This window comes from Heloderma suspectum, chromosome 7 (assembly GCF_057233095.1).
Source record: "Heloderma suspectum isolate Gila_16-S chromosome 7, 16-S_ref, whole genome shotgun sequence".
In the NCBI taxonomy this organism is placed as follows: domain Eukaryota; kingdom Metazoa; phylum Chordata; class Lepidosauria; order Squamata; family Helodermatidae; genus Heloderma; species Heloderma suspectum.
In genome coordinates, this window is record NC_139464.1 from 41,197,430 (window position 1) to 41,333,015 (window position 135,586).

The window sequence follows — 135,586 nt, forward strand, 5'->3', positions numbered from 1 at the left end:
CAATTACATAATTAAATACTACAAACACCCCCACCTCTATTCCCCCAGCACACAATTAAAACAAAAGCACTTTCCAAGTTCACAACTTTAAAACCTCACTTGGTCCCCTCTTTCCAAGGATTGTCAAGGTACCTTATGTACGTTTGCGAAACTTGATGCCAGGTGGAGAACTCCTAAGCAGTGACAAAGTAATAACTACAATCCAACACAGAATTAAGCATGCTTAAATCCACTGTATAAGCACACTGTTGGATGGTGGCCAGTTTGATGTCTCAGACTCACACAGGAAGAATCAAACATGACCTAGGAACTCGGTAGTTAAGCAACCACAATTCTGATGATTTAATATGGGGGTGTTGAATCTTTCAGCTCCAGGCCAGACTCAATTTTGTTCCCAGGGACCGCATTCCAGTGGTTGGCAGGGATGAAGGCAAAAGGTTGAGGCCAAAATATCAGCATATTCCCATATTGTAGCTTAAAGCTCTTACTGCCAGGATGGGGCCACCTGGGGCAGTGGAGGCTGGTGGCTCTGATGTCAGTGGGGTAGTGAATCCACTTTGAGTTTCACTCAGAACCAGGCAGAACTCTAAGGGAGCAATCTAAGATCCTGGACCTATTTATTTATTTTATTTTATTGCATTTATACCCCACCTTTTTTCCTCTTGCAAGGAACCCAAGGTGGCTTACATTATCCTTCTCCTCTCCATTTTATCCTCACAACAACAACCCTGTGAGGTGGGTTGGGCTGAGAGTCTGTGACTGGCCCAAAGTCACCCAGTGAGCTTCCATGGCCGAGTGGGGGCTAGAACCCAGATCTCCCAGCCCCTAGTCCAACACTCTTGCCACTACACCACACTGGCTCTATTTGGGGGACAGGGTTCAGCACATTGGATAGCTCCACCAGGCTCCACTGCCCAGAGGGCCAGATTGTGACCCCAGGTGGGCTAGATTTGGCTCATGAGCCTAAGAGTAATATCCAATGTTAGCCTTGCTTAAAGTAGACCTATTGAAGTGAATAGGACCTAGCTTAGTCATGACTAACCCAAGCCCCATTCATTTCAATAGGTCTACTCTAAGTAAGGCTAACATTGGATACTACCCTGAAGTTCTGCATATCTGATTTAATAGGGAGAATTCGGACTCAACCTGATTGTGGAAGATGCTGCAGCGTAGCTCTTCTGAGGGCTCACGCGTTACACCAATCTAATGAGTAGACCACTTGCATGAGGAACATGATGCAAATAATTCAATGTATGAATTACAGGGGAGTGCACTCAGTGCATGAATGGAGACCATAAGTGGAAGTTAGGGATGTCCGTGGAATCTGCCACGGACTCCAATGAGGCCGAATTCCAGTGAATTCGGTCCCCTGAAGTCTGCGGTGGAACGAATGCACTTACCTGAGCCTCTCTGGACTGAATATCCGCCCCCGGCTGGTTCCGTTCCACCATCTGTGCAGAACCTGGAAGCAAGTGATCAGATGGAAATGGTATCTGCTACACCATTTGTATCTCCATTTTTCCTCGCGATAGGCTACGCATCTCTATTTACATAGATACTTACGTAGCCTATCGCGTGAAAAAACAGGGACGCAAACGGCGTAGTGGACGCCATTTGTGTCCCTGGTTTTTCATGCGATAGGCTACGTAAGTATCTACATAAATAGAGACATGTAGCCTAACGCAAGAAGAAACAGGGATACAAATGGCGTAGCTGACGCCATTTGCGTCCAGAGAGCACTGTGGGAGCCAGGACGGAGCTGGCCAGCTCAAATTCTGGGGGGGAGGAACGGATCGCCTCCCCCCCAGTGGACCCCCCCGTGGACGCGAGGTAAGGGGATCCGTACATCCCTAGTGGAAGCCCTATGCAAGCTGAAAAGGGAAGAGTGCGGTACAACAAAAATTAATAAGAGCAAATAACAAGTAGGGCTCAAAACAAAATGTTGCCGTGTGGGGTGCTTCTGTTCAGGGGTCCAGTCTGTCAGCCATGATACCATCTTCTAGGATACTCCACTCCCTCCCCACATTTTTGGTTCCCCCCCCAAGTCAGCATTTCATGGTCACTAAGCACACTCTGTCTTCTTTGGGCTGTTTTGGGCATTCCCTCCCCTTGGGTTTTTTCCTGCAGATTTTTTTGTACTTCTGCAAACCTTGGGGTGCTCCCAAGCCTTCCGATCCCTCCCTCTTGCATGTGGGTGGTGAATTGTGCCTTAGACATGTATACTGTCGTGTCTGAAGGGGTTATGCACACGTATTGCATTGCATGTACACGTCATGGGAAACTGGAGCCAATCACAGCTCTCTGGCTCAGATATGTAATGAAAACTGAGTACAGTTGCTTAAAATGTGGCAGTATACACACCCGAAATTCAATCCTATGCACAGTTACTTTGCAGCATGCCCCACTGAGTTTAAAAGGAATGATGTCTATGTAAGTGAGCATAGGCTATCCATCTTAAATTATAATATGTGAAGCAGACCTCAGTGCTCAGGTAGTCAAGGGAAGTATACAATGGCCTATTTCTGAGCCCAGTTCAAACTGCTGGTTAGAATCTTTGAAGCTCTAAGGGCACAATCCTGTTGATTTCGCCCTTGGCAATCAGAAGCCCTTGAACCTGGAGGTGTCTGATCATCCAATGAAGGGTGGGAAGAGTGCAAGAGGTGATCTTTGCCTCCCTGTCTTCCCCCCCGCCCCCTGCGGATTTCACTAGATGGGCTTTGTAGCCTGTCTAGCAAGGGGGCTTCGGCAGGGGCGGGAAGGATGGTAAGGGAGGGTCAGGATATCTTCTATCCTGGCCTCTCTGGTCTCCTTCTCTCCCCTCCCTACCCACCAGAACGCCCCCTTTCCTCCTCCTCTGAGGTCACTTTTCTGACCTCTCAGGGCAGCGGAATGATCCTTTCCACATGGGCTACAAAAGGACAGGGAAGGAGGCTGAGATATCCTTCTGAGGTCGGAGCACTGTCCCCAGCCTTGGAAGCCCTCAGCCTTCAAATCTGAACAACCCAATCATCCCTGAGATGCTCACCCAGGGTTCATAGGATTGCTCTCTAAATGGCTTAGGACCCACAATACTGAAGTACCATCTCATTCCACATGAGCCTGCTTGTCCACTCTCATTATCCAAATAGGGTTGCCAATAGCTTGGTTGGCTGAGTGCACAAGAGAGAACCTTCTTTGTAAGAGCACCCAGACTTTGGAATCCACTGCCTGGGAGATCTGCTTGGCCCTCTCCCTGATGGTATTCCGACACCATGTAAAATGGATTTTGTTTCAATGTGCCTATGGCAGGATGGGGAACATGTGGCCTTCCAGATGCTGTTGGACTGCTACTCCCATCATCAGTCACCATTAGCAATGCTGGATAGGGCTGATGGGAACTGTAGTCCAGCAACATCTGGAGGGTCACATATTCCCGGGTGCTGCCTTATGGGCTTGGCTTTGGCTTCGTTCTGGATGCCATCACTCAAACCCGTTTTCTCTGCTGGTTTCGTTTTAAGTTTAATAAATTACATTTAAATTATGTTGACTGTAGGCCTGTTGGCTGTGGCTCTGTGCAATGGAAACCCAGGATATAAATGCTATGAATGCTAATATCAGTAATAATGGAAATTTTCCTGCTCTGACATTAGCTCTGGGTAGTAACAAAAGAAACAGAAAGAAAAGGCTGCTTGATCCGAGATTGTGCTTTATTCAATTACTAGATTACGAAAATGAAAAACAAAAGTAACACCATTGGATTAGAAAACTAGAAAATTATAAAAGACTAGGAGCTTCACCTATTTCCCCATCCCCCGATCTTTGTTAGAAATTATTAAGAACCAAACTTCACAGCATGAATGAGGGAAAACCACAGCAGAAGGCCCTTCCCTTGCTTATGCCTTACTGCGGTTCCACTCGGAAATTTTATGTTGTGGTGGGGCACAATGAAACCATTCTGACCAAGATCCATCATAGATGGCCACATCTGGTTTGCCACACAGGTATGCTCCTAGGGCAATGTGGCAGGCTGTGATCCCCTTGCGGCATGTGGCAATCAGTGGCTTTGAGAGATCCACCTTCTTCTCCTGGAACATGCCCCGGATCTCTTCTGTGCTCTTCTCAAATCCTTCCTCAGTCAAGAAATTGAAAAAAGGCATGTTCACGCTGCCTGGGATGTGGCCTGGTTCAATCCCTAGAACAGGGGAAAGAGCAAAGGAAACATAAGGAAAGTTTCCAGAGAGACTGCATGTAGCTATGGTGATAAAATAACCAAGCCTTAATTTGAAGCAGCCAATTTCTTCTTTTGCCTAAAAAACCACAAAAAACCACAAATTTCAAGGAAAGGCTAGAGAGAGTGGAGAGGGTGTAAAAACGTGATTCCATCCCCCCCCCCAATGATTGAGCTACAATTATGTAAAAAGAACTCAGTTTTTAAAAATATACCATTTCCAATACATCACCATTCCAACCTGGGACAAACCTACAAAACTTGAAAACTTGCATTACACAATAACTCTAAGTGATTGTAATGAGCCAGGGGCTTGATAAAGGATATTCGGAGTTCACAGGTCGAGTCTGCCATATGCATCACCTCCTAGACACACCCTCTGAGCTGGAAGCCCTTCCCCCATATCCCAGAGAAGGCAGGTTGTGATTATTTGGTAGTGAGTAAAATGCACTCTGCATGTGCTCAGCAGCAATATCCAAATTATTATTATTTCATCTGTCCAAGAACTGACTCTGTAACGTTTATAGTTTCAGCCTTGCTGACCTCTGAGTGAGATGACTGTCACGGATTTAGATGAACAAGTTGAAGTGACAAAGGAGCCACCCTGTCTGTATGTATGTGCATGTTTTCTATATTTTTGTATTATGACCATTAATTTTTATGTTGTTGTTGTTGTTGTTATTATTGCATTTTTATACCGCCCCATAGCCAAAGCTCTCTGGGCGGGTTACAAAGGTTAGAACGTTAAAAGTACAATATGCAAAATTTAAAATATAAAAAACATGCAAACCGACAGTATACACAAAGACAACATATATCTAAAAACAACTTTGAGCAATCAGCCAAACGATAAAACAAATCCAGGTTCAATTAAAACTCATCACATGCTGCCAAATGCCTGAGAAAAGAGAAAAGACTTGACCTGGTGCCAAAAAGATAACAATGTTGGTGCCAGGCAGGCCTCATCAGGCAGAACGTTCCACAACTGGGGGGCCACCACCAAGGCCCTCTCCCTTGTTGCTGTCTTCTGAGCCTCCCTTGGAGTAGGCATCCAGAGGAAGACCTTAGATGTTGAGCGTAGTGTATGGGTGTGTTTGAGCTGGGAGAGGTGCTCCATCAGGTATTGTGCTCCCAAGCCATGTAAGGGTTTATAGGTTAAAACACACCTTGAATTGGGCTCGGAAACATACAGGCAGCCAGTGCAAGTGGGCCAGAGAGTCGGTCTTATATGTTCAGACCTTCTGGTCCCCGTTATCAATCTGGCCGCCACATTTTGCATGAGCTTCAGTTTCTGAACCGTCTTCAAAGGCAGCCCCACGTAGGGTGCATTGCAGTAATCTAACTTGAAGGTTACCAAGGCATAGAGAACTGAAGCCAGGTTATCCCTGTCCAGATAGGGGTGTAGCTGGGCCACCAACCAAAACTGGTAGAAGGCACTCCGTGCCACTGAGGCCACCTGAGCCTCAGGTGACAAGGATGTTTCTAGGAGAACCTCTAAGCTACGAACCTGCTCCTTCAGGGGCAGTGCAACCCCATCCAGAACAGGTTGAACACCCTCCATCCAGTCAGAGAAACCACCCACCAACAGCATCTCAGTCTTGTCTGGATTGAGTTTCATTTCATTAGCCCTCATCCAGTTCATTGTCACAGCCAGGCACCGATTTAGCACATCCACAGGCTCACCTGATGAAGGTGAAAAAGAGAAGTAGAGCTGCGTGTTATCAGCATACACTCAGACCACACTAAGTGGTTTCATGTAGATGTTGAACAGCATGGAGGACAAAACAGACCCCTGTGGAACCCCATACTGGAGAGTCCACGGGGCCGAGCAATATTCTCCAAGCACCACTTTCTGGAGCCAACCATCCAAGTAGGAGCAAAACCACTGCAATGCAGTGCCTCCCACTCCCAGCTCAGACAGTCGTCGCAGAAGGATGCCATGGTTGATGGTATCGAAAGCCACTGAGACATCAAGGAGAATCAATAAGGTCACACTCCCCCTGTCTTTCTCCCGACATAGGTCATCAAACAGGGCAACCAAGGCTGTTTCTGTGCCAAAACTAGGCCTGAACTCTGACTGAAATGGATCCAGATAATCAGTTTCATCCAAGGGTGTCTGGAACTGGCTCACAACCATCTGCTCAATGATCTTTTCCAGGAATGGAACATTTGCCACCAGCCTGCAATTATTAAGATTTTCCTGGTCCAGGGAGGATTTCTTCAGTAGTGGTCTCACTACCACCTCTTTGAGACGGCCTGGGACCACTCCCTCTCACAGAGATGCGTTTAATCACATCCCTGGCCCAGCTGGCTGTTCCCTCCCTGCTAATTTTTATTAACCAAGAGAGGCAAGGATCCAATATGAAAGTGGTTGCATGAACCTGTCTAAGCACCTTGTCCACGTCCTCGAGCTGTACCAACTGAAACTTTTCCAAGAAAACTAGTCAAGGCTGTACTCTGGATACCTCACCAGATTCACTTGCTTTGATATTGGAATCTACATCCCGGAGGATGCAAGTGATTTTATTTTGGAAGTCCCTAGCAAATGCATTACAGCGGGCCTCAGACAGATCAACAGTGTCCTTGAGCCAGCACGTAATAGTCCCCAGACAACTCTGAGAAGCTCTGCTGGGCAGCAGATAGATGATTCAATAGAGGCAGCAAGATATTGCTTTTTTGCCACCCTCACTGCCCCTGAATATACTTTACTGTATGCACATGCCAGCGTTTGATTGCATCCACTAGGAGTTCTTCTCCATCTGCACTCAAGCTGCCTCCTATTTTGTTTCATTGCTCTCAGCTCTGGGATAAACGACGGAGCATTACAAGCTCTACTAAGGAGAGAGAGCTCAGAAGCAATCGTTATATTGTGATTTTTGACACAGGTGATTCTAAAATGTGGATCTGGCTAATCACATTTTAGTGCATAGCACTTTTCAAGTGCTTCCCAGGAGGTGATAAACTGTAATCTCACTATTTGGCTACAATTATATCTCTCACATTTGTCTTTACCTGTGGAGCAACAGAACATGCTTATTAGCACATGTATAGATGGGAATGGCACTGGTGTTGTGTGTGTGAGTTTAGCAAATTCCCTTGATTGACATGTACTGAAAGTGGGGAATGCCTCAGTGGCACATCAAATGTTGCTGGGGGCCACATTTAGGGAATCATGTAACTTGCGTCCCATGAAATCTAACGTAGCCATTAATGGTGGCCTCCATTGACAGAGCTTCTTGGTCTTCAGCTGTCTCCTTGGGATTGCCAAAACAGAGAAACAAGCATGTCACACATGGCATGTCACACATGTCAAACAAGCATGTCAAACAAGCACGTTGAACAAGCATGTGCCATGTCACATGGCATGTCACACATGTCAAACAAGCATGTCACACAAGCATGTCACACATGGCATGACCTTCGTTTGACTTGGTGTGTCACAAGTTCTGCTTGATGACCTCTCAGGACAGTCAAAGAAGCCATCACCGGTGGTGCAGTTAGATAATTTTAGGCTCTGGACTTAATGGTCTTATTGGGATGGGGGCTCTTTAAATGGTAATGTGCATTCCTTCACTTACTTCAAAATGTGGTAAGCCACCCCTGCTGCATTTGGGGGCCTTCCTGCTCAGCCTACTGAGTGGGGCCTTGAACTTCTGTCCCCAAAGTTCTACCCCTCATGGCACTATTGATGATCACTCCATCAACACATTCACCCTGTGGTGTAGGGATGTATGAAAGTCACTTAACTTTTTGCGGATTCTGTTCGCGGTGGGGGGGGCACTCCGTCCCTCCCCCCGGAATCCTCGATGGGGGGGCGATCCGGTCCTCCTCCCCGGAATCCTGCCTGGCCAGCTCCACTCTGCGGCAGCTCTGCGCTGGTGCGGACGCAAATGGTGGCTGCCGTAGCGGCCGCCATTTGCGTCCAGCCAGGCTGCCGTGATAGGCTACATAAGTATTTATGTAGCCTATCACGGCAAGCCAATAAAAAAACCAAAAACAAACGGCGTACGCAAATGGCGGTGGCTACAATGGCCTCCATTTGTGTTCCCTATTTTTCGCTGTTTTAGTCTACATAAATATTTACGTAGGCTATTATGGCGAAAAAAAAGGGGAACGCAAATAGCCCCCACTACGCTATTTGCATTCCCCTTTTTCCAGCCATTTTAGCCTACGTAAATATTTACGTAAGCTATTATGGCGGGAAAAAAAGGGAACACAAATAGCACCCACTACGCTATTTGCGTTCCCCTTTTTTTTCGCTGTAATAGCCTACGTAAATATTTATGTAGACTAAAACGGCGAAAAACAGGGAATGCGAATGGTGGCAGCTGTAGCTGCCGCCATTTGCGTACGCCGGTTTTTGTTTTTTTTGATTGGCTTGCCATGATAGGCTACATAAATACTTATGTAGCCTATCATGGCAAAGACCAGGATTGAAATGGCGGCTGGGGCAGCCGGTCGAAGGACCAGCCGCCGCCACCGCCGCTGGACCCGCCGCCGGATCCGCCGCCATCCGGAACATCCGCCCCAGGTAAGCCTCGTCCCGGGGGGAATCTGCGGGGGGAATCCGCGGGGGGGGGGCAGGCCGTTCCACCACGGATTTTGGGGGGCCGAATGCCAGTGCATTCGGCCTCACTGAAATCCGTGGCGGAATTCTCCGCCATCCCTACTGTGGTGTCTTTGTCACCCCAGCTGTTCATCTGAGCCCACCCCTTCCAAGAAACAGTTTAAAACTCATCTGCCAAGACTTCATATTGGACTCTGCTGTACTATGCCATGGTATTGTAGCACCCTTTCATTAAGACAACACCATAATATGACCTGCAAGAACCTGTGGCATACGTGGATCCCATCTTCAACATGCACAGACAGTTAAGTCGGGGGTCCCCAATCATTTTGTAACCCATGGGCACATTTGGGAATTTGAGAAACTGCTGTGGGCACCACAACAAAATGGCTCCCATGGAGGATGTGGCTAGTCACATAATGGCAGCCGTTGGGGCCTGGAGTCAAAAGAGGGGTCAAAAGATCGTTTTGACCGTTGGGGTCAAAAGAGATGGCGGCGGCAGGAGGGGGGGGAGAAATAGCTAGCCTGGAGCCTGGGAGGGAGGGGGAAATAGCAGAGCAAAGGGGTAGAGGGATGAGAAAGTGCGAGGCTAGAAGCTAGGAGGAGGGATAAATAGCGAGGGAAAGAGGTGGGGGAAAGAAATAGTGAGTCTGGAAGCTGGGAGTTGAGAGAAACAGCACAATAAAGGGGTGAGCAGGAGAGAAAGAGCAAGGCTAAGGGCTAGGAGGGGAAAGAAGAAAGCTAAGGACGGGGAAGGGAAAGAAATAGCAAGGGAAAGGACTGGGTGGAGAAAAAACAGAATGGCTATGTAGAATTGCTAGAAAGTTGTATTTTCTTATGCAGGTGTTTCATATGTATTCATTGCTATGGATATATACACATCCATGTACGTATATTAAAAAAAAGTGGGTTAAATAAAAACTTTGTGGGTGCTAGCAGTGGCCATGGGGGGATCTTCATGACAATGGAATGAGACGCGTGTTGGAGTATTATCTGGATTTTCATGGAATCGGCTTCAGTCTGTCAGGGACACATGAAGCTAGGGATGTACGAAACTCTTACCTGGCTCTGTGCGGGGCGGGGAGGCACTGTGTCCCTCCCACCGGAATCCTCCCTGGCCAGCTCCGCTCTGCGGCGACTCCGTGGAGCTGCCGGCTGGGGCCGCCTGCAGCCGGACATCTGGACACTGGGCTGCACAAGGCTGCAAATGGTGGCCGCCGTAGCTGCCGCCATTTGCATCCATATCTTTAGCCATGATAGGCTACGTATATATTTACGTAGCCTATCATGGCAAAAGACAGGGGCGCAAATAGCGTAGCGGCCACCATTTGCGCCCCTGTCTTTTGCCATGATAGGCTATGTAAATATATACGTAGCCTATCATGGCTAAAGACATGGACGCAAATGGCGGCGGCTTTGTGTTCCTTCCTATTGCCATGATAGGCTACGTATATATTTACGTAGCCTATCACAGCCTCCGCAGGGATGCAAATGGCATCCCTGCATTAGCCGTGATAGGCTACGTAAATACTTACGTAGCCTATCACGGCCTTTCAGAAGAGGCGAATGGCAGCCGCAGACGTGGCCACCATTCGAGGGGCACCGGAACGGCCAACAAAGATAGGCTCTGTTCCGGGCCCATTTCGTGGGGTGGGTGGCTTCATTCCGCCATGGATTCCGGGGGGTGGGGAGAATGTGCTGGCATTGGGCCTCCCTGGAATCCGTGGCGGAATTCTCCAACAACCCTACATGAAGCAAGAAAAGCCGAGTGTACTATACCTTAAAAAATCTGCTTTTCACCGGTCACACACCACTTGAAAGCAACATACTTCCAGGCTGGGTGCGGAGAGTAGAACTGAACGTCATCAAACTGGCAGGTGCTGCTCAACCAATGAGAGAGGCTTGTTTCCTGCCCCTGCCCAGGCTTCCCCGGGCTACCACATTATTATCCCTGACAGCATCTGAAGGCTCCCCATGAGAACACCCCCCCAGCACAATTTTGCCCCATTCCAGCCAAAAGTCAGGATGTTAGAGCTCCCACCCCTTTTCTCCTTTTCCAGGGAGTAAATACAAGGATCTAGCCAATTCACCCATTGACAGTCTGCAGCCTCTGTTGCCTGCTTCTCTCCTCACCCCCCCAATTGAGAATCTGTAGCATCTTTTTCCCATTGAGAAAATCGGAGCCATGCTGTTTCAAGTACTAGCTATCTAGCGAGAGGAGGTGGCCAGGAGCAGGAGCCTGCAGCCCTGGTATTTCACTGTATCAATACAGCAATATAGTGAAAATAAAGAATGTGGAGAGGGTGAAGAGGAGGCAGCCAACAGAGGCAGCAGTTCTAGCAGATGGAGGCAACTCCAGCCAACCCTTGCCCTCCATGCAGAGAAGCAGCAAAGTAACCCAAGCATCAAAAAGCAAAGTTACACAAGCATCAGAGAAGGCTCTTAAGGGGAACAGGGTGGGAAATGGAGGCTAGTTGCTCTCACTGGCAAAAGGAAGTACAGTGTGATTCTGAAGGCACAGAAGAGCGCTCTAGCGCTTTGATGAGTTGGAAAGGCAGGCTAGGTACTTGAGTTACCTAGGTTAGCGAGGTCATGGCCAGATGAAAGACACACCCCTAGGAATGCCCAATCATACTGAATTTAAGATGGAGGGATGGGTCTCCAGCAGCTTAACCCCAGGGGGGCCGAATTAAAGGGTAAAAACAGTAAAAGTACCCTGAAAAAATGTGGCTTCCCCATTTGCAGCCACCCCAGGTAAACTCTGGGGTGGCTGCAGACTGGCCACAATGTCATGTGCCGCAAAGGACCTCCAAACAGTCCCAATCCACAGCAAATCACCCATGAAGACAGGCCCCATGTTGGGGACCTCTTCACAGGCACCATTGGAGGGCCCCAAGGGTTCCATGTTGGGGACCCTTGCGATTGACTTGAATGCTAAACCTGCAGCAATTCCTATGGAAAGCAGTTCATCTGGAAACATGTCACAGTTGGTCTCCCACCATTCCAGATGGACATTTTCTGTCTCATTAGATTCTTGATTGGTCTCCTCTGTGCTCCTCAGGAATTGGCTCTCACGCTTTGTTTTTCCTCCAGGATAATCGCTTCAGCATTACCAGCTATAAATATTGAACTGAGAATAACCATTACTTTGCCCTCCCCTTCTGACTAAAGGTTTTACACCATTTCCGCCCCCGCTTAAGCTTGAAAGGGAACCAGAAAAATGATATATTACAGTAGTAAACAGCACCTCAAAGCTCATTTTCCCTAGTAATATTATATACAAATTAGGAGTCACTGAAAGCCAAATTACATTTAAAAGAATGTTTCACACAGTTATCTTTCATAACCTATCATTATCTCAATAGCTGCAACTCTTTGGCAGAATGATGATAGGGTAGGACACTGAAAGGAACTAGTTAACCTGGTGGGTGAGGGGGGGAAGTCCTAGCTCTTCTGAGACAGTAATCCACCCTTCCCCAACCCAGATGTGTTAGAGCACAACTCCCATCATCATGATGGCTAGGGATGATGGGCGTGTACTCTGACATATCTGCAGGGAACTGGGTTGCAGAAGGCTGTGATCATCTTCTCCCTACTTTTTCTCAGATATCTTGGAGGACTGCAGGATTGAAGAAGGTGCTATTCTGGTTGCCTAGAAAGTAAAGGCCAATAGAACGTTTGGCTTGTAAAGAATTTGTGGAGGAACCCCCGCCCCCTGCAATTCCATATCACTTTTATACCTTTATTAGGCCAACTTAAAAGGCCACAAAATACTGAGTAAGCTTCCAGGTTCTCTAAAACTCTTCATCAGGCAAGATGATGAAAAAGCACAGACGGGAGGTGGGGAGGAATAAAGTGGCTGATGTCCAAGCCATGGAGTCCACATTTGCTTACACTCTTAAGCTGGAAAGCAGGAGCAGACTGGAAACATTCAAATTAGGCTCTAGCAGGTACAGAGATAGTTTCATGTGCTTACTAGTGCTGTGCCAAAAACTTCTCCCACATTTTTTTGGACCATTCTCATTCAATTAGGTAGAAGAGAAATTGCTTTTGAAAAGAAATTCAAAGGAGAAGAAATTTTGGAGAAATTCTCATGGGTTGGATTCAGGGTTCTTGTGCTTACCTTACTTAGGAGGTGGCCATGGAGTGTGCACAAGTGTCCTGTCTTTCATTGTATAATCATCCCTGTGGCAGCCTGTAGCCTCCTCAGCTTCCCACACTTCAATTAAAGCCCAGGGGAAGACATAATAAAATCATTCCTCCCATAAGGCTTTTTTGGATCAGGAAGCACAGGCAGCCAGGGAGGCTGCAGAGCAATGGGGAGATGTGTAATAGAAAGAAAAAACACACATGCAGCACCCTTCACTACATTGCAGTGATTAGGGAAGCTCAAAAACACCACACACAAAAATGATAACATGCCCTGAGAAGGATGATGCAGAAAAGTGGAAGCCGCAACACTTACAGAGGCAGCAGAAAAAAATAAAAACCTTTAGGAAAAAAAAAGAAAGAAGCTATGCTAGAACCCCTGCCAATTGCGAGTCCTATTTATGAGAAACTGTTGGAGAATTTCTCCTCCCCTTGGAGAAATTCAGTGAAATCGTCCTCCCAATTTCTCTGCCCACAAATAGGCTGGAGAATTTTGAGACGCCCTTTGCGCACAGCTCTAGCACTTACCCTCCTTCTTTTTGTATAAGGATATAGTGCAGGGCTGGGGAACCTCAGGCCCAGGTTGTCAGGAATGAATCTGAGTGTGTGGAGATGTCTAGCAGCTTGGATTCGGAATCAGAACAGCCAGAACAGAGGGAGGCACCCTCCCTAGTGAGCTCAGATGCTTTTTTCTCAGGGCCTTGACACACAGATGGCTCAGCCTGAACGGCTCCCCCCCCCCCACCTTTCCTCTACCATGAAAACTCAAGATTCGGAGGGAGTGGAGGAGAGCAAGGGGCATTTGAGGGATGCTAGGGTCTGTTACAGAGCGAAGCGGGAAAAGTTAGAGACAGGGAACGCTCCGCCAGACACTCATGGAAGCCATAGTTGGAGGGAGCCTTCTAGGGAGGGGCATTCCTGTGAAACAAGTCTAGCCGAGAAGTTCATGCCCAGACTGCTGGCAACTTCTCTAACTTCCACTTCGTTTCCTCTATTGATAGTCATAGATGTGTGGATTAGCTGGTTCACTGCAGTCTGAAAGTTTCCTAGAATCTAAATTTGTAAAGAAGCTAGTTGCTAATCAATAAAGTAGTGAGCCTGTGGCCTTGTTTCCTGGAGTGTGTTGATTGTGAAGGGGGAAGACGAAGGAACATGACACAGGGGCCAAGTGCAGCCCTCCCTGGGGTCCCAATCCAGCCCCTCCAGGGTTCCCCAGGTCGCCCCGCCTCTTTCCCCTGACCAACGATTGGTGGTTTTCTGTGTTTTCTGCACTTTCCCCCTGCATTATCCTCAATGGTTGAAATGCCTCTCCTAAGGCTTAGTTAGTTACTGGCTTTAAACTAAAATGTGCCGATCTTGTCGGTATATTGGCCCCACCCCTTTGCCTTCGGCCCTGCCCACCTTTGGAATGCAGTCTCCAGGAGCATGTCCAAAATGGAATTCAGCCTTACCTTCAGCACAGACTCCCCACCCATGGCCCTCCAAATGCTGCTGGATGACAACTCCCATCATCCCTGACCACTGGCCATGCTGGATGGGGGCTGATGGGAGTCAGAACCCAACATCTTACCTCCAATATCAGAGGCAGCATGCCTCTCAAGACCAGTTGCTGGGGAACACGAGTGGGAGAGGGCTCCTGTGCCCATGTCCTGCTTGTCAGCTACCTGTGGGCATCTGCGTGGCCTTTGGTCTGGCCCAGCGCAACTCTTCTGATGTTCTTATACAGAGGGCCACAGGTTCCTCACACCCCTGGTCTATGACTTCTCAGCCAGATTATCAGTCATCTGCCTAAGCTGTGGGGATGAAAGGTGGAGGGGAGAGAGGGATGGAATTCTGGCCAGTGCCTGCACAATGCTGCAACCTGGGACAGGAGCAGAACTAGCATCAGTTTCCCCCGCTAGACCACAAGAAAGAGCTACCCTACCCCAGAAGCTGGGGAGAGGGTCCAGAAGGGAAGATTTGTATTAATCATTTCCTTTCTTTTTATTAGCAGCTGTTTATACTGGGTATGTTTGCTGATAATAATGTTATTTTTATTTATTTCATTTCTATACCACCCAATAGCCAAAGCTCTCTAGGCGGTTCACAAAAAATTAATAACATTCCATCTGTGTTATATCTGAGTTTTAAATTATCTTTCTGGCCACCATAGATGGACCTGAGAGTGACCACTGAGATTTGTTGTTGAACAAACAGCCCTTGCTAACAGTCACTGAGATAAATGCATCAACTTTGGGAGTTTTTAAACTCTCTCCCAAGAAAGCCATCCTTTTTCTAATTCCTCTCAAACCACTTGAAAGGCTCTTGAAATTCAGAAGGCGCTGGTGTGGTCCATTACAGGTCAAGCCAGTGAAGGCTGGAGGGGAGGTTGTGGCAGAACAATGCTGACACCCAGGAGAGAGTATGTGGAAATTTTCTCATGCTAATTTGGGGATCAGCAGCACCAACTTGAACTGAGGTGGTGGAGTGATATATAGCAAGGGATCAGAATGGGCTGAATTGGGCTGCCAGAGTGGCATGTTACAGGCAGCAAGGGCTCAAAATGGTTTTTTTTCCCAGTGGGCACGAGATGTCTAACAAGTCATCCAATTTAACTGGCAGAAGAAATAAACAGTGTCCACAAAGCAGAGAATTCACACCAATGCAGGCCGGTGGCTCCAATTTCGGTGGAGCTGTGAATCCATTCTGGATTTCAGCCTAAAGGAGCAATTCAAAGTGCTGAACTCATTATGGGGATAGGTTTCAGCACCTTGGATAGCTCCTTTGGAGTTCCACCTAAAACCTGGAATGGATTCATAGCCCCACTGAAATCGGAGCCACCAGCTACCACTGGTGTGAATTCTCTGCTTTGTGGACATGTGCATACTGGAGAGTTAGCCTGCAGCAAGCTCAGAGTATGCAGAAAGAACCTGGCACTGATTCCTTTACCAAATGTTTTCTATGTGAGCCTGACCATCAAATACATTGTTGCTGGCAAAACCCATTTTCCCACCAGCTCTTGTGAGGACTGCAGCTAAGCTCAGAGGGAACAGGGACACCTGAGGAGGCAAGAGAGGGGGCCATGACATCATCATCCCTGCTGATAAAAAAATCCCAGCGCTTCGACCCTGTGAGCCCTGGGCCCACAACACCACTGGCTATGGCCCTTCTGCAAGCTGAATGTTTTTAAAAAGATCCTATCCATTAGGGCTACTTTAAAAGTTACACTGCTGCTGTGCCCTCCATCAGGAGGAGCACAGCAAACCCTCCCTCTTCCATGAATAAGACAAAACAAACCAATCCACTCAGGTAAGTGCTTCTAAAGGTTTATTGGGCCCTTAGTTACTGCATTAGGGAGCCCTATAAGTATACAGGTAAGTCTCTCTAAGTCACAGAATTATGCCATGCCCCTGGCTGCTGGGGGGAGGCACATTAAGTAATAGGTTCCTCACAGTCCTACGCTGCACGGGCTTAGGTGGAGTTCCTTTCAGCAGGATTTTGCTCACGCTTCTCTAGGAGTTCTTGGACAGTACAGGGTGCCTGAGCTCTCCCTCATCCTGTGGACCCATGCTGCCAGGGAGGGGACTTGCTAGGAAGATCTTGAGTATGGAAAAGACGGATGTGGTGGCTGATGTCTTGGACCTCAGATGTAGCTCAGCCCAGGCCATGTCTTCAGCAGGATCCACCACCCTAAAAGTTCCCAGGTCCTTTGCCTAGGAAGATGGCTGCCTCATTATAGGGATATACAAGAATTTAATTCTAGCTCATTCAACATCAGAACTTGCCCCATTCGCACCCACAAATGCAGCCACATTTTGGGGGCAAAGCTCGGCACTCGCAATCGCATTTTTCAGGCACAGCTTCCCGAGCTTGCAACTGTGTCTGCAAAATGTGTTTGTTAGGAAAATGCGGACTTTGGAGAAAAAAGACATTTTCACATTTAAGTCCACCCTCCTCCATGATCAGGGAAGACGAGAACATCACATCAAGCCCCTGTTGGCTCTCACATCTGGCCAGAAAGCACTTGTATGTAAGTATGGAGAAAGACTGTTGTGTAAATATTTCACTATTGGCATATCTACGCTAGGGATGTCAGAGAATTTCGCCACGAATCTCGGGGAGGCCGAATGCCAGCGCATTTGGCCCCCCGAAATCGGTGGTGAAACGGTCTGCCCCCCCTGGCCCCCCTGGGACAGGACTTACCTTGGGCGAATCTTCCTGGCGGCCGCGGCTCCGGCGGCGGTTTGGCGGCCGCTGCCGGTCTTCCAACTGGCTGCCGCCGTGGCCATTTCCAGTAAAAACAAACAAAAAAAAAACCCTGATAGGCTACGTAAAGATTTACGTAGCCTATCATGGCTAGATTTTTAAAAAATACCATGACAGGCTACATAAATGTTTACGTAGCCTATCACGGCTGAGTAAAAAAAAACTCAAAAAACCGCGCATACGCAAATGGCGGTGCCCATGGGCGCCGCCATTTGCATTCCTTATTTTGGCACGTCTAGTCTATGTAAAGATTTACGTAGACTACGGCGAAAATAAGGGGAACGCAAATAGCGTAGACGCTACGCTATTTGCGTTCCCCTTATTTTCGCCGTAGTCTACGTAAATGTTTACGTAGACTAGACATGCCAAAATAAGGAACGCAAATGGTGGCGCCCATGGGCGCTGCCATTTGTGTATGCGCTTTTTTTTTTTTTTTTTTACTCAGCCATGATAGGCTATGTAAACATTTACGTAGCCTCTCATGGCTGACTGCAGGGATGCAAACGGCGGTGGCTATGGCCGCCGCCATTTGCGCACCCGGCTGGCCAGTATTCGGGGGGGGGAGGGACGGAGAGCCTCCCCCCCCAGCCAGAATTTCGGGGGGAGGGTCGGAGCGCCTCCTCCCCGGCCAGAATTTCAGGGGGAGGGACGGAGTGCCTCCCCCCCGGCCAGAATTTCGGGGGGAGGGACGGAGCGCCTCCCCCCCACCTCGAATCACATTTCATTAAAAGGTAAGTGACTTTCGTACATCCCTAGTAGGGATGGGGGAGAATTTCTCCCCCAAACTTCGGGGGGCCGAGTGCCAACGCATTCGGTCCTCCGAAGGTTGTTCGGGGAGAACTTCTCTGCCCCCCCGCCCCCGCCCCCCCCGGGATGGGACTTACCTTTCACGAATGTCCCTCCCGGCGGCGGGTCCCGGCGGCGGTTCAGCAGGTCTTCGTCAGGGGCGGCAGCCGGTCTTTCGACCGGCTGCCGCCGCCGCCATTACTAGCAAAGTAAAAAAAAAAAAAACGCCCCTGTGATAGGCTACGTAACGATTAACGTAGCCTATCATGGCTAGATTTGCAAAGTCAGCCGTGATAGGCTACGTTAATCGTCACGTAGCCTATCACGGGTGACTTAAAAAAAAAAAAGCCCGTACGGCTAATGGCGGCCCCCATAGGGAGCCGCCATTTGCGTTCCTTATTTGGTCCCTGTAGTCTACGTAAAGATTTACGTAGACTACGGCGAAAATAAGGACAACGCATAGTGTTGCCCTTACTTTTGCCGTAATCTACGTAAATCTTTACGTAGACTACAGGGACCAAATAAGGAACGCGAATGGCGGCTCCCTATGGGGGCCGCCATTTGCGTACATGTTTTTTTTTCTTTTCAAAGTAACCCGTGATAGGTTACATGACGATTAACGTAGCCTATCACGGCTGACTTTGCAGATCTAGCCGTGATAGGCTACGTTAATCGTTATGTAGGCTATCACAGGGGCGTTTTTTTCTTTTTTTCTTTTGAAGTTCGCAGCCGGGGAGACAGGGCGCTTCTCCCCGGCCTGAATTTCGGCCGGGCGAGGCGGGAAGCCTCCCCCCCGGCCTGAATTTCGGCCGGGTGAGGAGGGAAGCCTCCCCCCCCCAGCCTGAATTTCGGGGGGAGCAGCGAAGCGCCTCCCCCCCACCGCCAAGCAAGCTGCGAGACCAGGTAAGTGACTTTCGTGCACCCCTAGCACTCTGTAGTTTCAATTTTTGTGAACCATCTAGACAGCCTCGGCTATTGGGAGGTATAGAAATGAAATAAATAAATAAAATAGATCTCAGTGCTGTTACCGCCACTGCCACCAATACATCCACTGGGGGAAGGGATGCTGATGTCAAGGGGTGCTACTAATGCTGGAGGTGTGGCCCACCAAATGGGACTTTACCAGGAGGCCCCCTTGAACCTGCAGCTGGCCCTGTAACAAACAAGCTGATTGCAAAAAGACACAGGAGTTACTGTTGCATTTTTTGTAAAGACTTTTATTTAGAGCAAAGGGCTTTCCTTGTTGCAAAGAGCAGAACAGCTGAAGGCACAGTCCCAACACTTGTGCTTGACATGTTGGTCAAAACACACACACACAAAACCTGGCTGGCTGGGTGTGGTAATACTGAGAAATTGTTAACTAGGTGTTTGTTTATCCATCAGGATTTTAACTCAGCAGAGTACAATGCCTGTTTGACACATGCAGTATGCACACTCCCCCCCCCCTTCTTTGGCGCTTGCCCTTTGTCCAGGCTGATCCACAACTGCAGCTCAGCAATTTCCTATACACTATCAGGGAGGGGAAACAGCATACAAGAAAGTGAGATAGTGCTTTGGACTTCTTGTGTAACTGCTTAGGAAGGCTGTTCTTTTAAATGAAAAGGCAAGGACATGTCAAACAGGCTTATCAAGTTAATGCGGAACATCTTTTAACACTGTTGAGCTTCTTGGACAGTATTAATGGCAAACGCGAATGCCAACAAGGGCAACTGTTAGCAGTAGATTCTGTTACATATTGGTATGGTCATGTCCCCTCCGCCCCGCTCACTAAAATTGGATCCTCTAGTCCTCTGGTGTATATATAACTGCTTATGCCATAAGAAGAGGTGGCAGTGAGGAAGGTAACTCTCCAAAAGGCATTTTTTTCTAGGTCACTTCACTCTTCTAAATTGGTTGGGAGGGAGACAGAAATCCTAAGTCTAAATGTGTCCAGCCTTTGGAGGAAAACTGGATCTGCCTGGGGACTTCTTGCTAGACACCCTAAGAGTCCAATCCTATGCATGTTTACTAGGAAAGTGTTCCACTTTGTTTAGTGGGGTTTACTCCCAGGTAAGCATGCAAATGAAGCATTCTTAGTGGCGCCTAAAGGAGCGAATCAGCATTAGTGGAAGATGGCTATGAAGAAAGTGCCCCATCAGACGAAATGCCAGCAAACATTCCCTTGGAGCCGAAGTGGTCCTGGGTGGTGTTCCTACCTGTCTTCCCGGGCTCGGGTTCTGTTCCTCGGAATCTCCCTTCCGATCTGGCATCTACCATCTGGAACCGCTTGGATTCCACATTCTCCAGAATCTCCCCATAGGTCTTCAGGAGCGACCTGTTAAGGGTGGCTTTAAAGAGAGCTGGCTCCGTCCGGGTGATCTCTGAAGTCACAGGGTGACCCTCCTTCACCCAGTTCTTGAACCCCCCATTCAGCACTGAGACAGTTCGGTGCCCAAAGACCCGGAACATCCACCAGGCCCGCGGCGCGTAGAAGCTGCCCAGCTGGTCTCCGTCATACACAATGACATGCGTGTCGCTGCCGATGCCCAGGTTGCCAACATAGTCGGCAAAGTGCTTCTCGCTGGGCAGCATGAGTTCGTAAGGTGACGACTTGTCTTTGCACTCCTCGATATCAAAAAAAGAGGCACCAGGGATATGCCGTTCTCGGAACTCTTTCTGTGCATCTCTCGTTCCAGGTTCATACCAGGAGACATCCAGCACCCGCAGCTGAGGCCCAATCTTATTGGCCCGCACAGCTTCTGCTAGCCATTTGGTGGAGACCAGAGCTCTGTATAATGCTTGCTGCACCATATTAGCTGAGACAATTTGGATGAAAGAACAAACACCTCAGCTAGCAGAAGGGAATGTGGAGAAAAGGGAAGGCCTCCAAAGCCCTAAGCTCTGGTGTCAGATTCCCCGCCAATCAACTTACAAGGGCGGAGAAACAAAGTTGAGCTTTGTTCATTTCTATTCAGGCCTGAACTTTGGACTGACACACAGGTCCTCCCACAACAAGCAGCCAATCCCAGGAAATCTTTTCCATGAATCACTTGGCTGGCTTTGTTTTCTTCTAACTCCTAATTCAGATTCTCAAACATCTCTCTTGGTTCCTTCTAGAGCTTTTGTGGCTTCTCCCCCCTCCCCTCCTTACAGAAGGACCGTGAGTTGTGAGAACATCTAGAAGTCTGCTGTCTGGGACCCTGTCACAACAAGGTGAACATGTATCAGGTTCCACAGTAAGTGATGGTACAAGGAGGAGGTGACTGGCTGACTCAGTAGTGGGGCAAAGGGTAACCTGAAAGGGGAAATTTGAAACCTGCAAATAAGAGTCCCAAGAAGGCTGAGAATGTGGGGTCAAAAGGGTAAAGTGTTCCCTACAAATGCAAGAGAAAAACCAGCAGATGCTGTTGAGTCCTAAACTCAATTGTAGGGCATGTTGCAGTTCTGAAATAAGAACATGAATGCTGCAGTCCTAAACACACTTACGGGCGGCAGGGGGGGGGGGGGGCCCTATTGAACACAGTGGGACTTTACCTCCAAGGAAACGTAACAGGATTGTGCTGTAACCCACGACGTCTTATGGAGTCCTGAGGATGTGGGAATACAGTGCCTGGCGTTCTAACACAAAATAACATTAAAGGACACAGTCAAGGTCACAAAGACAGCCTGTGGCAGAACAAAGAATTTCATCTATGCACCCCAGGCTTTTTACAAGTAAAATTAGTGGATTCGCCTTTGTCTTGCTCCGTCCTCTCAAAGGCAGCTTTGTTGTGTCGCATGACCCCCCCCCCCCCGGGTTTCCCTGTCTCCCTGTTCTTACCATTGCGAGCGTGAAGATGACACGGGCTTGCTTACCTTTCTTATTGGATCCCGTGATTTGTGTAACACACGCGTTTAGTTTATAAAAAGCGGCTCTGATGAGACGGCCGGGTGGTGCGATCAAGCGATCTTTGTGGCGCAACTAGCCAGAAATCCTCAAGCCCTGCAAGTGCGGAAAGACCCTTAATGGCATCTTTCTTCTCCCCTCCGCAATCTGCGCTTTAAGACACCTGCTTTGCTGGGACCTCCCCACCGGGGAGCAAAGCGCCCTTTCCCCCTTAACCAGAATACGGCCCCACCCCCGCCTCTTTCGTTGAGGTGCAGCAGCCCGCGAGCGCTGCAAGTGTGTGACTGTGTGTACAGGGCGGGGGGAGCCGGATCCTATATCCTTCCCCAGAGGAAGGCTCGAGGGATTCCTCTCTCGCCGAACCTCAGTCCTCAGGAGTTTCGCTACAGGAGGCCGACGTTGCTTCTGCGACTGGATCCGAAGGGGCCCCGATCTCCACGTTCAGGAGGGCGATTTTACGCTAGTCCCCCTCTTTCCTGCCACGGGTTGGTTCGCCCCAGCAGCCCTTGTCTTCCACTGGATGGCGAAGCGGGAAGCGGCCCCGGTCTCCACCCAGGAGTCGGCGCAGGGGAGGGGAAGAGCAGCTGCATGGACGACGAAGAAGGCGGCCTGGGCACGGCGGCGTGAACCCCTCGGAGCGCGCGCGCGCTATACTCGGCTTCCGTCCGTGCAGTCAGGGCAATCGGAAGGGCGCAGAGAGGTACGGGAGGGAAGGTGGGAATCCTACGTGGGGGCTTGGCCGGTGGGGGCTTAATGGGGAAGGCGTAGAGAGACGCCCGCCCATGTGCTCGGAGACCGGGTGATCTCGCAAGAATTCCGCCTAGCGGGCCTGCGGGCAGAAACCGGGGTGGAGTGGGCGGTGGACGGGACACGTGAGTCCTCGCCTTGCGGGCACTCGGGCGGGGCCCGACGAGCGCACTAGGAGGAGTGCCAGCGAGGGAATGACTGGGCGCGCTCCTTGCACGAGCATATCAGTTTTCCCTAACCCGGCGCCCCCAGATGTGTCGGACTACAGGTCCCATCATCCCCAGCCAGCGCCGGCTGGGGCTGAGGGGAGTCACAGGCCAACGCATCTGGAGGGCGCCAAGTTGGGGAAGGCCTCGGAGCAAGGGCCTCCCCGCTCGCTCGCTCGCTCCGTCCTCGTAGCAATCTTACTTTGAAGAGGAAGCAAACTCTTCCGTACAGCCAGAGTGGGCGGTACTGCTGCCCCTTCACGTTCTTCTGCGGGGGAAATCGGGAGCTTTCACGCTTGCAGTGAGAGGTGCTGGGGTGCTTTCCGGTCAGAGCCTCCTCCTCCGCCTTCCCGGGGGACCCTTACCCCTAATTCCAGGAAGCCTGAGCATGGCTTAATTTGAGGCAGTGGCAAAGCCTCGAGACAGGACATGAATGTCGTAGGTCACCCCAGAGTGTGTGAAACTAACCACAAAATGGAGTGGCTCTGAACATGGGCAAAGTGCCTTCCTACAGTTAGCAATTAGAGCTGTTTTCCACATAGCTAGAGTTAGGGAAAAGAGCTGGCTGACAAAGAGTTAGTTTGTCAAGTCTAGGGGTGCAAAGTTTAATGGAGAGGGCACCTTTTTAATTGATTAAGTTAATCAGTTCATCAGGCAGAAAATAGTTTTTTAAACACAAATCGTATTGTTCTAAATACAATTTAAAGAAAAAAAATTGCAGGGGGCAGGCGCTATTTTTGAAGAGAAATTCTCCCTTCTCTTACACACAGGAAGGAATGTATTTGCATTTATTTATTGTATCTATTTAATAAAAACCTTTGTATCTCATCTTCCCACATCTGTGCTCAAGGCAGCTTATGTTAAAAACCGTAAGGCAGCTTAACACAACATCCTTTTAAATCCAGTAAATGCCACAACTCCATCTAATGCAAAGAAAAAAATAGGAGTGCCAATAACAAAGAATGCATTTAGGGAAAAAGTCAAGGAGAACAGTTTGGTTTATTTTTCTTGGCAAGTTACGGGCAAAAGAATTCAGGCCATAAAACAGCCTGCCTCAGCCTGGTGCCCTTCAAATGTTTTGGACTTTGCCTCCCAAGAACCAGCGTGGCCCATTGTCAGGAATCTTTGGAGTTGTAGTCCAGGATTCCTGACCAGGTGACTGCTGCCTAGTCTTGGAAGGCAGAGGTACCTGGACGATGATCTAAATCAGGGGTGTTGAACCTGCGGACCTCAGCCTTGATTCAAACTCCTCCTGCTTTGCAGACTCCACCCACTTTTGGCTGTGCTCCCACCCACTCTTGGAATGTGGACCTCAATGTTTTCTGACTGAGGGAATGCAAACCTCAACGGGAAATTGGTTCTCTCCCCCACCACCCATGACCTGACTGAATGGGATGGGGTGCCTTTTCCAGGGCTGGCTCTGGAGGGTGGCAAGGTCAAGTATTCACAGGGGCTACAAGACTAGCAGAAAGGGCCCGGGCCTCCCAACAGCATTGCCATTCTCACTTTGCGTGGACAACGTCTGAAGGAGCACAGAAATGGTGTGCTGTTTCAATACCCTGTCTCTTCCAGGTTGAGGGGCTCCACTGAGGATTCCTAGCTCAGCACCCCCTAATTCTGGGGCCTTCTCTAAGAGTCTGCTCAAGCCATGTATGCATAACCTAATAACAGTGTAGTGTAATGGTTAAGACTGTTGGACTGAGGCTTGGGAGATCCAGGTTTTAGTCTTGGCCATAAAGCTCACTAGGTGACTTTGGGCCAGTCACTGACTCTAAGCCTAACCTACCTTACAGGGTTGTGGTGAGGATAACATGGAGAGGAGGAGGATTGTGTAAGTCGCCTTGGGTGCCTTGCAAGAGGAAAAAAGCTCTCGTGTGCTGTGCTACAGCAGTGAATTTTGCAACAACTTGGCAGGGCATTATAACTCTAGTATGAGTTGCACACATCCAGGGTTCTACCCTTAAAGGCAACTGAAAAATAATTTTATAAATATATTAATTCATAGCAGAAATGTGAATCCAGATTTCATTCCTCTGACACAGCTTTCCCCATCCTGGTGCCCTCCAGATATGTTGGACTACAACTCCCAGCATCCCATTCTGGGAATTGTAGTCCAACACATCTGGAGGGCACCCAATTGGGGAAGGCTGCTTTGACAGGTAACCATTCTGTGTCCTGTATGAACACTTCAAGCAGAGAAGGCAGCACATATTTCCTCATCCAGCCTGTTTCTGCCCCTACCACCAGTGTGCACCACCAGATGGACTAAATCTGGAAAACAGAACTGGGAGGGCTAATGTGGCTAGCATCTCTCCCCACACAGGTTATGGTGGCATGGGGAGAAGCATAGGGATTCCCATATAGCTCTTTCCCCCATTTCTTCAGAAAAGTGGGTGCTAAGGCTGCTCTTAACTAACATTGAACTCAAGGCTTTTTGCACATCCAACAATACTTTTCTCTTCCAAGATCCTCGAGTAAACACCTGTCATATCTACAGAGTTTTCTTACCCAAATATGTAAACCGTCCTTATTAAAAGATAGCTTCCATAATATATGGAGTGTGAGGAACAGGCTGCTTTCAGATGTATCATTCCCGGTCCAACACACGGTGGGTTCTTGGGAGCAGGAATAAGCTACAAGCTCCAGCACTCCCACCTCCCTTTCCCTTTTCCTCTGGTTCACCTCCTTGTAGGAGGGACTTTCTGGTTTGTCAAACCACAGTTTCTCTGTGATGTCTGAACCAGACTGTTCCTGGTTTATAGGGGGTGCTTGACCACAGTTCCCCGGTTCAGATGTTATAGAGAAACTGCTGTCAGGCACACAAGAAGAGGAGAGCATGCGTGAGCTCGTCATCGCTCGTTCTTGCTCTGTCAAACCATAGTTTGTTGGGCCAAGAACATTGCATCTTAACTCAGCCACCAAATAGGTTGAATTTGCCTTTTTGTTTATCTACAACTGCATCATCATGATGATCCTTGGCAGGTGACCTCTTTCCCCATTGCTTTGGGGCTGATGATGTTTGTCATATTGTCTTCTTTCCCCACAGTGTGGAGAGTCCAGTGAAGCCCCAGGTAGCATCTGAACCCAAACAGGACGTGGGCACAATGTCTCAGCAGCTTCTCTACAGGGCTCTGGTGTCAGCTAAGTGGGTATCTGAAGCGATTAAGTCTTCCCAAGCTGGGTTGGCTGTGCGGCTCTTGGATGCCTCCTGGTACCTCCCCAAAATGAAGCGTGACCCCCGGAGCGAGTTTGAGGAGTGCCACATCCCCGGAGCCGCCTTCTTCGACATCGATCAGTGCAGCGATCGCACGTCGCCTTACGATCACATGCTACCCAGCGCAGGGGATTTTTCAGAGTACGTGGGCAAGCTGGGGGTGAGCAGTGACTCCCACGTTGTGGTGTACGACGGAAGTGACCAGGGTCTATTCTCAGCCCCCCGGGTCTGGTGGATGTTCAGGGTCTTTGGGCATGATGCCGTTTCCCTCTTAGATGGTGGGCTGAAGAACTGGCTGCGGGGGGGATACCCTGTCACGTCTGGAAAGAACCGGCCTGTCCCTGCAGAATTCCACGCCTCTCTGGACAAATCGCTGGTGAAGACGCACAAGGACATCAAGGAGAACATTGAGTCGCGCCACTTCCAAGTTGTGGATGCGCGGTCTGCTGGGCGGTTCACGGGAATAGAGGCAGAGCCCCGGGAAGGTAATGCATCTCTTTAGGCTTTGCAAGTGGAAGTGTTGGGCTGGTTGAGCTGGGAGACTGAAAAACAAAGGAGGGAAGGCCAGGAACAAGAGGAAAGGAAGCCTCTAGGTCAGCAGTTCGCAATGCTGGATCTCCAAATGTTGTTGGACTATGAATCCCATCATCCCCAGCCAGCATGGCCAGTGGACCGGGATAATAACAGTTGTGGTCCAACAACATCTGGGGACCCAAGGTTGGGCATTACTATTCCAGGTGCAGAGAAAATATAATCGATTAAGCCAGACATGTTTTGATTAAGGCCTTTGCCAAGGTCACAGTAACTAAAAACACTGGGTTCTCCAAGTACTTTGTTGCAAAGTGATCCCTGAATCATGCATCCGTCCTAAAGGGTCTCTTCTCCTCTTCTGATAGAGCAGGTGTGAGTCTGCAATTAGGACTTGCTGTCACAGGTAAGATTTGATACTGCTTGCAAATTCCACAGATAAGTCATAGCAGGTGGGGCCTTGCACTCTGTTTCTGCTACGGATAAGTTTAAATTGGGGTGGGCAACTTATGGTCCTCCAGCGGTTTTGGCCTGCAACTCCCTTCAGCCCTAGCCAGCATAGCCATTCGTCAGGGATTATGGGAATTGCAGGCTAAAACATCTGGAGGGCCACAAGTTGCCTATCTGGTTTAAATCTAGGTGATTTAGGCTGCAATCCTGTACATGCCTACTCAGAAGTAAGTCCCATTGAGTTCAGACTGGCTCCCAGGTAAGTGTGTATAGGACTGCACCCTGAATTACTTAAATTAGCAAGGAGAAAAAATACCAGTATAAATCAAGTTCCCCATTTTGAAATGAATATATTTCTTGAACAAATATTCTAATATACATTTAACTTCTCCAGGAATTGAACCTGGCCACATCCCTGGCTCGGTGAACATCCCTTTTACCGATTTCCTCACTGAGGCCGGCTTAGAGAAAAGTCCAGAGAATATCCACAGCTTGTTTCAGGAAAAGAAGGTGGATCTCTCCAAGCCTGTTGTGGCTACTTGTGGTTCAGGGGTCACTGCTTGCCATGTGGCGCTGGGGGCATATCTGTGCGGCAAGCCTGACGTGGCCGTTTATGATGGTGCGTGGGTGGAGTGGTTCATGCGGGCACGACCTGAGCACATCGTCTCGGAGAGAAGGGGGAAGAGCGTATGAGCCACAGCCTCCTCCCTCAACGGAGGCGGAAATATGGCCGTATGATGGGGAAGAGGATGGCCGTCAAAAATCCTGTCTTAAGATGTTCTTGCTGTTGAGTGAAGTGTTCCAATAATTAATCTGGTGTTTGCAGTCCCTTTGCTGGTCTACTCCGCTGGGCATGGATGATTCCCTTTTTTCACAAGAGCTTGTTGGGGTGGAAGAAGGCACTGATTATGGGATGACGGAACAATTGTTCCAGGTTGAACATAGGAACTCTGCAGATCCAGCTGCATTGGGCACTCACCACAGGAAAGGGGTTGCTAATGGGGCTGATCTTGCACTCTGACCGTGGCAAATTGTGTCATTTTTCTGGCTTATTATTACTACCATTTTGTCCATGATGTCTCTTGTGTTGTAGTTGATCACAGCTTGAGTTCTGTGCTCTTGCATTGTGGCATATGTTTCAGAAAGGTATCACCAATCACTGGTTCACAGATAATGCTAAACTATGCTGTGGTTTATTGAAATCTGGCTTGTCACTGTGTCTGAACCCATCCCTACAAATAAACAACAGTTTAACCAGCAAAAAACCACAAATAAAAGCCATGGTTTGTTTTTGGCTTATGAGGCCTGGCTTGTTTTAAACTGTGGCTTGTGGTGATGTCTGAACTCAGAAATTTGATTTATTTCTGGCTTGTTTGTGCTGCTGTTCACCTTGAAGCAGAGGCCACTGGCAAGAATAGCCTGAAAACAAAATTGCTCTGAAGGCTGGTAGAGAAACCAGAAATAGAACAAGCCGTGGTTTGTTTGATCGTCTGTAAGACAATTCATGGCTATAGCAACAAACTATGGTTAGCATACCCATGGGTTAGTGTTACATGCGAATGCAGCCACTGAATCAAGCTGTAGTTGGATAAGTGCACAACCTTCCAGCCTTCACATTGCTCCCAGGCCTTACCTAAATGGTGTTTCTCTTTCTGGGGCCAATGTGAGAATGCATTTCTTAATCCTCCCTGGGAGGTATTATGGGAATTTAGGGGTACCATTTAGAGAGGGCAGGGGGACAGTTGCATCATTGTATTTCAGACCACTTGTGATTATTTCTTCAGAGCAGATCTCTGGAAACTTCCTAGTTTCACTTACTGACATAAATAATTATGGGTATGCATGCCAAAGCTGCAAATTCCTTTGCTTAAAAAAGGGTGCCTTGTTGACATTGCTGTAGTTAAAATGACAAAAAGTAACACTGTCAAGTGCCCTTAAAGTACACAAGTAAGACATGAGTGTGGATGAGTCCTTGCCCCCTTTCCTTTCTTGTGCAGCTTTCTGGAAGTGGGTTCCCTAGCAAACAAGTCAGAGCGTGTTGATCCTCTCCTCTCCCCTCCACCCCTGCCCTGCTTCCCAGGAAGAGCAAGCAGAACTGACTGAAAGAAAGGCAGCTTTTTGGGGATTCACTAACTCATATGGCTCAAGAGTAAGTAGCTCAAAGCAACAAACAAAAAACAAAAAAAGGGAAGCCCCCAAACCCACAGCAAGCTTGTGAATGGATCCTAAGAAAATAGTAAGCCTGTAAACATAGAAGGCTGGGTTGTCTTAACATTGACACAGGGCACACAGCCTACTACTTGATAGGACAGGTGCATCTTGGAGGGTGATACTGAAATGGCTGTGTTCCTCAGCTCAGCTTAAGCTAGGCTTCACCAACCTGGTGTCCTCCAGATGTATCAGACTACACGTCCCAGCATGCCCCAGACTTGGGAAGGCTGGTTTAAACAAAACACCCACTGGGTGGGGTTCAGGTGGAGCTTTCAGCTGTGCTGGCAATTATTTATGCCACCATAGCGAGCTCTGCTTCATACTTTGGAAAGCACTGAGCTGAAATACTGAAAGCCAAGCTACTGATTACCAGAATAAAGACTTGCAAGGGGGGGGGGGATTTTGTTTTTAAAGAAAGACCTTATATGTGTGATAGAGCATAACTTCATTTCATTTATTATATTTCTATACCGCCCCATAGCCGAAGCTCTCTGGGTGGTTCACAAATATTAAAAACCGTTAATAATACATGATACAAAATGCAAAACCATTTACATAAAAAACAGATAAACAGACAGCACACACACAGGCAACATGTTTCTAAACACTATGTTTAAACAACCAAAGACAATCCAGAACCTGATTAAAAACTATTATATGCTGCCAGATACCTGAGAGAAGAGGGCTTGTTTTAACCTGGGGCTGAAAAGAACAATGTGGGTGCCAGGTGGGCCTCGTCAGGGAGATCGTTCCATAATTGGGGGCACCACTGAGAAGGCCTTTTCTCCCTTGTTGCCATGTACTTGTTGTCCAAGTAATCTTTGAAGCACAGGAGTAACCAGAAGCCAGTTTACGTAAGAGCTTTGGGAAATCGTATGTACAAAGAGGAAGAATGACTCTGGATCATCTTACGGCAATTGCAAAACATGCCAGCAGGATCAGGCAGTGCAGGCAGCCTAGGGGGCTGCAAAGCAACAGAGAGGTGTATAATAGAAAATCCCCCCCCCCACACACGCATACACAGTGCCTTTGAATGACACTAGGTATGGGGCATTGTGAAAGATGCAAAATGGTGACCAGACACATTTGCTGCTGTTGCCCTTTGCAGGGGCAGCACAAAAAGCAAAAACCCTGAGGAAAAAAGAAAGAAGACAGGCTACAGCCAGTGCTAATGATGAACTTCACCTCCGAGAAACTGTTTGAGAATTTCTCCTTTCCCTGGAGAATTCGGTGACAAATAGGATGGAGAATTTTGTGAGGCCGTTTGCACACAGCACACTTCCCACAGTATAATGGGACTTACTCCCCAAGTAAATGTATATAAGATTGCAGCCTTAAAGTATATTTCATCAAGAGAGAGAAAAGTAGAACAAAAGTTTTAATTTTAAACGTTTTGTTTTTCAAAGTTTACCAGTGGCCAACCAGATGCTTATGGGAAGCCCACAAGCAGGACATAAAGGCGATAGCCCTCCCCTGTTGTTCCCCATCGTACTGTCTCTGATACTGGCGGTAGTATATAGCCATCGGACTACTAGACATTGATAGCCTTATCCTCCATGAATTTATCTAATCCCCTTTAAAAGCCATCCAGGTTGGTGGCCATCACAGTATATTGTGGTACTGAATTGCATAGTTCAACTATGTGTTCTATGAAGAAGTACTTTCTTTTTGTCTATCTTGAATCTCCCACCATTCATCTTCATTGGATGACCATGAGTGTTAGTATTATGAGAAAGGGAGAAGTCCTATCCACTTCCCCCAAACCATGCATAATTTTCTACACCTCTATCATGTTCCCCCTTAGTCGCCTTTTTTTCTAAACCAAAAACTCTCAGGCATTGTAACCAGTGCTTATGGGAAGCCCACACGCAGGGCATGAAGGCAATAGCCACTGTTGTTCCCCAGCGTACTGCCTCTGATACTGGAGGTAGCATGTAGCCATTGATAACCTTCTCCTCAAGGAACTTGTCTAACTCCCCTTTTAACACAATCAAAATCGGTGGCCATCACAACGTCTTGTGGTAATTGACAGCCTTCTCCTCCTCCATGAATTTGTCCAATCCCCCTTTACAGCCATCCAAAGTGGTGGCCATCACTACATCTTGTAAGGCTCCCAGAAGATCCCTATTTGTGGGATTGGATCCAGCACCTTGCACAGCTCCTTTAGCGTTCTGACTGAAACCCAGAGCGGACCTACAGCCCCACTGACATCGGTGCCCCCAGCCTCCACTGGAGTACTAAATGTAGCTCTAACTAGCGCAGCTTGCGCTTGTCAGCCCTAAGAGCAGCATGGATGCATGTCTCTTTCAAAGGACCCCTTGATGAAAACAAGACAAAAACACACCAAACCCCGCATCTTCTAAACTCGGAAGGCGGCCACGCCCTGCGAAAACTACAAGTCCCAGAATCCTCCGGGGCCCCCAGCACCTGCCATTTGCGTCCCGCCTGCTTTTGTGAAAGTAGGAGGAACGCGCAGACAGCGAGGGAGATGAGGATGGACCGAGGGGAGGCAGCGCAGAGGGCTTCCTACGCGTGGGAGAGCCCCCAGCCGCCGGCGCCCCCTAGCAGCCGGGGCAAATGGGTGAGGCTGAACGTCGGCGGCACGATCTTCTTAACCACCCGGCAAACCTTGTGCCGCGAGCAGAAATCTTTCCTCTGCCGCCTGTGCCAGGGAGAGGAGCTGCAGTCGGATCGGGTAAGGAAGCGGCGTTGTTTTGCGCCAGCGGGTGCGCGCCACGCTGCGCCCCTGAAGCTCGGCTGCGTGGCCAGCGTCTCGCGGCAGGGAGAGGCGGGCAGAGGGCTCGCTCCGTGTGGGCGTTGGGGTGCTGCTGCTACTCCGGAGGAACCGTGGCTGGGCGCCAGCCAGGTCTCCCTCGGTTTCCCTCGCCGGAGCGGTCAAGCCCTGCTCAGGAGAAGGAGTCGTTTTATGCAAAGTCACGCGCGGCTGCTTTGCTGGCAAAAGTGTTCCCGGGCCGCGCGGCGCTTAGTTTCGCGATAAACGATCCTTTTGTCTTTCAAGGGACTGGCCGTTTCAGCCATACGCTTAAGGGCACAATCCTATGCATGTTTACGCAGGAAGAGGTCCTACAACTCCCAGCATTCCCCAGCCAGCCTTACTGGCTGGGGAATGCTGGGAGTTGTAGGACTTCTGTCTAAACTCGCATAGGATTGCACCCTCAAGGCACAATCCTATGCAGGTTTGGACAGGAAAACGTCCTACAACTCTCAGCATTCCCCGGCCAGCATACCTGGCTGGGGAATGCTGGGAATTGCAGGGCTTTTTCCTGCCTAAACCTGCATAGGATTGCGCCCTAAGCCTCTTAAAGAAGGGGGCTAATCCTATGGAAGTGGCCACATCCAGGAAGGAATCAAATTGGGAGCACACGGAGTTTGAAAAAGAAATAAATATGTTGGGGTTGGATCCAGACTTCAGCCATTCTTAGAGCAGACCCAGTGAAATCAATGGAACAGAGGTTAACCTCATTGATTTCAGTGTGTCTAGGCTACGTCAGACTAAAGTCTGGATTCAACCCATTGCACATGTTATTGGAAAGTCTTCACCCCTGGGGCATCTGTGGCATTGCCTCCACTTTGTGCGCAACTGTTACAGTGCGATGATAAATTCCCTGGGGTAGCTGATTTGTTGTTTGGCACTCCTTATCTTGGAAGTACACAACTTCCTGATAAAAACTGATAGGCAAAGACTCTCACAAATGTTATTGTTGCCTGTTGTCTTGCCCACCAATGTTGCTTGCATGTTAAGAGCCCCACCGGCTACAGTTTTAAGGCAGTGGAGGCTGGTGGCTTGGATTTTGGTGGGCCCATGAATCCATTCTGGGTTTCAGTCAGAGCCACTCAGCACTCTAAAGGAGCTATCCAAGGTTCTGAATCCTATCCCCAAAATGTGTTCTGCGCCTTTGATAGCTCAGAGTTCTGGCTAGTTCTGACTGAAACCCAGAATGGATTCACAGCCCCACTGAAATCGGAGCCACCAGTCTCCGCTATTTTAAATAGCAGTCTCCTCATCTCCAAGGTACACCTGAGTCTAATATGGAGCAGTGTTGGAAGTTCAAGAGTTTATCTTGGTACTTGGTGCTCTTATGGGTCCATACCTTAGGTCAGGTGTAGGCAACCTAGTTCCCTCCAGATCCACCAATCTGGATGGCTTTAAAAGGGGGTTGGACAGATTCCTGGAGGAAAAGGCTATCAATGGCTACTAGTCTTGATGGCTATGTGCTACCTCCAGTACCAGAGGCAGTGAGCCTATTTACACCAGTTTCGGTGGAACATGGGCAGGAGGGTGCTGTTGCGCTCATTCTGTGCTTGTGGGTTCCTGGTTGGCTACTGTGTGAACAGAATGCTGGACTAGATGGACCCTTGGTCTGATCCAGCATGGCTCTTATGTTCTTATGATTTGGACTATAACTCCCATAAGCTTGGCCAGTATGGCTAATCGTCAAGGATTATGAGAGTTAGTAGTCCAAAACATCTGGAAGGCACCAAGATGCCTACCCCTGCATTAAGAACTTACAGCACAGTCTTATGGATGTCTGCTCAGGAGCATTTCCTGAGAATTTAATGTGACCAAGTAAATGTATATAAGATTGCAGCCTTAAAGTATATTTAATCATCGAGAGAGAAAATTAAAACAAAAGTTTTAATTTTAAAGTTTCTGTTTTCAAAGTTTACAAATGGCCAACCAGATGTTTATGGGAAGCCCACAAGCAGGACATGAAGTCAATAGCCCTCTCCTGCTTGATAGCTTTCTTCGTCATGAATTTAACTAATCCCCCTTAAAAACCATCCAAGTTGGTGGTCATCACCACATCTTGTAGTGAATTACATAGGTCAGCTAGGTGTTCTATGAAGAAGTATTTTCTTTTTGTCTGTCTTGAATCTCCCACCATTCATCTTCATTGGATGACCATGAGTGTTAGTATTATGAGAAAGGGAGAAGTCCTATCCACTTCCCCCAAACCATACATAATTTTCTACACCTCCCTGTGTTCCCTCTTACCTTTTTTCCTAAACTGAAAAGTCTCAGGAGTTGTTGCTTTTCCTCATAGGGGACCTGCTCCAGCCCCGTGATCATTTTGGTTGCCCTCTTTTCCACCTCTACAGTGTATTTTTTGAGAACACAGCAACCATCTGTACACGATGTTCCAAGTGTGGTTGCACCATAGATTTGTATAATGGCATTACGATATTGGCAGTTTTATTTTCGATCTCTTTCCTAATAAGACCTAGTATGGAATTCACCTCTTCCACAGCAGCTGCACGCTGGGTTGACATATTCATCAAGTGATCCTCCACTACCCTGAGATCCCTTTCCTGGTCAGTCACTGCCAGCTCAGACTCTATCAGTATATATGTGAAGTCAGGATTTTTTGCTCCAATGTACATCACTTTACACTTGCTTACATTGAATTGCATTTGCCATTTTAATGCCCGCTTCCCCAGTTTGGAGAAGTACTTTGGAGCTCTTTGCTCCAAAGAGCTCTTTTGCTCCAAAGAGCTCCGAAGTACTTTTTTGTTCTAACCACCCTAAATAATTTAGTCTCATCAGCAAACTTGGCCACCTTGCTGCTTAACCCTAAGTCCAGATAATTTATGCACAAGTTAAAAAGCGCTGGTCACAATATAGATTGTTGGAGAATCCCACACTTTTCATCTCTTTATTGTGGGAACTGGCATTTATTCCTACATCCCTGTTTCCTGTTCTTTAACCAGTTACTGATTCATTAGAGGTCTCCTTTTCTCTGATAATGTTTTGGTGCCTTTGGTGTGAGATTTTGTCAAAAGCCTTTTGGAAGTCCAAGTATACAGTGGACTGGTTTGCACATAATACTAGCCATGGTTTATTTAAGTCATGCTTTGTTGCCCTACCCAGAGATTGTCTGACAGACAACTGAACACACCATGTTTGTTTTCTTAATCCCTGGGTTGTTTCTTTCCCTCCTCCTTTGCCAGCTCCCTCCCTGTGTCCCAAATGCCTTGGTGGTGCTGTCGTACTGGCATGAAGAGCAGCTGGGTTTTTTGACCACTCTTGCCTGCTGCCTTTGTAGTTGGTGAAACAACCCATGAGTAATCTACAGTTCTGAGCTCACACATAATGGCAACCCATGGTTTAAACAACCCAGAGTTCACAACCCAGCAACAAACCATGACTTCTCTTTCTGGGTTGTTCATGGTTAGCAAACCATGGTTTGTTAGTATGGCCGCATTCACACATCATGACAACCCAGAATTCAACAACCCAAAGCATGGGTTCGTGTTCGGCGCGAACCAGGCCAATGTCTACTGGATCATCCCAATCCACATGCTTGTTGACACTCTCAAAGAACTCTAAAAAGTTAGTGAGGTAGGACTTACTCTGTTTGTTCTTTGCTTTTTGTTTTGTTTTGTTAGGATGAGACCGGCGCATACCTCATTGATCGGGATCCAACTTATTTTGGACCCATTTTGAATTTCCTCCGACATGGGAAGCTGGTACTGGATAAAGATATGGCTGAGGAAGGTAAGCCTTCAGATCTGGAAATTATAACACCCAGGTTGGGATTGCTTGCTGTTGCCTGAAGTGGGCGGTGGAATGAATGGAGTGCCTGGAGGTATGAGTCGAGCTGACTCCAAGAACTGGATGAACTAGCCCACCCTTTCCCAATGTGATTTACCTCATCAGTGTTGGAGTACAACTCCCATCATCCCCAGCCAGCATGATGGCCATTGTATTCCAACACATCTGGAGGGCACCAAGTTGAGGAAGGCTGCTGGTATCCTGCAAAATGAGAAATAACAGTCCCAAAAGAAAGATTATCTTGTGGCTCTGCTAACATCCACGGTAGATACAGTGGTACAGCTGGTTCTTGCTGTGGTACTTCAGATCCTCTCCTATCTTTTTTAAGTGCCTGCTTCATTGATGTGTGTGCAGGGAATGTCAACATTTATCGTAGTTCTGTTTATGGAGTGAAAGGGATAGAGTGAATATATTATCCTGTGACAATATACGTTGATCCCTGAGAATGCACTTGTACTTGTCTTAAATGTTTAAAGTTTTGCCCTGTTAGTAAGAAGTGAGGGAAGCTGTGTCCTTCTTTTCAAAATGCCATGGCCCTGAAAAATAGAAAGGGGTATGCCTTATTCCAAAGTGCTCATAGTTCAAAAGAATGCACACTATACAGTTGGCATATCTTATCTATTTTTTGACACTGATCCAGCTAATCTACAGTCTACAGAGAGCTTCGGCTATGGGGCGGTATAGAAATGCAATATGTATGTATGTATGTATACTTACCAATTCCCCTTCTTCATAGGGAGTGGGGATGAGAAAGTCAAGAGTGAGTTGTCTTGTGAAATGCTCTGCTTTATAATTTTCTGCATTGCAGAAGAGGGGAAGAACTGTTTGCTGTGAGCAGAAAGTTACCACTGGTTTAGGGCTTACCCTGCCCGAGTGACCTCATATCCTGACATCTTTCCCTATTCCCCATCTGTATCTGGGAGCGGGCATGCTGTGCATGGGAGGGAAAGGAAAATAATAGTAAGGTCATTTTAATGATGACAACAATAACCATCTGTGGCGATGCAGGGAGGCCTGTTTCTTCATTTCCCTCTGTGGGTTTCCAGCTGTTATCAGCCATAGTTGCTTATTCATCTAGATTTGCTGAGAAAGGAAAAGGGGACGTTGCAAGAGGGAAAGTTCCAAATAAGATGGCAGGTCCGAATGGCTTCTGGGTAATAACAGAATGTTGGTTCCTGGGCATTGTTCAAATTCCTCTGTGGGTTCATTAAGTGCCAAACCCATTGCCGGCTAGCAAAAGTCACGTGTGCCTCTGGGGAGGAGACGGATGCAAATAATGTCAGGCTAACAAGAGGGAAGGCAAATTTTTATTTGCCCATGTTGCAGGAAGCAGCATCTTGTACTGACATCCTGAAGGCTATGGCTGGACAGCAATCAGAGCAGGAGCCACAGTGGTGTTGCTGCTGCAGCAATTTTTTAAATGAAGTTTATGCCAAAGTGGGTACAGCTCTTTTAGAGGCAGAGTGAGAGCATTGATTTTCAGCTCCTCTTGCTGGGAAGGAGTAACTTAAGGGATCAAAGATGAGCCTCCAAGGAATCAGTGTCTATGATCTTTGACAAAAGTTCTAGTCCCAAGGTTACCTGAAGGTCATCTCAGTCCATCCCCTTCCACAGAGACTTCATTCACCACACTCAAAGCATTCCTAATGAATAAGTCCATATTGTAAAATAACGTAGCCCGGGAGCATCCAGATTGTAGTGTGCCATATGCTTGAGAGTAGAGCAGGGGTGGGCAGAAAGTAGATCAGGGCCTATTGGTCTATGCAAGAGATGTCTGACTCCCAATTGCTGAGCAGTAGGAAGAACAAAATGGCCTTTCCTACCTAAATTGGGGCCACTGAAATGAAGAAAGCTTGGGGTAATTGGAGGTGGGCTTTTGTGTGAAAGGACTGTGAGTTCAGTTCTGTACTGAAACCAAAGACCTAGGCTCAGAGGCACCCTGTTCTTCTAAATGTATGTCTTTTGCACCTGGCTCTAGCTGATGGACATTGGGGGTTCTAGTAAAAACCAAAATAGATCCAACAAGCCTGAATTGTGTCTGCTCCTGGACTAGAGCTACACAATGGAGGTGTCTGAAGAATAAGCTTAACAAGAAAACATCAGCATGAGATAAGTAACTCAACTGTACCATCAATGCTACAAGGAAATACATCCTCATACCATCTATCGAAGTCACTAGCTTATCATTCTGGATAGGGAAGACTCCTTCATGTCCCCAAAACATGGTGATGAGTTAGTTCTTTATCCAGTTCGTGAAGACTCCTTCATGTCTCCTTTGTAAAGACTCCTTTATGTCCCCAAACATGGTGATGAGTTAATTCCTGAGTTTTATTGCACCTGACCAGTCCATATCTCCCATCTTTCCCATATCTCCCATTTATCCCATATCCCATTTTTCTTCTTATGTGTTAGAAAATGTTTTGGGATGTGAGAAATACTCTTCTTTATTCCAGTAGGACTTTGTTGGAGCATCAGATAGCTTCATAATTTGAGAGTTTTCTGTCTTTCAAAATGTATGACTTGTCTTACTGTTCACAGTGGTTCTGGGGAGACAATTCCAACATTCTGCACAGCTCTTAGAACAATTTTCTCCTTGTTGGCATAGTAGTCTGTTTATATTATGCAACTAGCAGGTTGGAGAATACCTGCTGATCCTTTAAGAGTGCTGCTAATTTTAAATTATCTTAAAGGTTGTATAGAAAATAGCAGTACAGAAGTGGTGTTTAATTTATTTCCTGCCACAAAATTCTCTAAGGGCGCAATCCTATGGGGATAAGCGTCCGCCTCCGAACTTGGAGTCGACCGCCTATCCAATGCAGGGCAGGGGAAGCACAGAGGGGATCGTTCCCTCTGCGCTTCCCCTGCCCTGTATTTGTGGTTGGACATCCGATTTTGGCTGTCTAGCTGTGGGAACGTGAAGCAGGGGAGGAGGCTGCTGGACAACACATAGGATGTTGTACTGGCATTTCCACCTTCCCCGCTCCGGAATGCCCTGTTGTGGCTGCTCAGCGCTCCTCTTCCGAGCATGGAGTGCGAGGCCATTCCGTGCTGCCTGGAAGGCAGCATGAGACGGGTGGAATGTCGGTTCTCTGGGAACTGGCCTCAGACCATGGGCTCCGAGGTCGGTTCCTGGAAAACCACATATCCTCTCGCCATCTAGCTGCTGACTAGCAGCCATAGGATTGCTCCCTAAACCTTCTTATTGGGGTGGAAGATGGGATCTCCTCTCCTTAATCAGACTGTCCCCCCCCCCCCCCCGAATTTGGTATGTAGCTATTATGACAAAATTAACCTATTCATGCAAGGGGAAGTCAGATGCTTGAGATTTTATTGAAAGATGCGTGGTATTTGTCCATTTTGGAATGATAAATTTCAAGATAGTATCCATCCTTATTCTCTTCCATTTATCTAAAATAGATCCTGTTTATTGTAATACTACAGAATAATGTTATACGTGATGTGGAAGAATTAAAAATTTATTGATTATATGTCTAGGGCTGGGGTGCACAGGCTTTTCGGCCCCAAGGGCCACATGTAATGCTGGCTTAGGGGCCGCATGTGTGTGTCTGCATGCATACGCATGCAAACACACACGTGCACATGCATATGTGCACCGGCAATCCTGATACAGTTTGTTCTTTCCTTGCTGGTAGCGGTGGCAGGAAAAGAATTATCTCTGTCAGCTTCGGTGGGGTGGGTGTTTAGCCCTCGGGTGGGGTGTGTGAAGTTATAGGCTTGGGCATCATGTGACCTCCCAGGCCATGGGTTGTGCACCCTTGGTCTAGAGAGATGGTTGATTTTATATTGGCATGGTCACCGGTTAACAGGAAGTCATTGTCTGTATATTCTTTAATGATGTCTGTATATGCTTTAATGATGTCTTTTCTTCTTTTTATATATGGGGGTTGGACTCGGTGGCCTTGTAGCCCCCTTCCAACCCTACTATTCTATGATTCTATGATATATATTTTAATTTTGCAATTACATTTTTAAAAAATGAAACAATTTTCTCCTCATTAACCTTAAATTTAATAATGGGACACTTGCGATCATCCCCTCCCCCCACCCACACACCTCAATTTAACCTAAGTGGATCATCTTAAACATGGCTACCTCTTCTCCCCCATCTCTGAATATATTCAGGACATAATATCTGCCTTCTGCATTATCTTTGGTATTTGGTTCTTTTGAGATTCATCCCCACATTCATTTATTTATTCACACAGCTCTTCTTTGCACTTAAGAGTGTGCAATAGATACAGGAAGCTTCCAAGATTACTTTGTGCAGTTGTATTAATACTTCCATATCTCTCTTTATTTCCCCCTCCTAATGATATATCTTAAAATTACATTTGCCTTTTCTCTCAGCAGCATCACATTGATGACTGCATAGGTTTTCTCTGAAAGTTGGACATAGTCATGGTTTATTCATAGATGACCAAGCCCTTGAAATATATATTTCTTTCCTTCTTGGCAGAGGAATCACCTGCATATGGGGGAGATGGTTATTTTTAAGCTCAAATGACTCTTGCATAGATTTGTCATCTAGTTTCTTCCCAGTTTTGTTTATTCAGTCCCTGAAACTATCTATTACAAAGGATCAAACAACACCTTACATTAATTACGTAGCTGAGGATAATCCCCCCCCCCTTTTAGAGTAGGTATGTGTGGCCTTGATTCAGATTGGGATCACTGCACAACAGGAGGAGAGGATTAAACCTCCCCCCTCCGCCATTTTTCCTGAAATTCTCCCGTGCACGTAGGGGTGTTTACAAAAAGAAAAAGAAATCTCCATTGGCATCAATCAAGGCTTTTTTCTTATTTTAACCTCCCTTCAGAGGGAGCGGGGATTTGGAGAAAAATTGTGTGTATATTGGGTGGGGGGAAGCTTTAATCCTCCCTTCCCAGCATGCAGTAGTCCTGATTCGAATGGGGGATGCATGCACTTACGCTAGAGTAAAAAATAAAATAAATAAATCCCCCACTAGACACTGTACAGTTAACATAGTGTGTAGCTTGACTGTAATTCAGACCACTGGTCAATCAGATTTAGTGTTATCTTCTTAATTAATTGTGACCCACCAAGCTGAACACTGCTCACTTCCTATGTATTGTGACAGGGCTTGAATTATTGGATGGGGAGGGAAGGTAGATGGCATGACTCCCACCCTCTACCCCCATCTTAGCTATATCATGCCTGTGCATCTCCACGCCTGTAAACTTTGAGTAGCTAAGGGGGCTGTCACAAATGCACATTTGAACATTGCTAGGTGGTTGATGACCCCATTCGTCTTTCCAGCCCCAAGAAAGCAGCAAAACAGGAGACTTGTATATCTGTTGGTTGGCTCTGTTTGATTTGTGGCTTGCAAGTCCTGCAGGCACGGTCTATTTTAACTGGGAGCAGGTTTCCTGAGTCTCAGATGCAGTATTTTTGGTCTTGGTTTATTTATGATTGCACGGCCAGCGCAGTCATAAATAAACCATGATTTCAGATGCGTGGTCACTGCGGTCAGTGTAGGGGAACTGCTGTTTTAATTCATGGATGATCGGTCTACCTATAGATACTGTGATAGCTATATTCAAGCTCTAGATACTGGGGAAAACCAAGTGGGTGAGAAGCTGTTGCTTGGGCTGTGCAGATGCATCCAGAGCTGGACTGGGTGGACCTCTGCTCGATCCAGCAGAGCTATCTCTTGCTTGTATGGAGTGCTTTGCTTGCGCTCCCATTTTGCACGTGCCGGTGTGCCATACAAACTCCTTAAAACGGCTGCACAAGTTCTTGGCCAGCGAAAAAGAAAGAAAAGGGTGTGAAATTTTGCAGTGTTAACTATTTTGCATGAGGTTGCTCATTGTGCTAGGTGTGGGCAGGAGCAGGGAGTTCTGTGGAGCACCGAAGCCCCATTCACTCCCTCACCTTTTGGAAATCTTATTTAGCCAGCGCTTTGGCTTTTGAGATTTCAGCAGCCATAGCCCACGTATGTAAAGAACTGCTTGAACAATCATAAGGTCTAGAGGCGTGTGTTTTCTATTTAAATGAAAAAGCTATGATTCCCAAGAAGCTGAATTCTGGCGCAGTACCATATTATGGTTGTGTGTGTAATTCATCCATGGAATTGAGGTATTCACCCAGCACTGAATAAGACCTAATGAGCTCACCTGCAATTATTCCCTACATGTGGGCTTAAGTTGTAGCCTTACCTCCCTATCCCCGGAGTTCTGCTTATAGCTGGTTACCTTTCAAAATCTGATCTATGTAACGCTTAAACTTTTACAGCATATAATTGTTACTTGAATTAACTCAAGTTCCAACATGTACAAGCCTCCTGGTTATAGAATGACTATGATAACGAAATATTTATGTTTTTACCAATACTAGCTTGACAATATGACAGCTCAGTGCTCATTTCTGTATCCCTTGAGCTCTCTGCCTTTATTTCAAGGTGTTTTGGAAGAAGCTGAATTCTACAACATTGGGTCTCTGATCAGACTAATCAAGGAGAGACTGGAGGAAAAGGACTACACTATAACACAGGTATGGTGGGATGTGGCTACAGAAAGGAGGGAAAGAAAAATAATGCTAGCAAGGGGATTTCATGTGTAAGACCAGCATTCCCAAACCTGACATGCTGCAGATATGTTGAACTATAGCTGCCATTATCCCCTGACAGCATGGCCAGGTGGGGGATAATGGGAGCTGTAGTTCAACACATCTGGATGGCTCCAGGTTGGGGAAAGCTGTGTACAACTGTTTAGAGGTTTTATTATATTAAGGTATATATTAATATTATTAAGAAAGAAAGAAAGAAAGAAAGAAAGAAAGAAAGAAAGGAATTCAGAGGCATGGTGCTTCCCTGAAATGACTGAAATTATTAAATTCCACATTGTGAGGACTGATGATCAGTACATCTGGGAGAAAGTAGGCCAGTCTTTTAGGACCTGATTGAATCCCTTATGGTTTAATTTCTGAGCTCTTGCGCGCCTGTATCTCGGGTTGTGGCTTTAATTGCAAAATAGAAAAGGATGAAAGAATAATTGTTGGGCGGAATACTCCTGAGAATCCACTGGGAATGCTTGGGAACAGAGAGAATATTGGGGGTGGGGAGAGGGAGTTCTGTGAGCACTCGATGAAACTGGAGCATCCACTGACCTTCGAAAGGGTTTTTTGTCATGTTGCTGTGAAAGGGACAAGAAGAAGCCACAGAAATATATGAAGCTGTCTTAAAGCAAGTCAGACTGTTTGTCCCAGTGTTTTCTGTTCTGTCTGGCAGTGGCTCTCGGGGTGAAGTCTTTCATTTCACTTGGCACTCTGCCCTTTTAACTGGAGATGCTGGGGATTAAACCTGTGACCTTCTGCATGTGAAGCAGGTGCGCCACTTCTGAGCTGTGGTCCCATCATTACTTTGAATGTCCCCCATCTGCTTAGTGCCTGTCCCTTGACATGAGGCCCTCCTGTGAGAGACATGGAGTTGGCATGTAAATTGTGAGGCAGGCCCCAAAAAATAGCAGCGGAGGCTGGTGGCTCCGACATCAGTTGGGTGGTGGATCTGTTCCGGGTTTCAGGAAGAACCTGTCAGAACTCTAAAGGAGGAATCCAAGGTGCAGAACATGATTTGCCGACTTTTCTCCCCCCTCCAAACAAGTTCTCAGAGTTCAGGGAACAGCCTGCAGCTCAGCTCGCAGTTGCAAAGTGAGTCGTGCACGCTGTGGAACGCCTTCAAGTCAAAAAAGAACCGGATTTCCCAGTGACGGACATCCCTACCCTTAACTAAAGGCTTCTAGCTTTCAAATAAATACAAATGCACACACATCCTGTGCTCTGACATGTAGTGATTGCCCCTGCCTTTGACTTGCTACAGCACGTGGAGAGTCCTCCCCAATACGGCCTGCCGTGGAGGGTGCGAAGCCATGCCAGCTGGCCCCGTTCTCTAATGGAGCGTCTGCCTAGGCTGAAGGGTCCACTCTGACATGGCGCCTGGTGGCTGTTTCTCCTGCTTCTTCTAGGTGCCTCCAAAGCATGTGTACCGAGTGCTGCAGTGTCAGGAGGAAGAGCTCACGCAAATGGTTTCCACCATGTCAGATGGATGGCGCTTTGAACAGGTATGCAGGAAAGGCTGGGTTACAGCACAGTCTTTCCCAACCTAGGATGCCTGGGTGCTGTTGGACTACAACTCTCATTGGACTACAGCTCCCTCCTTCATGAGCCCCTGCCAGAGGAAGTGAGGTGGGTGACTACTAGGAGGAGGGCCTTTTCTGCTGTGGCACCCTGGCTGTGGAATGAGCTCCCTAGTGAGGTTCGCCTGGCACCGACATTGTATTCCTTCCGGTGCCAGGTGAAGACCTTTTCATTTTCCCAGGCATTTTAACATTTTAGCTTTCTAGACTTTTAGCTTTGCTGTTTTAAATCTGTTTTTTAAATCTCTGCATTGCTGCTAGGTTTTACTCTGGTTTTACTCTGGTTGTATTGTTATAGTGTGGTTTTAATGTTTTTATATTTTATATTGTTTTACTGTGTGCTTTTTGGTTTTGATGTTTGTGAACCGCCCAGAGAGCTTCGGCTATTGGGCAGTATAGAAATGAAATAAATAAATAAACAAATAAAGGATGATGGAGGACCACAGTTCCCATTATTCCCAGCTAGCATGGCCCATAATGGGAGTTGTAGTCGAATAGCACTCAGGGATCCTAAGTTGGGAAAGACTGTGCTAAAGGATCAGAAGACTCAGTCATACAAAAAATAACTGTAAGCATAGCTTCTGGGCAGGGAGGATGACTGCCCAGCCAGCAGGTTGCATGATGGTGCATGGTCCTCTGAGGTTGAGAACAAGGAGCTGTGGTCGCTTCAAACATGTCACAGGTTGAATCGCCTGGAGCTACATGTATAGCTCATCTCTTTAGTACCACACACACGCACACACACGCACGCACACACACAACGCACACACACACATATAGCTGCAAACCTGTGCTCACTTACCTGGGAATAAGTCCCATTGAACTCAGTGGGGCTTCCTTCTTGAGTAGACATGTATGGGATTGTAAGGTAAGACACTTCTGATGTCATCCTGTGCATGTTTACCCAGAGGGAAGTCCCTCTGCTTTCAGTGGGATTTGCTGTCTGATAAGAGTGCATAGGATTGCAGCCATAAATTGTTAATGGGGCTTTCTTTAGGTCTGAAAGATGTGTGCACTTATGTTGGCAATATTCCTAAATCTTAGCCAAACAGGCATGGACTGGAGGAGTATTTAGCATTTGGTTTTTAACCTCTGTGCTGCCTTTCCAAAACAATATGCTGAAGGTGGCTTATGGTGCATTATAGCTTCCATTTTGTACAGCTTTGTGACAATGGGGAAGAAAGCAGGTGCATTGGGGAAGCTCCTTTAGGGACAGGCAAACTGGTGCCCTCCAGATGTTTTGGACTGTGACATCCATCGGCCATGCTGGCTGGGGCTGATGGGAGTTGTAGTCCAACACATCTGGAAGGCACTAGGTAGCCTGCCCCTAAACTCATTCCTGTGGCAGCTGCCTCTATAAGCCAGAGTTCATTTGCTTTTACATGAGGTGGCTTGCCCTGCAGATTTTCCTCTGCCTTACTGTAGCTCTACATTAAAAATGGTTTCAGTCCTGCATGGTGAGCCACTATTCCTGATTGGCTTGGGGTGTATAGGGCCACCACTAGAGATGGGGGAGAATTTCGCTGAGTTCACATTTCGATAGGAGCATGCCAGAGTCACACCTGCCAAATACCTATGCAAACCAGAACACAGTCATCCTTCAGTGTTTGCACTTCTCAGGATTTTGCAATATGGAACATAAGAACATAGGAAGCTGCCTTCTACTGACTCAGACCATTGGTCCATCCAGCCCAGTACTGCCGACACTGACTGGCGCAGACGCTCGAGGGTTTCAGGCAGGATTCTTTCCTCACCTTACCTGAGGAAGCCAGGGATCGAACCTGGGACCTTCTGCTTGCAAAGCGTGTGCTCTGTCGCGCTCAGCTATGGCCCCTCCCAATATGATTCTACAAATACAAAAATGTGTGTGTTAGGAAAAAGTCTGCACAAAAATATGTACATTAGTTGAAAAAGTACTAAAAAATCATTGGATAAGGGGGAGCCGCTTGCAAAAAATGTGTGTATTAACCTAAATTGCATACCAAAAATGGTTTATCAGGACAAATGCCAACGAAATTGCAAACAAGTTTTCATGTGGATTTTAAAAACAAAAATAAAGTACAAACTGATGCAGAAATGAGACGAAACACACTGAGGACTGGGAAAATGCAAAGCGGTGAAAAAACAACATTGACAGATTCATCCATTCCCATGGAAAACAAGGTATGGTGGATGTTTTTGCTTGCATTGCTCCATGTTCCCTAACCCTTACACATTTGCCATGCGCATTATCCCATCCCCCACATTTTAAGTCCAGACTTTAATAATAATATTATTATATACACAAAAGAAGCAATTGGAGTAAGGCAGGCAGAATAGGCAAGTGCATGTAGCCTTACATCCCTTGGAATAACGCGCGTTCTCTCCCTTATACTTCCCAGCTGGTGAATATTGGGTCATCCTATAATTATGGGAGTGAGGACCAGTCGGAGTTCCTGTGTGTGGTCTCAAAGGAGCTGTGCGGCTCACCCAGTGGCCTGTGTCCTGAGCCCATCCGGAAAATTAAGGTGAAGGCAGTGATTCAACAGCATGTATTTTGAGTGACCCATTTTCTCACTTCTTATCTTTTCAGATGTCAAATGGCAAATTGGTTCAAGGCACGCCGCTTTGCTTTGGGCTACACGGTCTAGTGTTTATAAACAGACTGGTGTTGGCCACTCAAAAGCTGGAGATGGATGTAAGATACCGAGAGCTCCTGGGTTAAGCCTGGGTTGGAGCTGCTCTGGATTTGGGTATGCCAGAAGACATGGGCAGATTTCTAACACTGCAGTCCTCACAGCATCGTGAGCTTGCCTTGAAACCTGAACTGTCAGACATCCTGATAACCTAAACATATTATTCCTCTACCTCTTTTGCCTTCTTCTCTTGCCCACCTACTGCCTCTTCTCTGACTGCGGAGAGCTCATGAGGCATCAGAGGAGGAGACATCAGTAAGACTCATCTGGGGTGGGATGGGGGCATTCACACGTCATTTGAGTCACTGGTGTGTCTTGAGAGGTCAGATTTGAAGGTGGTTTCGGAGTGTGTCTGAAGAATGTTCTCTTTTTATCTTATGTCTAGTCTTCAGCCTTGGAGATGGAATGCTGGGACAGATAGACCATTAGTCTGACCAACATGGGGGTTCTGCAGGCACTCTGACAAAGGAGTCTAGAGCCACCTGTCATTCCTTGATCTCTTCTCCACTTGCTCCATCTTGTGGTCCCAGTAGTGGGTACACAAATGCCCCAGGTGTTTCACAATTGTTATATCCTTGACTTGTGGTCTCTATTTTTTTTAATACTACTGGAGACAAAGAAGGAGATGTTGGGCCCCCTTCTTAAAGCAGGAGGGGGGGGGCAGAATGACCTCTTTTGGTACCCATTTCCTTTGGTAGCCATGAGAATGTACCAGATGGGGAAGACCAAAAGTTGATCAGAAAGTGAGCTTTTTCTAGGATAGGTCTACTTGGTGGTTTCTCATTCCATGTTCCAGAACAAGATCAATTTCCCAGAACAAGGTGAATTTCCCAGAAGGCTGAGGTTGTCAAATAATGAACACTAATAGTACTTAATATCCATATAGTGCTTCCGAGTGTCCAAAGCACTTAACGTGCATTATCTAGCCGCAGTGCTTACAACAGCCTTCCGCAACCTGGTGTCCTCCAGATGTGTTGGACTGTAACTCCCATCATTCCTAGCCAGCATGGCCATTGGTGGGAGCTGTAGTCCAACACATCTGGAAGACCCCAGGTTGAGGAAGGCTGTAAGAGAAGTCAATATTTTTATACACACACACACACACACACCCCTTGCAGACAGAGGCTGAGAAAGAGAGAATGGCTTGCCCTAAGGCCACCTGGTGAGTTCATAGGAGAGGCGAGATTTGAACTGGGGACTTCCTGATTCATAGTTCAGTCTAGGAGCCACTATCTCTAAACCCAGAACTGCCTTTCTTCCCAGAGCCAAATTCTCACTCCTTGTGAAGCACTTACAGATGAGCTAGAATCACCAAGAGCTAGTCTCACAAGTGTTTCTGCCCTTCCTTCCTTCCTTCCTTCCTTCCTTCCTTCCTTCCTTCCTTTTTTTGTACTGCATGCTGTGGTGCAGAGCACAGGTGACAATCCAGAGGAGGAAGAGCAGAAGGAGCAGCAGCAGCTGCTGCAGGAAGTGGAGCAGGTGCCAGAACCGGAACAAGAGGAGGCCGAAGCAGAGGAGGAGGAGAAAGGTGCAGCAAACCTCTGAGGAAAAGGATGCTGAAGATAAACCCCAGCCTCTCAAGCCTTCTGCTCCCTTCTGGTGAGAGCTGGTGGCAGGGAAGCTCCAAGGGAGGGGGCGTATGGGAATGCCTCAGCCGGGAGCAAGCAATACACAGCGGCCAAAGGCTCAGTGGGAGATGGGAGAATGGTTCTTTTTGGCAGCTGCTGCATTTAGGTGTAAACTGTTGTGTTTTTCTAAAATTCTGAATTTGTAGCAAGTTCATCTACCCAGAATTCTGCTGCTTCTCTCCTGATCTCTTCCTGCCTTTCACTTTGCTTCTGCTCTTTCAACTCTGTCCCTTTCTCAGTGATACCTATTACCTCACAGCCCAACTTCCTGTCAGTGCCAGTCTCCTCTTTCACTCCCTGGGCCAAGAATCGTGCAGTCTACCCTTGTCCAGGGGACAATCGAAACATGCTGGTAATCACACATAGTAGCTATGCCTGATAGTTTTCCTTACTCTTGTGTAAATGCATGGGCCCCTGATTTGGATCAGGCCCATAGCACGCTGGGAGGGGGGGTTAACCCCCCCCCCCCCGCACATGCACATGCGTGTTTTCTTCAGAATCTCTCCCCTGGAAGGGGTGAGTTTAAAAAAAGAAAAAAAAGTCTACATTTGGAATCAATGGAGGTTTTTTTTTCTTTTCTTAACCTCTGGGAAGGGGCAGTGGGTAGAATTTCAGGGGGAAATGGGTGGGGGGAAGGTTTAACCCCCCCTCACCCGGAGTGCCATGGTCCCAGTCTGAATTGGGGCTGCGAGTGCTTATGTAAGAGTCAGGAAAATTATCTCTCGTAGCTGCACTAAGAGTGGTTAGCCAAACGTTTAGTTTGGCCTTGGATTTCCCCTTCTTCTCCCCCCACTCCCTCTTTGCAAGTACAGCACCTCAGACTTATACAAGTGATTTCCAACACTCCCCTCCCTTGCTTTGAACTCTTGTGTAGGGGCAGTAGTCGTGTGGGGACCATCTTGTTTCTGAATTTGTCTTCCAGAGCAGCTCTCGCTGTTCTCGGGTAGGGAATCTTGGGACAGAAGGTGAAGAATATTGGAGGTGGGGGGCTGTGAAATGACATACAGTCCGTGGAAGTGCCTTGGATAGCTCCTTTGGAGTTCTGACTGGTCTGACTGAAACCCAGAGTGGACTCACTGCCCCACTGACATCGGCGCCACCAGCCTCCACTGATGAAGCTGCCTTCATCATGCCTGCCTGACATGCCTGACACATGAAGCTGCCTTCTAGCGCAGCTCTCCCTGCTCTTGATTGGCAGTGGCTCTTCAGGGCCTCAGCCAGGCATTTTCCCCAGCTCTATTCCTTGAGAGCATATTAACTGGAGAAGCCAGCGATGGAGTCTTCTTCATGCAAAGTGCTTCTCCCTTTTAGAAACTATGGCCCCTCCCTGAAGCTGGCAAATGGTGCTGCTTTGTGATTGGAAAGAGAAACCAGCATTCTGTACTGCAGCAGTTCATGTATCTCTGCTTGTGCTTAACTATGGAGGTTTGCAACCTGCTTAATATGCTTAATTCTGGCTGCAGGGCTTAAGAATGATTGCCAAGGGGAAGCAGCGTGGCCTGGGAAAATTGCGGGGCGGGGGAATCCAGACCCTAGAGCCATTGGCGAGGAAAGTCTGCAGAGTGCAGTAGATCTGTCCCTGACATACCCGGTTTATTTTGCTTCAGCCCCTCTTTGTCAATCTCCCAACTGGCAGTCCCAAGAGGCCAGCTTCCGTGGCAGAGTCCATGTGCTAGTAGCAATCCAATACAGAGTTAAGTGCTCTTAAACCATTGATTTCAACTGAAGGTCCAACGGGAGGGAGAATTTAGCAATCGTCGTCAGCCTTGATACAAGAGATCTCTTCCTGCAAGCGGCTACCCTATCCCCTGGGAAGGCGAGGTACGGTTGCCAGTACTTTCACTTGACTATGTCCTTGCCTGTCATTTTTTTCTGTGTACAAACACAAAATTTGTCTCATGGGAACAAAGATTGCAGGGTAGCTCCTCGCCCTTGGGAAGTGTACTGGCCTCTTCCTCAGAATTTGAAGTCTGGATCTAGGAGGGCTTGTTTGCTGTCATGAAGATTTGGGGACATCCATGAGGCTCTGCTTGCAAAGCCCTCCCGTGTCTCATCATCTGTAATAAGAGGCTAGAAGATTTAGGTCTAGGAAATGCAGGTCTTACCTTTCTCCTCCAATGCAGGAACTCCTTTGCTCTCAGCTGTGGCCTGAACAACATGTAGTCCCATAGTCCATGGGTGGGCAGAAGGTGTTCCAGATGTTTTGGACTTCAACTCCCAGAAGCCCCTGCTAGCATTGCCAATGATCAGGAATGCTGAGAGTTGAAGTCCAAACTATCTGGAGAACTAGTTTCCACCCAAACGTGCTGTAGGCTACTGGTGCTCCGTACTTGCATGATCTTTCCCTACTCTCTCTAGCTGTTCTTCCACTCACCACTCTTTGACCTGGTTCGCATGACACAGGAAGCCACCATGAGTTAATTCACCTGCAGGGGCTCCATGCTGTGTGCCGGCTGCCATTTTGCATATGCAAGTCATGGCAGGGGTGCACCATGCCTTGTCCTGTCATGCACACCTGGCAAGAGTGAGTTGTTGGCATGGTTAACAAACCACCCACAAACCATGGGCTGTTTTAGGTTTGTGGGTGGTTTGTTAACCACGCCAACAAGTCACCCTTGCTGGCTTCACTCAACATGGTAGCCTCCCACCCACCCTGCCCTAGGCTTGCACATGCAAAATGGTGGCTAGTGTGATTCACAGAGCCCTGTGCATGAATTAACCCACTGTGGCTTGTCGTGATGTGCGAACAGGCCCTTTCTCTTTTCTGCATCCTTTTAATTTGTCAGCTGCCTCTTTTTTCATTTGACTTTTTCTGCCTCCTGCCTTTGTTCTATTCTCATCACTTTTTAAGCTGTTACAAACCCAGTGTCTCAGGATATGCTGCTGCTGATGATCAATGTCTTTTTTTAAAAGAATGTTTTTTTAAAGCTTTATTTTTGTACTGTACTTTGTAAAAAAATTAAATAAAACACAACCTGGGTGGGTGGTTGCAGTTGGGGTAGTATTGCATTTTGCCCTTTTTTGACTAAATATTTTGGATGGGGGGTGGTACAATTTGTTTTTCAATCATTGCTCTAGTATTGATGGATGGTGGCAGTTTTACCTTCAATAGGTTTTTCTCCACTGGCCCTAGAATTGGTCTTCCATACTGTCACAGCGTCTCCAGATCATAATAGCCACAGAGGTGCCTTTTCTCCCTCCTGCCCCCCACCCCTGGTTTGCTAGGTAGGAGGGAGCCCAACAAATTAACAAAAGGCAGATGTGTACTAGACTTATTAAGTCTGTTTCGAAACCTTGTTAATAGTCATGGTTCCTAACCAAGCCACCCTGGAAACTGTAGTTCTGGGAAGGACTTGTTACTGTAAGCAAAGAATTTCCTCTACTGCATCATGTAGAATCATAGAATCATAGAATAGTAGGGTTGGAAGAGGCCTACAAGGCCATCGAGTCCAACCCCCTGCTCAGTGCAGGAATCCAAGTCAGAATCACATGAACAACAATTCCCAGACTTCTTTGTGGGCACCCATTACCATTAAACCAGTTTTTACATTTTGGAGTATAGCAATTGTTCATGGTACCAAGTCCTTTGGTGGGAGGGAAGAGGGACAGTATATCCCTTCTTCTCCCAGAATGGTTTACTTTTGCTGGTTCTTTAGGTGTGAGGTTTCCAACTGCAAAGAGCAGTGGAAGAACTTGGAATGGGAAAGCACCCCAGGCTCCTGTGGGGAAGAGGTAGGCCAGGATGCTTACTCATGAGTAGAACTGCTGGATGGCATGGTCTGCTGAGCATTGCTGTTGTAGATCTGCAGCCCTTCCTAGAGAGCAGATCCAATACCGCTGACGCCTGTTAGGACAGCAGGGAGAAGAGCGTCCTCCTTGAACGAAGCGTTCAAGTCCCCATTGTTACACCTGCAAGTGGATTACTAACCAGTGACTATACTCCACCTGGGATTTGGTGTGGGCTACACCACTTTTTTCCAGGCCATATCTTGTGAGGGATCGGGGGTGCCAGGCTCCAAGTGGATGCCTTTTTAAACTTCCTGATGTGACGGGAGCCACAGTCGCTCCTGCCCTTTCCTTCCTCAGCCTGCTGTAAGTGATCATAGTTTCCAGGTTTGCCATGTGGCGAGCAGAGGAAGAGCCTGCTCCCCCTGTACCCCTGCCACAACAGAACCCGTGGCTGCTCTATCTCTACCCATATTTGGGGATTTAAAGGTATATGAGTGTCATTTGGCATGTACCCTCGGCAAACCTATGGGAGACAAAAGCAGCTATGAACGCGATTTCAATATTGCCCAAAGAGAGGACAGAAGTCCTAGCCTGATTCTGTCTCCCCCCACAACCTTATTGCAGATTGCAAGTATTCTATTGTGTGGCTGTTGAGAGATGCTCATCTCCCACCACATTTCATTGTTATCACTTTGCTAGTGACATTCTGTAACGTATAAGAGGTGATCCCTCAATAGGCTTGAACATACACATACCCCTAACCAACAATACACATGCTTTATTTAAATAAATGGAAATGAGCACAGGATATTTGCTGGAGTATCTATCAATAAGAGAACACAATTTACTTCTAACAGAAAGCCAAACAATTTTAGTAGGGAGGCATCTACCAATAATTCTGTTAGCTGGGATGGTAGCTGTGAAATTGTGCCTGAGGATGCTATGTAAGAACTCTCGAATAAATTTCACAGACCTTAACTACAGTCTCATGTCATCTTGGCTATGCCAACTGGGTGCTCGTTGTTGAGGGAGAAAGGTTCATTTCATAAAGGCATTGGAATTCTGCAAGCTGTCTCCATTTTTTGCCCAGGAGACAAATTTTGCACGTTTTGCAGAGCAGCTAACGTTTTTAAACCCAAACATACAAACATCTTCAGGCATGTATAGCTGCCTATCATAAGGGCATAAGAGCCATGCTGGATCAGACCAAAGGCTGATCTAGTCCAGCATTCTGGTCCCATTGTGGCCAACCAGATGCCGATGGGAAGCTCACAAGCAGGGCATGAGCACAATAGCACCCTCCTGCTTATGTTTCCCAGCAACTGGTGTACTTCCTCTGATACTGGAGATAGCATATAGCCATCAAGACTAGTAGCCATTGATAGCCTTACCCTCCATGAATTTGTCTAATCCCCCTTTAAAGCTCTCCCATCATTGCATTTTGTGGTGGCAAATCCCATAGTTTAAGTACAGCCCTTCCTCCAAATTTCCACTTCCTGCCTGCCTCTCTTTGGGCCATGGGTCCTGAGAAGTTTCTTCCTTTAGGTGTCTTCTGGTAGTGATCCTGCTACTGGAAACCATGTCATCTCAGACTTCCAGTGCTTTTGGGGTGAGGAGTTTCCCATTTTGCCCCTTATATATATAGTGGGATTCTTTTTATTTTATTTCCTTGACCTTCTGGGCAATTTTGTCTGGCTCAGAAGCCATAATCTCACTATTATGGAATCTGGGCCCATAAACCTTTGGCTAGGAAACACGAGACTTGTGTTCTCTGACTGGGAGTTGTCACTCAACTGCAGTATTCATTTTTATTTAAAGGAGTTGCACCCTGCCATTCAGCAAAAACTTCCAATTGTGAACATGGCCTCTATTGGATGAGCAGTAATTAATCCAGTTGTATGATTATCAGAATATGTGGGTTCTACTGCCAATCCTCTAAAGCACGAGTGGGCACCTTGTTTTAGCCTGCAACTCCCATCAGCCCTAGGCAGCTTAGCCAGTGGGGTGGGATGATGGGAGTTATAGGCCAAAACATCTGGAAGGCCACAAGTTGCCCATCCCTGCTCTAAGGTCATAGAGATGGCATTAGCGATGCTTTCAGCATTATATGCCCACTGTTTGGGGGTGTTCTCTGTGAACAAACACAAGGCATGGTGGGGTGCTAGGCAGAAGCTACTGATCCAAACCAAGTTCATTACTTTGGAACAAGGAGTAATTATGGGTGAACATGGGTGCATTTGCTACTGACTTACTAAATCTAAATGCATCCTTGAGAGGGGTCACTTCTCAGGGGAACATGTAGTACAAAGAAGCTTTTGAGTTCACAAGGCACCAAGCTATTTCTACTGGCTCCTCCACTATCCACACTGGAGACTTTTTGTTTTTGCAGCTTTGGAGGCCCATACAGCAATGGACTTATGCAGCTTTTCCCAGTCTGGGGCCTTTCAGATGTGCCAGACTGCAACTCCCATGATTCCTAACCAGTATGGCCAATGGGAGTTGCCGGTCACCAAATATGGAGGGCAGAAGATTGGGGAAGGCTGATCTTGTGAATAGATCCAACATGAATTCACTTGCAAGCCTACCATGCTCTTGGCAAATGTACTGTTCCAGTTGTAGTCAGTTGGTAACTGATCATGTGCTGAGCCTGTTTCCAGGACCAAACCCAATGTTGTTGGGATGCTAAGGCAAAGGCTGTGCAGTGCTACAACTTCTTGCTGAGGACCACACAAATAGGCAAAACACACTTTTTTGGGAATAAAAATAATTTTAATTTCATTTTATGTTGCGGGACAAGGTGATCAGCCTCCTCTTGCTGCTAGCAGGAAGCTCAGCAGCAGAATGTCAAGTTCGTTACCACTGACAGGTGAAAACTCTTCAGACAGGTGTTCACTGGAAACCCATCCCAGTTTCAAGTTGGTTTCACTAGGCAGTATTCAACCGCGTCATTCTGCTAGTGCAAATGATGTTGCGCTAGTGGAAACTAAGTTCTGAACTATGCATAAGGGGAGAATCCAATTCAAGTTCCACTTGTGCAGCTAAATTCAGGAATGGGCCATGTGCTCTGCTAGTGCATGCTCGTTAACACAATGTGCAAGCATTTGTGCAGCTGAAAGATTCAGCAGAGATCTGCTAGCACTATTGCAGTTTGCAGAATGACACTGTTGTATATTGCCCTGTGTCATAGTTTCAGCTGAATAGTACTTTTTGAAGGTGTGCTGAGATTGTTTAATTTCATTGTAGTTACATCACCTCCAAAAACAGCATCTGTCCATGGTCTGCGCCCCTTCCCCCTGTCTTCTGGTGTGCCTGTTAACCCTGACTTGAAATTATTATTATTATTATTATTATTATTATTATTATTATTATTATTATATTTTTAATTCTGTGAGGAAGGCTGAAAAAGGCTTCCAGTTGCTACTCCCACCTTCAATATTCAAGACAATTCACTCTCCTAAGACTCCAGGTTATCCGTCTTTGACTATCTTAAAAAACAAACCACAATCACTACCTTTGGAGGCAGGGAACCATACCTCTCAATTGTTCCTCTTTGTGAGGTTCATCCAACATTTTTTCATGTAAAAGATCTGTCCCCTTAGTAGGCCTCTAAGGTTCCTTCTGTTATACATGGCAATGTCCTTGATGATCCATATCTGAAGATCAGGTGCGACTTGGGCCAAATGTGGGTTGTCCCTACAATTTAGGACACTGGAGATGTGTGGAGAAGACTGGAAGTGGCTCTTCCATTCAACCTGTGAAGCCTCACAAAGAACGGAACAAGTTTGGCATGACTCAGCTCAGCATTGTTTGCTTCATCCATTCCATCACACTGGTGATCCTGGTGTAGACACCAAAGTTATTGGGTCGTGCACATCCCATTCCCCAGCTCACCACGCCAGCTAGGAACCACCTGCCACTGGGTTCCTGGCAAGAAAGAGGTCCTCCAGAGTCACCCTAGGAAAGAAAGAAAATAACCATCAAAACAGAAAAGGACGTTCCTTGTGAGAGAGGAGGCAGATGGAAGGAATGTGCGTTGCAACTTGCACTCTTCAATGCATTGCATATAAATAAGGCCAGAGCTGACGCAAAATTTCTCAGAAGACATTTTTTCATACCCCTGTAGACAAGATCACTATGCAGAATTTTCTTTAAATAGCCTCTCTTTTTTTGTGGCAGCTGCCAACCCCGCTCCCCCCCCGCCCCAGCTAGTCAATGCTCTGGAACAATACAAGATCCCCGAGGCATAGTGGAGGATACAAAATGGTGGTCAGGCTGAAGGCCATCTGTATGGTCAGAGCTATCTCAAGACATTTCACTGCATGAGGAAGATCAGCAAAACCTGCCTCCCCCACAAGTCAAGTTGCATGGTACCAAAGCCTGCCATGTTATTTTAGCATATAAGGCAGAAAACCCCACAAATACCTCTCCCCATCCTTGGCAGTAAAAATACACTGATAACAAAGTAAACAACAATTTACTGCCCTTTCATGACACCCAAAACTTTCTGCTAAAGCAGCTGCCTCACTGTGCCTAAAGCAGGGCCAGCTCTGCACAGGGTAGAAACCGTTGTTCGAAGTTACCTGACAAGAGTCCTTCTTTCCGTCATGGTATCCGGCACAAAGCATTCTGGGTGTGACCCGGTAATGATAGGCTTCACTGCAGATGTCTTGCTGCACTAGCTGTACATCTGCTTTTTGCAAGATCTTACTGGTGGGGCCTGTGTGTGGGTTACAAGGTTAGCAAGATTGAGCAAAGAAAGAGGACATTCTTTCATGTTCATATAAAATTCCCCACAGCACACATCTTATTCTCTATTCACAATCCACACACATTCAATAGGGATTGAGCAAAAGAGTTTCTCTGTGGATTATGATCTCTCTCTCTCTCTGGTTCACTCAAAGAAAGGAGAATGGGAATGCCAACATCTCTTTAATCCCAGGCGTTCTTGATAAACTGGTGTATGAGCCTTGGTTCTGAGGATCACCTTTCCCTGCTTCATTCATAGGGATGTAAATATTCACTGGAAGAGATCTGTACAGGCATGCAATGCTATCCATTTCCTAACCAGTGTGGGAAATGTCTTCATGACTGAGAGGTTAAATGTAACTCTCAAAGTGCTTTTACAAACAACAACAACTTGAATGTAGATGTTTTAACTTGAAATAGGCTAAAATGGTCTCCCTTCAAAAGATTAGTTGGGTTTTTTTTTAAAGCAGCCTTAAGTTTGGCAATTTTTTTTAAAAAAAAGACAACTGCACAGTGTTCAAATTTAGGCTTTTGGATTTCACAAGCCAAACGGTTTTGCTTTTAGGATACGCTGCATTTGTAAAGAATTCTGATCTCACCATACAACGAGAGTGCAGTCCTATGGATTCTGCACCTGTTAGAAGGAAGCCCTTGATCTCAGAGGCTCCCAAGTATCCAGTGCCCTGCTGGGCTGCTGCCAACATGGCAGGAAGAACAGTGGAGGCGATTTTCACCTCTCCATCCTTCTTTTACAAATTTTTCCTCTAGACGGACCTCTGAGCTGGATATGGATCGGAGCTAGAGAGGCTGTAGAATTTCTCGCATCCCAGTCTCTCCTCTCCCATTGCCACCCCTCCTGGCCCACAAGAACGCCCCCTTTTCTGTCCTCCGAGGCCTCAGGGACCTTGGGAAGCAGCCAGTATGGCTCTTTCCATGGAGGCTGCGAGGGGCGGGGGATTGGAACTTAGATTCCCCCTCCCGAGGTCGTAGCAATGTCTATGGCCTTGGGAGGGGGACTATGAACAATCCTATGTTTCCTGGGACGCTCTCCCAGGGACCGTAGGATTGCTCTCCACAAGGGTTTTCCCATGCAGCAGTAAAAGCCTTTCCACATTTCACTCTGTGACCCTGATGCAATTTCTTCAGATGACTGAGCTGCGCATTAGCTTGATATGTTAAAGCAGGGGTGGGCATAACAGATCAGGATCTACTGGTAGATCTCTGGGTGTTTTGCAGTAGATCAGCAAGCGTTTCTGATTCCCAGAGGTTTAATGGTAGCAACAAGAGAATGACTTTTTCCACCTAAATTAAGCTGCTGAAATGAAGAAAGCCTGGGATAACCAGGGGTGGACTTTTGTTTGTGACAGGACGGCGAGCTCAGCTCAGTTCTTGTACTGAAAACAAATGCCTAGGCCCAGAATGTGCTCAGAGGCACTCGGTTCTTTAATGCTAAGTGTATGTCTTTTGTGCCTGGCTCTGGATGGTGGATCTTGGAGCTCTAGTAAAAACGAAGTGGATTTGACAACTCTGAAGCCCGCCCACCCCTGTTTTAAAGCATCGTTGATACATTATCGTTTTTGTACGGTTTTATGCAAAGAGCCACTAGGGGGAGCTTGAAAGCATCTTGCCGCAAAGCAGGTTTATCACATTCTGTCCGAGCTTGTTATATTACCACCCCTGTAATGCTGAATTAGTTTTCTGACAGAGCAGGTAATCTAAGCATGACCTAGAGCTGCTCCTTCCTGCAAAAGCTTAGGATGAATCGTGATCACAAGATCTCCTCCAGCTGGGCAGCATCAGTTGGGTTCATGTTAAAGCCTCAAAATGGGGACGCTTCAAAAGAATGAGAGATGCTTTGCAAATACCTCCTTCCTCGGTGGCACCCCAGCCAGTGATCCAGCACAGGAGGCCAGGCTCAAAGAGATGAGAGCTGGAGGGCAGACAAATGGGTTGGATGCAAGCGGAATAGATGACTGGATGGTCCAGCTGCAGCAATGCCACATCGTAGTCGTGGCTGTCCTCTTCATAGTAGGGGTGCTGCAGGATGCGGCTCACTTTGAAGGAGACCTCATTGTGGTTGCTGACATTGAGAAAGTGCTTGCCCAGGTAGATGGTCCAGACAGTAGGGGATGCCTGCCTGCAAGGCAAAAGGGTGGGAAGGAGTTTCAGCAAGATCGTATCCCCCATTTCCTCTCTGGACTGTGTTTAGGACAGGGGTCCCCAACATAAGAAGAGCCATGCTGGATCAGACAAAGGAGCGATCTAGTCCAGCCTTCTGTTCCCACAGTGGCCCACAGGAAATCCACACACAGGACATGAGTGCAGCAGCAACCTCCCCACCCACGTTCCCCAGCAACTGTGGACATAAGCATACTGCCTCTGATACTGGAGGTAGCATATAGCCATCAGAACTAGTAATCATGAGGACTAGCAGCCTTTTGGGGTCAGTGGGCATGTTTGGAATGTTGAATGTCATGGGCACTCTCACAAAGTGGTTGCCATGGGACAGGGGAGCATGCCCATTCATGAAAGGGCAGAGGAGGGATCTGCACTCCAAAACCTGCGTTTTCCTGCTCCAACACTAATTTCACAGAAAGGAAACTATTGAGGTTGAGAGCCATGGGCCCCAGAGGCATTCTTGGAAATAAAGATGGCACTGGAGGCTTCTTCACTTTGCAGCATGCCAGCTTATTGGGTTTTTTTTTTAAAAATAACGAACAAAACCTTTAAAAATAAAATAAAAATCAGGAAGGGGCAGAGAGCCTGTCAGGAGCAAAAGAGATCTCTGTGGTCACACTGGAGACCTAAGATTTAGGAAATGTAGAAAACAGACTTACGTCAGGTCAAACTATTTGTCCATGTAGCCCACAATTGTCTACTCTGACTGATAGTAGCTCTCCAGGCTCTCATGGAGAGAGAGATTGTTCCCATCATCTTCTCTCTGATCCTATCGCTTGAACATGCCACAGATTAAACCTGGGACCTTCAGTTCTACCGCTGAGCTCTGGTCCCTCGTTTTACGTTAATGGCATGCAAGTTCTATAATTAGAACATTCCTTATTTGGTGAATCCTCTTCTTGAATTCTGAGTCAAGCAGGTCATCCTGTGGGACATTGGAGTTGCACCACAGGAAGCCTACACTAATTTAGTAATGTGGATTAGGGATTGGGGAGAAATCCATATTTTCTAAATCAATCCACAAACCAAAATGAAGTTATCCTTTGGTATTCGCACTTCTCCAGATTTTGCAATGCTGTTCTCCAATAAAAAATGTATACAAAAACACACGTCTTAGGGAAAAACACACACACAAAAGATTTACTTTTGAAAATTGCGTACAAAAATGCATTGTATTAGGAAAAACTGCTTGGAAAAATGTATATAAGACAAAATTATGTACAAAACCAGGTATATTTGGAGAAATGTGCATAAAAAGGTGTCTGAATTTTCATGCTGATTTAAAAAAACAAACAGCAAACTGAAGTGGACACGGACAAAACGAACTCAAGATTAGAAAATTGAGAAATGGAGAGAAACCAAAGTGGACACATTTGCCCATCCATAATAGGGACACAAACGTTCATTGGCTTGAGGCATAAGGCTTATATACATAGGAAGCTGCTTATACTCAGTCAGACGGACTTGACCTTGGGGGAGCTGGGGGTGGCAACGGCCGATGGGAAGCTCTGGCGTGGGCTGGTCCATGAAGTCACGAAGAGTTGGAAGTGACTGACCGAATAAACAACAACAACAAGCCCAATATTGTCTACGCTGATGGGCAGCAGCTCTCCAGGGTTTCAGGCAGAGGTCTTGCCCAGTCCTATCTGGAAATGGTGAGGACTGAACCTGGGACCTGCTGCATGCAAAGCAGGGGCTCTGTCACTAAGCTACAGGCCCTCCCAAGCCTTGTCTGGAAGCATCCAAAGTCCTGTTGATCTCAATGGGACTTATTTCTGAGTAGACATTTATTTACTTATTTATTCAATGTATGTGTTTCCCTTTGGCTGAAACTCTCAAGGCAACATACATACATGGGGACATAGGAAGCTGCCTTATACAGAGTCAGATCATTGGTCCATCTAGCCCAGTATTGTCAATGCTGACTGGCTCTCCAGGGTTTCAGGCAGCATTCTTTCCTAGCCCTACCTGGAGCTACGGGAAATCGAGTCTGCATGCAAAGCAGGTGCTCTGCTACTGCACTATGGCCCTCCCATGGCCCCTCCCACTCTGAGTGGTGGTCAGCGAGCAACCTGAACTCTTATTTATAATGTTCCCTCTGCTCCCCTCCCGATCACTCCCATTTACCTGTCTTCCTGGAAGCAGTGGGCGGCAGTGATCACCCAGCGATCTGCAATCAGCGTTCCACCACAGATATGGTGTCCACGGACTTGCAGACTCGCTTGCCATGGCCACTCCCCTTCCACAGTATGCGAACCACCCACAATTCGGTTCGTTGGGGCCTCCTGCACTCCACAGTCTGAGGAAAGAGAAAAGAACCTCCAGAAGACAGAAACGATGTCTAGAGGAAAGGCAAGTGAGAGGGGGAGAACTGCTGGATTCCCCCCATTTTGGGTTTCATTGATGTTATTTCTTAACGTCTGTTTCTTGGGCCCCTTATGATGGAAACTGTCTTATATTTTAAGAGGCCATGGCTACAGAGAAGTGAGAAGCATCATTCAGATTTTCCTTGTTGACTGTATCGAGTGCAATGAATCCAGCAGAGGCTGGTGGCTCTGATTTCAGTGGGGATCTGAATCCACTATGGGTTTCAGTCAGAACCAGTCAGAACTCTAAAGGAGGTGCTGAACCTACTTTGGGGATAAGGATCAGAACCTTGGACAGCTCCTTCAGAGTTCTGACTGTTCTGACTGGAACTCAGAGCGGATTTACAGACTACTGCCATTGGAGCCACCAGCCTCCACTGAATGGATCATTACCAAGGCTGGTTCAGTCATGAAAAAGGCTCAGTAACCAATCTGGGGTGCAGGTTCAGGGCAGCAAATTGTGAGCAAATAATGAGACGTGCCGTGCTGAATAAGACCAAAGGCCTGTCTAATCCAGCATTCTGTTTACCACATGTGCCAACCAGATGCTTATGGGAAGCCCACAAAAAAGACATGAATGCAATAGCACTCTCTTGCTCATCTTCCCCAGCAGCAACTGGTATTCAGGAGCATGCTGCCTCTGATACTGCAGGTGATGTATAGCCATCATGTCTTTTTGATACCCATCTGAGCTTGGAGGGCTTCCCTTTGATCTGATGGCATTCCGACTGAGAGTCAGTGTAGTGGTTAGAATGTCAGAGAACTGGGGAGAGAGGCCAAACTAGTTCAGACCTCTGTCATTCAGCCATGACGTTCTCACTGGGTGACCTTGGAACAGTCACTCTCTCTCAGCCTACCTCTTAGGGTGGTTGTGAAGATAAAGGATGGGTGAAAGAATGACCTACACCATCCTAAGCTCCTTGGAGGAAGGGCAGGATAAAAAGTCGATCAATAAAGCACTTCTGCTTCAGTTTCTTTTAAAAGGCAGTTGACTGGGAATTCCTTATTCATGACTTGCCTTTTCAATGCAAAATAGCAGAAATAAAGCAGACTCCCTTCCAAGGAGAAGTAGTAAGGGAACTCTGACATACAGTGCTAACAAAGACACTTACACATTGTAAGAAACTGTGGGGAGACACACAGGCCTGGCTCACCCATAACGAGAAACCACCATGGCTGAATTTCCCTGTGGGGCTTCTTTTTGTGCTGACAGCCACCATTTTCAATACTTGGGCCTCAGCAGGGGCACATCATAGCTTCTGGTTACATGTGAACCCAGTGAGGTTGGGCTGTTGGGGTGGTTGACAAGCCACCCAGAACCCATGGGTTGTTTGAGAGTGTGGATGGTTTCTCAACCACCCAACCTCGCCGGGCGTGTTCTCACATAACAAGAAGGTACAGGGCACCCCCACTGCACACTGATTATTCAGAATGGTGGCCACCGCTACAAAGAGAAGCCCCATGGGGAAATTTCCCCATGGTGGCTTCTCATTACATGTGAACTGGGCCATTGGCTGAACCTCTTGGAACAATTGTGCCCCTTTATCTCTTGTAGACTTCTGCAATGCTGGCTGGGGTTGCTGGGAGTTGTAGGTCAGCATATCTGGAGGTCACCAGGTTGGGGAAGGCTTATTGGAACAAAACTCAACTCCATGAGAACCTGGGCCAAACTACATGGTTAGGATTAGGGATAGTACGGGTCTGATTCTATCCGGAAATCTGGTGGAACTCCCCCACCCCCTGCCCGACCCCCTGAGACACACTCACCAAGCCCCTAACCCTGCTTGGCAAGCCACCTGCACTCACCCAGGTGGCCTTGTCGAGCTCTGTGATCACCATTTTTTGAAAAAAAGGGCGATTGCGAAAATGCGCATACTTGCATATATGCAAAATGGGGCTGTGAATTGCCCATATACGCAAGATTAGAGGCATTTGCTTGCCTGTAATCTTGCAAATATGGGCTATTCGTGGCCCCATTTTGCATGCACACAAATATACACATTCGGAAAAATGTGCACATTTGCTTATATGCAAAATGGGGCTGTGAATGGCCTATATACTGAAGATTACAGGCAAGCAAACCCCTGTAATCTTGCGTATATAGGCAATTCACAGTTGAATTTTGCGTATACACGAATTTGCGCATTTTTGTGATGGTCACCCCCCCCCCCCAATGGTGACTGCAGAGCTTGACGAGGCCACCCTGGTGAGTGTGGGCATCTTGGTGAGTGGTGGGGAGCATGAGGGTGGGTCCAGGTGTGCGCGAGCGGGGGCAAGGGCTGGGCAGATGCCCAGAGAACCCAGACCAGAGGGCACCCGTCCATCCCTAGTTACGCTAAACTCACTTAAAAAAAAAGCCTGCTTAGCCTTAAACTGACCGTTTCTTATGTTGAAGGGAAAAAAATCAGCCACAAGACCATAACCTGGAATGTGCTTCTAATCTGGAATAGAGGCCCACCCAGTTTCATGTGGAAACCTCCCCTCAGCCACTATTTGCCCCTAAAGGCACTGGGCACTATCCAACTGGGTCATTCTGTTAGCGCAAATGTCATGCTAGCGGAAACTAGATTCTGAACTAGGTGCAGGAGAAGCATCCAACTGAAGTTACATGTGCACAAGTGCGGTTGCACAAGCAGTTGTGCATTATGCTGGTGCAACCTGGTGTATAACCCATTGCACATTCCGCTTGTGCAACCTGTTGTGCACTGCTTGCACAACCGGCTGTGCAAGTATAATGGGCAAACAGAAAGATTCAGTGGAGCTCTGCTAGTGCTATTTGAGTTTGCGGAATGACGCCGTTGGATCCTGCCCACTGTGTGCAATAGGAAAAGAAAAGGCAGCTGCCACAGTTGACTGCCTGCACCACTGTCCTAAGAGGAGTTTTCTTACCACAGCCATCACGCGAGCCTGTGGAGCCCTGTGAGCAAGATCAAAGCTATGTGGATTAAAGAGAAATACCTATATGCATATACTACGGCTGTCGGAGGAATCCATCTAGGGGTCAAGTCTGCTGAGCTTCTGGCAGCTCAGCCCCCCGACTCCAGCTCGCTTGTCCACAAGCTGGCCGACTTGACCTGGGTCAGCTCGGGCCAGCTTGTGGACTTCCGCCACTCCTTCACAAGTGCTGGCTGCGCTGGACAACTCTCTCTCTTGAGAGAGGCATGCAGAGTGGCCAGCGGGTGATAGCACTGGTGGCAGGGAGGGAAGGAGCCATGGCATAGCCCTTCTTGCTGCCACCGCCTGCTGTGTGCAAGTTTCTGGTTTGCCCTGGTGGGACTCTGGCAGGGAGAAGGAGAGACTTGCACACAGCCTCCACCACGGCTGGGGGTCTGCAAGTTCCGGCGGGGAGCCTGTGAATCAGCTCGTGAACACAAGCTGAGCCAAGGGCTCCGGGGAAATCCATCTACCCCAAGAGGGTTGGATTTTCCCAAGTCGGGACATCCCTAGTATGTGGTTCTTTTGACAATGGTGACATTCCCTACCTGCCACCAAACACACCAATAATCATACCCTAAGTGCAGACTAGGTTTCCCCAAACTGGGGCCCTCTACATGTGCTGGACTACAATTGCTACCATCCCCAGGCAGCTGGAGATGATGGGACTTGTAGTCCAACACATCTCAGGGGGCGCCAGATGGGCGAAGGCTGGTGTTGACCTAAAATATAGGACCGAAGCCCCCTTACGTTGAACCAGCCCCTAATGCTTTATCTGTTTGTGGCTCATGTACATCTTCCTCTCAGACGTCCATGGAACATTTTGCTTCGGCTTCCTGCATCAGCAGCATTTGTGTCTAATAAAGGCAAGATGGCTCTTCAGCAGAATGTAAATCAAGCATTTTGGGTCTCTTCCAGGCAGGGCATTTAATTGTAGTACAGCTGCCACATCCCTTAAGACCCACCCCAATAGCAATCTATCATTATTACCATTTGGGATTCTAGCAGTGCAATCCTATGCATGCTTATTCAGAAGCAAGCCATATTAAGTTCAGTGGAACATATTCCCAGGTAACTCTGCACTGCCTAATAATGACAGCCCATGATAGAATGAACTTCCAATTATCATTATAAGCAGAAGGAGCTCCTCCAACTTGGTTGCAGGCAGTTCTCCTAACTAGGTAAGAACATAAGAAGAGCCATGCCGGATCAGACCAAGGGTCCATCTAGTTCAGCATTCCATTCACACAGTGGCCAACCAGCTGTCGACCAGGAAACCACAAGCAAGACATGAGTGCAAGAGCACCCTTCTGCCCATGTTCCCCAGCAACTGGTGTACATAAGCTTACTGCCTCTGGTACTGGAGGCAGCACATAGCCATCAGGACTAGTAGACATTGATAGCCTTCTCCCCCAGAAATGTATCTAACTCCCCTTTAAAGCCATTCAAACTGACTTTAAAACACATCTTGAGGTAGTGAATTCCATAGTTTATGAGTTCTAGTATTGTGAGAGAGGGAGAAAAATGTCTCCCTATCCACATTCTCCACACCGTGCATAATTTTGTACACTTCTATCATGTCTCCCCTGGCCCTCCTTTTTTCCAAGCTAAACAATCCCAGCTGTTGTAACCTTCCCTCACACAGGAGATCCTCCAGTCCCCTGATCATTTTAGTTGCTGTTTTATGCACTTTTTCCAGCTCTACAATATCTTTTTTTAGGTGTGGTGACCAGAACTGTACACAGTATTCCAAGTGTAGTCACACCATAGATTTGTATAAAGTATGATATTGGCAGGTTTATTCTCAGTTTCTTTTCTAATTATGCCTAACATGGAGTTTGCCTTTTTTTTTTTTTTTTTACAGGAGCTGCACACTGCGTTGACATTTTCATCGAGCTGTAGATCTTTTCCTAATTAACATCTCACCACAGTGCATTTCATCAGACCGATCCTTGCAGTCAGGGGTTGAGTCACATTGAGGATTGGGTTTCTTCACACAACTCCCATCAGCACACTGGTAAGTGAAAAGTCCACAGAGAATTCCTAAAAATACATATTTAGAGGCGTTAAAGGGAATTAGGTGTTATTCCTACTGTTACAGCTATGATGACAGCTTCCTTTACTATGATTACAACTATGAAACATAGTACCAAGAGTGGAATAAGTACTGAACAGAATGTAGAAATCACTCAGTCACTGCCCTGAAGGGCCTATAACCTTACATTAAGGACTGAACTAAGCTTTCAGAAAAACAATGTGGTATAGCCCTCTTTGGGGTACACCATTTCAGAATGCAGATGGAAAAATCAAATGCCTGGCTGTGAAACTCTGCCAGGGATGGATAATTGTGGATTTAAAAAAAAATGAAAAAGCAAAAGAATGAGTGATGGGAATATTGGGCAGTATCCAGTACTGTCCCCATGCTAGCAGAACCTACCAGTACTGTAATGGGAATCTAGTAGTTCTTAAAGCAAACAGAAACTAGCAGAAATGCTAATTTCTGGAAGGGCACAGGTTGGTGGAGCTTAAAGAAGGGAGCTGTGCTGACCAGACCCGTTCTAGAAATGAATGTTTCTGCTCATTTCTGGGGTTCTTTTTGGAAGTGCTAGTTCCTGTTGCGCTAGCAGTGGGTCTTGCGAGTGCAGCAGACCCAGCGGAGATGGAGCAGCAGTACTGGATACCAGAAACAGCAAGAGGGGAAGGCACTTGTCCTCAAAACAGAAGAGAAAAAGTTCTCAGGTGCCTGAAAAGTCTTTTATTGTGCCCAATAATGTTTTGGAAAGAGAATGCACAATCTAAGGGCAAGCTACACATAGGGTTGTTGGAGAAATCTGCAATGGAACCAAATGAGTTCAGATTTTCATGAATCCAACCTGCAGATTCCGCAGCAGACCAGCTTACCCCCCTGTTGGGCAGTGACTGAATGATTTCCACATTCTGTTCAGCACTTATTCCACTCTTGGTACTTTCATAGTGGACTGATTTTCTAACTTCCCCAAATTTTGTGCAAATCTTGTCATAGGAAAATACACGCACACACACAGAACTGGCCAAAAATGTGCATTTCCCCCATAGTCTGGAGTGTGAAAATGCACATTTCATGGGGATTTGTGCATTTTTGCAAATGCAAAATTGTGCGTTTGCACAATTGCAAATTTGCACATATTCAGGGGGAAAATCCAGTTCTGTTTATGGGTGGATGACAGACGGAAAGGCACCTGACAAACTGCGAAACATAGATGGAATGAATTTTACACAGTCCCTACATCCCTAGCTACATGTTATGTTAAAGGTGAGGTGTTTTTTTTTTTTAACTAATGTGCTTAGTCCTGGCAACATCTCATTCCTTTGAAAAAACAGTCCCTGGGCACTGCCAATCCAGACTGGGACTGCCATGTGGATGAAGCATGGGTTTAACCCTTTCCCCCGTGCCATTTTCCCATTGAAACAATTCCCCAAAGCTGCTCTTTGCCCCTAAAGCTGCTGTTTGCTGCCGAAAGAGTGCCACTAGCAGTACAATGACATTTGACGTCTTCTCCCAACTTGGGAATCAGAAGAATCCATCCATAGCCTATGTTAACTAGAAGGCAGGATATTCCTGGGGGCAGGGGAGGGAACACTCCACTGACACCCTAGTATTGATGCCAATGTTCTGGTCCAAGATCCTAGCATAACTTCCTGCCCCAGTACCTTCATTGCATTGTTCTTCGTCGCTTCTGTTGATGCAGTCCAGATGTTTATCACAGACCTTGGAGAACTCAATGCAGGTGCTGTCTTCCCGACACTGGAATTTTGCAGGGCAGACTGGCAAAGTTCAAAGCATGAGAAAAGAAGACTGAGTGAGAAAGGAGAGGGAAAAAAACACTTCTCAAGCAGAAGAGAGGCGGAGATGGGAGTTAGGAGTGGGGTGAGGAGAGGCTTATTATTTTATTTGGGTTTACAACGGCTGCTTGCTGGTTTTAATAATGAGAAATGCAGAACAAAACCAAAAACAAAACCTGGGGAACATTCAATACAAACCCACAACAAAGGGATATCATATCTCAGGATGCTGGAAAATAAAGATTTTTTTCCAGGCCCAATGCATTTCGAGCCATTGGACAGTTTTTGAGGTTTGGAGAAACATCAAGTGGAGACTGCCGGTCGGAGCCAATGTCGTCCTGGCGGCGTTCTGCAGAGCCTCTGTGGGACGCTATCTCAAACAGCTTTTAAAAGGTTGAAAAACCTTTTCATCTTCCCCTGGAATGAAAAGGGGAGGCAAGAGTAGCATCTGGATGAAGTCTTGGAAGAGTAGCCCTTTTTGCGAAGCAGCAGAGGGGCTGGGCTCTGAGGCTAGTCTGCCAGAACTTAATCACCGCTCAAATAGGGATGTCAGAGAATTCCACCACGGATCTTGGGGAGGCCGAATGCCAGCACATTCAGCTCCCCGAAATCGGTGGCGGAATGGTGTGCCCCCCGCCCCCCCCCGGGACGGGACTTACCTTGGGCAGATCTTCCAGACGGCGGCGGCTCCAGCAGTGGTGCGGCAGCGGGCAGCAGCCGGTCGTCCGACTGGCTGCCACCACCGCCATTTCCAGTTAAAAACAAAACAAAACAAAAAAAGTGATAGGCTACATAAAGATTTATGTAGCCTATCATGGCTAGATGTTTAAAAAACACTGTGATAGGCTACGTAAATGTTTACGTAGCCTATCATGGCTGATTTAAAAGAAAAAAAACCGCGTATACGCAAATGGCGTATTTTCACCTTATTTTCACTGTCTTAGTCTACATAAATGTTTACGTAGACTAAGACGTGCCAAAATAAGGAACACAAATGACGGCGCCCATGGGCACCGCCATTTGTGTACGCGTTTTTTTTCCCCTCCTTTTATTCCTCAGAATTTTGGGGGGAGGGATAGAGCACCTCCCTCCCACCATGAATGTCACCCTTCGAAAAGCTAAGTGACTTTCGTACATCCCTACGCTCAAAGTTGTCTTGAAACTCCTATCTAATTAGGAGAATTCAGGGCTGACATGCTCCAATGTAGTTTATGGACTAAGAAATACTGACAATATTTGAGGACCTGCAAGATCTGTTTGAAGAGAAGGATGGCTACATCAAGCAGGAAAAAAGGAGCAGGATCTCCGCTGACCCCCCCCATACCTCCCGTGGCAAAGGCTCCAAGAAGCGAAAATACAGGGGAGTTGCTTGCTCTGATAAAAACCTTGTCTTCTCAATTTGCTGAACAGGCTAAGAGGCTGGATACAATTCAAAATTCCATCACCGCCCTGCAAGGGGCTGTGGACTTAATTAACACCTTGGCAAAAAATGGAGGCGAAGGTTAACAAGCTGCAAGATCAGATGGCAGTGAAGGAGACTGCATCACAAGCTTTTTACAATTTTTCTGTCAGAATCTCCCAACTTGAGGCTTTCACATGCAGGGAAAATGTACGTATTATTGGTATCAAAGATCTACCTACTGATGTAAATTTGTCTACTTTTGTAGATAAGCTTCTGCATGAGATACTCCCTGTGTCATCTGATTATTTACTTGATATTGAGCAGGCATTCCGTGTGCCAAATGCCAAAGGGACTGCTTATAGGATTATAGTCCAATTTGCAAGAATCTCCACAAAAAATTATATCCTGCGTTTGGCAAGAGGGGGTGGAAATCTTTTTTGGGGATCAAAACAAGATAAAGTTATGTTATTTCCAGATTACACCAAAGAAGTTGCTGATAAAAGAAGACAATTTACCAAGGTGAAAAACCTGGCAAAACAAATGAACTTACACTATTCTATGATTCTATGATATCATTTAAAATATCCTGCTACATTTTGCATTTTTTCTGAAGGTCAGATGAAGAAGTTTCTAAATCATGAAATGGTGGAGGCGTGGCAAATTGGAAAAACGTGTGAGACTTCTGTTCCAGCCCCATGAACTGGAATTTATAAACATGTTTTGTCAACTGGCTATGTTTAGTCTGTAAAATCCAGGCTAGGCCAGAGATAATTGCTCATATATATCGGTCTTTTTTCTCTCTTTTTTCTTTTTTTTTCTTTTAAATACTTTCTCTTTAAAATGGATATGATATACTGTACTTAAATCTACTCTCTGAGGTTGTATAGAAATGTTCACACTCATTTTATATCTAGTACAAAATACATTAGTGATTGTTGTAAGGTTGATTTTAAGCTTTATTATTATATAACAGTATAAAATTTATTAGTGATTTGTTATTATTATTACTTATCCTTTCTAATTTCCTTCCTTTTTATTATTATTACTATCATTATTATGAGACTTTGATTAGTACTATTTTTGGCTGGTTAAATTGTTAAGCTCTACTGTTATATGTTAACTGAAGGGCAATATATGGTTATTGGAAATGAATTGTAGGCCTGCTTCCTTGACTGATGATATGATATTGAAATGTAAGGTTGATTATCTATGCTGTACTGAATTGTAATACTGCCAATGTTATAGGTATAACTTTTAAGTAGGATGGTATTTGAAGTTTGTGTGTAATGGAGTTTAAATTTAATCCTTTTAAGTAACTTTTTTTATATTTTTTCATTTTCTTTCTTACTTTCTTCTTCCTTCTCCTTCTTCTGTTTTCTATTTTTTCTCTTTTTCATTATTGCTGTGTCCTCCTAAGAATACTGTATTGTTGGGAAGCTGTAGATAATGATTAGGTTGTTGGTACTGTTTATTTCTTTCCCAGTAGTAACGTATGGCTGTGAGAGCTGGACCATAAGGAAGGCTGAGTGCTGAAGAATTGATGCTTTCGAACTGTGGTGCTGGAGAAGACTCTTACGAGTCCCCTGGACTGCAAGGAGGTCAAATCAGTCAATCCTAAAGGAAATCAACCCTGAGTGCTTATTGGAAGGACGGATACTGAAGCTGAAGCTCAAATATTTTGGCCACCTAATGTGAAGAGAAAACTCCCCGGAAAAGACCCTGATGCTGGGAAAGATCAAAGGCAAAAGGAAAAGGGGACGGCAGAGGATGAGATGGCTAGATAGCATCACTGATGCAATGAATATGGACTTGAGCACGCTCTGGGAGAGAGCGCAGGACAGAAAGGCCTGGCATGCTATGGTCCATGGGGTCATGAAGAGTCGGACATGACTGAACGACTGAACAACAACAACTGTTTATTTCATTTATAAAGATAAAAAATAGAAAAGTATTTTTTTTAAAAAGAGAGGAACATCAAATGGAGATCTCTGTAGGCAATTTTAATATAACCCCCTGAGGAAGGCCCCCAAATAAAAGTGGTTCAAAACACATTGGGCTTGGAATAAAATGTCTACTTTCTAGCATTCTGAGACACGGTCTCCCTTTGTTGTGTGTTTTTAATGACATTATTGGTGACGCTCACTGCTTTACCTGGTATTCCTGTACCTGTCTTATGATGGCTGTCATTTGAAATGGCTTTGCATTGACTTTGTTCGTTAGCTGCCTTGCAGGCTCCATTGAGGTGCTGACATTTTATTTACTTATTTATTTATGGAATTTACCTTGGCCGTCTAATAGCATTGTTTTCTAGGTTGCTCACAAACATACAATAGCAAAATGCAATATCAAAATACAAAGGTGGGATATAAATATTTCAACAGTAAATAAGTGCTCCAGCTGTAGGTGGCAATTTCAGGGCCATTTGGCCAGAGGGGATCATCACGCCACTTTGTAATTTGGTGTGTTTAAGTGTTTGAGACAAACCCATCTCAGCTCCAGACTCCTGCCAGCAGGTGTCAGAGATCAACGATAGAGCACATACTTCATATGCTTAGTAGGGACCATTTACTGAGACACAGGAGAGCTGCAGGCAGTCATGCACCTGGAATTGAACTAGCTCAGCCTTCCCCAGTCTGGTGCCTGACAGATGTTTTGGATTAAAACTCCCATCATCCATGACCATTGGCCATGCTGACTGAAGCTGATCGGAGCTGTAGTCCAAAATATCTGGCAGGCAGCAGGTTCAGGAAGGCTGATGTAGATGGGCTGATGCTCTGATCCAGTAGCACTTGCACATAGGGTAGGTCTGTGTCCTACTTTACAGAGGACAGTCCTCTACTTGAAGATATCCTCTGTTCAATGGAGGCTGGTGGTTCCGACATCAGTAGGGCAGTGAATCCATTCTGGGTTTCAGTAAGAACCAGCCAGAACTCTAAAGGAGCTATCCAAGGGTTCTGAATGAAACCCAGAGTGGACCACCCCACTAGCATTGGAGCCACCAGCTTCCACTGCCCACCACTAGGGATGTTGGAGATATCTGCAACAGAACCAAATAAGTTCGGATTTTCATGAATCTGACCCATGGATTCTGCAGAGGACTGGCTTTTCCCCTGTTGGGTGGATTCCTCAGACTTGCAGACTGATTTTCTAACTTTCCCAAATTTTGCACAAATTTTGTCATAGAAAAATACACATTTAACAAACAAAAAAAAACTCGCCCAAAATGCACATTTTCCCCATAGGCTAAGACATGAAAATGTGCATTTGGAGGGATTTTGTGTATTTTTGCATGTGTGAAATTGCGCAGATGTGCATTTGTGCAAATGAGCATTTGTGCAAAATCGGAAACAAAAAATCTAACTCCGCTGATGGGCGGACAATGGAACAAATGGCACCTGACAATCCACGAAACACAGACAGAATGGATTTTACACAATCCACACATCCCTACCCATGACACACCCACAACCACCCTGATCCACCCTTGACACACCCATGACACGCCCCTTTTCAGACTCTACCACTATAGAACTTTGCAGCCCTGCAACAAGGAGCCTCTGGAGGCAAACCGGGGAGATTTGCAACATCCAACAGCCTCCTGGCCACCCTCCCGGGAGCTTAGGATTTCTCCCTAAGGGTAATATCCTGTTGGTTTTGGAAGGAAGATGTGGCTTGAGGAAGTACTTCTGCTCTTGACCAAAGCCATGGATGGGAATAAATGGCAAATGTCCCTTCCTTAAGACAGCCTATTGTAGTGGAAATGCCGCAGAAGACTTTTGTATATCGAGGAGATAGCGTGAGATGCTACAACTGCTTCTTTTATGCCTGAAACTCCTGTGAGACCTTAAAAATCAAGTATCTTAGGCCACTTTAAGAGCCTTCTAGCCTCTTGGCCTGACTCCTGGTTTTCCATAGTATGGTCAGGCTGGTACGGCCTTGGAATGCGGGCGGATCTCCTTGGCCATGGTCCACCGGCCTTAGCGCTTATCTCTTTGGTAGAATAAAAAAATGCATAATCATCAGGAAACTGAAAGTTTTGATCATCAACAAGTGTGATTGATTAAGGGGGCTGTGAAAAACAGCACATAGACACGGGGGACTTCAAGTATATAAGTTCCTTGTATTCAAGTATATAAGTCCCTGAGTGACACCTCCAGGGTGTCACTCAGTTGAGCTTCAGCGCAAACCGGGACGATTAGAGGTGCTGTGCATTGGCCGACTGGAGTCTCTCCGTTGTTGTTACCTGGGGCTCCCGACAGCAGAATGGAGGAGTAAGATATTTTGCTTAGTTTGCTTTTTAACATCATATGCTTAACTGTAATACTCTGTCTGCTATAGTTAATAAAGCTTTTTGACTCTTACTCCCTTGGGTAGTCATTGCTCTGAATCCAAGAAAGAACCTCTCTGCCTTTGGCAAAACACCTGTTAACTCCCAAGAAGCTCTTCTGTTTCCTCTAGAATTCCCTCTTGGCAGGGGTATCGAACCTCTTTCAGCCTATGGCCTAATTCAATTTTGGAGAAGGTCTTGGTCGGGGGGGGGCACATTCCAGTGGTGGGCAGGGCTGAAGCAAAAGGGGGAGGGCTGAGGCCAAAAGGGGTGGGCCCCAAATACCAAAAGAACCAAAAAACCCAGTGTATTTTAGCTTAAAGTTCTTATTGCCAGTAATAAAGCCTTAGGTTAGTTACCCAGAGTTAATTAGGTACCTTATGTTAGTTACCATTTCAGCCTTTTAGAATGGGGAAAGAACTGTGCAAATGCCAGGAAAACACCAAAAGCTTGGTGGTTGAAGAAAAGGGGTGGGGTCAGGTGAAGGGGGCATGGCCACCTGGGGAACCCCAGACGGGTGGATTTGGCCCGCCAGCTTGAAGTTCAGCACCCCTGCTCTTGGATTTAGCAGACCATTACCTCTAGTCAAGGAAGGAGTGAAGAGTCATTTGCTTATGAAGAGGAGCTGTGGTGTGGAGGAAAAACATAGGAATCTTAGGTATCTACTCACCACAGTTTCTCTCATCTAGTCCATTGGGGCAATCTTTGATCCCGTCACATGCTGGCACACACAGCCCATTCACAGAGCAAAGGAACTCTCTGGGGCATGCTTTAAAAAAGAAAAGAAAAGAGCAAAGAGCAAAGAGCAAAGAGCAAAGCAAAGCATGGTAGTTGATTTAGAATGCAAAGTTCAATCCAAACGTTGCATTATTAGAGTTGTATCCGATTGATTCTAACCCACCTCAAGTTCCATTTGGAAGACAGACAGCATACCCATTTTCAGTAATAAATGAATCCATTTTAAAATGTTGGGGCATAAGCAGTGGAGGCTGGTGGCTCCAATGTCAGTGGGGCTGTGATTTCATTCTAGGTTTCAGTCAGAACCGGCCAGAACTCCAAAGGCGCTATCCAAGGTGCTGAACCTATTTGGGGATAGGGATCAACCCCTTGGATAGAGCTCCTTTAGAGTTCTGACTGGTTCTGGCTGAAATCCAGAGTGGACTCACCGCCCTGCTGACATCAGAGCCACCAGCCTCCGCTGGACATAAGAATGAAACACTGGGTTGCAACTAGGGATGGCGGAGAATTTCTCCATGAATCTTCAGGAGGCCGAGTGCCGACGCATTCGGCCCCCCGAAAGTGTTGGGGAAATTCTCCGCCGCCCCCCCCCCCCGGGATGGGACTTACCTTCGGCGAATGTCCCACCCGGCGGCGGGTCCCGGCGGCGGTTCGGTGGCGTTTCAGCGAGGGCGGGGTAATGGCTGCCGCCGCCGCCATTACAAAATAAAAAAGTACAGTTAAAACACACACACACACACACACACGTGATAGGCTACGTGACGATTTACGTAGCCTATCACGGCTAGGTTTCCAAAGTCAGCCGTGATAGGCTACGTAAATCGTCACGTAGCCTATCACGGGTGACTTTGGAAAAAAAAAAGCGCATACGCAAATGGCAGCAACCATGGGGCACCGCCATTCGTGTTCCTTAGTTTGGCACGTCTAGTCTACGTAAATCTTTACGTAGACTACGGCGAAAATAAGGGCAACGCAAATAGCATTCCCTTATTTTCGCTGTAGTCTACGTAAAGATTTACGTAGACTAGACGTGCCAAACTAAGGAATGCAAATGGCGGCGCCCCATGGGGGCTGCCATTTGCGTACGCGCTTTTTTTTTTCTTTTCAAAGTCACCCGTGATAGGCTACGTGACGATTTACATAGCCTATCACGGCTGACTTTGGAAATCTAGCTGTGATAGGCTACGTAAATCGTTACGTAGCCTATCATGGTTTTTTCCCCCCACTTTTTCTTTCGTGGCCGGGGAGACAGGGCGCTTCTTCCCGGCCTGAATTTCGGCCGGGCGAGGCGGGGTGCCTCCCCCCAGGCCTGAATTTCAGCCGGGCGAGGCGGGGTGCCTCCCCCCCCCAGCCTGAACTTTGGGGGGAGAAGCGAAGTGCCTCCCCCCCACTGCAAAGCAAGCTGCGGGACAAGGTAAGTCCCTTTCGTCCATCCCTAGTTGCAGCCTTTCCAGTTCCTCCTATCTGCGTTGCATGGTTATCTCAACAGGGCACTCGGCAAATCCATGAACACCTTTTAATCCATGTAGTAGCAGGTGAAGAATTAGGATCCTGAGATCCAAAATGCGTTTCAGAAGGTGAAGAACACTGAAACACTGATTATGAGTTATAACAGTTATACACCCTGTTTAGGCATACGGGCATTTTTAGAATTTTGAAAAAGTGTTGTGGTGCCTCCACAAAATGGCTGCTGTGGGGGGGGGGCAGCCACAAAATGTTGGGAGCACCCCCTGCTCTGTGTATGTGTATGCCCATGTACACTTTCTCGGTGTGTACGCTTTCTCTCTGGTTGCTTGTTGCACTCTCTTTCTGGCTGCTTGCTCTCTCTCTCTCTCTCTCTCTCTCTCTCTCCAATCTTGCATTGGATTCTCAAAGCGGCACCATGTGCTTCCAGCAGCCTCTGCTTCTTCCCTTAACTCTGATCAGTGTCACATTCCAAAGGCAGAGGGCCAGGGCTGGCATCAGAGATTGGCCTGACCAGGCATCTGCCAATGAGCCCAAGGCTCAGAAGGGCCCATCGCCAACCCTGCTCGTTCTACTATCATGGCCCTCGCCTGTGCTGCTACTGCTACTCCCTCTGCCCTCAGGGCCCCTGCCCCATGCTGCTGCTTGCTGCTGCTGCTGCCACCACTGTCCCTCTAGATGTGTTTGTTTAACCAGTAGGTGGCGGTAACACTTCTGGATGGGTTGGGGTCGAGCCACTGCCTGGGCTCCATTTTAGTATGGGTAGGCGCCATCTTAGAGCACCCAAAATGCAATGCCCTGTGCAGCACATTGCCACCACTTCTTGCTGGGTAAACAGACATATTTGTGAGAAGGGGGCAGTGAGTGGTGGCAGTGGCACCAGCACGCAACAGGGCCAGGCACCCCCCCCCATGGCGGTTGGAATGGCGGCAGGGTCAGATGGAGGCCCAGGCTGGCACTGGGGAAGCCCACTGGGAATATCATATCAAGGACCCACTAAGGTCTGGTGCCAGCCATGCAGGGGATAAAGATTTCTGAGCCATTTAGGAAAATATATCCCCAGCCACTCAAGAATATTGATGTTCCATTGTCAAGTCTTTGGTTACCCACATTATTATGTCAGGCACAAGGATAGCAATAGACCCTTGATTCATGTTTGTCAAGACAGCAAAACTCGTAGGAATAGGGCACAATTTGATTTCTCCATGATGTTTGAAAGAGGTGAGCTGCTGAACTGCATGTTTTGGAGGCTGTACTCACGGTCTGATTGATTATATAGGCTGTAAGCAGCCTGCACTCCAGGCCCAGTTAGGGAGATCTGAGAGGTGAAGTTGATGGTGACTCCAGCAGTGGACAACACAGGAATCCTTTCAGCATAGGCTTGCAAAGTCCGCAGGCCACACAACCTTATTAAAAAAAAGAACAGGTAGAATGTGTCCAAAGTCAACCATATTGCCTTCAAGTATGGCGGGAATTCAGGAGAAAAGATGTTATGGCATTCGGGAAGTGGGAGTCGGTGAAAGGCCAGATTCAGGCCTGGTTCCAGGTCTGAGAGGCCCCACAGCAAAGTGCCCCCTGGCGGCGGTGGCAGAGGCAGTGTAGGAGAGAGTGACCCACCTGCCATTATAATTACCCACAATCCCCCAACATAATGGGGACTTTGATCAGTGGGTGTCTCCCAGGCCCAGCCACTCAGCCCAGGTGACCATGGGCTGACATCAGTAGTAGGCCCTCTCAGGAAAGTGGAGCCCTGGCTGCTGCCCAAAGATTTTGGATGCTGCCTGGCACCATCTCTGGCCAGTTTGAAAAACAGGAGGTGATTTCAAACTGGAGCAGCAATTATGCCCTGAGAAAAGAGGACCACCCTTTTGACATTGTGGTGTTACTTCTGAAAATGGAGGTGGAATGAATTATGACCAGTGAGACCAAAATCAAGTTTGGATCTCTTTTTGGACTGCCCCACACCTAAGGAGCCCTGAACTCCATTTAAGCAATCTAACCAATGCCTATTTTAGGCAACCACAAAGGCTTTGAGTAGTTGTACTTCTACCTTCTCCTCACCCCCTCAATCTGATTTAAAGTAAATGAGGAATGCCACCTTTTCTCCTGACAGAGGCTCATTATGTCCATAATGTCATTATGGACAAAAATCCAAGAAGTGCCTTTTTTCCGGCTTAGAGATATTGTGAAAAGAAAAGAAAAAGAAAATGCGTCTCTTAAATGTCTGCCTGTCGTGCAGCTGTTAAAAGTACAGAACCAGAAGAACTGAAAGCAATGGAGGATATGACGCAAGTCGAGCAGATGGAGCGAATGTTTCTTAGCAGCTGCCTCCTTGAGAGATGGGTTGCGGACAGCAGTGGGGGGAACAAAACAGAAACCTAAGAGATAATTCCATCTCACTAAGAAATGAGCTGGAGGCAGGGTATATGAAGAAAGCTATTTCACTGGAGGACATAAAATAGAGCTGACAAGAAACTGTGATTTCACCAAAAATTTGTGAAATTGATCCAGTAATTTGAGGAGAAATGGTTTCATGAAATGGCTCCCCTGGCAAACTTTGTTTCACTGATTCATTTCACTGATTCATCAACATATTTAGTGGGGAGCAAGTCCCACTGAACCCAACAGTGCTTACTTCTGATTAGACATGCATAGGATTGCATGGTGGATCTCTGATTCCTCCACCCCCCCAATTACTATTATTATTATTATTATTATTATTATTTAACACTTATAAAGCACCTAATTTTTTCCCAGCACTTTGCTGTCTTTTGCCTCTACAGTCCCAGGGCTGTAGAGGTGAATATGGCATGGGACACCATTGAAAGTTATGGGTCTGCTATCAAATAAAGTATCTCTGGGTTTTTGCAAGACCTGCTTCTTTATTTAGCCCCACAATTGACAAAATGAAACAACACATTTCAATGTGAGTGAAATGGCTTCGAAATAAACATAGTCATTTCGAGCCAGCCCTCTAAACACAGAGAAGATGGCTGCCTTTCCTTACTTTCTGTTCTGGATGGTCCATTGGCCTTGAGTACATGGGAGGTCGTACGTCTGTCTTGTGAGAGTGTAAGCATCAAACCAAAGGACAACTCCATATTCCAGAGATGGGACCTGCAAAGATGGAATTGCTGCTGTTCATGTTAATGACCATGGTTGTTACAATGTGATTGTTAACAGGACTCTGCCAATGGCCTGGAATACAGAAATGGGAGCAGCAAAGCATGGGAGGAAGGGAGGGAAAGGGGGAAAAGCACGTGCAAACTTAATAGCCTCAATGAGAAGATTTGGTAACGTGCAAATAACCTGTGCAAAATAAGGGAACGCAGGCACACTGGGATTATGACCAAGGAGGCCCAGATCCAAATCCTCATTCACCTGGTCACATTGGGCCAGTCACTATCTCTCAACTTAAACTACCTCACAAGGTTGTTGTGAGGATCGTGTGTGTGTGTGAGTGAAAGGGGGACGGGAAGGGAGAGAATGATGTACACTGACCTGAGCTCTTTGGAGGAAGGGCAGGATAGAAATGATGATGATGATATATGCTCAGAACATATATCATCACCATAGCGTACAACGTATGTTTCTCACAACATTTGAGTTAATGTGGTATAGGAGGTAATTTCCTTGTTTAGGTGGAAAACTGCACACAGCTCAGCATTGTCTCGGAAAGGACAAGGTCTCACCGTCATGTGCCAAGTGCACTGTGTATTGGGCGCATAGTAACTGGGGTAGTATGGAGTCTTGATGTTCCCTTGCAGCTCCCAGCTTCCCCGCAGTGTTAGATTCACCTGGCAGGCTGAAAAGAGAGACGAATTCTCATGCCAGCTGAACCACAGACAAATGAACCTTCTGACTCAGAAGGGGCTGAGAGGCTGCTCACAGGGATGCTGTCAAACTAGGCTGTGAGTCCCTTGGGCAAGACCTCCATTATCCTGAACTGGTGAGAGACCATTATGGTTCTTCTGTTGATGCTAGTGTGCAGTGGAGGCTGGTGGCTCTGATGTCAGTGGGGCGGTGAATCTGCTCTGGGTTTCAGTAAGAACTCTAAAGGAGCTATCCAAAGTTCAAAGCACCCTTTTAGAGTTCTGCCTGGTTGTGACTGAAACCTGGAGCCCCTTTAGAGTTCTGCCTGGTTGTGACTGAAACCTGGAGCTCCTTTAGAGTTCTGCCTGGTTCTGCCTGAAACCTGGAGCTCCTTTAGAGTTCTGCCTGGTTCTGCCTATAAACAGGCTTTCATAACCTTGGGTCCCCAGGTGCATTCAAACTACAATTCCCATCTCATCCCAGCTGGCTGTCACTTTCTTTTAAATTTTTAAAATTGTTTTAATATGGTGTTTTATTCTTTTATCTTGTTGATCACCACTCCAAAATCTTTGATGTGGAGCAGTATATAAATATTGTAAATAAATAAATAACCAATATAATTTTATATTGATACCTAATCCCTCTTTATAAACCGCTACATTCTTTGCCAGAGTGACTTCCTTGCAGTAGGGAGTTCCATAGCTCACCTTTCCTCAAGTTAAATACAGACATTTGCTTTGGAGGTATCATGGCTCGGCTTCCCCATTTCAGGCAAAATTTGCCGATCCAGAGGCTCTAAGCGGAGTACTTTTTATTTTACCCCCACATGCCTTTCAAAGTATCCTTACTCATCTCCAGTCATTTCTTCTCCCTTTCTCCTTTCATACGTAACTTGTAACGTATCCCCCACATTGCCAGTTTCTTTCATCCCTCCCTCCTGCTGGAGATATTGGGTGGACTGCAGCACTGGGGCCCACCTGAAACTGGGGCTGAATCCCACTGGTGAGCCCGCCAGTTTGGTAAATGCTGGTGTAGACAGTACTGAGATGGATGGATCAATGCTCTGATTCCCTATAAGACAACTTCCCATATTTCGGTTTTGATTGCACTATCCCTTCTGTGTAGCCATGTGTGTGTAGATGTGTGTACATGTGCCAGGCTTTTGGTCCATCCAGCCCAGTATCGTCTACTACCATGACTGATGGTGGCAGCAGTTCTTCAGGCTGTCAGGCCATTGTCAGCACCAGGATTTTGAGGGACCTTGGGCAAGACAGCCTCAATGTCTCCCATCCCACAGTGAGTTTGCCTCCCCACTGCCATTGTCACAAGCTGCTGTTGTTCCTCATCCTCTTCCTCATTATTGCTACCACTTTGGTTGCTTGACAGGCAGAGACCCAGTGAGCAGGTAGGCAGCAGAATCTACTGCTCCTTCTTCTCACCACCACTGCTGTCTGGGTCCCAGTGAGAGGCAGACGAACAAGCAGGTTGCAATGGTGAATTGGAGGAGCAACTCCTGGAGCCCTTGTCAATGGGCCCCTGCTGGGGTGTGGGCCCTTGGCAGGTGCCCAACCATGCCTACTACTGACACTGGCTTTTTGAGATTTTTCCCAGCCCTGCTACCTGAAATCATGTTAACTGAAGATGTCAGGGATCAAACCTGGAACCAAAGCATATGCTCTACCACTGAGCGATGCCTATGGCCCAATCCATGACAGACTGTAGATGTGATTGATGCAATGCCCTAACCACGCAGTACCAAAAGTCACCCTTCTTCTCTGGCTGAGCTAGTGTGGATAATTACAGCATAATCGTCTGTCTCAGTAGCTTTAATACAAGGTAGCAATTTGTCTTGTGTCTTAGTGGACAATGTCTGCTCTTATCTTAGTGTTAAGCTACCTTCCAAACATCACTTAATTCCTGTGCCAAACTACTGTGTAATATTGCTGAGTTCTACTGAACAGCAGTTACGCTACATCTCAGATATGATATTGGTGGCAGAAAGTGTAAAATATATACAATGATGGATGGCAAGAGAAGCTAATGGTTTGACAAGGGCTCTCTGCATTCTCTCTCTCCTCTCTCTCCAGGGGGGTTTCTCTAAGAAAACAGAAGGAGACAGAAGGAGAAGCCAATTGTGGCTTACCCAGATTTTTCAAGGAGCAGGCTCTGATCTGCGCAGGGCTCCACGAGCAAGTATATCACAGTCGCTTCACAAAACCTACTTCCGTGGGGGGGGGGTGTTGAGGTCAACATCATCTGACTGGCAGGAGCTGCTTAACCAATAAGAAAGGCTCCCCTCCCCCCAATCCAGGCTTTCCCCCTTTCTCCTTTGATTAAATCCTGAGAGGTTTCCTCCACCATATCCACAGAAATCACACTTCTCTCTCTCTCTCTCTCTCTCTCTCCCCGCCCCCGACATCATGAAAGGAACACCATATTCTTGCTGCCCTGCTGTGATCAATCGAAGCTTTGAAGCTTTGACATTAAGGCTCTCTAAATGTGTTACTTCGATTCATGGGAATCTCAAAAGTGTGCAGTTTGGGGACAAGCCTCATTGACCACAATGGAAGTTACTCCTGAGTAGACACACATGTGTTTATGCTGGGAAAGACATGGAGGGAAAACAGATGGGAAACCAGGCCCCTTTCTAACTTGATGCTGTGCAGGATTGGGATGATCGAGAAAGTGTTTTACAGCCTTTAGGGAATTTGTGCTTTAAAATTAGGGATGGCGGAGAATTTCTCCCCGAAACTTCGGGGGGCCGAGCGCCAACGTGTTCGGCCCCCCGAACAAGTTTCAGGGAGAAATCCTCCGCACCCCCCCACACCCCGCACCCCCCCCAGGACGGGACTTACCTTCGCCGAACGTCCCTCCCGGCGGCGGGTCCGGCCGGCGGTTCGGCAGGTGTTCGAGCAGGGCGGGAGCGGCAGCCGGTCTTTCGACTGGCTGCCGCCGCCGCCATTGCAATAAAAGAAAAAAAAAATAACGCCCCCTGATAGGCTACGTGACGATTAACGTAGCCTATCACGGCTAGATTTGCAAAGTCAGCCGTGATAGGCTACGTCAATCGTCACGTAGCCTATCACGGGTGACTTTTTTTTTTAAAAAAAAGCGCGTACGGATAATGGCAGCCCCCATAGGGAGCCGCCATTCCCGTTCCTTATTTGGTCGCTGTAGTCTACGTAACGATTTACGTAGACTACGGCGAAAATAAGGGCAACGCTATTTGCGTTGCCCTTCTTTTCGCTGTAGTCTACGTAAAGATTTACATAGACTACAGCGACCAAATAAGGAACGCGAATGGCGGCTCCCTATGGGGGCCGCCACTAGCGTACGCGCTTTTTTTTTTTTAAGTCACCCGTGATAGGCTACGTGACAATTGACGTAGCCTATCACGGCTGACTTTGCAGATCTAGCCGTGATAGGCTACGTTAATCGTCACGTAGCCTATCAGGGTGTGTGTGTGTTTTTTTTTTAAACTTTCGCGTTCGCGGCCGGGCGAGGCGGGAAGCTTCCTCCCCGGCCTGCATTTCAGCCGGGCGAGGCGGGAAGCCTCCCCCCCCGGCCTGAACTTCGCAGGGGGAGCAGCGAAGTGCCTCCCCCCCACCGCGAACATCCTTCGAGGACAGGTAAGGGACTTTCGTCCACCCCTATTTAAAATGTGCTATTTCAATTGGGCGGGGGGACCTCTGTAAATTCTGATGTGCGCATTCAGGGGACAAGCCTCATTGATCCCAATGGGAGTTACTTCTGAGTAGACACTAATTGGTTTGTGCTGGGAAACACAAAGACAGGAAACTAGCTAAAAGTTGGCTAGATGAAACAACTATCAGGCGAATCCACAGTTGGCTACAGAATCAGACTCAAAGAGTGCTTATCAGTGGGATCTTCTCAAACTGGGGAGAGGTAACGAGTGGGGTACCGCAGGGCTCAGTCCTGGGCCAAGCACTCTTCAACATTTTTATTAATGACTTGGAGGAGGACATGCAGGGAATGCTTATCAAATTTGCAGATGACACAAAATTGGAAGACAGAAACAAAATTCAAAGGAACTTGATAGACTGGAGTGCTGGGCAGAAAACAACAGAATGACATTTAATAGGGATAAACCTAGGAAAAAGAATCCAAATACACAGTTACAAGATGGGGGATACTTGGCTCAACAACACTACAAGCAAGAAGGATCTTGGAATTGGTGTAGATCACAAGCTGAATATGAGCCAACAATGTGATGTGGCCGCAAAAAAGGCCAATGTTATTTTGGGCTGCATTAATAGAAGTATAGCTTCCAAATTCACATGAAGTACTAGTTCCCCTTTACTCAGCACTGGTTAGGCCTCATTTGGAGTACTGTGTCCAGTTCTGGGCACCACACTTTAAGAAGGATGCAGAGTCTAGGGATGGACGAAAGTCCCTTACCTGATCCCGACGCTTGCTTCACGGTGGGGGGGAGGTGCTCCGTCCCTCCCCCCGAAATTCTGATGGGGGGGAGGCGCCCTGTCCCTCCGGCCACGAGACCTCATCTCCTGCCAGGACGCAAATGGCGGCAGCCGTAGCCGCTGCCGTTTGCGTCCCTGCAGTCAGCCGTGATAGGCTACGTAAATGTTTACGTAGCCTATCACTGCTGACTTTTTTAAAAAAAAGCGCGTACGCAAATGGGGGCGCCCATGGGCGCCGCCATTTGTGTTCCTTATTTTGGCATGTGTAGTCTACGTAAACATTTATGTAGACTACGGTGAAAATAAGGGCAACGCTATTTGCGTTCCCCTTATTTCCGCCGTAGTCTATGTAAATGTTTACGTAGACTACACGTGCCAAAATAAGGAACGCAAATGGCGGCGCCCATGGGCGCCGCCATTTGCATACGCGCTTTTTTTCCCCCCCCCAAAGTCAGCCGTGATAGGCTACGTAAAGATTTATGTAGCCTATCATGGTGTTTTTTTAAAATCTAGCCATGATAGGCTACATAAATCTTTACGTAACCTCTCACGTTTGTTTGCTGTTGTTGTTTTTTTTACTTGGAAATGGCGGCGGTGGCAGCCAGTCGGAAGACCGGCCGCCGCCGCCGTCACACCGCCGCCAGAGCTGCCGCCGCCAGGGACATTCGAGCAAGGTAAGTCCCGTCCTGGGGGGGGGGGCGTGGGGGGTGGCAGACTGTTTCTCCACCAATTTCGGGGGGCCGAATGAGCTGGCATTCGGCCTCCCCGAGATTCGTGGAGAAATTCTCTGACATCCCTATTGCAGACAAACTGGAGAGGGTTCAGAGGAGGGCAACGAAGAAGATCAGGGGACTGGAAACAAAGCCCTATGAGGAGAGACTGAAAGAATTGGGCATGTTTAGCCTTGAGAAGAGAAGATTAAGGGGAGATATGATAGTGCTCTTCAAGTACTTCAAAGGTTGTCACAGAGAGGAAGGCCAGGATCTCTTCTCGATCATCATCCCAGAGTGCAGGACATGGAACAATGGGCTCAAGTTACAGGAAGCCAGATTCCGGCTGAACATCAGGAAAAACTTCCTGACTGTTAGAGAAATACTACAATGGAACCCATTACCTAGGGAGGTGGTGGGCTCTCCCACACTGGAGGCATTCAAGATGAGGCTGGACAGCCACCTGTCAGGGATGCTTTGACTTAGGGCATCTCTACACCAGCCTAAAATCCTGCATTTAAAACAGGGCTTTCTGCTTCTGTTTTAAATTCAGGATCACAACCCTTTACATGCACTTCCTTTCCCCCCTCCCCTCCCCACTTTCTCCCCATATCTGAGTCTTCCATGATCTTTTATTGATCTTGCTCCTCTTCTTGACGCTTTAACTCTTTTCATGGAGGAAACTGAAGCAGAACACAACAGGGTAATTTGATAATTCATTATCTATGATCTATTTAAAAATGGAACAAAGGGTATTTAGTGCAGGAGACTCCCTGGAGGGTCATGGCAGGGTCACAACATCATGTAAAGAGCCTGCAAACTTCCATGAAGGCACAATCTCAATCCCAGCATAAAAGCCCCTTAGATTCCTGCATTGAGCAGGGGGTTGGACTCAGTGGTCTTATAGGCCCCTTCCAACCCTACTATTCTATGATTCTATGTTTCTATGAAACACACAGGAAACACCCCTTGACCAGGGTCACGGTGAAACGCACACCCCTGGGCAGGTGTGGTAAATGTGGGGGTTGGGGCACACAGCAGCTATACCATGGAGAACCCAACTTTAGGAAAAGAATCAGACTTTAAGCAGTCTCAGGAAATCTGGCTTTTCTGTGATAAGCTCCGGAGTGGCTGCTGGTTGGCCATGACGTTATGTGTCCCTAATGACCTCCAAACACAGCCAGCTGTAATGGTCCCAGGGGTGTAAACAAGTCATCTGTAGTTTTAGAGGGGCCTAGAGATCCATAATGCTTGGCTTAGGTTCATTATAAGCGCAATTTCCTTGCTAGTGGGCCTGTGAGCATGTGAGATGAATCAAAGGTCGATAGCATGGCCTCAGCACATTCCATGCTAACAAAGGCTAGTATCTTATCAGGGCCTAGGATGTGCCTGAGAAGTGAAGCTTGTTTGTCTGAAAGTTGCAGATGAATGGTAATTAACGCTTGCTGTTGTCATGCTGCCTCAATGCTAATATGTATGGTATGAAACCCATTGTACCCCTTGGCTCTGGGTTCAGAGAAGCTGTCTGATCCAACCATTGGGTACGCTTGTGTGCTGTAAGTACTCTATAAAGTCTCCTTGTAAGCAAACCTGGATCTGGCTTATCACTATCTCGGCACCTCCAAACCTTAGCAGCCCACGGCCAGGGCAATACAATAGCTCAGAGTAAATTGCTCATGGAGACACCCCCCAGGTCTCCCAGGATCCTTGCTCACCTTCCAAAGGCACAGCCTGGGCAGAAAGGACAAAAGGATCATAGTAGCTGTACATCCCCTTCTTCCACACCACAGACATGACGGGACCCGAAGACAGCACTTCCACCACGGGTTCCTGGCGGCTGCAGCCATACAGCCTGAGGCAAAGAATGAAAACAGAGGAGATGTGTGTATTGACAAGGTGGGAAGAGGGAAAGAAAGAGGAAGGGGGCTTTGAAGTAGAAAGTCAAGACAGAAGGAGGTAAAAAGGACGTTATTTTGGACTTTTATCAATGGATGTGCATCTCTTGCTGAAACAACCACTGATGTGAAGAGCAGGGGAAACTATGGGTAAATAGTGGGTAGCAAGACTATATTGGGATTATACTGTCCGGATGGCATACCACCTTGAGCTTCATGGTAGGAGAAAGCAGGGTATCAATGGAATACAAAAATAAACAAATACAATAAATATTTTAGGCAACAGTGAATGAAGGTTGTGGGAGCTGAGTATGTAGTTGTGCAGAACAAAGACGTCCCTTATTTCAAACCTATCTCCTTTGCCATGAGGGCTAGAAATTTGTTTTATTTTATGTATTTATTTGAAGCAGAGCTTGTTGGCATCTGAATTCTTGTCAGAGCTTTCCAAATTCTTGTGGAAAGAACGATCTGCACTTGTGGAAAACTGCCAGCTCTGCATGTAACATGTCATCACTTCAGTTTCCAAATGTTTTCATGGATTATGATTTGTGTGTGAAATCACAAATAAATTTATTACAGATAAAGAAAAAGAAAAGAAAACTACATGAAGACTAAAAAAATCTGAATAAAGATTAAAACATACATCAAGTGGTTACTCAAAACAGGTATCTCCAAGTATGTATGTATGTATGTATGTGTGTGTGTGTATATATATATGTGTGTGTGTGTATAACATTTGAAAAAGGCTATTTGTTTCGTCTTAACACTGGAGCTATAAGGCCATTGCTTCAGCAGAAGAGTCCAAGTTCTTCAGGTCACCAGCATTAACTGGCTCATAAACTTAAAAACAGAGATGATCTGCTGGACATCCTGAGCCTAGCGTACGTCCTCCTTATAAATGGAAAATGGTAAATGGGAGAGGAGGAACCTAGGGCTGAAGTCATTTCTCCTCACCATTCATGCTATGGTATCAAGGCTACCTACGAAGTGATGAGCTGCTTCTCCAGTGGCCCAGCTGCATCATACATGGCCAGTCGGTCCCTGCATTCGGAGAGGGTCCATTCCAAGTGGAGCTTGATCATGTGACCTTTGGGGCCGTGGAGATGCCAAAGACAGCTGGAGGCGAGGTAGTCTGGGCCCTTCAGCTTTAGGACTCTGTCTTCCCTGACGTAGCTGTATCTGTAGCAGCCTGAATAGGCGAGACAAAGAGAACTGCAGAGCCAAGTGGGTGCCACTAGACTGGGAAAAGATGACTTGGAAGAAAGGACACTTAAAACAGTCTTCACACATACAAGAGATGAAGGCAAAATAATATAGTAAAGCTCTTCGTGGGAGTGATCTGGCACTGTGCACTAGTTTAGGGATGGATGAAAGTCACTTACCTGGTCCCGCAGCTTGCTTCGCGGTGGGGGGGAGGCACTCCGTTCCTCCCCACCGAAATTCTGGCCGGGGGGGAGGCACCCCGTCCCTCCGGCCGCGAATCCTCCTGGCCGGCCGGGACGCAAATGGCGGCAGCTGTAGCCACTGCCTTTTGCATCCCTGCAGTCAGCCGTGATAGGTTACGTAAATCCTTACGTAGCCTATCATGGCTGACTTTGGGGGGAAAAAAGCCGCCATTTGCGTTCCTTATTTGGGCATGTGTAGTCTACGTAAACATTTACGTAGACTACGGCGAAAATAAGTGCAACGCAAATAGCGTTGCCCTTATTTTTGCCATAGTCTACGTAAATGTTTACGTAGACTACATGTGCCCAAATAAGGAACGCAAATGGCGGCGCCCATGGGCGCCGCCATATGCGTACGCGCTCCCCCCCCCAAGTCAGCCGTTATAGGCTACGTAAGGATTTACGTAGCCTATCACGGTGTTTTTTGAAAATCTAGCCATGATAGGCTACGTAAATCTTTACGTAGCCTATCACGTTTGTTGTTGTTGCTGTTTTTTTACTGGGAAATGGCGGTGGCGGCAGCCGGTCGGAAGACCGGCTGCCGCTGCACCGCCGCCGCACCGCCGCTGGGAGCCACCAGCGCCAGGGACATTCGCGCAAGGTAAGTCCCATCCGGGGGGGGGGGGCGGACCATTTCTCCACCAATTTCCGCTGACTGCAAAGAAGATTCGTGGAGAAATTCTCTGACATCCCTATAATGCCATGTTCACAACTCTGGGTTGTTGGGAAATAAGAACCGGGGCTATGTGTACATATGTGAATGTCACGCACACACATATGTGTAACAAGTATGTGCGTGTACCTAATAAGATAAGAAAAGCCATGCTGGATAAGACCAAGGATCCATTTAGTCCAGCATTCTGTTCACACTGTGGCCAACCAGCTGCCCATGGGAAACCCACAAGCAGGACAGGAGTGCAACAGCACCCTCCTGCCCATGTTCCCCAGCAACTGGTGTACATAAGCACACTACCTCCAATACTGGAGGCAGCATACAGTCATCAGAACTAGTAGCCATTGATAGCCTTTCCCTCAGGAATGTGCCTCAATGTTTGTATACACAAACATTTCAACTGTTATTTTTAGGTGGATTCAGGTTTATAGTTTCAAAACTGGGAATATTTGGATGGATGCTTGCATGCATTTACCATGTCTAAACAACTCCTCTCCCATGCATATGAGGGTGCCATTTGCCCATGGAGTACACTGATGGATACCCCTCCTTGTAACAATATACACTGTACGTGAGCATAGCATTGTGTGCATATTATGGGCACATGAGAGAAAGCATTGATGCATGGAGACATGCATGTCAGTGCATGATACAAGCAGAGGTTGCCCCCACATGCACAGCAAACACACACACACACACACACACACACACACACACACACACTTAGAGATGGCGAGTGCATGTAAGAATCTGTCCTGAGGCTGCTAGCTGATTTTCATGTGCTGAAAAAGCCATGAGTCTTGTATATATTGCATCCCCAAAGCAAACTTCAAGCCAACAATGCTGTTCAAGCAGTATCAGTGCCTCATGAATACTAACTATTGCCATTATTATTACCATTACAATCTTACTGTTTAATTATTATTTTCCACCTTTCTTCATCACAGATGAGCCCAAAGGGACTACAAGAATCAGATAAAACATCAGTCCACACTAACTTACAACGGTAAAATATAAGAATACAATCCCAACATATAAAAGTGGCACAGAAAACTATGAATAGTTTTCACCTTAGTTCCTGATGTGTCATTAATTTATGGGTCTTCTATGACCCCCCTCCCACTCCCATCAATGCAACAAACATAAAAATAAGGGGGAAATAAACAGCCTACCCAATGTGGATTTCAGCACTATTATGTCTTTCACACTGGATTCTGTCAGAAAAAAAAAATACATAGAAGACGAACACATGAGATGCTGCAAGAGCGGAATCTTAAAATGCTAGAAAGATATACAAGATGCCCTTTTCCATCTTGCATGCCCCAACCCCTCTCTTCCCATGAGCACTAATGGCCCAGTTCAGATGTAGTGCTAAACCACTGTTCGATGTTGCATAAATTAGCCTGATGGAGCGCTGCCCGCTCCTGTCCCCTCTCCTCCTCTAGTATGTGCCAGAGAAGAAGACTGGAACCATTTTCCTCTGCGTTTAAACTAACTGCAGCTTGTCATTATGTCTGCTGCAATTTGTCATTATGTCTGCAGCAGGAACTGTGGTTAGTTTAAACCATGGCTTATTGCAGGGCTGCAGAACCTTGGGTCCACAGGCCAAGTCTGGCTTGCCTGAGGCCCTAATCTGGCCCTCTGGGGTTTCCTAGATAGGTGCACCTCCTTCCCCTGGTCCCACCACTTTTCTACTGACTCACTGCTGGTTGTTTGGTGGTCTCTTGACTTTTGTGCAGTTTTTTCCCCTGTTCTAAAAGGTTGAAATGCCTCCTAGGCTTAGTTACTGGCAGGAAGATGCTTTAAGCTAAGGTATTTTGGCTCCACCCAGTTTGCCTTTGGCCCCGCCCAGCACTGGAATGTGGCCTTCAAGAGCTTCTCCAAAATTGAATTTGGCCCTTGGGCTGAAAGAGGTTCAATGCCCCTGGTTTATTGGAACAAGTCAGGATCAGAAACCACTGCTTGATCTTGGCTTGTTTCAATGGACCATAGTTTAACCACAGCTTGTCCTTGTCGGATGTAATGGCAAACTGCAGGTAGTTTAAACCCAGAAGTAGATGCTCCTGATCTCCTCATGGCTGTGCTGGAGGAGAAAATGGGGATGGGTGGTCAGCATGCAAACTTGAGGCTCACCATTTCCATAGCATTATATCCAAACTGGTCCATGATGTACTGCACATGACAGAAGTAACTCTCATAGCGTTTGTTGGGACGTCTGCCCTGCAAGCATTCCTGCAGTCTGATACTGTGCATGTTGTGCTTCCCCCAACATCTAGCAATTAGAGGTAGACTCCTACAGAACATGGAAGCAGTGGAGGCTGGTGGCTCCTATGTCAGTGGGGCCGTGAATCCACTTCAGGTTTCTGTCAGAACTGGTCAGAACTCTAAAGAATTCACACCTTGGATAGCTCTTTTAGAGTTCTGGTTGGTTCTGGCTGAAACCCAGAGCAGATTCACTGCCCCACTGACATTGGAGCCACCAGCCTCCATTGCATGGAAGCTTAATATTTTTATTATGGCTAGTAGCCATTGATACACTTTCCTCCAGGGATTTGTTGAATCATTTTTTTTAAAGCCATCTAAACATCTTGTGACAAGTAACTCCATAAGTTAATTATGCATTGTGTGTGATGAAGGACTCCCTTTTCATTTGTCCTGAACCTACTGCCAATGCATTTCACCAGGTCAGCCACAGTTCTAGTACTATTTATTTATTTCAACCCTGTTTTCTGTTTTAAAACACACACATTCATTTGCACAAGTTAAAACACACAATAAAAATAATAAAATGGACAAACAAACAAAAATAATCACCACCGCAACAAAAATAGACACCTTAAAACTGCAACCAAGTTAAAAGTTGAACACAGTGGATTAAAGTCATGTTAAAAAGCATGCCGAACTGAGCACATCCAAGAGGTATGGATCAAGTCATTTCTTAAAGGAATTCACAAAGGATGAATTCCTCAAGCATCTCTAGTCACTATTTATTTTACTGAAAGCATTTGTACCCAGCTCTTCAGTCAAAAAGGCTCCCAGAGTGGTGTAAAGACCAATACAAATAAGACAGTCTTTTGACTTCAGGATGACAATCTAAAAAGGCATGAAACAAAAGGGAAAATGATTGGGGAGGGACAGGACCAGCCCAAGGCATTTTGATGTCTGAGGTGAAAAACAAGATGGCACCCCTCCCACTCCATGTACAAAACCCCCAACTAGACAGGTACGTGAATATGTTTTCAACACTGATGATGGGACAGCATTCTCCACTGCACCTGAAGATGGCAGGCTAACTTTGGGGGCACAGAGCAGGACTCATCACGGCACACAAGTTTCTCCTCCAACACCTTGCTCTGTCTGAGGTGACTGCTTCACTCTGCCTAATGGTAGGGCTGGCCCTGGGGAAGGAAAAGGAAATCAAGAAAACCCAGCTCCTGGTTCTTAATGTTATCTGGTTTTTACAACAACCAGCCAGGTGTTTTTCATTACCAGCTGAAACAGTTCAAAGACAGGAGGTGCAAAAAATTGCTGGTCTCTCAGTTGAACCAGTCAACCTTGCTTCCTATTTCTCCCTCTTCTACAACCTGATGCACTGGCTGTTGGATGACAGTTGGGATGGGGAGGCAAAACCTAGATTGATGGTGGCCCTGCTGCAGACTTGTCTTTCTGACTTTGCTCTCAACTCTGGGAAGGACCATAGCTGAGTGGTAGAGCACCTGCTTTGCATGCAGAAGGTCCCAAGATCAATCCCTGGCATCTCTAGGTATGGTGTGATATGCAAGACCTGTGTCTGAAAGCCTGAAGACCTGCCACCAGTCAATGCAGGCAATAAGGAGTTAGATGGACCAATGGTCAGATTTTGTGTAAGGCAGCTTCATACGTTTTAAAGCTAGGAACCAGCAAGCAAGCATGCCGGTATCCCCAACCTGGTACTCTCCAGATCTTTCGACTACAACTCCTGGAATTCTAGATCACTAGCTATGCTGGCTGGGCTGATGGGAGTTGAAGTCCAAAACATCTGGAGAGTACTGGGGATGATGCCTGGTTTATAGTATCTCTGCCCAAGTGTGCCCTGGAACTACATTGTCTATGCATTGCCCCATCTTTCAGCAAGCACTTTCCCCTACCTTTGCCACAACCCCCCTCCTTCCTCTTGCTTATCTATAATCTCACAACTGCGTCAGTTGTTTCTTTGTCTCCCTATGCATCTCTTCTAATAACCTGCCCCTCCACTCTTAAACATTTCCCAATTTGTTTTTTAGCCTGTCCTCGCTAATTAAAATTTTCAATTAAATGCATTCTTGGGGGGGGGGGCGCGGATCTCACTTAGGACACGTCCTGTCAAGAGTTTCCTGCACTGCTACATTTTCTACTGTAACATAAAACAGAATTTGTGGGAAGCAATGCCTGTTAAAAACTGGAATCCACTGGGATTTCCTCCCAACCACCACATAACATTCTTCCATAGGGCCTGTGCCACACATGTTTGGACTGCAGGGTGGTCTAGACAGAACTAGGATTAATGCAGATGCTGCTGTCCATCATGGCTAACACCAAACATGGAGAAACAGTCTGAAGCAATAATAATAATAATGGAGACAACTACAACATGCAGTGTACAGTAAATGTTACCAAAGCTGTGAAAGGAAGGGGGGGGGGGCATTCAAAGGAATGAGTCATTCAGAAGACACTAAAAAATCTAGTGCCCTATTCAGAAATCTCCACTACAAAATATGAAGCGTTCCCACTGAATTTAATAAGAGTATGCTCCATTGAAGACAAGAGGTGGAGAGGGAGAAGGAAGAAAATGGGCCCAGGTGAGTGATGCACAATAGAAGAGATACTGAGCTGTTCTTTAATGCCAGACTGTTTTGACGAGAAATAAAGCAAAGGACAATTAAGGAGGGGGGGGGGAATCGACTGCTTGATATGAATAGAGTGAAAAGAAAAAAAAAGGAAAAATGCACTTAGATATAAGACAATAGAAACAAACAAGTTGAGAGAACCGTTTGTGCACCTTAGGGGTGCTTTCAGACTAGAACCCTTTAATCCTCCCCAATCATTGTTCTTGTGTAAAGAGCTGGAAGCGTAATTGTGGTCCTATGCTGCACCCAGTCTTGTGCTTTATCCAATTGCTACCTCCAGCCTTCAACAAATCCTCACCAACAGGCCAGGGGTGAGGAAGTCTTTGATCTTGGCCAGCAAGAATGCTCAGGGATGGAGACTGCATTACACTAGCTAAATTTAGCTGCCAAAAAAACCTGGAGTAGATTTGTGGAAGAGAGTTTGTGTTCTCTAGTTCTGAATAGCATTGGCAAGGGGTTCTTCCCTTTCTCCTTCCTTCCCTTACTGGGAACAATGTAGATTTGATTGAGGGCTCAGGGTGGTGGTGGTGATGGACTTGTTGAAACATCTTCAGTCTCTGTCTGGTCCTGCTCAGTTTGTTGCTCTCCTTCTCCACATGCAAGGTGGCTTCCCCCACATTGTCTTTTGCTCCTCTCCAACTCCGCACTATCATTCTCCTGGAGCACTCCAACCCTCATCCTGAGAATATATTCCTTCCAAATTCCTCTTTGTCAACAAACTTCTGTGCTGCCTCATTGTAGGGATGGCGGAGAATTTCTGAGAATTTCTCCACGAATTTCGGTGAGGCCGAATGCCAATGCATTCGGCCCCCCGAAATTGGCGGTGAAATTCTCCACCCCCCCGCCCCCCCGGGATGGGACTTACCTCCTGCAAATGTCCCTCTCGGTGGCGGGTCCCAGCGGCGGTTCGGCGGCGGTTCGGCGGGGGCGGGGGCAGCGGCTGGTCTTCTGACCAGCTGCTGCTGCCACCATTACAAAATAAAATAAAACAAACAAACAAACCCGTGATAGGCTACTTAACAATTAATGTAGCCTATCACGGCTAGATTTCCAAAGTCAGCCGTGATAGGCTACATTAATCATCACGTAGCCTATCACGGGTGACTTTGGAAAAAACAAAAAAAAGCGCATACGCAAATGGCGGCGGCCCATGGGCGCCGCCATTTGCATTCCTTATTTTGGCACGTCTAGTCTACGTAAAGATTTACGTAGACTACGGCGAAAATAAGGGAATGCTATTTGCGTTGCCCTTATTTTTGCCGTAGTCTACGTAAAGCTTTACGTAGACTAGACGTGCCAAAATAAGGAATGCAAATGGTGGCGCCCATGGGCCGCCGCCATTTGCGTACGCGTTTTTTTTTTCCCCAAAGTCACCCGTGATAGGCTACGTGACGATTTATGTAGCCTATCACGGCTCACTTTGGAAATCTAGCTGTGATAGGCTACGTAAATCGTTACGTAGCCTATCACGTTTTTTTTTTTTTCTTTTCACTTTTTGTTTCACGGCCGGGGAGATGGGGCATTTCTCCCCAGCCTGAATTTCGGCCGGGCGAGGCGGGGTGCCTCCCCCCCCCGGCCTGAATTTTGGCTGGGTGAGGCGGGACACCTCCCCCCTTCGCCTGAACTTCGGGGGGAGAAGTGAAGCGCCTCCCCTACACCGCGAAGCCAAGCTGCGAAAAGCTAAGTGACTTTCGTACATCCCTAACTGTGGGTAGTTTTTTTTTAAGAACAAGAAAGGCTTGCTTTGTAATTGACTGACTTAGCACTGCCAGCCAACTTTAAAGCTCAGTCATTTGGTGCCTGCTTCCTTCCCTCAGCTTCTCCACGTCTGCAGTCTTCTCCTAACCCAGCCCCACTTGCAACTGGCTTCATTCTCTCTCACTCCCACTTTCTACACCAGCAGTAGGTGGGGACCACAAACCTTTGCACTCCCCTTGTTTTGGTCTTCTGGAGGCTGACTAGAAAAGAAACAAAGAAAGACTAGGTTGTAAAAGGGAGCTGCCGCAGGGAAGGAAAAAAAATCTGGAGTGGATTTCTTTTGGGAGAAAGGAAAAGACAGTCTTTCCAAGCATTTTAGCCCTGGATTTGAAACAAGATGCTTGCTGTGCTGTGGCTTGCCAGGGAAGTGGGTGCAATGTTTAATTTTCAGAAAAAGACCTGCTGGTAATTCAGGCTTATGGGGAACAATGCTGTCTGTGCTATTAGCCCTTCTCCATAATTCTGTAGGAGGATGTAGAGGAAAACCACTGGAAGACTATTGTATATCGAGGAGATAGCGATGGTGTGCCACAGTTGTTCCTTCTATTCCCATGTCTCCTGGAAGACCTTAAAACTTAGGCCTCCTTAAGGCCTTTGGTATGAAATTCAGTTTTCAGAGTTGGTTGTAGGTGGGGATGGCATGGCCTTGGAATGCAGGAGGATGACATGAACGATGGTACAGCCTTGGAATGTGGGAGGGTACCATCTGACTATTGTCCACTCGCTTTGCCCAATCTTTTGAGTGGTTCAGATATGACATACATCAACAGGGGGCTTAAGCACAACAGGTGTGATTAATTAAGGTGCTGTCCTAAGCGGCACATAGCACTCAAGAGATTAAGGTATAAAAAAGCCCCGCAGTTTTGCCCAGGGGAGCTTCTATGCAGACCTGACTGGAAAGGTGCTGCATATCGGCCGTAGACTGGGGTCTCCTCATTGTCATCCCTGGGGCTCCTGACAACTGATTGAGGACAGCTTGCTTGGTATTGTATATTCTTCTTGATACCCTTTTGCCTGCTTTAAATAAAATCCTTTGACTTCAGCTCACTTGTGTGCTTATTGCTCCTGAATCCAAAAAGAACCCTTGCCTTTGGCAAGACATAGGGACAGGCTGTCACTTGGGTAGAAAGGGGATGACCCTCTGCATGTGTTCAGACAGAGGCACTTTTACTGTATTCTTGCTGGCTAGTAGGAATAATTTTTGGCTACTGGCCCAGACATAAATTGTGGTCCCCAGGCAATCTCACAATGTGCCTTCCCCATAGCAAAGGGAAAACTGAGTGGGCCTTGAGGACTGCCAACCTTACAGTGAGATCCTAAGTATGTTTATTCAGAAGTAAGTCCCATTCTGTTTGAACGGACTTACATATTAGAAAGTGTGCTACTGCTGGACCAAAGTATTCACCCCAGGCAAATTTCAGAGGATGGGGGTAGGGCAAAAACAATGCAGTTGTAAGGCTTTTTTGTTGTTTAAAAGAAAGGAAGGAAGAAAGAAAGAGGGAGCCTTGGTCAACTCTTCTTTAAAGATGACCCCCCAACAAAATTATTAAATACTCACCAAGTATCCCCCCCCACACACACAACAAAATGACACACATACACTGTTGACAAACAGTCCTGCAAAGGTGTGTGTGCATATTGAGCACACCTTTACTTAGAATTGTAGGCAATGACGGCCTTTCCTTTGATGTGGCTTAAAGAAGCTCTTGCTTCTCCCAAAATGGTGAAGCTGGCTCTTTAACTAATCATTCCCTGAAATGGTTTCCTCTTGCTGTCATTCTTCTTCTTTTTTTACTTTGATTTGACTGAGTACTTAGGGTTTAGTGATTAATTAGATGAACTATAAGTACGCACTATAGTATTAATATTTCAAAGAATAAAATGAAGTAAATGCGAAAATGCATTATAGTAGAATTATAATAATTGATAAGGAAAATCCCACTTTGCAAGGGCGGTAACTAGAAAGAAAATGATAAAGGTGTGCTCAGTTGCAGAAATGAAGAGATGTGGCAGTAGGGCTTGACCGACCAAAATATCAATGCACCCATCAAAAATTACCCCTTTCAAAAAAGATGAAACAGTAGTGCTACGGTGATCTCCACAGGCAGGGATTCTGCTTCTGTTCCACTCTTTTGGGGAAAAAAGTCAGAAAATGAGCTCTCAGACAAAGTGGATGCAGCATGGAGAAAACACAGAACAATTATTTGATGATGACATTATATAGATGCCAAATAAAAGCAAGTCAATGAAGAGTAGCTATTCCAAAGTTTTTAAAGAACGCAGTGTGGAAGCACCAGTGGAGGCTGGTGGCTTCGATTTCAGCGAGGCTGTGAATAAATTCCAGATATCAATCGGAACCAGCCAGAACTCTAAAGTAGCTATCTAAGGTGCTAAAACTATTTTTGGGGATATGGTTCAGCACCTTGGATAGCTCCTTTAGAGTTCTGGCTGATTCTGACTGAAAACCAGAATGGATTCATGACCCCACCAAAATTGAAGCCACCAGCCTCCATTGGGAAACATCCTAGGGCATGCTTAGTCTACCCATGGCAGTACTAGGGGTCCTCTGAGCTAAGTCTTCTGCACCATGCATCCACATTCTGCATGAAGAAATGCTTATTCCTGCAACCTCTGTGCATTAGGCAAATTAAACATATTTCCATGCATTTGCTTATTTTCTATGTATTAGTCTGCTGGTCAAGGACTGAGGAAAAGAGATTTATATGGCACTGTAGCCCTTATTTGCACCTTTGCTTGAATACTGGAACACTGATGAAGAACTCCCAGCTTCAACAATTTTGCCAGATGTTGTTGTTGAAAAATATCTTTTTGGCCAGTAGGGCTATAAACATGTTTTTTAAAATGAGGAAATGCTGAGATTCTTGGGAGAATTCCATGTGCCAAACAAAATATTGTGCTTTTTGGGTGCTTGCACAGAGCCCTAACCTAGACTAACCAGATGCAAAGGCAGAGGTAGGGCTCCTGTACCTTTAATAAAGCCTTTCCTAACCATGATGCGATGGACTACATAGTTGGCTGGGGGATGCTGGGAGTTGTAGTCCAACACATCTAGAGAGCACCAAGTTGGGGAAAGCAGCTTTATAGTTGGGTAGAAAGGGGAATTCTCAAAGGTGCAGCTTTTCCTGCTCTTGCAGGAGAAGGTATAGCCAGGTGTTGTGTCCTCATTTGTAGCTGGTTCTCTTAAGACCAGAATGGAACGTTACGTATGCCACATGCATGGCTGCCACCAAAAGCAGCAGCCCCTGTGACTCCTTCTCCCAGTTATAAGAATCTGGGTTGATCCAGAATGGCACTCCATATTTCACTGCCTCATTCGTGGGCAGGGTAGGGAAATTGGGAAGGCTGTTTCAGCCAATTTTTCCGGCGTGAGGTAAATTCAGATAGGGGCAAAGCTCACCTCTGCCACCATGAACACCTCCTAGTGGCCATCCCTCCCCACTTCCCTGATTGACACTACATCACCACGCTCTGGGGGCTTTTGGGTAAAATGGCAGCCGCAAGCCACTAGAAGAGGTGCTCCAGCAGGAGAGAGTGCCACGGGATTTTGCCCCCATCCACCCATCCCCACCCCTACCCCTGAAATTTGCTGTGGAATTTCAGCCCACATTTCACCCTACCCGCAGCCCAAAATTCAAGCCAAAAATCACTTGAGAACCTTTGGCTCACCACTGTCCACAGCACACCAACTGACCATATCACGTTGCGGATTTTCCTACCTCTGCAAGCAGGGTCAGCATCAAGGGTAGGCATGGTTGGGCCCTTGCCAAGGGCCTGCACCCCAGAAGGGGCCCACTGGCAAGAGTCCCCTGGAATCCCCAATTCACCACTGCAATCTGCTTGTTCACCTGCTTCCGTCTCTGGCCCAGACAATGGTGGTGGCGAGAAGGAGGACCAGTAGATGCCATTGCCCACTTGCTCTCTGGCTGTTCAACAAGCAAGCAGCAGCAATGATGAGAAAGAGGATGACGAGCGAGAGCTGCTGGTGACTAGGGTGGCGAGAAGGAAGACTCATTGAGGGAGGGGCCCACTAAGGCTGTCTTGCTCAAGGGCCCTCCAAAACCTGGAACTGGCACTACCTGCAAGTGGCAGCTGATGAAGAAGACTGGGAATGGGGGGAACTTGCAACAAATGGTGCAGTGCCGTACAATTTATATTATCAAGGGAGCCAGGAGGCAAAGAAGAAGCTGCTGCTGCTTTTGGCAGGAGCTGTGTCCTTGCCCTAATATCTGGCCCATGCCTACCCCGGACTGTTTTTAACTCTGCAGAAATCCTTGCTTGGTTTGGAACGTGTGTGCTGAGTATGTATTCCTCAGAAGCAACCTCCATCAGCAGCCACCATATATGGTTAGAAATTATTCAGAAGCTAGTCAGGTTTTTTTTTTTTTAAAGATATGTGTATTCCTGATTTTAAAAATTCAAAACAACATAAGGAGAGTTAATGCAGGACAAATCCTTCAAGTTAAGAAGCTCTTAAGGCATTAGAAGAATGTGTGATCAAACTGAGTAATACTAAGAAACCTTTTTGTAGAGAGGCTTCCTTGAATTTACAAAAGTCTTTTCAGTTCCCGTTAAATAATGAAATGTGCCTCTCTGCACCTAGTAGGGGAGAAAAGCATTTATTCTCCTCCACATCTTCAATTTATTGTTATTATGATTATTATTTCAGTACTATAAATCTGCACTGCACCAAGCTGATGGACTCAGCATAGTCAGCAAAGGCAAGAAGAAATCAAAGAGTGCCGGATGGGCAGTGGGATGTCAACAGATATTGAGAGAAGAACAACGGAGATTAAAAGGATGAGAAGTTCAACCTTAGACACAAATGACAGTGCAATCCTGTGTGTGTGTGGGTGTGATGAAGTGGCAGAACAAGTACCATTTCTAAAGCCCTGCTGGCTCTCATGCCAGCCAGGGAAAGAAGTGTAGGGGTGGACATTTCAGTTGTTCTTCTGCACAGGACTTTTAATCTTCTGCATGTTTTTTAATCCCCCTCCCCCCATGCTCTAGGCTGGGATGGAGCAGGGACACCCTGGGAGCTCCCCAGGAAACAAAGGGGCCTTGGATCCTCCATCCTTCACATTTATAGTATGAGGATAATACTACTGACCTACTTTACAGGGTTGTTGTAAGGATTACAATAAAATAAAGTTGAGAAGTAATTTGAAAGTGCTATATAAATGCTATCATCACCATAATTATTATTATTATTATTATTATTATTATTATTATCCATGTCCTATAATATCATTGCATGAGAAAAATTAACAAACATGGGTATTCAGACTTTAGCACTGTATTGTCCAAAGAAATCCTGAAACTTAATCTTAATTTTGAGGTTTGACTACTGAAATAGGCTCTGTCTGACATTGGCCCTGAAGGTTGTTCAGAAGCTTTAGCTAACACAATCCATTACAATCACATTGGCTGAGTTAGAATGATCACAGGGAAAAAAGAAGCCACCGTGGCATCTTCTCTCCTCCCCGCACGGCTGCAATTTCCCTAATTAACCGCGATGTGGCACGGGTTATTGTGGTGTCCAAACCCAGCAAGGTGCCCGTGTGGGGGGCACTGGCTTCTAAACCACCCCATTATCCCTACAACATGCCATGGGTTGTGGGGTGATTTAGAAGCCACCCCCACTGTGCACCTTGCTGGGTTCGGACGATACAATAACCTGCGCCATGTTGAAAGTAATTGGGGAAATGGTGGTTGCACGAATGGCATGTGTGGGGCAGGGAAAAGAACCCACAGTGGCTTCTTCTCCCACTGCCCCTGATTTTCTGAACCTGGCCATTGGGACTTAACATTGTGACCATCCGTGTCAGAACATAACTTCTGTCAGTTAGATATGTTGAAATGCGCCCTTCTGCTCTTTGCTAAGTTTGATATGCAAAGTCACACAATAACACACAAATTACTTAGAGCCGAACACCATCACGCAGAATGCCTCATAAATGGGAAAGCTGTAAATAAAAGGTAATGGTTAATGGTAGCTTATTAATACAGAGAGATTTGGGATAGCATATATATTTGGTCTCACTTAGCATTTCCATCCATGACCAGAAAGAGAAATTAAAAACTAGCATTTGTTCACCGACAGTAGCAAACAAGAAAAACATCCGATATATAAAGAGCTAATGAAGCTAGGTGTATGAGTGGGCACAATGTGTCACGATATGATTCTTGGAATAACAGGAGATAGCGGCAAAACGTATGGGATAGCACACACATTTGTGAGCAGGGATTCATAAATACTGGATTGGCTTACTAGCTGGCTATTATTTGTGGTTGCCATCAATCCCCTCTCCTCCTTTGAGTCATCTGGCATGCACAGAGGGCTTGAAAAAGAGGCAGGGTCATCTCACATTTGCATGGGTTGTGGAGAAAGTAAGAAACAGATGGAGTCTCTCCTGCTGCTCGAAAGGAAGTTCAGCTGTTTCATACCTGCTTGGAAATTGCAGTGGAAAGAGACCTACGGAGTGAGTAGGAATCTCTGTGGTGCTGGGTGTCCTGTTCATCGGAAAGCTGGGAGCACTCAGCCCTGGAAAGCTGATGAGTAGATCTATGGATGCCTGTGTATCAGTTTTATATCACTTTAACTGTCATCTGCAAAGAAGTCTCGTCTGGAGCGGATGCTGAGAATTTCCTCTTAGAAATTTCCACCCCAACCCCAACCCCGACACACACACACACACACACACACACACACACACTGAACTACAGTTGCTAGGGTTCTCTGGAAAGAGGGAATCAGTGTTTCACAAGTTAAAGTCAGCAATGTAGATCTACCCTAGAAATGAATGACAGAACTCTCACTGCAAACAGGGTCAAGGTTTCAACGGGCACATCTGGGGAAACATGACAAGGAATGCTATGAGAAGAGGAAGGCAAAACTTCAGATCATGTTGAAAGAGGATGGCGGTGCTTCAAAGTTGATGTTCGGGAACCCTATGTCTATGTCTATGATGTTGTGGGAGTCCGGGGGGGGGGGAGTCTGGTGGACTGCCCCCCGTTCGGCCTCCTGGAGTCCAGTCTGCTTGATTTTGCTTAAATGACCCCTTGATGGCTGCCTTTTGCATAAAAAGCCCCTTTATGTAAAAAGAACAAGCCGCCATTTTGTGCAAAATGACAGCTTGGTAAGAGCACAGGCAGCTGTGTGCCACTTGCTGGGCACCCATGGACTGTCTGGTGGATCACATGATGCAGCAAACAGAGTCGGGTGGCCAGCAGGGATCCATTGAGTGGCACGTGAGGCGGACTTGGGTGAGTTCACCCATTCCTAGTTGATGTACTGCACCCCACAGACTCACATGGACTCTGCCTTCCAAATACACTTACATTTTATTTAAACAAAGCTTTTCCACTGAGCTCTCTCAGGCTGTGGCCCATCTCTCCTCAGGCCGGAAGCAGTACATGTTTCCCTCAACCAGTTCCTGGTTCCTCCCAAGAAGCGCAACCTACTCAGTCTGAATCCAGCACTTTCTTTCTAAAGAGATAATTTTGCTAAATAATGGGCTGTGCAGGGACCCCCTGATCTGACTCGGAAGCCGCTTTGTGGCTTCGGAGGTGGGCCTGATTCGGCTTGGGCTGATTCAGGGCCCCCCCAACCTGATTCAGCCCCGAACAGGAAGCTGGATTCAGATGCTGAACCCCACTTTGGATCCCCCCCATGCCCCTGCACAACCCCCCAGCTCCTTACCTTGCTGCCACCTTCTCCACCGCTGCTGCCGCTGCCACCTCTGCTGCTGCCTTCTCCTTGACGCCTCCTTCTCCTCCTCCGCCGCTGCCACCTCCACCATTGCCTTCTCCGCCGCTGCCTTTGCTGCCTTTTCTGCTGCCTTCTCCGCCTTCTCCTCGCCACTACCGTCTCTGCCGCCGCTGCCGTCGTCACTGCCAAGTCCTGAGGCCTGGGCACACGCTGACTCTTATTGCAGGGAGTCACCATTTTTAAAATGGCAACCTCCTGGAAGTTCCTGGAAGTTGCCATTTTTTAAATGGCAGCTCGCTGCAGTAAGAGTAAGCACGCGTCCAGGCCTCAGGACCTGGCAGCAGCAGCAGTGGTGGCAGCAGCTATGATGGCGGCAGAGGAGGAGGAGAAGGTGGCGGTGATGGGAGCGGCAGAGAAGGCGGCGGTGACAGCAGGGAAGGCGGTGGTGGCGACAAGAGGAGGCGGAAGAGGTTGCGGCGGAGGAGATAGACAGCTCAGGTAAGGACCTGGAGGTGCCAGCGCAGCTGGGCCGGGGGTGCCGAAGCTCCGATGCCACCAAGCACTTCGGAGAGCCCCCGACCCGCTCCAGGTCGCTTCATGCCCCCTCTGCTTTGCCTTGGAAGGGGCTCAAAATGACCTGAAGCAGCCCGCTTCGACTCAGGGTTTGGGCCTTGGACAGAAGCGGTGCACAGCCCTACTAAATAATCTATTTCTGATCCAGCAACCTGTGCATTTCAGAACGGGTCTCCAGTGTGGATTGGTCTCCAGGGTGTTCGAGCATGCATTGTTGTTTTTAATAAAATCTGTACAACTAGCACCCTGAGATGCCCATACCCTGATCTACGCATCAGGGCCCTGTTTGCATCCACTAACAGATGGCTGATTGGATCTGACAGCAAGTTGACCACTTTGGGAGAGACAAGACTGGGTCTACACTTCCTCCTCCTAAAGGTGATCAGCACTGATAGTGCAACCAATCTCTTTGGTGAGGAAGTCTGCATCCTTGCATGCAAAGCTTTGGGAATGGCGATACTGTCTCAAAGTGAGGAAAGGATACTTCTGTTATATAAAGAATGAAATACAGAGTACATCCTCTTTCATCCAAATGGCCCAGGGGGCATCCAAAACAGCGAGATAATCAGATGCTCAGAAAAACAAGGAGTACATACATAATTTCCCAACTCAGGCCAATGGGATTTTGACATGTTATTTTTGGCTGGATCATGCTGCATGTCTACTACTGTTTTTAGCACATGTAATCTACCATCTTTTTAACAAGTTGCTTTGCTTTAAAAAAAATCAGATGTTTTGCAGTGTGGTTTCTCTAGGAAAGAATCATAACTCATCAGCAGTCATTTCTTTACAAGATAGAAATATTACATCTTTTTCTTCTTGTCAGCATGTAATTACCTTAATATTTTCCTGCTTTTTTCTGCTCACAGACACACCCATTCTGCCCTACATAACTGCATTTTGTCCCTTCCTTCTTTCCCTAATATGAAGCGATAATCCAGTAACAGGTACTGTCAATCTGTGTAGGCCTCATTGGCCCTTCTTTCTTGGGGATGATGGGCTGGATCCAATGGTGCTGTTCCACCAGTGGAAAGGAAACTGCTGGTGGAACAGATTTCCCCTCCCCCCTGAAGCCCCCTGCTGCATATACCCCAAATCTGTTCCAGATGGTTGAGGGATGCATGGGGGAATTCAGGGGAAAGAGAGGATGAGGAAGTCCTATTGCACAAGTGGACTTCTGCTTGTGCAACATTGGATCCCACAAATTGCACATATATAGTTATTACTTACCTAGCAAAACCAAGGAGCCTGGGTCAACCTTGTATTCTGTCTGATACGAAAGGCGTCCTGTCCTATTGATGCTGGTAAACAACTCTTTATAGAGTGTGATATTCACTTTCTCTGCAGTCATCTCCTCATGCTGGCTTTTTGGGACTTGAAGGGTGAACCAGAAGAAGCACGTCAGAGATCCCTCCCTAGCAGGGAGAAAATAATCATATTTACCACCTCTCTTCATTTTCTTTTATACAGGATGGAACTGGTACAGGAACTAGCTAAAACATTTTTGACTGTAAGGTATAATAACCCAAAGTCACAGTCAAAATACATGGAAGGCAAGTATGGAGGATTCCTCAGTCTTTTAAGATGAAGAACATGCTGCAACTTGTAGGAGTGGGCAGTCTTCAGGCTTACAGAATCTACTTTGGTTTTTACTTCAACATCAAGATCCCCCAGCCAGATTAATAGCTCAAACAGGGGTATAGCTGGATGTAAATGGTGGCTTAGGCAGAACCAATTACCTCCTGCACTGCCATGAGCCACACATTGATCCAGTTCACATGATCACTGCAGCCTACTGCATGCCAGGTGACATTTGCATGTTCAACCCATGACCATGGCTTGTCGTGTTGTGTGAACCTGGAGAGGGTGGGTTGTTGCCATGGTTAATAAACCACCCACAACCCTAAAACAGCTTGTGGGTTGCAGGTGGTTTGTTAATCATGCCAACAACCCACCCTCGCTGGGTTCACACAACATGACAAGCCTTAGTCATGGCTTGAATATGCCAAATGACTGCCTGCATGCGCTGCTAAGCCCCGGGGTTTGCACATTACGCTGCTAATTAACCCACCATGGCTTAGCGTAATGTGCAAACCAGCCCCTTGGAAAAACTTGCATATGCAAGTGCAAATCTGAGTTACTATGGATTAGGAATTCTATATAAAACTCTAAAACCAACCAGCAGAACTGTACAAAGGCTGGATCAAAGGCAACTAATTAATACTCCTATTTTACAGATGAGGAACACTAAGGATGAGAGATAAATGATGAAGAAAAGGTCAGTCATACCAGGGATGTTTTTAAAGTTTTCAAATTTAGTTTTGACTGTTCAGCTATTGGGAATCAGAAACCTTGCAGATCTACTTCAAATCACCCAGAGATCCACCAGTATATCCTGATCTACCTTCTGCCCACCCTTCTGCCAATTTCTTTAAAGACACTAATGTCTTCCTCCACCCACCCCCATTTATACTCTAGAGTAGGTGCAGGGATGCCAGTCTGAATCAGGTTGCTAGCATGGCAGATAGGGAAAATTTAACTCTTTTCCATGCTATAGGCGCAATCACTATTTTTGCACTGGAAAATGCAGGTGTGTCCCCCGCCCCAATAAGGATAGGGCCCATCGTGTGTGTGTGTGTGTGTGTGTGTGTGTGTGTGTGAGAAAGCCTCCCTACCTCACCCCACCCCATCCCATTCTAGCATCTGGATTGGGCCTCCTACGCATACTCTGGAGTGTAAATGAAACAATACAGCTGTTGGACATTACTTTAATGTCGGTTTGGACCCTACGATAATGTGCAAATGGGCTAAAAATGCTTCACTCACCCAAAGGCATAGACCGTACTGGAGTTGTAGTAAGGAGCCAGGTCAGTGGCATGAATAAGATCTTTCAGCTGTAAAGAAAATATTGTCAAATAACACCAGGTTCTCATTACCAGGCAATGTTATTGCCACAAAGCAACACCCCTCTCCCTCTGGAACAAAACAATTCACCTCTCATTCGATGTGAATCATCCAATTCCGATGAAGATTGCCACTTTATTTTTTAACTGTTCCTGCACCATCATCCACAGCTGGATATGCAGAAGTTTAGTGGGCAAGGCTTTTCTTGCTGGGGAAATTCAATAATGGGCTACAGGAAGGAGTCACCTCCTTAACTTCTATGTGTCAAACCGCTGGTGGTATAGTTAGGTAATTTTAGGTAACCCTGGATGTAATGGTCTTATGAGGGAACCCCTTTTTAGATGATAATGTGTATAACTTCATTGACTGCCTGGCTGCTTGGCTGCATCTGGGGACCCTCCTGCTTGTTCTGCTGAGTGGAGCCCTGCACCTCTGCCCCAAAGTCCTACCCTGATGGTGCCACTGAATGTTGCTGTGAGAGGCACTGGAGAAGGGCTAGTAAAAAAAGCCCGTACTCACTAAGCTGCCTAATCCCCCCCATCCCAATTCATAAAGCTGCAACTTTATGGTGCGCCCCACCATCTTCTTTGGACCCACCATCTTCTTCATCTTTGCTGTCTCTGTCCAGAAGGCTCTGGACTCCATACGCCCATGATCCAGGGAATACTGTCGATTGAGGATCTTCAGGCTGCCGGAGTAGAAATGCAGGAGGGTTGACTCTAGATGCCGTGGTCTGTAGTCTGTCACAAGGAGGCATACTGATTAGTTCCATATAGTGGAGGAATAAAGCTTTTACCAATAGGGAAGCCATGGGGATGTACATATTGTGTAAAATCCTCTCCGGCTGTGTTTTGCGGATGGTCAGGCGCCTTTTGTTCCATTGTCCTTTCACACATGGATGCGATTCCCCCCCCCGCCCCCCGTTGTGTGGAAAAACATGCAAATAATTCCTAAGAGGGTTCACAACAATTTACCTTAGTATGTAACATTTAGTGTACTGTCTCCCATTCCAGTCAACTTTTCCCCACGTATATTCACCAGTCTCAGCAGAAACGTGTGTATTTAACTATGAATAAATATGCGTACATTTCAGGAAAGTTTAAAAAAAGATCCGAAAGTCCACGGACTCTGCACAGCCTGAGGAGGTCAGTCCACAGGTGGGATTCTTAGAAATCTGAGCTTATTTCAGTCCATCTCGAATTTCTCCAGCATCCCTAGGTAGCCAGGTACCCTGCTTTACAGAGGACAGCCCTCTATTTTGGAGAGCTGGCAGAGGACAATCCTCTATCTGAAGGTGTCCTGTATTTGATGGGCTGCCCAGTCCAAGTCTGGCCTAAAGTGAGAGAACCATAAGGAGGGAGAGCCGGCAGGAGCCTTGAAGTTGCCTGGATGGCAGACTGAGCAGCAGGCCCACAGGTCATCTGCTAACTCTTCTCCAATATCATGAGATGATGCCTTGGATTTCTACTTGAATTATAGCTATAATTAGGGATGTCAGAGAAATCTGCAACAGAATCAAATGAGTTCAGATTTCTATGAATCTGACCCCTGGACCCCACAGTGGACTGTCTTTTCCCACGTTACACGGATTCTGCAGAATTGCAGACCATTTTTTTATTATTATTTGTTGGAATTTTATGCAAATGTAGAAACAGAAAAATACTGAAACTAAAAAAAAACTGGCTGAAAATGCGCATTTTGGGGGGGATTTTTGCATTTTTGTGAGTGCGAATGTGCACACATGAAAATTTGCGCAAATTTGGGAAATGGGAAAAAATCCAGTTCTGACAACGAGCAGATGATGGAACGAAAGGCACCTGACAATCTGCAAAATGCAGATGGATTATAACATCCCTAGTTATCATTTCTAATTTTGCCCCTAGACATATAAATTAGCATGTGCAAATATTACGCAGACTGGTGCCCTGTTTTAGGCTGATGCAATTCCTCTTTTTTGGCAATCTGGAAGTGGCCACCCTAGCAGCAGGTTCTCCCTCAAACCACTTTAATTTGGAGATATGCTGAAACAACCAGTCAATTGTTTCACAACCCAGCCACATCAAACAGGAGTCAACTTCACCACCACCACATTGACTGTGAGCTGAAAACAGTCGCGTGACTTGGCCCTGTGCCAGACCAGGTACAGCTGTGTCAAGTCAACCCATCTTTTGGGGATATTTGAACTGATCTCCTTCCCCCACAGTGCTGCATCTGCAGCAACCAGCATAAAGGAGAGCAACAAAAGTTTGTAATTGTTACCTAAGAAATACCATGTTATTGCTCCAGCTCCACCCAACAGCACCAAGACTATCCAAAGTGGGATGTAGCGTTGGCAGTTATGAAGTCTGCTCTTCCGTCTGTCTTGAGGCTGTTCCACTGAATCTTCCTCCTGCTCCTCTCCCTCCATCACGGGCATCTTGCTGAGCAGCAAAGCAAGGATCAGACACAATGATTTACAGCTGAGGTGCAGCGTGACCAGACTGAGAGCACAGAGTAGGAAGCTGCACATCCCATCCCATCAGGCCTGCGCACATACTAAATACTTCCTTTCAAGGAGAAAGGGGAGTGAGCACCAGTTCCCTGGCTAGAGCTCTAGAACGTTCTGAAACTAGTTCAGTGCATCATGTGAGGCTTCACAGAGACCATGAAGAAGAACTATCCATAAGCCTCTTTCTTCTAAAAGCATAACGAAGGCTGCAATCCTATGCACACTTATCTGGGAGTAAGCTGCATTCAGTGCAGCCAGACTTACTTCTGAGTAAATATACATTGGATTGGGCTACTGGCTGAATTCATGCAATTCTTTTGGATAATTTTCACAGTCATTTGATATGGTGATTTACATAATATTTAAATTACATCCTGCCAGAGGATCAAAAAATTAACCTTTCACAGCATGCGATTAATTATGTATTTGGCCATGTAGGGCTGTATTCAGAAAGAAGCTCATTAGAGGAAAATAACAGGAACATTGCCTTGTGGGGAAATTTCTCTAACCAAAATGGTTATATAAAGTTACCATAAAGCAAAACACAGATACCACTGTTCATCTGGCAATGGTTGTGCTTGGCCTTGGCCTGAAGGAATGCACCCCCCCCCCCACCACCACTACAAAAGGAAGTTAACAGGGGTTTGCATCTTCTCAGAAAGAAAGAATGAATTATCCTTCCTCCTTGGGTCCCTGTGTGACCAACTAACAAGATAAGAGTATTCGACACCATGCATACTAATGCGCATACAGTAGTGACTGGGAAGAGCATCACTCCCTATAGCATCAAGCTTGGCTGGTGAGTGCCAACAGCATTGTAGCCAAGGTAGAGCTAGTGACAAACATGAGGGAGGAATTAGCATGCTTGGTGAACCCCAAGGGTATCAGAATTACAAAAAATATATATTTAGGAATAAAAAGGGAGGAAGCCATGACAAAACAGTGCCATGAGGATTCTGCATGTTCAGTAGTCACATTCTGGAAGCAGGCATAGTTAGCTGGCTGAAACACCAAATGGGAGCACTGCTCATGAGAACATTTTGTTGCAGGCCCCACTTGTAGATTACTCTCCCACTTCATAGAACAATCAGAATGGCCACTGGTTATATAGCACTCTGACTTCTTTCTTTCCATTTCATTCTTTCCAATAGCATAAAGTTGCTTGGTTTTAATGCTGTAACAAAATCAGAAGGGGAGGGGTCAGAATGTGGGTCTTTCCTATCTTATAAAAAGTTGTGCAAAAACACCCGCTTGGGAATATGCATGAATCTCATGGCCTGGTCCATTTATGAAGAGCAATGGAGGCTCGTGGCTCCAATGTCAGTGGGGCAGTAAATCCACTCCAGGTTTCAGCCAGAACTCTCAAGGAGCTATCCAAGATCTTTCACACCTTGAATAGCTCCTTTAGTCAGTGTTCTGACAGGTTGTGACTGAAATCCGGAGCAGATTGACAGCCCCGCTGATGTCGGAGCTGTCAGCCTCCACTGTGTCCAGCCTTCTCTTGAAAGGGGCAAATGCAGCTGGCATGTAAATAACTATTTTGTATCAAATCAGATGGGGGGCAGGGTCATCTGGCCCTCCATTGTCATTCCTGAATGGCACTGGATCTTACTCTCAAGCTACATGGTGGGAGATTTACGACTGGATCCCCCCAACATGTTCTTAAAAGTGTCAGACTCCACTGATGAGGAGACAACACACACAGTCGTCCAGCCGTCAAGTTCATGGATCCCTCTTCCACAGAAAGGCAATAGTTCTGTATTATAGTATGGTTTGATAATAAGTATTTCAAAACTAAGAGACACTGGAGACCAGAGACGGGCAATCTGGTACTCAAGACTTTTTGGAGTACCTGATTGTGTGTGAGTCTACCGGAATACATTTGAGAAGATGAGAAGAGTAGAACAGGTGACTCCTTGGGCATTCAACAACAACAACAAAAGAGTTGTGTTTTGGCACAAATAAGTGACTTACTGTTAAAAATTGCAACAATTAATTTTTTAAAAAATGTTAAAAACTTTAAAAACAATGTAAAAACATTAAAAACAATTTAAAAAATTTAAAAACAATTTAAAAACTTTAAAATAGCACCAAAAGCAGGCTGGTTGGGGAATGCTGGAAGATGTAGACATTTTTTTCTGTTTAAACATGCATAGGATTGCCCCCTTAAAATATTAGAAAGCTACGTGGAACAATTAAAAAAAAAAAACTGAACAGAGAAGGAGTCAGCTGAACTTTACGTTGGAGAGAGGTGGGGTGCTGCCACAGAGAAGGCCCTATCCCGTGTACCCACCAATTTAACCTCTTTTGGTGGTGGGACTTGTGGAAGGGCATCTGAAGAAGATCTTAAACTATGGGCAGATTCCTATGGGTGGATGTGGTCTTTCAGATGTTCTGGCCCCAAGCTGTTTAGGACTTTATATATAAGCACCAGCACCATGAACTGGGTCTGGAGTGCAGTTGATACAAGACTGGTGTGTCAACAAAGTGTCCACCAGAACACAAGCTGGCTGCTCCAGTTTGCACTAGCTGCAGTTTTTAAACCCTCTTGAAGGGCAGCCCCATAGAGAGAATGCTGCAACAGTCTGGTTGAGAGGTGATTAAGGCAAGGATCACTGAGGTCATATCTGCCTTCTCCAGGAAGGGATGCAACTGGTGCACCAGTCAACACTGGGCGAAGGCGTTCCTGGCCACAGCAGTTACCTGACCGTCTAGGAGCAAAGCTGGGTCCAGAATCACCCCCAAGCTGTGAACCTGATTGTTCAGAGGGAGCGCCACCCCATCCAGAACAGGCTGTATGTCCAATGTTAGATTAGCTTTTCTATTGACCAACAGTACCTCTGATTTGTCTGGATTGAGCCTCAGCCTGTTAACCTACATCCGGTATATCACTGCATCCATGCAACAATTCAGGACTTGTGCAGCTTCCTTGGCATCGGCTGACAAAGAGAAATGGAGCTGGCTATCATCAGCATAGTGATGAGACCCAACTCCATGACTCCGGATGACCTCTCCCAGTGGCTTCATGTAGATGTTTAAAAGCACTGGGAATAAAATAGAACTCTCGGGGACCCCATAAGCCAGAGGCTGTGGGGCCGAGCAGGAATCCCCCAGCAACACCCTCTGAGAGTGCTCAGCCAGGTAAGACTGGAACAGCTGCACATCCCATACTGGTCCAATGCCTCAGAACGATACCATGGATATAATGCCACTGAGAGGTCCAAAAGAACCAAGAGGAATACACTCCCCCTGTCTAGTTCCTGGCATTGGTCATCCACCATTTTGTGGCTTTTCCTGAGGCAGTTAGTTCACTGAATTATATGTGGCAGCCGAAGCAGGGAAATAAGTAACTAAGCAAAAAATCCCTATATACCAAAGAGTGTGAAATAATAAAGCTATAAGCCCACTCCTGAAGCAGCAGTGCAGCCACTCCCTGCAAACACCAGCCACCAACACTTTCCACACACACACACACACCATACCCAGCCAGATTGCATAGGCCTCTATTTTGCCTCTCCAATCAATACCTGATATTTCTTCACACAGGGCTCACACCAGCACATCCAGGAGAAGAGGGTTTGGGCCTTACTATATGGTCACCCAAACCCCAGCAACAGAAATCAGCCCCAAAACCTCCTTCCTCAGTAGAAGCGAGAGGTCAAAGCCCGACGTAATCCCAACGTGACAGACCCACCTTTGAAGCGTTCGTACTGGTGGCCTGGTATGCTCTCATCCAAAATCACTCTCACACATGTCTGCATGTAAATATGGAGCGAGATTTAATATTTACTTAGGCCCAAGGTCTTCCCTGCATTTGGCCGTCCAATGCCGCATTTCTCTTCTTTCGGCCTTTGCCCTGTTCCAGCCCTGCTCAGGAAGCTGTGCTTGCCCCAGGAAAACGATCTCCAGTCACATTCTGCCTAGTGGAGAGTTCTGTGTCCTTCGATAGCTACGCAAGCATAAAAAATGTTTGCCCAGTAAAGAAAAAGGCACCTCCTTACCTATCTGGTATCTTTCATCCCATGGCAAAAATGTAGCAATTCTCTGTGCCAAAGCTGGATGACATTATAGCTTTTGAAATGGAGGAGAACACACTTAGGCTGAAGGACAGCTTGGAGGAGAACAGCCTGTAGTGGAATGGACGATGTAGCGAACAGCCAAGGGAACACACGGCTGGCTTCTCAACCTCCTCCTCCCTCTGGTCCCCCCTCTAGAGGGCTGCCGACTAGTTGCCCAGCAACTTTTCCCTGTCTTAGTTACACCTTATAGTTCCAAGGGGATAAAGCCAAAATCAGACTGAATTGGGAGTGAGGGGGGTGGGGGAACAACAGCCGTGTGCTGGGAATGTGTGTACCTCCATGCTAGAGTTTCTACCATTTTTTCCCCTCTGGAAGAGCTCCTGCACCTTTAACGGCTGAGTAAGAGGCAGAAATTCAATGCATGTCACTCCCACCCAACCCCCAGCATGGAGATTCAGGGACGAGGCTTCCCCTTCTTTAATGTCTGCACTTTACACAGCTGTAAAAGGGGGCAACTCTAAAGCATGCTGGAGGGTGGTCAGTGGATTGGGTAAAGGCGGGGACGCGAGATGGGGAGACTGGGTAGCCACTGACACATTGCCAAGAAGAGGAAATGTATCACCAGAAAAGAGGACAAAAGAGGGCGCAGATTAAATGTGCATGTGCCAATTTGTATGTACAGATGCGAATTTAGAAAGAATTACCATAGTTCAAGTAGCAGTACAATGCATCTCACCATAGAAGGGAAAACTGACTCAGTGAGCTGTGGGCCTGCTCAGTCTGCTCTCCAGGTGATTGCTGTTGGTGGGAGACCTCAGTGTTCTTGCTCTCCCTTCCTATAGTTCTTTATCCTTACACTGGGCAGCCCTTCAAATAGAGGACTGTCCTCTGAAAAGTAGGACACCTGGGGCAGTACCAATGGGATTCCTACACAGAGCTGACCCATTGAAGTGAATGAACCTAGTCTGGGTAGGACAACCATTGGGTACTGCTCATGGCCACCCTGTGTGGAGGTAGTGATGCAATGCCTTCATCAGTGATGGGCGGGCAGAGTGTTATTCATGCAGACCACACTGATAAGCTCAAAGCACCCAGACTATGAAATGCTTAGTCCAGTGAGATTTGCTTGGTCCCCTCCCTCACTTCTTCCCACCTAATGGTGAAACCCCCTGTGTTCTGCTAAGCTTATCTCCCCAATATTAGTTAACATCTATGTGAAGCCGCTGGGGGCTCAGGAAGTTTGGGGTACAGTGTCACCAATATGCGGATGACACGCAACTCTGCCTCTCATTTAAATCCTCGCCAAGGCTGGCTGTAGAAACCCTGTCCAAGCGTCTGCAGTTGGTGAGGGGCTGGATGGAAAGGACTAAGCTGAAACTGAACCCCGACAAAAGTGAAGTACTTTTTGTGGGAGACAAGGGGAGGTCGGGGGATGTCGACCTGGTGTTCAGTGGGGTCCAGCTGGGATTTGAAAACCTGGCTGTTCAGGTGGGCATTTGGGGTGGGTTAGGGTTTTTTAGAGCAATGTTGTTTTGTTCAGTTGATATGTAAGTTTGTTGTATTTCATCTTCTTATTTGTACTGCATGCTGCCTATAGTGGCCAGGTAGCCAGCCAGATGGGTGGCTAATAAATCTAATAAATAAATAAATATGAGCCCTGCTCGGGGCTTTTATCTGCTGTGCCTGTTCTCATTTTCACATAAGGTTGTTTTATTACGGGGATGTTGCATTTTAATAGCTTAAGTTGCTCTGAGTAGCGTGAAACCACAAGAAGGGCGGCGTATATATTTCTAAATAAACAAGGAAGCGAACTTCTGTCCCAGGTTTCCGAGGGCCCTTGGGCAAGACACCCTCAATGGGCCCTTCTCTCTCAGTGGGTCCACCTTCTCACCACCATTGTCACCAGCTCCTCCTCCTCCTCCTCTTTGCCCTCACTGCTCCCACTCGCTTGCTTGACAAGCAGACAGCCAGTGAGCAAGTAGGCAGTGGCATCTACTCCTCCTCCTTCTCACCAGCACCATTTTCGGGGGCCAGAGCAAGAGGCAGGTGAACACGCAGGTTGCAGTGGTGAGGAGGGGGAGCAACTCTAGCTGGCTCTTGTCAGTGGGGCCCTGCAGGGGTGTGAACCCTCAGCAGGTGCCCAACCATGCTGACCCTGGACACCCACTCTGCAACACACACACACACACACACACACAGAGCGGACAGGCTGTGCCTTTTTAGACTTCAGTTTTCCTCAAGACAAAGTTGGGTTTACTTCTTATGGCCCAATATTAGGGGGAGGGAGCAATTGTATGGCCGCCAGACAGCGGCTAGATGGCCATAGGATATCCTGTTTTACTGGAACCGATCTTGGAACCCGCACTCCAAGGTCAGTTCCCGGAGAACCGACCTCCCCCTACTTCTGAACAGAACAGCCCCATCCTCCGCACTCACAACGGGAGAGCGGAGCGGCCGAAATGGGGCGTTCCGGGGGGCTTTCCGGGGCGGGGAGGGCGAAAATGCCTATACGCCTCTACGACACATCCAATGCCTGTGCAGCAGACTCCTCTCCTGCTCTGCCCTCCCATGGCTAGACAGCCGCAATTGGCTGTCTAGCCAAAAATGCAGGGCAGGAGGAGCGCAGAGGGAAAAATCCCCTCTGTGCTTCTCCTGCCCTGCTTTGGATAGGTGGTCACCTCTGAGTTCGGAGGCGGCCACCTATCTGGATAGGATTGCACCTAAAGTTTGTTTCTCATTCCTTCTTTCTGTTTGCTCAATTGAAAGGTGAAGACTGAATAAGGAACTGGGCTCTAACAAGCTTTGCATTCCAAAATAACCTTTGGATCATCTCAGATCATTTAGATAATTGGATAGCTATCCCCTATAAGCTGCTATATGCTGATACTAAGGATGTCAGAGAGTTTCTCCACAAATCTCGGGGAGGCCAAATGCCAGCGCGTTCGGCCCCATGAAATTGGTGGAGAAATGGTCTGCCCCCCTGCCCCCCCCGGGACAGGACTTACCTTGTGCGCATGTCCCTGGCAGTGGCAGCTCCGGCGGTGGTTCGGCGGCGGTTCGATGGCAGTTCGGCGGCGGCGGCCGGTCTTCCGACTAGGGGTGGACGAAAGTCCCTTACCTATCCTCGAAGGATGTTCGCGGTGGGGGGGAGGCGCTTCGCTGCTCCCCCCGCGAAGTTCAGGCCGGGGGGAGGCTTCCCGCCTCGCCCTGGCCGAAATTCAGGTCGGGGGGAGGCTTCCCGCCTTGCCCGGCCGAAATTCAGGCCGGGGAGGAGGCTTCCCGCCTCGCCCGGCCGCGAACGCGGAAGTTTAAAAAAAAAAAAAAACGCCCCCTGATAGGCTAAGTGACGATTAACGTAGCCTATCACGGCTAGATCTGCAAAGTCAGCCGTGATAGGCTACGTCAATCGTCACGTAGCCTATCACGGGTGACTTAAAAAAAAAAAAGCGCGTACGCTAATGGCGGCCCCCATAGGGAGCCGCCATTCACGTTCCTTATTTGGTCGCTGTAGTCTACGTAAATCTTTACGTAGACTACAGCGACCAAATAAGGAACGGGAATGGCGGCTCCCTATGGGGGCCGCCATTATCCGTACGCGCTTTTTTTTTTTTTAAGTCACCCGTGATAGGCTACGTGACGATTGACGTAGCCTATCACGGCTGACTTTGCAGATCTAGCCGTGATAGGCTACGTTAATCGTCACGTAGCCTATCAGGGTTTTTTTTTTTATTGCAATGGCGGTGGCGGCAGCCGGTCGAAAGACCGGCTGCCGCTCCCGCCCCGCTCGAACACCCGCCGAACCGCTGGCCGGACCCGCTGCCGGGAGGGACATTCGGCGAAGGTAAGTCCCGTCCCGGGGGGGGTGCGGGGTGCGGGGGGGTGCGGAGGATTTCTCCCTGAAACTTGTTCGGGGGGCCGAACACGTTGGCGCTCGGCCCCCCGAAGTTTCGGGGAGAAATTCTCCGCCATCCCTACTTCCGACCGGCTGCCACCGCTGCCATTTCCAAATTAAAAAAAACAACAACACGTGATAGGCTACGTAAAGATTTACGTAGCCTATCACGGCTAGATTTTTAAAAAAACACCGTGATAGGCTGCGTAAATGTTTACGTAGCCTATCATGGCTGAGTGAAAAACAAAAACAAAAAACTGCACGTACGCAAATGGCGGCGCCCATGGGCGCCGCCATTTGCATTCCTTATTTTGGCACGTGTAGTCTACGTAAATATTTACGTAGACTACGGTGAAAATAAGGGGAATGCAAATAGCGTTCCCCTTATTTTTGCCATAGTCTACGTAAATGTTTACGTAGACTACACATGCCAAAATATGGAACGCAAATGGCCATTTGCGTACGCGCGGGGTTTTTTTTCCACTCAGCTGTGATAGGCTACGTAAACATTTACATAGCCTATCATGGCTGACTGCAGGGACGCAAATGGCGGCGGCTACGGCCGCCGCCATTTGCGTCCCGGCAGGACAGGATTCACGGCCGGAGGGATGGGGCACCTCCCCCCTGGCCAGAATTTCGGGGGGGAGGGACGGGGCACCTCCCCCCTGGCCAGAATTTCAGGGGGGAGGGATGGGGCACCTCCCCCCCGGCCAGAATTTCGGGGGGAGGGACGGAGTGCCTCCCCCCCACTGCGAATAAACTTTCGGGTTCACGTAAGTGACTTTCGTACATCCCTAGCTGATACCTGGTGGTCCAAAGGCCTATAAGCGAAATATGATATAGGGCTCCTGCTGGGTGTAAATTATCTCAGAGTCTTCTGAAAATTCACTAGGGGTCATAGCTAGAGTTACTGGTGTTTTCCCCCCTAACAGGAATTCAACTGAGGAAGGTTTCTGCAGTGTTGTATCTGCATGTCAGGAAAAGCTGCACCTATTGAATGTCTACTTGTCCTGCAGCTTCTAGGTGTCTCTGTCTCTCTTTCTCTGTCTCTCTGTCTCTCTCTGTCTCTCTCTCTGTGTGTGTGTTTTAAACTGCCCAATAACCAAAGTTCTCTGGGTGGTGTACAGGTAAATAAAAACATAAAATACAAAAATGCAATAAAACAATGATAATAAAATAGCACAAAATAAAACCAGGAGCAAGGGTAAAACAATACAGCACATAATAAAACCGAAGTAAATATACATTTACCCTGCCTTTCAGGTTTATGGTTTGGATCCAGACTTAGACACACTTAGAGGAGACCCAATGAAATCAATGAAACTTAAGTTCATTATGATGGCTAACTTGTTTCATTGATTTCAGTGACTACTCTAAGCACAACTAAAGACTTCTTCACATGGAGCTTTTATCCTGCTATTGAGATTGTTCACTTACGGACGTTTGAGGGTCCTTTTCATGATGTCGTCAACCTCTGGGGCACATCCCGAGGTATTTCCTGGTTATTCCATCTCAAAAAGATCCAGAAATAATGAACTATCTATTTAAGTCGGATTGTTACGCTATTAAAACAGCCACTAGATGGTGCTGTTTCAGCATTCTCTATGGAACCTTGAAAATTAAAAACTTCCCCTCTCAACAATCACGAGGTCACCACCTGGGAGCCTGCTGTAAATGTGGAAAAGCTCCACAACGGGAGGGGTGTTGGTTTTTTCTTTAGCGTAAAGGCAGCCTAAGGGCACAATGCTATGTATGTTTAGACAGGAAAAAGTCCTACAATTGTGCCTGGATCCAAAGCAATGTCCTCACAAGGCAGCTTGCAATAATAATTTAATACAAAACAATTCAATGATAAAACAAAACCCTGCTGGTTTAAGGTCAGAGTTAAGGCTATCTCATGTTGGCTCAAGTTCCACAAAGCCAGGAAATTAGAAACTAAGGCTGATGCCTTAAGAAATGTCCCCTGTGATCAATAGTGATGTTGTTCAATGTCACAAATTGTGCTTGCTCACAACTTACCCTCCATGCATCCATGCTTTTCCTTGATCTTTCAAGCCCAAGTCCAGATGAAGAGGATGGAGTGCCTGGGGCCAGCAAAGATGCCCCGCATTGTTCTGGTCCTGTTTTGCTTTATGACATATCTCTCTGAACCTTACTGTATGTGCTAGAGGAATCCTCCTGTGAGTTGACCCATGTCTGTTTGTTGCAAGCAAAGTTCAGCATAACTGCAGTTGAGTGCCATTTTTCTTGGTGTACCATTTATCTGCCTTGGGTACCTTTTTCCTTGGTAGATGGACAAGATACAAATCATATCAAATCAAGTTAAATAGAATCAATCAATCAATCAATCAATCAAACAAACAAACAAACATACATACATATATATATAGCAATGTAGAAGTAAGCTCCATTGAAATCAGTGATGTTTATTTCTCACTTATAAAACACATTGGTTTGGATCCAGACTTTGCCATGCTTGGAGCAGACGCATTGAAATCAGTGGGACTTGTTAGTCATGACTACCTCATGTCTCATTCAGTGGTCTACTTGAAGTATGACGAGGTCTGAATCCAACCCATCAAGGTTTAACAAAAGATCTTCAGCCAGTTGAAATGCAACCTTTAACTTTTGATTACAAAATGCAAACAACCTTGCAAAGACATTTTCCTATTTAAACTGCTAGAATAAAGTAGAAACTCCATCAAAGAAAAACAGGGAAGTTTCCAGTGTCTGCTTGATTATTTCCCTCATTCTCTGACTTCCACTAATCCACCACAAAGAATAGTAGAACTTGAAAGCTTCATTATCACCTCATTCACTGGCCAGAGCAAGGAGGGCCCTGGCACTTCGCAGATTACCCCTGCTCTGAAAAGGTCCTGTAGCTGCACTTCCATGTGTTCCTCTTCCACTACACCACTATCCAGGAGATGAAGTTTACCAACCTCAGCTGAACTGATGGAAATTAGATAAAGAACCTAACTTTAGGAGTAAAACAAATAAGGGATTTATTCCCTTGACAACAGACATGCATGTTGGCCCCTGCAAAACTTTATTGTCTCCTGGAATTTATTGTTCTTGCCAGAGCTTTGATACTCAAGGAAGAAGGAATCAAAAGTGAATCCATCTTGACATTCATGGCTCATTCCTCATCACCATGGTATCCAAGTGTGTCTGAATAAGGCAAGGACACAGCAGGCCAAAATTAGAGCCTGTTGCAGAGGAATTGCACCCACTCAGTGGAGCTGATTTGGGTTCTTGACAGCCATGTTTCCATGGGGATGTTACATGTCAGTTCATGCACCACAAGTGAGCAGGTCTGGCCAGGATGTCAAGGTGTTGCTGGGATGGAAATGCCGCCCTACCCCACCTATGTGGCACCTTCTCCTCAAGATGAATAGAATCATTCCTGCCTGAGATTGTTTTTACAGCACATTTCACCAATGGAAGGGACTCTGCTAAAGCAGAAAAGAGCTGACAAAGCATGGTGCCCTTTTCCTCCCCTCTGCATCTTCACTCCTCTTGTATCTTAAAAATGCTACTCTCTTTGGGATATTTATGAAGTAAATGGCAGTGCTCAAAGACCAGAATCCCTCCCCCAGGTCTTCCATGTTGGCACTTAACGTCAGACCTCAGGCTTTCGACTTCCTAGAAGGCCAAGGGGAGACAATAGTTCCATGGTTGAGCAGTTGCTTCTCTGGCAGAAGACTCAGTCTCTGGCATGTCTAGTTAATGGGGCTGGCGTCATGGGTTGGCTTTGTTGGGCACCTGCCAGGGCCTACACACAGATTCAAAGAATTTTTCCTGTTATGCAGAAAAATACAGAAATAATTCTATAAGAGGGTTCATAACAATTTACGTAATTTACGCTGTTATGTAAGAATTAGTGCATTGTCCCCCATTCTGTTGCTATATGTTTCCATGGAAACGTGTGTATTTTCCTACAAATAAAACTGCAAATTTGGGGAAAGTTTAAAAAAAGATCCGAAAGTCCATGGACTCAGTGCAGCGCAAGAAGGCTGGTCTGCAGTGGATTACACAGGTCAGATTCCAAGAAATCCAAACTCATTTTAGTCTGTCTCAAATTTCTCCAGTATCTCTAATCTTGAGCAACAGGACTGGGAAAGTTCTGCCTGAAACCTTGGAGAATGGCTGCAAGTCAGCACTGGGCTTATTGGGTCAATGGTTTGTCTTGTATAAGGCAGCTTCAGGTAGGTCCACACCTACTACCTAACAGTGGGGCCACTGGACTCCTTGCATACCTCTATGGTGATGATGTGTACTGCATTAGAGAGGACAGCCCTCTATCTGATGGCCTGGGAAAGGACAATCCTCTGTTTGAAGGCTCCCTCTGTTTGAAGGGCTGTCTGGTCCAAGGTAAAGAATCCATAAAATGAGCAAGACAACAGGGGCCTTGAAATTTCCCTTGAAGTTGCCTAGACCACAGACTGAGCAGGCACACAGGTCACCTAGGCACACTCTTCCCCACTATATGTGGTGATGTATTTTATTTCTATTTAAATCGTAGTCTAAATTTGCATATATACATATAAATTAGCATATGCAAATGTTATGCAAATCTATGCCATCTTTTTCTCTCTTTTTTCGTGATGCATAAGTGGCCACCCAACATATCTCTGATAGTTGGTGGGAGCCCTTGCATGCTTCCTCCTAACCCTCTCTTACATCCTTGGCACATTAGGTACTAGGCAGCAATGTAGCATCTGCTGTGGCAGAAATGTTATCCTAGATAGCAATCTAGGCTAATCTAGCTGTTAGGACATCTTTGCCCAGAAGTATTTAGTTTCGCCTCAGGGTCAAAGCATGTGTCTGTGTGTGCTGTTTAGAGAACTGATCCCTCCATTTTAGCATCTGCAGCTGGGGATTACTTCCTCTGAAACCAGTGCCTTGTTTTGCCGAAATCACAAGATGCTCATGTACAGGTGGAAATTAAAGCTAAACAGCCCAGTGCCTATGCTTGAATCTTAGTCCCTATCAGCAAATTTATGATCCCTGAATGTGTTGCTTGATGATGTAGAAATTAAGCTTTAAGCTCCTGTTCCAGGATATGATGGGACAGCCTGGGCAGAATTGCCACCATTCACTTTATTCTCCCTCTCTCACCTCCAGGCCCCCACATTGCATACTACTGCCATAATACAACAGAACAGGGTTGACTCTAATATTGCACGTTCTGAGCACACCTTCACACCAGGAGAAGAAAAGAGCAGACAGCTGGTGGTGGCATGGGATCGGATGTCACATCCTCCAGTTCTCCAAGATCCAGGGTAAGATCCAAGAAGGGCACTGCCAGAAGATCTGATCCAAATCTGCAGCAGTCAACAATAATATTTCTACTGTTTCTCATGGGATTTTTTTTTTTTTTTTTTAAATCAAGCCATTTATGCTGAGCAGTCTGCAGGTTGAGGCAGTTCTTCAAGAGATGGCTCGTGCATGTGCTTCATCAGGCACACTGATCCCTTATCATAGGGGCAGGAAGGAAGCTTCTGGGATCTACTTGGTTTTTCACTGGAATCTGAGGCTCTCCTTACCAACTGGGAGACAGGTGCAAAATAGTGGCTAAGGCAGGCAGATACAGAATCGAGGAACACGGTGCCTTTGAGCACATGCGAAGCCCAGGAGTTTGTTCTCAGTACCAGAACTCGGGTTCACACACAAATCTTCTCCTGTTTTGCCTCGAGCTTTCTTGATTTCAGCAGCCTAACATAGGAGGTGAAAAGACTTTTTCTTAGTATTATTAAGCCATCTGCAGCTAGACCATTGGGAGCTGCTGGTAGATCATTGGGAGCTAGTAGCAGATGTCTGGATGATTTGCAGCAATTTTACTGCAAATCATCCAGATATCTACCAGTAGATCCTGATCTATCTCCTGCCCACCTAGGGTTGGTCCAGGATGTTTTTCTGCCTGAGGCAAAGGTGAAGATGGCACCCTTCATTCCACATACAGAAACCGGCCAGACTGGCAGTTGAAGCTTACTTTAGTGCTGGCTGCTTCTACCATACTTGAGGCTAGCTTACGGGGCACAGGGCAAGCTGTGCAGTGCACATTCCACTCTGTCCTCCTACACCTTCCCACCATTTCCTGCCCCTGCCCCTCCAATCTGTTGTCTAAGGCAGCCACCTCACTCTGCCTAATGGTAGGGCCGGTCTATGCCCACCTCTTCCTTATCATATACTCTGCATGAATGCGCAGAATTATTATTCTTAAAATGACTCAAGAGATGATGGCAGTATTATTTATTTATATTATACTTTTCACCCCCAACTTGTCAGTCAAGATTGGCTGCCCAAACAGCATACATTTAAAACCCCCACAAAGGTACAATGCCATTAGGGATACGTTAGTATATCTGGTAGAGAGGGAGGCAGTCTCTTCTAGCTACTGTTGTATGAACCCCCCACTGTCTGGCCTGTGTGTGTGTGGAGGGGCAATTCAGGCCACTCAGGGCCCCGTGGAATCCTCCAAAGCCCAGCCACATACAGTCAGAGTTGTACTGTATTGTACGCCACTTGTGGCCATCAAGCACTGACTTTGACCTAAATTGCAGCTGTTTATGGCTGTATGTAGGTGAAAAGAAAATCTGATGCAGTAAGGAACAATATTGTCTAGGAACCTGGAATGTAAGATCAATGAACCAAGGTAAGCTGGAGGTGGTCAAACATGAGATGGCAAGACTGAACATCGACATCTTGGGAATCAGCAAACTAAAATGGACAGGCATGGGCGAATTTAATTCAGGCGACCATCATATCTACTACTGTGGACAAGAATCCCTTAGAAGAAATGGAATAGCACTCATAGTCAACAAAAGGGTGGGAAAAGCAGTACTGGGGTACAATCTCAAAAACGATAGAATGATCTCAGTATGAATCCAAGGCAAACCATTCAACATCACAGTAATTCAAGTCTATGCCCCAACCACTGATGCCAAAGAAGCTGAGGTTGATCGGTTCTATGAAGACCTATAACACCTTCTAGAACTAACACCAAAAAAAGATGTCCTCTTCATCATAGGGGATTGGAATGCTCAAGTAGGAAGTCAAGAAATCACCGGGATAACAGGCAAGCATGGCCTTGGTGTACAAAATGAAGAAGGACAAAAGCTAATAGAGTTTTGCCAAGAGAACACGCTGATCATAGCAAACACTCTTTTCCAACAGCACAAGAGACGACTCTACACATGGACATCACCAGATGGTCAATATCGAAATCAGATTGATTATGTCCTTTGCAGCCAAAGATGGAGAAGCTCTATACAGTCAGTAAAAACAAGACCTGGAGCTGACTGTGGCTCAGATCATGAGCTTCTTGTTGCAAAATTTCAGCTGAAATTGAAGAACATAGGGAAAACCACTAAACCATTCAGGTATGACCTAAATCATATCCCTTATGAATATACAGTGGAGGTGAGGAATAGATTTAAGGGATTACACCTGATAGACAGAGTGCCTGAGGAACTATGGACGGAGGTCCGTAACATTGTTCAGGAGGCAGCAACGAAATCCATCCCAAAGAAAAAGAAATGCAAGAAAGCCAAGTGGCTGTCTGAGGAGGCTTTACAAGTAGCTGAGAAAAAAGAAGGGAAGCGAAAAGCAAGGGAGAAAGGGGAAGATATAGCCAACTGAATGCAGAGTTCCAGAGAATAGCAAGGAGAGACAAGAAGGCCTTCTTAAATGAACAATGCAAAGAAATCGAGGAAAACAACAGAATGGGAAAGACTAGAGATCTTTTCAAGAAAATTGGAGATCTCAAGGGAACGTTTTGTGCAAAGACGGGCATGATAAAGGACAAAGAAGGCAGGGACCTAACAGAAGCAGATGAGATTAAGAAGAGGTGGCAAGAATACACAGAAGAACTATACAGGAAAGATCTGAATGTCCCTGATAGCCATGATAGTGCGGTCACTGAACTTGAGCCGGACATCCTCGAGAGTGAAGTCAAGTGGGCCTTAGGAAGCATTACTAACAACAAAACTAGCGGAGATGACAGTATTCCAGCTGAGCTATTTAAAATTCTAAAAGATGATGCTGTTAAAGTCCTGCACTCAGTATGCCAACACATTTGGAACACTCAACAGTGGCCACAAGACTGGAAAAGGTCAGTTTGTATTCCAATTCCAAAGAAGGGCAATGCCAAAGAGTGTTCAAACTACTGCACAATTGCGCTCATTTCACATGCCAGCAAGGTGATGCTCAAAATCCTACAAGCTAGGCTTCAGCAGTATGCGAACCGAGAACTACCAGAAGTACAAGCTGGGTTGCGAAGAGACAGAGGAACTAGAGATCAAATCGCCAACTTTCGCTGGATCATGGAGAAAGCGAGAGAATTCCAGAAAAACGTCTATTTCTGCTTCATTGACTACGCTAAAGCCTTTGATTGTGTGGATCACAACAAACTGTGACAAATTCTTAAAGTGATGGAAGTACCAGACCACCTTACCTGTCTCCTGAGAAACCTGTACGAGGGTCAAGAAGCAACAGTAAGAACCAGACATGGAACAACCGATTGGTTCAAAATTGGGAAAGGAGTACATGGGATTCCAAGGAGTTTACAGGCACATGTAAAGTCATTAAGGTATTGCGCCCTTCCCACCCAGAAGCCCCCATATTCGGAGGCTTCCAAGTTTCTGATGCCCTGCTGGGCTGAAGCTGGCTGGGTGGGAGGAGCAGCAGAGGCAGTTTTTGCCTCCCCGTCCTCCATCTTGATGCAATGAATATGAACTTGAGCACGCTCCGGGAGAGAGCGCAGGACAGGAAGGCCTGGCGTGCTATGGTCCATGGGGTCACGAAGAGTCGGACACGACTGAACGACTGAACAACAACCTCCATCTTGGGTGATTTGGGTAGGAGGGCTTTTCAGCCTGTCTAGCGAGGGCACTTCAGAGGGGGAGGGAAGGAGGCAGGGGGAGGCTCAGGATAAATCATATCCTGGCTTCTCCAGTCTCTTCCCCTCCCTGCCTATCAGACTGCCCCCTCTTTTCTCCCTCTCAGAGGTCATGTTTCCAACCTCAAAGAGGCAGCTGGTGTGGTTCTCTCTGCACTTGCTGTAAGGGGGCAGGGGAAGAGGGTCGGAACACCAACTCCCCTTTCTGAGATAAGAGCGCTGTCTCCAACCTCGGGGGGGGGGATCCGAACTATCCTATGGTCCCTGGGATGTTTGCCCAGGGACCATAGAATTGCTCTCTAAGTTTAGAATCTAATATTACCTAAGTGCACAACCAGACTGATGGTAGGGATGGAGGAGACATTCATTCAGTTTTCATTTTAATCTGAAGTTATCCAATGTCATAGTTTCAAACCTATGTGCCAGGGGTAGGCAAAACCTTTGGGTCATGGGCACATTTGGCAATTTGAGAAACTGTCCTTGGCCACCACCACAAAGTGGCTGACATGGGAGGAATGCCAAAGGACACGTAACCTGCCCAAAAGATCGAGTAGGTGAGGTCTAAGCCCCAACACATTCAATAACATTGCTGAGCCCACAGTTTTTGGAACCAATGGAAACCTATTTCAGAGCAATCCCTGCTGCCAGTAAGAAAATGTCTCTCTGTGTGTGACTGTGTGTTTTAAGTGGGTGGGGTAGAGCACTTTGGCAAGCACCGTCGAAAGGTGTCTGGGGGAGCACTGATGCCCATGGAAGCCACATTGCCCACCACCTCTATATGTAAACCAAGATTCAGTCATCCAGAATTCATACTTCTCCAAATTTTGCTATGGAAACTCTCCCCACGACCTGAGTTCGATCCCAGCAGAAGCCGGGTCTCGGGTAGCCGGCTCAGGTTGGCTCAGCATTCCTTCCTTCCAAGGTCGGTAAAATGACTACCCAGCTTGCTGGGGGAAAGGTAGCCACAACTGGGGAAGGCAATGGCAAACCACCCCGCTATAGTCTGCCATGAAAATACCAGCACAAGCGGCGTCCCTCTAGGGGTCAGTAATGACCCAGTGCTTGCACAGGAGGAACCTTTCCTTTTTCTCTGACCAAAAGAGTATCCAAAAAGACGTGTTAGTGCACACAAAGAGAAAGGGGCACACAACAATGCACGTACTCACAAAAATAATTTTTGGATGAATATTTTGGGAGAAATACACATAGAAATGTGTAGGAACATTTGTGCAAACTGTTTTTTTTGTAAATGAGATGAATGAAACTTAAGAGTGGAAAAATGAGAAACTGAAAGAAATGGGTGGATTCTTCCATCCATTGCTGATGGTAAGACTGAAACAGCCTGTCTACTGACCTACCAAGTTACTAGAGCAAGCTATACATTCCTGTGCATCTCTTTGCCTCTCCATGACTATGTGGAGAAAGGGGGTGAAGATCTGCTCAGGTTCATAACCTGCACTTGTAGTGACCACAGGATAGAAGAAAATGTGGCAAAGATCCATGGGTTTTCTCTTTCTCACTGCCACCCTGTTTTCTCTTTCTGCCACCCAATTTTCTCTCTCCCCCTCTTCCTCCCTACACAGGGGGCTGCCAGGCAGGGGACAGGTCGCTCTTGCTAGAGGTCTGAACTGACTGCATGCACAGGGCTTTTGGAAGGAAGTTGAGGGCTGCCTGAAATTAGGTCAAGTGACACACATCACCCCAAGTTGCTCACCCCTGTAAAAAATGATGGTGTGGGAGGGGCTGCCCCCTACAATGTTTCCAGTGGAGGCCGGTGCCTCCGATGTCAGTGGGGCAGAGAATCCACTCTGGGTTTCAGTCAGAACTCTAAAGGAGCTATCCAAGGTGCAAATCTTTCTTTAGAGTTCTGACTGGTTCTGACTGAAACCCAGAGTGGAAACACAGCCCCAAAGACATCGGAGCCACCGGCCTCCACTGGGCATACCTGAAATAAGAGTAGCAATGCAGTCTGTACACAGGCATCTTGTTCCTCCCATGAGCTCATCAACGGAGTTTCTCTCTCCCTTCCTCTCATTTTATCCTTGCAACATCTGTGATTTTTTTTTTTTAAAAAAAAACTATTTATATTAGGTTTAAAAATAATACCTACACAAATAAACAAACTGACAAACATCGGGGCAATATACCACAAATCAGAGACAATATATGCTTCAGCAATGACTGAAAGTAGTTCAAATTCATTAATCTAAAAGAGTCTTTCCAGAGAGTACCATGTTTACTTGGTAGGTGACATTCTTTTGCTTCATTTCTTACATAGTCTAGGAAACAGAACAAAGAACTGGCAAAAGTATCTGTGTCCTGTTGTCCCCTAAGTACTTGAATTTGGCTAGTGAGTCTTTCTTCTAGGATGACAGTCCACAGGTGGCCATACCAAAGATCTAAGGTTAGTAGTTAGTCATTCTTCTAGTTAGCTGCAATAACGTGTCAAGCAGTGACCATCATGAAAAGTTCTGCTTTTTTATATGGGGTATCTGTGAGATTGAATGAGTGACTGGCGCAAGACCATTGTGAATGTCAGAGCTGGGAAGAGATCCTCCCACTAGGATATCACCCATGGTTCTCTTAACGATCTCTAGTATGTAAATGAAGTCCACACATGCAAACAAACAAATAAACAAACACCTGTACACAGCATTTACTTGTTATCAGATGAGATGAGTTCAGTCAACAATTAAATCATTCACATATGTTTCCTGTTTTCGTTACAACAAAGAGTGTAGGAAACAACTGTGGTGAGCCTCACAAAGTGAGTCAATATTACACCGAGAACCACTCGATGCTACACTGCAGAGGCGGCGGCAGGACCAAAATGCTTTGGTATTTCATGGTTTCCTGTTTGAAAACCAGGGCAGACGTTCTTCTGTCTATTGCAGTATTCTCTATCAGAAAAGTCAAACCCGCCTGACTAGCTTTACATAACAGGAGCCTAATATAAACAGGCGGATCATTTGGCTTTGCAACGTGAGCAACAGAATAAATGGAGAATTATAATTATAGTTATTTATTATTTATATAACACTATGTGCATTGTGCTTTACTGTGTACAAGAAGACAGATCTCTGCCCCCATGAGCTTACAATCTAAAATTCAAATTTCAGTACACAAGGAAATGGTTTTCAGCACATTTCTAAAAACTGGGAGGAACTTCCTAGAAGACCAGAGAAGTTCCTCAAATGCTCGTTCCATTTTTCAAAATCTTCAGTGGAAGGAATTCATTTTCTGAGATTTCCTCATTCTTATCACAGGTACAGAAAGCAATAAAGCGCAGGTTGTGGGTGGGGATATAAATGCAGTGATCGCTGGAAGAAAATACATTCTGGAAGCTTTGTGGATAATTTCATTTCATTTCATTTATTGCATTTCTATACCGCCCAATAGCCAAAGTTCTCTGGGTGATTTACAAAGTTCAAATGCCTTAAAAACACAATAATGTGCATAATATGAAAACAGTTTACCTATAAACATAAAAACAGACAGCAGACACACAATAATATCTTGCCATTCATTTCTCCTTCACTCCATTAATATCACTGCAGTGCACTATTGTGGTAGTGGTATTGCCTGCCTCAAAGCTGGGAGGAAGCATGACAAATGTTAATTGAATTTGATTACTTGGCAATAAGTGATTTGGTTTTAGGCACAGGTGGAGATCAGTATCTATTTATAGGAGATGATTCACCCGTCCTCACTGCTAATTACATGATGATTTTCTTAAACAAGGGAAACAAACGGGCTCTCTCAATTAGACAATTTTTCACTAGTCGAGCTTAGGAGATGTTCTGCTCCATAATAATCTTATCGTAATCAAATGAAAGGAGGATATTTTGTCCTACAAGGCAAAGACAGCCATCACTACCATATTCTGGTTGCAATGGGAAATTGCGGCCTTTTAAAATTGTGAAATGTTTTCTTGCATTCAGTACGCATGGAAGAATATACATAGTCAGTCCTTATTATAACTATTGGTGGGTGGGTGTTTTTTAAATCCATTTTGCTTTTCATCGAGAATGCAAGGTGGTTAACAGCAAAAAATACAACATAATCAAAACAATATCAAAAATGCTATAATAATAATTACAAAAACCTAGTAGTAAGAAAAGACTATCAAAAATATCTTAGTGGTCAAGGCAATATAATGGATCAGCAGTTAACAACACTCCAGAACATTTTCTATTTTCTTCATTACAGTGACATAGTCTGGCTTTTAATCATTTATTATTACATTATTACATTTATATCCCACCTATTTTCCTCTTGCAAGGAACCCATGGTGGCTTACATGGTTCTCCTCCTCTCCATTTTATCCTCTCAACAACCCTGTGAGGTAGGTTAGGCTGAGAGTCAGTGACTGGCCAAAGTCACCCAGTGAGCTTCATGGCCTAGTGGAAACTAGAACCTGGATCTCCTGAGCACCGCAATGGAGATAACAGCTCTATCAGTGCCCAATAATGGTCTTCAAAAACATGTAGGAAGAAAGCCAGACTATAAAGCACATGGTCTTCGATGTCTGTATACTAATGCTCAGAGTATGGGAAACAAACAGAACGAACTTGAACTCTTAATACAGGAGGGAAATTATGACATGATAGGTGTAACTTAAACTTGGTGGGATGACTCCCATGACTGGAATACAGCAATTGAAGGATATATCTTGTTAAAAACACACACAAGAGGAACAGAAAGGGAGGTGGAGTTGCACTATATGTTAAAAATACATATATCTGCACAGAAATACAGGAGGAGGAGCTTGGTAGCCCCATCGAGAGCATCTGGGTTAAAATAAATGGAGCAAAGAATAAAAAGAACCTACTACTGGCCACCCAATCAAGGAGAAGATGAGGATGAAACTTTTGAAAATCAAATTGCCAGTGTTTCAAGGAAGCATGAAGGAAGTAATGGGGGACTTCAATTTCCCCGATATTTGTTGGGAGACAAATTCTGCAAAACATGGCCCCTCCAAGAAATTCCTGACTTGTGTTGCTGATAACTTCCTCCTACAGAAAGTAGAGGAAGGAACTAGAGGATTGACTATCCTTGACTTGATCCTAACCAATAGAAATGACTTAGTGGATAAAGTAGCAATTACGGGAACTCTGGGGGAAAGTGACCATGTTATAGGTGAGTTCTTGGTTCTAAAGGAAGCAAAAGCCAAGTGCAGCCAAACACATACTCTAGATTTTAGGAAAGCCAATTTTAATAAACTCAGACCAATGATAAGTAAGGTCCGATGGCAAGTGACTCTAATGAGAAAAGGAGTCCAAGATGGGGGGGGGGGGTTAAAAAACGAAATTCTAAAAGTACAATTCCAAACAATTCCAACAAGCAAAAAAGGCAGAAGACAACAGAAGAAGCCAATGTGGCTTCACAAAAAGCTTAGAGATGACCAGAAAACAAAAAAGGACACATATAGGAAGTGGAAAGAAGGCTAAGCAACAAAGGAAGAGTACAGGCAGGTAGCACAGAATTGCAGCGATGGCATCAGGAAGGCTAAAGCTGAGAACGAGCTGAGGTTAGCAAGGAAGGCTAAAAACAAAAGGCTTTCTTCAGATATGTGCATAGTAAAAGACAGAGGAAAGAAATGGTGGTTCAACTATTAAATAAGTTTGGTGAAATGATAACAGATGACAAAGAAAAGGCAGAAGGGCTTGATTCCTACTTGGGCTCAGTCTTCTCTCTGGCAAAGGTGAAGTACAGGTTGAAGGGGCAGGATTGCAGCTTGAGACTGATAGGCATATGGTCAAGGAACACCTAATTACTTTGAATGGGTTCAAATCTCCAGGGCCAGATGAACTGCATCCTAGAGTAATAAAGGAAATGGCAGGAAAACTCTCACAACCATTGTCTATTATTTTTGAGCAATCATGGAGGACAGGTGAAGTGCCAGATGACTGGAGGAGGGCTAATGTTGTCCCTATTTCCAAAATGGGCAAAAAGGAGAAACCTGGGAACTACAGTCAGTCTGACATCAATCCCTGGGAAAATTCTGAAGCAGATGATAAAGCACCTTGAAAAGAATGCAGTGATTACTCAAAGCCAACATGGATTTGTCAAGAACAAGTCTTGCCAGACTAATCTGATCTCATTTTTGGATCAGGTCACCTCCCTTGTCGACTGTGGGAATGCTGTGGACGTAATATACCTCGACTTCAGCAAAGCTTTCGGCGAAGTGCCCAATCATGATATCCTGATGAGCAAACTAGCTCAAAGTGGGCTAGATGAAAAAACGATCAGGTGGATCCACAGTTGGCTACAGAATCGGACTCAAAGACTGCTTATCAGTGGGATCTTCTGAAACTGGGGAGAGGTAACAAGCGGGGTATTGCAGGGCTCAGTCCTGGGACCAGTGCTCTTCAACATTTTTATTAATGACTTGGATGAGGAGGTGCAGGGAATGCCGATCAGATTTGCAGATGACACAAAATTGGGCAGGATAGCTAATACCCTGGAAGGCACAAACAACATTCAAAGTGATCTTGATAGACTGGAGTGCTGGGCAGAAAAAAAAAATAGAATGAAATTTAATAGGGATAAATGCCAAGTTCTGCACCTAGGAAAAATAAACCAAAGACACTGTTACAAGATGGGGGATACTTGGCTCAATAACACTACAAGCAAGAAGGATCTTGGAATTGTTGTAGATCACAAGTTGAAAATCAGCCAACAATGTGATGTGGCTGCAAAAAAGGCAAATGGTATTTTGGCCTGCATTAATAGAAGTATAGCTTCCAAAATCACGTGAAGTACTAGTTCCCCTCTACTCAGCATTGGTTAGGCCTCATCTTCAATACTGTGTCCATTTCTGGGCACCACACTTTAAGAAGGATGCAGACAAACTAGAGAGGGTTCAGAGGAGGGCAACGAAGAAGATCAGGGGACTGGAAACAAAGCCCTATGAGAAGGGACTGAAAGAATTGGGCATGTTTAGCCTTGAGAAGAGAAGACTGAGGGGATAGATAAGAGCACTCTTCAAGTACTTGAAAGGTTGTCACAGACAGGAAGGCCAGGATCTCTTCTCAAACATCTGAGAGTGTAGGACATGGAATAAAGGGCTCAAGTTACGGGAAGCTAGATTCCAGCTGAACATCAGGAAAAACTTCCTGACTGTTAGAGCAATATGACAATGGAACCAATTACCTAGGGAGGTGGTGGGCTCTCCCAGACTGGAGGCATTCAAGATGAAGCTGGGCAGCCATCTGTCGGGGATGCTTTGACTTAGACTCCTGCACTGAGCAGGGGGTTGGACTTGATGGTCTTATAGGCCCCTTCCATCCCTACTTTTCTATGATTCTATGAGTCCCAGTCCATGACTCTAACCACTACACCACATTGGCTCTCAGGAATATTCTACTCATTCTGTGGAAATCTTGAACTTCAAGAGGAAGGGACTGTAGCTCAGTGATAGAGAACCTGATTTGAATGCAGGAGGTCTCAAGTTTGATTCCTCATCTCTACATTTAAAAGAATTAGGTAGCTAGCTAGTGATGAGAAAAACCTACCACCAGTCAGAGTAAACAACACCGGTCAACGGGCAAGCAGTCCGACCTCTTATAAGGCAGTTTCCCATGTTCCTAATGACACAATCCTATACACAGGGATGTATGAGAATTTCGTCGTAGTTCAGAGATAACTCAAAAATGCCCCGTTTGCAATCCTGGATGCGAAGATGAACAGAAGTGCATTTTCTTTGAAAATGTTCACAAATTCCTGAACTTGAGTTTGCATTCTGAAAATGTGGGCTCAGAAAATGCACAGCTTTCTCCAAATGCACAACTTTTAAATCACCCCTGCTTTAGTCTACAGGGGAAATGTGCTCAAATTTCATTTTGCCCAATTTTCCCCATTCATGCAAAAGAAGCAGCAGTTGCAAATGCCAATGCAAACTGAGGCGTGACAAGCAGCCAGTGGATGTTTGGGGAATATTGGTGAGTTCGAACATTGCTCATTTGCCCATCCCTACCTATACACGACTATTCAGAATGAAGTCCCACTGAATTCAATGGGGATCACTCCCATGTAAGTGGGTGTAGGAAAGCAGCCACAGAGGCTTAGAAAATTTCGACACGGTGTTTGGAAAGATACAGAAATGAAGTGCTTAGGGGTGATGATGGATAATTAACTACCCAGTACCAGAATGAGTCTCAACCCAGCAAAGCTGTATCTTTACTCTGACTAGTGGTAGGTCTTTCTCATCACTAGCTAGCTACCTAATTCTTTTAAATGTAGAGATGAGGAATCAAACTTGAGACCTCCTGCATATATAATGCTGAATACAGAGTCTGTGGTGTTGTGGACTAGTTAGCAGCTCATCCCTGAGTGACTTTGGGAGCAAATGGTGGCAGTTATAAAGGAACACTTGGAGGTCTTCTGCCCTGGACCTGTATTGTACCAACTTCTTGGTTTTTGGAATGCATAACCTGCTTTCATTTATAAAATAAACATAAAGTGGCTTACAAAAAAATAAACGTCATATAACACATAGAACACAATAAAAGAGTTCATCTTCAGTTAAAAACAACAACACAATTCAAACTACTAAAATCAGTTTCATTACAGTTAAGAGCAGGATAAAATGCTTCAGTATAAAAACACAGAGATGGAACTTCTACCCACACTAAAATTTTGGCAAAATTAAAAGGCCTAGCAGCTCACCTGAAGCTTCAAAGAGAGGGCCAAGGGCAAGTTTCTTGGTCCCTCCTTCTCCTTTGCAGGCATCTGTGACTTATGAAAAGCCTCACTGGGAGGTCAGGGGGTGGGGGGCTCTTGAACAGTGTAAGATGAAGCACGGAGGGGGCCAGGGGCTGCTGAGCGGGGAGGGGAAACTTTCCTACCATGAACATCCTTAAGTTCTGTTAGGATTCAAGCCCACTTTGGGGAACTTCCACCACCACCACCACCCCCCCCCCCATCAGGGGAAGAGGGGACAGGAAACTTTCCTTCCATGAACTTCCTTTAGGATGCAACCCTATGCGTGATTAGATAGAAAAAAGTCCTACAACTCCTAGCATGATGGAAGTTGTAGGACTTTTTTCTGTCTAAACATGCATAGGATTGCACCCTAAGCTAACTTATTTTAGGATTGAAGCCACTTTTGTTTAAGCAGATTGCTTAACAACAATTAAGCATTGTTGCTTAAGCAAAACGAATATGATAGAGAACAGTGAACTTTGGGACATCTGTTGGAGTGTTTGATGCCATATTTCAAGCTGTTCCCAGCCTGTATATTTGTAAATAAATGCAAATAAACCACTAGTAAGCCTCCAGTGACTTCATTCCAAAGGAAACCAAACCCAAGGGAAGTGCTGCAGCCCTAGAAATTCTCACCACATAGAAATAAGTTTCTGGCAGCACTATTGTTATGCACTGGCTTACAGGAAAAGAGAATTGCTCCTTAGAATGTGGGATCTTGATAGAATAAACAAGATCACTTGGCGTATTCATGTCAAATACGGGAAAATTAAAATCAAAATATTTGGTTAAGAATGGGTACCTTTCAGAATTGTTTTTTTTTAAATGCCAAACAATGTATTTGA

The 135,586-nt window shown here is 46.5% G+C and overlaps 4 protein-coding genes across 8 annotated transcripts; 2 read left to right on the top strand and 2 right to left on the bottom strand.

Annotated features, from left to right (window-relative positions):
* Positions 1-3,662: 3,662 nt before the first annotated feature.
* Positions 3,663-22,494, bottom strand: TST (thiosulfate sulfurtransferase). Of its 2 annotated transcripts, XM_084809737.1 has the most exons (5): positions 22,183-22,494; positions 21,789-21,915; positions 21,468-21,551; positions 20,150-20,749; positions 3,663-4,171 (listed from the first exon to the last, which is right to left on the bottom strand). In XM_084809737.1, exons 4-5 carry the CDS (start codon positions 20,742-20,744, stop codon positions 3,873-3,875), a joined length of 894 nt encoding a protein of 297 aa, XP_084665863.1. In that variant the 5' UTR covers positions 20,745-20,749; positions 21,468-21,551; positions 21,789-21,915; positions 22,183-22,494; the 3' UTR covers positions 3,663-3,872. The 2 variants fall into 2 exon arrangements, with proteins under 2 accessions (XP_084665863.1, XP_084665862.1); XM_084809736.1 differs by lacking the exon at positions 22,183-22,494 and having other exon boundaries at positions 21,789-22,061.
* Positions 21,080-28,263, top strand: MPST (mercaptopyruvate sulfurtransferase). Of its 2 annotated transcripts, none has more exons than XM_084809733.1 (3): positions 21,080-21,169; positions 25,819-26,471; positions 27,359-28,263. In XM_084809733.1, exons 1-3 carry the CDS (start codon positions 21,153-21,155, stop codon positions 27,655-27,657), a joined length of 969 nt encoding a protein of 322 aa, XP_084665859.1. In that variant the 5' UTR covers positions 21,080-21,152; the 3' UTR covers positions 27,658-28,263. The 2 variants fall into 2 exon arrangements, with proteins under 2 accessions (XP_084665859.1, XP_084665861.1); XM_084809735.1 differs by lacking the exon at positions 21,080-21,169 and adding an exon at positions 22,381-22,519.
* A 3,361-nt stretch (positions 28,264-31,624) lies between these two features.
* On the top strand, positions 31,625-66,120 carry KCTD17 (potassium channel tetramerization domain containing 17). 3 transcript variants are annotated; one of them, XM_084809741.1, is made up of 7 exons: positions 31,625-31,870; positions 35,584-35,692; positions 42,190-42,281; positions 43,751-43,846; positions 46,303-46,428; positions 48,007-48,195; positions 66,042-66,120. In XM_084809741.1, the coding sequence occupies exons 1-6, from the start codon at positions 31,664-31,666 to the stop codon at positions 48,139-48,141; spliced, it is 765 nt and encodes a 254-aa protein (XP_084665867.1). In that variant the 5' UTR covers positions 31,625-31,663; the 3' UTR covers positions 48,142-48,195; positions 66,042-66,120. The 3 variants fall into 3 exon arrangements, with proteins under 3 accessions (XP_084665867.1, XP_084665866.1, XP_084665865.1); XM_084809740.1 differs by lacking the exon at positions 66,042-66,120 and adding an exon at positions 50,801-52,929 and having other exon boundaries at positions 48,007-50,755; XM_084809739.1 differs by lacking the exon at positions 66,042-66,120 and adding an exon at positions 50,822-51,227 and having other exon boundaries at positions 48,007-50,761.
* TMPRSS6 (transmembrane serine protease 6) lies at positions 55,335-112,951 on the bottom strand. Its single transcript, XM_084809738.1, has 18 exons — positions 112,917-112,951; positions 108,994-109,154; positions 107,332-107,474; positions 106,657-106,724; positions 105,061-105,245; positions 90,078-90,119; positions 87,772-87,976; positions 86,608-86,744; positions 79,623-79,735; positions 78,938-79,047; positions 77,191-77,336; positions 74,399-74,497; positions 67,868-67,981; positions 66,104-66,220; positions 61,005-61,176; positions 58,565-58,836; positions 56,534-56,670; positions 55,335-55,907 (listed from the first exon to the last, which is right to left on the bottom strand). Exons 2-18 carry the CDS (start codon positions 109,148-109,150, stop codon positions 55,746-55,748), a joined length of 2,379 nt encoding a protein of 792 aa, XP_084665864.1. The 5' UTR covers positions 109,151-109,154; positions 112,917-112,951; the 3' UTR covers positions 55,335-55,745.
* Positions 112,952-135,586: the final 22,635 nt, after the last annotated feature.

Excerpts from the sequence above, each read along its gene's own strand:
- TST (XM_084809737.1), bottom strand. The coding sequence starts at position 20,744 with ATGGTGCAGCAAGCATTATACAGAGCTCTGGTCTCCACCAAATGGCTA. Across the intron at positions 4,172-20,149 it reads ACCCGAGCCCGGGAAGACAG|GGATTGAACCAGGCCACATC; the intron begins GTAGGAACACCA and ends CCCCTGTTCTAG.
- MPST (XM_084809733.1), top strand. Across the intron at positions 26,472-27,358 it reads AGAGGCAGAGCCCCGGGAAG|GAATTGAACCTGGCCACATC; the intron begins GTAATGCATCTC and ends TAACTTCTCCAG.
- KCTD17 (XM_084809741.1), top strand. The coding sequence starts at position 31,664 with ATGAGGATGGACCGAGGGGAGGCAGCGCAGAGGGCTTCCTACGCGTGG. Across the intron at positions 43,847-46,302 it reads ATGGATGGCGCTTTGAACAG|CTGGTGAATATTGGGTCATC; the intron begins GTATGCAGGAAA and ends TATACTTCCCAG. Across the intron at positions 46,429-48,006 it reads AGCCCATCCGGAAAATTAAG|AGCACAGGTGACAATCCAGA; the intron begins GTGAAGGCAGTG and ends GCTGTGGTGCAG.
- TMPRSS6 (XM_084809738.1), bottom strand. The coding sequence starts at position 109,150 with ATGCCCGTGATGGAGGGAGAGGAGCAGGAGGAAGATTCAGTGGAACAG. Across the intron at positions 90,120-105,060 it reads AGGCTCCTTGGTTTTGCTAG|AATCCAGTGTGAAAGACATA; the intron begins GTAAGTAATAAC and ends TTTTTCTGACAG. Across the intron at positions 58,837-61,004 it reads CACTGCTTCCAGGAAGACAG|GCAGGCATCCCCTACTGTCT; the intron begins GTAAATGGGAGT and ends TTTGCCTTGCAG.